At 36.9% G+C, this 144,179-nt stretch overlaps 1 protein-coding gene across 2 annotated transcripts; it reads right to left on the bottom strand.

Annotated features, from left to right (window-relative positions):
* Positions 1 to 63,855: 63,855 nt before the first annotated feature.
* LOC109084322 (TOX high mobility group box family member 3-like) lies at positions 63,856 to 121,105 on the bottom strand. 2 transcript variants are annotated; one of them, XM_042727887.1, is made up of 7 exons: positions 120,220 to 121,105; positions 82,468 to 82,527; positions 74,710 to 74,958; positions 68,074 to 68,337; positions 67,740 to 67,967; positions 67,331 to 67,411; positions 63,856 to 66,400 (listed from the first exon to the last, which is right to left on the bottom strand). In XM_042727887.1, exons 2-7 carry the CDS (start codon positions 82,507 to 82,509, stop codon positions 65,660 to 65,662), a joined length of 1,605 nt encoding a protein of 534 aa, XP_042583821.1. In that variant the 5' UTR covers positions 82,510 to 82,527; positions 120,220 to 121,105; the 3' UTR covers positions 63,856 to 65,659. The 2 variants fall into 2 exon arrangements, with proteins under 2 accessions (XP_042583821.1, XP_042583820.1); XM_042727886.1 differs by lacking the exon at positions 120,220 to 121,105 and adding an exon at positions 108,934 to 109,706.
* Between the last annotated feature and the right edge of the window lie 23,074 nt (positions 121,106 to 144,179).

Genomic DNA, 144,179 nt, shown 5'->3' with positions numbered 1-144,179 from the left:
TTCCTCAGAAGAAAATTGTCTCTTGGGTTTGTTTCTTCCATACATTTCAATGGAATTCAATGTCTTCGGATTTGTACATTTACAACCTAGTGTTAATAATTCTCCTTGTAATGCGTACATAAAGCAATTGATCTGTGTTCAATCATTCTTGTCTTAATGGAATAGATGTACATTTATGAAGATGACATATTTTAAGAATGACATCTTGCTTGATTGATTTTAATCAAATCCTTGTCCCTGTAATCACAATAACATGATTACAATTAATCAATAATTCAGCTGCAGTAACCTAGAATACATCAAAATCACACAGCAGTCTACAGTCTAGATGCTTCTCATTAATTTTTTCTGCCTTTCCCTTTGGGCTCGGGTACAGTCTGATTTTAGTAAGTGACACAGCTAGCAAAAAAAATCATGTACAGACGCTTTTGGCTCAGAGTCTGATTCACTTGCATTTGCCAGGAACAGCAGTAAAGTACTTTTCCCCCCTCTACTGAAGTCAATAATCTAATTCGGATGTTTCACCATCCAAAACAATCAATGCTCTCCATATTTAACTTACGGTCAGAACACAATCGTGGTCCTTCAGAGCATGAGGGAAATAGAGAGGGTAGGCAGGTAATGAAAAGACATGTTTGGCATTTAGTCTGCGCTGTCAGCTGAAATCGCTGCAAAAATAAATGCTTGCAGAAACAGATGTTGTGCAGACGTCTAACAAAAATCAGCAACAAATCAGCACAAAAAAAAAAAAAACATGAATGAGTGAGCTGATGAAAGGATGGATTCTATTTCTCTTGCCTGCCAAAAACTAAGTAGATTAAAAAGATATCCAATTCTTGAACTTAGAGAAAAACAACTTGAGACATTAAGAAAGTAAGAAATAAAATAGTGTTGACATTAGAAAAGTTGAGAACATATCACAGAACACATTGCCTATCATTCAGTATTCCATACTCAATACCAGCATAATTTAACAATTGCTCTTTTCAAGTTGTCATTCCATCCATATGGGGATACACTGGAATTAGAGGTGGCCAATATGACCAAATCCTTTTATCACAATATTAATATAAAATCTTAATACCATTGAAATTTTATAATTATCATCAATGATTTTGATATAATCAAAAGAACTAAAACTAGCCCAACTTACTTTTTTTTTTTTTTTTTTTTTTTGAAGTCTCATAATTAAGAATAAAATAAAAACAACGAAACTAATAATTATAAGCAATAGGACAAATAAAAGCAATAGAACAAAGACACAAATGAAATAGACTTATCTGAAAACTTCAAGCACTATTTATACCAGAAATAAGAAATGCTACATAAAAACCCTTTGTAATCTTCATTGTACAAATGCTCTTCACACCCCGATAGCCATCACTAAGTTAAGTGGTCTAAATGTATATCAGCTGTGGAAGGCATGGGACTATAAAATGTTTGACCAATCAGATTATTCGGTCAGAACATTACAATAGGTTGTCCTATAAAAATTGCCTACCCTACATTTCAAGTTAAACAAGTGAATCAGTCAAGAGCACGGTGTGATTTTCTCTGTCTTTTGATGTTTGATTTACATTAACAACACAGACAACAGCAGGTAGGCCTATATGAGACTGCTGTTATGTTAAGATGGATACAATATATTACACACATCTGATTTTCTGCCAGCTGTCTTCACTTAAGACATAGGCCTAACCGATTGAGTTTACATGAGTGCTCGCAAAGAAGGGCATTTTGACATGTAAGTGTTTGTATTTGATTATTCAAAAGCAAAAAGCCACCAAAAACAACTTAGATCTGTAGTCACACACTGTATGAGTCCTTTTCACTTCTTATTGTGCTTGAATGCTAAAAAAATGTAAATGATAAACTTTTGTAATGGTGCAGCACTACCATAACCACAATAGAAACAATAGTCCAAAATCTAGTCTACCAGTTTATCACATCTACTAGTATATCACCCACATCTAAGTAGAATGAAATTAACTGCACCCCCATGAACACCTTAAAATATGTACATACTGTAATCCCTAAATAATAGTATTAATAGCAGAAAATATACATTACATAGCAGTAAATATAGTTTATATCTATACGTTCAGACATCTCCAATCTCAGTAAGTGTGAATTGGCACCCCGACTTCATTCTGACTTACAATACTATTGCCCAAAGGTCTCATCACACAAAGAAAGGAAAAAAATCTCAGCGGGACAAAAAAAAAATCTGAAAGTGATTCCAACAATATTGCTCCCCTGTGTCATTAATAGGCGCGTTTCCATTACAGATTTGCGCAAAACTTTGGCAATATTTTATAAATGTCGATAAAGTATTGTGAAATGACGGCGTTTACATTAACCAATGTTATGCGACTAAAACGTAACATTTTGCCTCTCACGATAAGTCACGGCAATGGATTTTGGTGGGATTTTGACGGATTTTGGTTATATTTATTCAAAGGAGGCATATGCGTGTATCTTTACAGAAGCAGTACAGACAGCTGCTTCAGAATCGTGCGTGGTGCGGCTGGAATAAACACAAGCATTGACTAGAGTGGCCGCAGTCAGCTTCAGTGGCCATATCAGAGCCACACTGCAGCGCAGATGTGTGCAGTGTAAATTGTCTAAGCACTGGATACTGGAGTAATACTGGAGAGCGGCCATGTATTCTTGGAGGTTATAGTACATTGAAGAATGATCATATGACTTTTTACATACGCCATGTAGCCTGTAATTGCGAAAAAATGTTTCCATTGCAGTTTTGCGAATTATTCCTTTTCTGCATTGCCTGAAAAACCACCTTATGCGGGCGTAAAAACTTTTTTGCAATATATGGGCATTTTTGCGCCTATTGTTACAGCTGTGGACTTCACTATTCTCACAGAATTAAAGTAAATTCCTGTAGCCATGTTCCAACATGTAGCAGAAAGTCTTCCCAGAATGATAAAAGCTGTACTAGCAGCAAATAAAAGACAACCTCCCTATACTTAATGTTCACAGATTTGAAAAGAATATTCAGCAAGCACATATGGGGATGGTGTTTGTGGTGCACAGAGACTTTTGACCCTCGAAAATGTCCTAATGTATGAACACAACCAACAAGAATGCATTTTTTCCAAAGCATTACTTCTAACCATAAACCGAACAGTACCTGTATTTTAAATGTAATTTAAGACCCAAAATTCAACCTCGGAAGAGACTCCGGCATTTTACGATGCACTTAGGCTACTTATAGAGCATTCAGGGCACATTCTATCAGTTTGTGTGTTTTAGAGTGAATGACTGTGAATATTGCTAGTGCCATTCAACACTAGTAGAGCTACAGAAAAGCCTTATAATACAACAACATATTTATACTGGGATAACTCACATTAAAAAAAGTCCTCAATTTGCTCTTTTCCACAAAACCCAAGCAAATTCGAGAATTATGAAGCCATACTATACTTCTGTGTTATAAAGCAAAAATCTTCCCTTTTTAATCTAGATTTGCTTAAACTTTAATTTTGCACCTGCCATTCTCTGCACAGTCAAGCATTATGTACTTGCACCAATGCACTGCATGTTTTGCAAAAAACATATGCATAGTCAAAGTTTTCTCATGAGACCAGACAGCAAATAGAAGTCCATTAAAGGGGTCATATGATGTTGCTAAAAAGAACATTATTTTGTGTATTTGGTGTAATGAAATGGGTTTATGCGGTTTAAGTTTCAAAAAACACATTATTTTCCACATACTGTACAATATTATTTCCCCTCTATGCCTCACCTTTCTGAAACGCGTCGTTTTTTACAAAGCTCATCATTCTGAAAAGCAAGGTGTGCTCTGATTGGCCAGCTATCCAGTGTGTTGTGATTGGCCGAATACCTCCAGCATGTGACGGAAATGTTACACCCCTTACTATACTGTGATGCTGTGTGTCCCGGAGCGCCGAGACAAAAAACATTAAAACCCATTATAAACGAGGCATTTGTGGGGCGTAATTTCGGATTATAATGACAATACCAGCGGTTCTCAATTCCAGTCCTCACGCCCATTTTGCATGTCCCTCTTTGTTAACACACCTGATTCAGATAATCAGCTCGTTAGAAGTGAGCTCCGTGCACGAACTGTGTTCCCATTGACATGGTCCCTACACAGTGTTCATTGCTACCTACTCCCTGAGCAGGGGAAATCTGTTGAAGTTTACTTCACTTCGGAACATTCATTCACAGATTTGCACTGCACAACGTCTTCACACACAGACAAGTGTGACATCATATACCTCTGTAAATAAATACAATTTAGATTCACGTCTCACACACTTCAATGCACTCTGAATGGAACATATGTTCTTTTCGAGCTGGAATAAATGGCAGAATATCCTGTTATGTCCAATTCGCAGGGCACTTATGTTCGAATAGTAAAAATGTCTGAAGCCATAAGAGAAACATACAAAATGTTCAGAGCAGAGGGGCGCGAGGACTGGAACTGAGAACCGCTGACTTATACTGTCTTTTTACGTGTTGCGTTGTATCGCGCCGCATAAACATAAAACCATGTCTGCATCTGCATTTGTGATCGGAGAAACGACAAACACCAATTGCTGCTCTACGCTGCTCAAAACTTGCGTTTGAATTATCAGTGGCAAATCCTTTACATATGTAAACGTCAGAACAGCCAGCATTGTAGTCTACTCTCCCAGGATCATTGTAAATGCAACTTAACCACTGATTTCAAGTTGTGTCCTCTTTTGGAAGACCAAACAAAGTAGTTTCGCTTTCACAACAAAACACACAGCTTCTACGCAACATGGCGGCGGCGGTTGCAACATTGAGAATAAAACTTATGCCTTCTTTCGTTGCGTGAACATTTGGGTGGTATTATGCAAATCTTCCCACATCGTATCGTAGACGTGGGGGCCTTGACTTGACTTGAGTTTTAGGTAGGCGTGGTTGACTCTTAATTTAAATAAAGAATATCTCTTTGGATTTGAGACTTTAGTCTTTGCAACTTTACAGATCTTCTTTACGCACCAAGAGCTTGTAACACTCCAAAGAAAAAGTTGAAATCTCATCATATGACCCCTTTAACTTAATTGTTTACTAATCTGTATTTATTTCTATACAAATTCTGCTCACACGTGCACTTTTTTTTTTGGTAATTTCATTGTTGTTGTCTAATAAAAATAATTTAACTGCTGGCTGCACCATTATTTCAAAATGCATTAATTGTAGTATCATCAATTCAGATTTAAGCTGGTGTCACACTAGCCAACTGACTGCTGTTGCTGAAATCTCACCCTCCTCTTATGAGGTCTGTCACGCTCAACGATTAAGAATGGAACAAAGTTGAAAGATTTAACGACTGCCACTGACATTTCTCTCCAATTCCCTGTCATGTACTGTCTGCAAATCAACTTTACAATCGCCAGAATAAGAACAGGAGCACTGTGCAAACATAAACAAATGTGATAGACTGAATTAGGATGCAATTCAACCCTGTGAGTGTTTGATGCTGTATTTATCTGGCCCTACAGATCATTACATAGAACAAAAATTTCAAAAATGCAGATCAATTGAAAAGGGGTCTACGAGTTCCTAGAAAAATCAAGTATTATTTTAAAATGCCCCAATTATGGTTAATGAAAGATTCATATTTTGGTTTTGGGAGTCCCCAACAACAGGTTAACATGCATGCAAGGTCAAAAAACACTTTCATTGTCTTATAATATGCATTTATCTTTACCTTATTAAACCCCTCCTTTGCGTGACTCTAATCTGTGGTGACTGTCTGTAGGCTAATGCCTGATAGAGCAGCGTTCATGAGCGCAGTGCTGCTTTGTGTACAGCGTTACCGGAGAAACAGCTATTTTATGCTCCAGAGTGGCAAAGAATGAATTTGCATTTTCATTCAACCATGTCTTACCTTCCTGTCAACCTATGTATTTGTTTGCCTCCGTGCAGCCAATAGCGAGAGTTTGGGGTGTGTCTACTGTAGCTGACTAAGCCAGAGGGTGTTTAAGTACATAATTGGGTCAGTGACGTGCCGCACTGATTTGGACTTCCAGGAGCAATAAATATTATATATTTATATAAAATAGGTTTAAAATTATATATTCTTTAATCTCACATCATTTGTCCTCCTCACTGTTCATAATTGTGTGAAAAATTCAAAAGATAGGTAACTTTTAGACTATTAATGTGGTCAAATGTCATACGGTCAAACGGAATTCACTTAAAGTTATTTAAGACAATTGCATTTAAAATGATTAAAAAATATTTAAAAATGATAAAATTTTTAATTTGGCATATTTTTTCAAGTCTTAAGATAAGCATATTAAAGTATCAGTAAGATAGACCTTTAAGAAATGTCATTAGTATCTAAAACAAATTGTTCCACAAAGACACATTTTCCCTATGTCATACGGTAAAACAAAGTTTGGAAGCCATTTTGGAACTGAATATTAATGACTTAAGTCATGTGACATGTGATGACATCACTCAGAGGACCCCTGAAGACCAGCCAAGTTGAAGGTAAGTTTAAGAGATTTTGCTCCCAAATTTCAGGTAATTTCACCTTTTCCAAGTGTGTTACCATGTGTCACAGATTTGGGTGTCATAGGGTCAAACGTCAAAAAAGGATTTAATACATTTAAAATTTGAAAAAATATTGATTTACAGGTGAAATATAAAGTTAAAAGGTCAAGGTAAAGTGTAATGGTGGAAAGAGGTGGCCAAGCAACTGCCTGTTATAAATGACAAAGCATGAAACTGTCATAAGGGCAAACAAAAAATGCCATACGGACAAACGATTTTACCGTATGACATGTTGTTATACCATATGACACAGAGCATTTAACTGAATTATTTAGTTATTTCTTAATTGTTTTATCACATATATAGTTTGTACAACTACTATGAATTAATATTAACATATATAATATATTTCTGCCTATTTCAAGCATTTTTTTCACATTATTACAGATGCCTCTTTCTAGTAAGGAGAGGGGTGCACGTTTCAGTGCAAAGCAAAGGGCAGATCCTGCAGCTAGAGAGGAGAACCTAGCTAAGAGGAGGGAAAGGTATAACTGTGAGAGTATATGATGTCAGTAATGTCAGGATGTGCCAGTTTTGTCAGTATAGGCAGTATCTTATCTATAGAACTGAGTTGAAGTCAGCATCACAATGTTTCTGGAAAGTGGCTTCATATATATAGATATATTATTCGTGGTGTGTGTGTGTGTGTGTGTGTCGTGTGTTATATTATTCGTGTGTGTGTGTGTGTGTGTGTGTGTGTGTGTAAATATACATATATATTTGTGTATTTGTATGCAGTGTTGGGGAAAGTTACTTTTTAAAAGTAATGCATTACGATATTGCGTTACTCCTTAAAAAAGTAACTAATTACGTTACTTAGTTACTTTGTATGGTAAGTAATGTGTTCCTTTACTTTTGAGTTACTTTTTAAATCTGGCCAGGGCTCGCTTGTTTGTTTTTAATATTTGTTTTTATTATTTTACAAATGTAAAAGCCCTTTCACACTAAAAGTGAAATGAATACACCTCAGGCTGAAGGAAATGTAAATTCACATCTGTACAGTAGAGGAAATGTAAAAGCCCTTTCACACTAAAAGTGAAATGAATACACCTCGAAACTTCAACACTATTCAGCAATGACAAAAATTAAACACAAATGTGTCTTTTTTTCTTATTAGTATGGTTGAATTGGATCATCGAAAGTCAGTAGCAAAGACATCGGTTAATAAAATGTGATTAAATACATTAATTATTTGTCTTATTTAACATATTTAAATAATGCAGGTTTGTGTAATATTCTGAGTTTGCATTTGACTGTTTTTATTAATTTTAAGGAATACTTAATCTGTTTTTGTGCAGGTGAGATGAGTAAATGCATGTTCATGTTTAGTCTAGAACTAAAGTAACTTCATATTCACACACAACGCTCTGCACGATTTCTCTCAACATGGCAGCACGAGAGCTGTCAGTCAATACATGGGAAACAAAGTAACTGGCATTACTTATTTGAAAAAGTAACTCAGATGTTTGCTTCTAAATTAAAAAGTAATGCATTACTTTACTAGTTACTTTAGAAAAGTAATCTGATTACGTAACTCACGTTACTTGTAATGCGTTACCCCCAACACTGTTTGTATGTACATTTATGAATAAATATCAATAAATGTACGTGTACACGCAGGCAATGGCAGAGGAAACATTCATTCTGAATTGGCCTACATCAATTTATTATATTAAAAATGCAATGAAACATTGAAATTGTACTATGTCATACAGTAAAACAAAATATGTCATATGGTAAAACACTGAATTTTAAAAGAAATAAAATAAATACTTTGTTTGTTTACATGGTTCATGAAAATAATGGAGGAGAGCTAGTATGATATATATATATATACATAACTTCAAGGCATTTTTGACTAATTTCTAGCAAAATAATAGAACAAATGTCCATAGATGACATGCTGTAGTTGTTAAAAAACAAAATATGTAGTATTTGTGGTGTAGGTGTTTATATTTTGCAACTTGTTATAGAATACTTACAGATCAACTATTACATTCTTGGTAGTATTTAACCGTGTCATGAATATCAATATTAATTTATTTCTAAAAATCACTTCGTTTTACCGTATGACATTTTCAAGGACTGTATACAAAGAAACACATTAAAATGTCATATATTGTTATTTTTTATAAAGGGCACTTATAAAAACAAAAAATATACACAGATTTACACAAAAAATGCTAGATTTAATTTGTTTGTTTTTTTTCATTTTAATTTTTTTACTGTTTTGAAATTATAAAACGTCACTGACCCAATTGACATGAAAATAAACAGCTGGCTAACTTATATTTACTGGAATGACATGGTTAGATTCAAGTGGTTAATATAATTTAGTATGGTGGGTGTGCAATTTACAGAAGAACACAGTATATGTACGTAGTAATGTAAAGCCATATTAAGTTAAGTGATCTCCTTCAAATCTTTTAGAATCTTCACTTTTTAAATGTATTATATTTAAAAAAATTAAAAATAAAATGTATTTTGTTTAATTATAGTATGTAGAAATATTTTAGACATCAAAATAAACAGAAAATACTAAAATAGCACAAACTTTGTTGATGTGATTGTCTTAAACAAGTATGAACTTAAATATTATGCAAAACATTACTTTAGCTAAAGTATTTATATCAATAGTGAGTGCCTTTTTACCTGTTGGCGTGGGATAAAAGGCCAACCATGCCACCTCATACAGTTAAGATTTTTAAACAATACAAAACACCTTTTTTTCGCATACAATCTGTTGCACCATTAATGTTAAATTAAAAAAGAAAGGATGCATAAAAGTCGCATAATACTTTGTTGTTGTGAATTTTTTTAAGCTACTCCATTTAGCACTCAGATATGTTACATGTTCTAAATATTTTGTCAAGAGAATTCATGTAAGATTAAAATGTTCTCTTTTTATCATATCATAGATCTGCAATGAATTGTATAAATAGCCTACTATAACAACACTGTCTAAATTAATATTAATTTGCTGAACTAATGACATAAACAACAGTAAAATCAGCAGTCTTGTAATTTAAATGTGAAAAATGCTGGAAAAACTAAAGTGGGTCCTCTGCTTAGTCAATTAGAATGTTTTCCCCTTCCTCTGATAGCTCAACACTGTTTATCATCAGGAGTTCAATTGCCTCTCTCTCTCTCTCCATTGCTTTTCTGTGTTATCCATATCAGGCTAATGAGTTTCTCATCATTTCTGTTCTAATTAATGCTCCTTATTATCCTTAATTAATTGTAGCCAAAGCTTGTTCCATCTGCTAAGTTGTGAGAAAAGTAAAATTAGGTCAGTGTTAAAAGGACCAGAGTGGTACGCAGGGGCTCCGTATCATTAGTCTCCCTCATTTGTTCACAAAAGGAACACATTGTAAATGTTTGCGCAGTAGTGCGTTTTGCATGCCAATGAAGTTCCGTTGATAGTGTGCTCTAACTTTACAATGACTATGCAGAGGGAATTGTCACCGAAAGTAATGCTTGGAAATTATTAATGTATGCAATAGGATGTTCATAGAATGAGACTTGAGAATCTTTTTTATATTTGCATTGTTCAATGCCAATTACCCTTTCAAAAATAAACCTGCTGTGAAAAATATTCACTGTAGAAAAAAAAGTGTGACAAATACCCACAGTCTCCTTTATTCTTGTTTTGAACATATTTTGTTGCTTTCTATTAGTCCTTTCAGAGGTATTAAATTTCTGATTGTAAAAGAGCAAAAATGATATATGAAACCAGCTCCCCCCACCACCTTTTTCCTCCACGATGCCAAAATTATACTGATTACAGCAGTACTGACTCTCATTCAGTAATCATGCCTAGGGGTGGATTTAATACATATCAGCCCCTCTAATCCTTAAACAACTCTGAGATGGCTGTTTTCAACCTTATCCTAAGTGATTACAGGCACAGAGCTCATTTCAATGTACCTATGGGTTTTTAAGCATGTATAGACCTGTGTGATTCCATAAAAATAAAAATTTTTCATTTATATTTAAATTTTGCTCATGGCAGAAAACCCTCTAATCACAATTCTGCAAGTATTTGACTCTAACTTTCACAATATTATTTTGCTCCGTTTCTTTATACAATGTATTATGGTTCTTTATTGGCATCAATGGTTCCACAAGGAAACCTTTACCATCCATGGAACCTTTCCATTCCACAAAAGGTTCTTAATAGTGGAAAAAGGTTCTTTAGATTATTGAATTGTTCTTCAAACTATAAAAAAAAAATAAGACCTGTTCACAGAAAGGTTCTTTTGGGAACCAAAACTGGCTCTTCTATGGCATCGCTGGGAAACCCCCCTTTTGGAACCTTTATTTTAAGAGTGTACAGTATATGTCTATTTAGAATCCTGCATAACAGACATAGAGGGTTTTGAAAATGAAACCAATATCAGAAACTTGCTCTAAACTAGTGGATACTTCAGGCCTTTTTGATGCAATTTCTTTTGAAAGTGAATCTTTTGAATAGCAGGAATTTGTTGAATAGGAATAGAAAATGAAACTGGAAGCCAAAGATTTGCCCACAGGAATCAAGCCGGACAGCTTGCACATAAAACTTAGCTCTTCTCTTTCACACCCCCTGAAAAAAACCAAGCAATCTAGACATAATCTTACACTTGACTTGTGCTTTTCATGAAAACTCTTGTGCTCATCTTAATAGAAATCCCAGAGCCAAGGATTGGAAATACATTTGTGTCACCATTCCCTCAAACAACAGATTGTCAAAATGATTTCAATCAAGAAGTGGAATAAACCAGACTGTTGCTAAGGAATAATCTGCATGTCTCTTTTGGGAAGGACTGTTGTTTGGGCACAAAGGGATGTATCTAAGGAGTGGGTCTCGTAAAGGTCCACAATTATTATTATAACCATTTGACTTCAGGCCTTGCAATCCACAGGAAAGATTTTAGGCTGCTAAATCAAAACCAGCATTTTGATACAACACCTCATACAATGATCCTGAAACCTGGTCATTGGTCCCTTGGCTTCTTTGCTCATTGTGTCTCTGTGGTAAGAGATGAAATCAGGATGGACCGCATGCTGACATGTTGCAACCTATAATGATGTCTGTGCAGGAGCGACGGTGTAAATGACTGTTCTGCTGTCCAGCTGTTTGTCTTTCATTCTGAACCCGTATCCTCTGAAACACCAGGGTGATGTTTATTCACAGTGGGGAATGTAGAGCCTTTATTAGAAAAAGGCAAATGGGAGCCTCAAAATACTGAAAAATAATGGCAAACTGGCTGGAAAGCATTTTTGTTACTATGAGCTATTTTATCACATAAAGCATTTCCAACTGACCAAAAGCTCACTAAGGCAATATTTCACAAAATGCAGTAGTCATTGATAATACGAATGAGCACAAAGTAAAGGATGCAAATATTGTTGGGCAAATCTTTTGTACACAACTGTGTATGATAGTATGAGAAGGAATAAACAGCTGCTGTGCATTTGTACTGATAAATACTTGATCACAAGTGATTATCTTCATTTTCCAGTCCTGAGAGAAAAAATGTGGTAGTGCAGAGCCAAGATTTAGATCAAATCCATAAACAGAAGCAGAGAAGGCTGACAGCTGCCTGTATTAATAACCATGTTTACCTAGACTCAGCTAATTGTTTGGATGCTCTGGGATTAGCCACCACATTTACCAGCAGCTTCATAGATACGGCAGTCCCCAAAGGTCTCTTAAAGACCTGCGCACAGCACAAACAAATGAGAAAATACATTGCAGCCAATTACAGATGCAAGTCAATACAAAATAGATGTTTTTAAAAAAATGCATAAACAACAAAAGCAATTTTCATATGTATAAATACAATACAGTACTTATTCTGTTCTACACCACTTGCTATATTTAGAATGCTATTATTTGACAAATTATAAACAGTATAACACTATCAGCAAACAACCACCACTATTTTGGTATGTCCACATTAAGTACAAATCTGAATATAAATCATTTTATATTAACTCAAAAATAATAACAGTTTTTAATATTCTTGTATAATTTATTAATGAAGTCATGTTAAGCTGTTCACCTGGAACTGCAGAAATATTTTTACACAATGTTTACTTGAAATACACTAAAAAATACCTGAAAACTGAATAAAAAAAAAATCTTACTTATTTATTATGCAAACATTAAAAGCCTACTTCATTATATAATTCACCAAACATAATGGGAATGTTTCTTTGAATGTTCTCTGAATGTACTAAAACTACTATCAACATTTAAAGAAACGCTAGATGAATGTCCAACTAAAATGTTTCAGAAACAAAACATTCCATGAACCATGTAAAAATTATGTTTTTGTGCTAATATTTTGATATCTCTGAACGAACTCTTCTAAGAACGTTCCATGTTAGCTGGGTGGGCAATGTTATCTGTCGATATGATCATGTTAAAATCAATACTATTTTGCTACTATTTTTTTTTGTATACTGAAAATTTAGGTAAATAATCAGTCAAAACACTAAAATAGCGTACAGGAGCACGGAGCATAAATGTACACACATGAAAACAGTTTCCTAGCTCCTTTGTTGTTGTCTCTCCTCTGTTACCTGACAAGGCCGTTCCAATTAAACCCTGCTGAATGGTAAACACTTTCGGCTCTGGCTACAAAGCACAGAACATTTTACAATGTCAATGTCAATGTTCTCTCGACAGATTGGTGCAGACAGAGTGAGGGTTACAAGAATGAGATCACAGTTTTTTTTCTTTATAAAAATGCTAATCCTTATCAAGAGGAACATGCTACATTATTTAAACTATTATAAATTGTGTGCATACAATTCATTTGCATAGGTTAATTAAAACCTGTGTCCTGCGTTTAAATTCCATTGATTGCTGTGATAAGAATAATAATGAAGACAAAATTAGTTTAAATTCTGTTTATACTTGGGCCTTCCAAGTAAATGTTTTCCCAAACACACATAGAGATATTCTGAAGTGTTTTATATGTATCTTAATTACACTAAATTAGACAAAGGAGAATGTTTTTTAAATTATAACAATAAAACAACAGAGACAGAATTTTCTGTACATGGTCAACATTACAATAGTACACATGCATATGCATTTCTACTGAAAAGAACAAAATTATATAAAAACACGAGCTGAATAACACAGAACAGCATGTCATAAGTCTTTTGAAAATAACTCTGATAGTCCTTGGGGAAAGAAAAATGACACCATTGTTCATCATTTCCCTCAACATTTACATCCTGTTTTCAGAGGAACACAATGGTGTCCTGCCTCTAATAAGTGTCCTTGGAATTAGGTATAAACAATATCAGGTTTACAAGTCAAGACAAAAAATAAACAGTGCACACCAGGCTTGCAATTACATTTCCACTTCTCTCATTTTCGGCTGAAAACACCACTGACAGCAGTCTGCATGCATGGTGCTAATACAGATTTGCAGATACAGATTCTACCAATAATATGAAAGCAATAATCCATGATTTATAGATGTGCTGCTACTCTCAAAAGATTAGCAACCCAATATAAGAAAATTAAAAGTATTAATATAAGTGTTCCTTGCAGGCTGTAATGTACCTCGTCCTTTTCTGAACTTAAAGGCTGAATAATGGGGTTTAAACTCCATCAAATATGTTGTCTGTATGTTCAATAAGAGTTTTTTTTATTATTTTTTTGTATGATCACTATTAACATGCACAAAAATTTGAATGGAGCCTGAATAAATACATGAGTGAATGATCTTCTATTTGAAGTGTTTTTCATATAAGGCTTCAGTAAAACTTTGATGAGAAGATTGCTATTACAAGCATGCTGTCAGTCTGGCAACCACACAGTCAAATGTCTTTTTCTCATTTTTGCATGTTGACAGAGCAACTGGTGAGTGACCTAGTTTCTCTAAATCTTAAGAGAGAGGAGGCAAAAATCCTTTGAACTGTACCAACACCCAGTGCTTATGTGAGAAAGACAGATATACAGAAGTCTCAGAAGTATATTAGTGATTTAAACAATCATTTGTAAGTTTTAATTTAAGGATAACATTGTGTTTCTAAGATATTAGAGTAACAATTATGTAATGGTAGTTCCCTATCTGTCGGTCACTACGAGTTATGTTGTGATGACATTAGGGGTCCTACTTGGGATCACGAATCCTCTCTGATTAAGAGAAAACACCGATGAAATTTGGCTAGTGGATTTTGGATGCTGAGCCACTTCCCGTGCATACGGGTATAAATAGGCGACAGGTGCATCCACTCATCAGATTTTTGCTTCAGAGCCGAGTGGATGAAGAAATCTCGACATTTAACAGGCAAATTTTCTCATGTGCTGAAAGAATAGGCTGGGTGGCTTTACGACACGTTCAGCGGATTCTCTGTTTACTGAGCGATTCCCCTGGGTGTTTCATCTAAAAGAGCAGCTTCTGATCACAGTAGATTCTCGTCTATTTAAAGATGCCACTCCAGCCGTATCCTCTTGGGTGTGGTTATTACCTAGCTTCTACTGATGGCCACGATCGTTGTCTTCAGTGCCTGGGCATCCAGCACACTGAGGAGGCGTTCGTGGATGGTTCATGCTCTCACTGTGAGTGCATGTCCATGACAGCGCTGCGATTGCGCTTCTCTCTCCTCAAGGGGAGTGGAGGGGCACCTTCTGTCACCACCCATCCCGGTTTCTTTGCCACGAGCAGAGGACAACCGGCTGATGCTTTGGGTGATCTGAGAGTCACAGTGAGAGCTTCTCCGGCGGGTCCGTCCCCGTGGACCTCTCACTCCTCCCGCAATGACTGTCCTGTCCGGTTTCCCCAGTGATTCATCGGAGCCATGTGGCGGCAGTCTCAGCGTTTCATTCAGCGGGCCATGGGAAGATCAGATGTCGATCACCCCCACTCGGGTGTTGTTGCCACCGCCGAAACAGACCCAGAACTGATGGCCATGCTTTACAGCAATACAGCAACAGCAATACCCATTTTCTCAAGAAAGAAACTCGTAATCTTGAGCGCAAATGGAGAAAAACTAACATGGGAGTTTTAGAGTTGCATGGAAAAACAGTATGTCCAGCTATAGACAGGCTCTAAAAGCTGCCAGGGCCGAGCATATCCTCAAACTCATAGAAAATAACCAAAACAATCCAAGGTTTTTATTTAGCACAGTGGCTAGATAAGTAATCTAGTAGATAGTAATGACTTTATGAACTTCTTAACTGGTAAAATAGATAACATCAGAAATACAATAACAAATGTAGATTCTACAGCGTCTCATACTTCAGCTTTATTCATCAAGAAAAACTGCAGTACTTTACAACTATAGGACAGGAAAAGCTAAATAAACTTATCACAGCATCTTAACCAACAACATGTTTATTAGATCCTGTACCCAATAAATTACTGAAAGAGTTGTTACCTGTAGCAGAAGAATCGCTTCTCAAAATCCAAAAATCATTCAAGCTGGCGGTTATTAAGCCTCTTATTAAGAAACCACAACTAGATCCTAGTGAATTGGCAAATTACAGACCCATTTCAAATCTTCCGTTTATGTCTAAAATTTTAGAAAAAGTATTGTCTGCTCAATTGTGCTCCTTTCTGCAAAAAAATCCACTATTACTCCATGGTTGCGACAGAGGAAACGCCGCCTGAAAAGGGGGAAGAGAGCCGGCGTCCTTGTCAGACTCAGATGTCATCCCCTCTGACCTCCTCTCCCAATCATTTTGCTGGCTAACGTTCAGTCACTGGACAACAAGCTCTGTGAACTGCGGGCACGCATCTCATACCAACGAGAAACAAGGTAATGCTGCATTATTTGCCTCACAGAAACCTGGATGTCTGCAGTGGTTCCAGACTCAGCCATCAAGCTTACGGGGTTCTCCATGCACCGCTCGGACAGAACGAAAGAGCTCACAGGAAAAAGCAAAGGTGGGGGCATTTGTTTCTTTATCAACAACTTGTGGTGTGATAAGAGGAACCTACACTCTATTAAATCCTTCTGCATCCCTGATAAGTGAGCAGGAAACCACGTACCCAGATGCAGCATTTATTGTTAGAGGGGACTTTAACAAAGCCAACTTCAGAACAATAGCTTCAAAATATTTTCAACACATCAACACGAGTGGGGATCATGCACTGGACCACTGCTACTCTTCTTTCCGGGATGCCTACAAATCCCTACCCCATCCACCTTTCGGCAAATCGGATCACTCTTTCGTTCTGCTCTTGCCTGCTTATAGGCAGTTACTGAAATGGGAAGCACCCACCCTCAGGACAATTCAAGGCTGGTCGGACCAATCAGACACTATACTACAGGTCTGTTTTGATCACGTGGACTGGGACATGTTCCGGGCAGCGTCTGAGGACGACATAGAGGTGTACTCAGATACTGTAACGTGTTTCATCAGAAAGTGTGTAGAAGATATAGTGCCGACAAAAACAATCTGCATCTACCCCAACCAAAAAACGTTGATTAACAGTGATGTTCGAGCAGCCTTGTGAGCGCGGACATCCGCTTTTAAATCCAGAAACCCTGACAATCGCAAACAAGCCAGTTCTGATCTCAGGAAATCCATCAAAGCCGCCAAACAAGCGCTCCCGCGTCTGCTGCAGAAGAGGTCAGTGCATTCTCCGTTTCTGTCGTGGATGTAACCCATTCCTTCCAATGGGTGAATATCCACAAGGCTGCAGTTCCTGATGGCAACCCAGGCCATGTGCTCCGAGCATGCTCATTCCAACTAGCCGGGGTTTTCACAGACATTTTCAACCTCTCCCTCTCTCTTTCTGTGGTTCCCTCATGCTTCAAAAAATCCACCATTGTGCCCATACCAAAGAAAAATAAAATCACATGCTTGAATGACTGGAGGCCTGTTGCTCTGACACCCATCTTCAGCAAGTGTTTTCAGAGACTTCATCTGCTCTGTGGTGCCCTGTTCTACAGACGATACTATTGCTTTCACCGTACACACTGCTTTCTCCCAACTGTAAAATAAGAACACCTACTGTATGTGAGAATGCTGTTTGTGGACTACAGCTCAGCATTTAACACCATAGTGCCTGCCACACTTGTTGCAAAGGTCCAGACTCTGGGACTAAACAGATCTCTGTGCAGCTGGATCCTGGACTTCCTAACAGGCAGATGTCAGGTGGTCAGAATGGGCAACAACACTTCATCTCCACTGACCCTCAACACTGGTGCTCCTCAGGTCTGTGTCCTCAGCCCACTCCTGTACTCCCTGTACACACATGACTGCGCAGCTACACACAGCTCCAACGTTACCATGAAATTTGCTATGGCACAACGGTGATAGGCCTAATCACCAACAACAATGAGATGGCCCACAGAGAGGAGGTGAGCACCCTGACTAAATGGTGTCAGGAGAACCACCTCTCACTTAACATCGACAAGACCAAGGAGCTGGTGGTGGATTTCAGGAGACAGAGCAGAGAACACACACCCATCACCATCGACAAGACACCTGTGGAGTGGGTAAACAGCTTTAAGTTCCTTGGCGTTCACATCAATGAGGATCTCATACGGTCTACACACACTGATACAGTGCTGAAGAAGGCACATCAACGCCTGTTCTTCCTGAGTCAGCTGAGGAAGTTTGGAATGAGCCCCAGTTGGAGGTGAGCTTCCCTCCCGCCAGGTCATCTACACCAGGCAGTGTATAAGAAAAGTCCGGACGATCATCAGTGACTCCAGCCACCCGTCCCACAGACTGCTTTCTCTGCTGCCCTCAGGAAGACGTCTCCACAGCATCCGATCCCGCACAATCCGACTGAGGGATATCTTTGTCCCCCAGGCTATCAGACTAATGAACAGTCAGAACTAATACACACCCCACAGCACCTTACAGCAAACTCCTACAATACAGTTTGCCACACACTGCACTTTAACTCCAACACAGTTCAATACTGGACTATACATACATACTGCACTAAATACAATAATCTATCTGCTATCTATCTGTCCTGTGCGAGGAGATTGCGGTCCTGTTGGTGAAGGATGCAATCGAGCCTGTCCCTCCAGCCATGATGGAGTCAGGGTTTTACAGTCCTTACTTTATCGTGCCCAAGAAAGGTGGTGGCCTTCGACCCATTCTGGATCTGCGAGTTTTGAATCTGGCCCTTCACAAGCTCCCATTCAATATGATAATGCAGAAGCACATCATCAGATGCATCCAGCCCCAGGATTGATATGCAGCGGTCAACCTGAAAGACGCTTACTTTCATGTCTCAATCCTTCCTCGACACAGGCCATTCCATTAGTTTGCGTTTGAAGGTCGGGCATGGTAGTACTGGGTCCTCCCATTCGGGCTGTCCCTGTCCCCCCGTGTCTTCATGAATGTCATGGAAGGCGCCCTGTTGCAGGGACTGGGCATCAGGATCCTCAGCTATATCGACAACTAATAAAACCTGATGAGCGGATACACCTGTCGCCTATTTATATCCGTATGCACAGGGAGTGGCTCAGTATGCAAAATCCACTAGACAAATTTCATTGGCGTTTTCTCTTAATCAGAGAGGATTTGGGCTCCCAAGTAAAACCCCTAATGTCGTCCTGACATAACGTCTCCATTGTCTCAGGGAATAAGGGTTACGTAACCGAGACAAAATTTGTCTAATGGAATAGTCCATAGACATTCTACTGAGTTTTATGAAACCCTAATAGCAGAGACAATAACAGCTAAATCATGCCTTCATGACAGCCACAAGAATTAAAAATAAAAATGATATTTAACAAATCAGTATTTAATGTTGGATGCACTGATGAAATCAAATGTTGTAAATTACAATATGAATGAAACATGTTTGGCTAACCTTATTTTTCTTTTTAATTAAACATAACTAGTTCAACATAATATGCTTGCTTAATTAAAGGAAGGCATTTCATATGCAACATAAAAACATTATCATATTTGTTCATGTTCACAGTTTGACTCATTATCATTATCAGAACACAAGAGTATTTTCTAAAAATTTAAAGGAATAGTTCACCCAAAATAAAAATTAGCTTTAAACTGTTTTGGACTGTAAGCAGTGTTTGATCTGAGCATATTTCCCTCCTGGTTCAGACGAGACAAAGGATATGAACCGTTTGATGTTAAAAACATTGTAATGATGGATTTGTTTCTTACAAACACAGCGTTTTGCTTTACCAGACATTAATTGATAGACTGGAGTAATGTTGATTACATGTGGATTATTGTTACAATGTTATTGATTGAAATATTTTTTCAATTGATCTAAATATTTGGCAATATTATGATGACATTACTGAAGCAGCGAGAAAGCGTTATATAAATAACAATGGCATGTTTTTAATCAGCTGTTTGAACTCTCATTCTGACAGCACCCATTGGTGAGCAAATAATGTAATGCTAAATTTTCTCTTTATCTTGGATGGCCTGAGGGTGAGTACGTTTTCAGCAAATTTTTATTTTTTGGTAAACGACTCCTTTAAGGTTACTATTTCACAAAAAGCCATGATTATATATTACTTGCCCTAGTTTTCCTATTCTAAAAAAAACCTCATTGAACAGATGCTTATATTTTAGGCAGCTGTCAGGACAGCACGAAACACAACTCTAAAATGTGTAATTGAGCTGCAGTTGTGCTCATCAGGAGAAAAATGCACCAGTCATGCCTTCTCAGCTAAAATGTATCGATAAGGGCCTGGCATTTGTCTGTTTGTCTTTCCCCATCTCTTTCTCTCCTTCTATCTTGTATCACAGAAATTATTTGAACTTAGTGGCACAGCCTAAGGCAAAGGAGACTCAGCTGGAGTCTTTTCACTGTTCCATCTAGTGTTCTATCAGTTAAGTAGCAATCCTTCAGCCATCTGAAGCTGTTTGTCTGCCCCAGGGCCTCTGCTGCACAACAGCCTGCAGTAATAGGAGTGATCACACACTACCATTTAAAGTGAGACATGCAACAGGCTCGTGTCAGTACATCTTTGTTATTTGGTCTATCTGACTCAGTATCAGGCAATTTTATAATTAAAAGTCTGCTCATCAAGTTCATAGAGATATTTGCATGTCTGCTTGATCAAGCAAATGCCTCTGCTGGCTTTTGAGTTTTGGAAAAAGAACACTGTCCTAAGATCCCCTTGTGCCTTTCCATCATGTCTGAGTCGATCAGAACTGGGCAGTTGAGGACATTAAATTATTCTGAAAAGACATTTACTGTGGCAATGATGTGGAAGCAATGATTTTTTTTCTTTTTTTTTTTTTTTTTTTTGAAGGACAGTTCTATTTTTCTAATGTATGAAATTACGGTTTTTATGTTGTAAACTAATGAGCAATGACTTGCATGTTGTTATATTGTGAGGAATTAAATTCTCCTTGATCTTTGGAGATAAAAGACTTTAAAAACATGCTGTAATTTTGAGAACTCAAAATGTTCTCCCCAGTGCAAAAATAGCATTTGAAATCTGCTAAATCAGCTCCTTCAGAATTTTGAATTTTTAAATTTTAAAGGCACAGCAGAATAAATGGCCAGTTTATGAAGAATGAGATTGAGGTGTAAAATTGTCATGAACAAAAAAATAATAATAATACACATATATTCATGACTATTATCTTATATACAAACAAGTGAACAAAGAGGACCTCTTCCATCAGCCTTGTTGAAGTTCAAGAACCAGGCTAACATCCTGCATCCCATCAGCTATCCCCTGGGACTACTGCTAATGTGCCAAAGCAGCTCAAGTTCACAAACAACAAAGAGCATGTACACAGGCCACCTGCTGCTGCTTCACAATAGATGTTGTGGCTTTAGCAGGTCATTCAAACAACAAGAAGTAATCCACTGCAATTTGACTCTGAGTTTTCCATAAGGAACTTCATGAATAATGAAGGATCACTCATCAGCACAAACTTTTATTAGAGAAACAAGTACATATCCTTCCCTGCCTCTTTGCAGCCTCATCAGGGATTAAAGTAAATGATAAACATTTTAAGGTATTAGAGTATTTAAGATTTCACTGTGTCAGCCTGATGTCTCAAAATCATTTCAAAAATTGACTGATTTAAAATGTTTATCCTTTATTGACTTATTTTATATGCACAGTCTGAATAAGAGCTTTAATTTAAAGAGAAATTATATCTTTGCTTGTATAGTCATATTAGAATGGTTATATTATTTTACAGAAAATATGTTTTTAAAAAGATTTGACTTGTAGCTAATCAATATTCCATTATAAATAAAGTTAAAGGGATAGTTCACCCAAAAATGAAAATTTGATGTTTATCTGCTTACCACGGGGCATCCAAGATGTAGGTGACTTTGTTTCTTCAGTAAAACACAAACCAAGATTTTTAACTAAAACCGTCGCAGTCTATCACTCTTATAATGTAAGTGGATGGGAATCACGGCTAAAGCATACAATAAAAAAAAACAATTAAAAGAAAACATACACAAAACCAAATAAAACCCTGCGGCTCATGAGGATACATTGATGTGTAAAGACACAAAAGGATCTGTCTTTTTTTGTATGCTTTAGAGTTAAAAATCTTGGTTTGTGTTCTACTGAAGAAACAAAGTCACCTTCATCTTGGATGCCCTGGGGGTAAGCAGATACACATCAAATTTTCATTTTTGGGTGAGCTATCCCTTTAAAGAAGTGTCATTTAAGCTAGTAAACAGTATTTATCCAGCAAAACATTATTGTAATTCATTGAATTTTGCCATTGTCCATTTGTAAAACCTTTCTAAGAAAATGTCTGTGATATTCTCAAGGATATTGATTAGTCTGTCATTTGATATCTTAGAGAATTACAGAGACAAATCTTCGTCATGAGCACAGAAATGTATTCGCAGCAGCCATTAAGTCCAGTCACCTAAAAAAACATTGTTATCTAAAACAGTCTAAAACTCATCTAGTCTTAGCTGAATAAATCATTGTAATTATTACTACAGTCGGAAATTAAAGTGCACAAAATGCTTGTAATATTTTGACACAAACAAATTTTTCTAGAAACATCAGTCTATTCTTTCTTTTAAGAGAGAAAGACTTTTCCACACACTGCTGTCTAGAAAGAAGAAAGCAAGCTGGATCTAAGCAGGTCAGCGAGATCAGCAGATGCACACCAACAAGAGAACATGTAGGCCTGCATCACAGCCTCTCGTTTGAGAAACAGACTCTCACTGACGCTCAGGTGGATGTTTCGTTGAACAATACATGCTAAACACTATCTAAGGTAGTGATGAGAAGACTCTTTTAGAAAGAGTTTCAAAGAAAAAGTTATATCTGACTCTGAAAAATACGAAGTAAAGGGTAGAATGGGCAAAAGAGTTTAAAGATAAAGACAATAAACGGTTAGAAAAGAGTGAAGAATCCAAGTTTGAGGTGTTAACCTGATCTGAGAACTGTCTGAGGATACGGTTCGATCCCTGAATCTATAATCACGCCTATGAGAAGAGTCGGAGAAAAGCATGAGATGAAACTTCATGTCCTATAATAACTGCTAAATGTATAAGATCTGCACAGATGTCACTACAGCAACTGGAGGATGTTTTGACAAAGGTTTACAAACTGTTGTTTATTTCACACTGAAATAGTCATATGTAAAGTTATTAATGTTTTCACTGTCATTTTTAACCTCTTTAATGCATCCTTAATGAATAAAAGCATAAATGTATTGCAGAAAAAACATTTTTTATTTTTCAATACAGCACTCATTCGAAAAATAATAAAAAGAAAACATATTTTCCTTTACACTTAAGTCAATAAAAAAGTGGTTTGTTTTATGAAAGCATATTTTAAATATTTCTTGTTAATATGTAATGTTATACAGTATAACACAGAAGCGAATACATCAGCTGGAAAGAAAAGCTTTGAATGTTTTGTTCTATTCAAATAAGACAACAATGATTTTTTTTATATATAAATAAATTAGGAAAGACTCTTAATAAATGACTAGAGTGGAGTAGATAACTTATACTCTATTGTCCCCTGGCCTTCTCGTGAACTATACCTTCCTCCTGGAATGCATGATGTCCAGTGCTGTTTAGCTTTCTTTCAGCATATCTGATTTCAGCCAGGCATGCTGCACCAGCACAGAGTATGACAAGACCAGGCTTTTCCCCCCTGCCTGCCGCCTGGCCCTATGCAGTCATACAAGGGTTTTACATAAGCAGAGCTGCTATTCTAGGCTGTACTGACAGCAGATGTGATCCTAAATTTGAGCACTGTGCTCAGTGAGCTTTCCCAGGCAGCTGGGACAGAGATTAATAGAGCTAATGTAGCTGCAGCAGATCCAAATGTGCATCATAATGTAGCTCAGGCTAAAAAAAACCTGCTGCCACACTGAAGATGTGAAGTAGACTGTTTAAGAGAGATAAGATACATGGGATATAAGAAACATGAGAAGGGATTCCAGCATGAGATGGTCAGTGCTACACAGAGGACACACTGAAGGTTCTGTTTCTGACAGACACAGTGTTGTTTTACTAGTTATTATCAACGCGCACCACGCAAGGCATGTTGTCCTGAACTGTTATCAAGGGTTATCAGCTAAAATAACACAATTTACTCTCACTCACATACATACATACATACATACACAGTAGCGTACCGTGGGGTTTCATTCAGGGCCTTCAGTAAGCAACTGTAAACTACATACCGTTACACATCTATCTTACACACATCTCTGTAACAGCTAACGCAGCCATATGCATATAATTCGCATATTATGCCGCACACACAGGCTCTCAACGACAATGTCAGCTGAACAATTTCAACAGTAGACTAGATGGGGGTGGGTTAAATTCAGAGTAAATTTCCCTGCATGGATCAGTAAAAGTAATCCACCAATAGACGGGTCACTATGAACATTCACGTCACTCTAAAATGACGACGCGCCCACAGCAGCAAAACTGTACAAATGCTGAACATCCACACACCGCCACAGCATTATCAACCACCACGTACACCTCCATAACAATGCGCATGATCCAATACTCGTCAAATCATAAAGCACTCACCTGTCACTTGTAAATAAAGTCCGTGCGTCTGTCATTGCATGTCCCTTCACTCCTATTAAAAAAATAAACATGGCCAAATAACTTGTTGTGCTTGGTGCTAGCTAGTTGCAATCTTTGAAATGGCGCACAAAACCGTTGCTAGCGAATTAAGTTTGTGTAGGTTATCCTTTCTCAGTTATTCCTCTTTTGTCTGCAAAGAGCGATTGAAAAAGAGAGGCGCCGGCGACTTAGAAATCCCCAACTAAACGCTGGGTGCAGTGTTGCCAAATTGGGCTACTTTAACAATGTTGCCTCGAGCTGTTTATCATGTCTGCTGGTTGAAGCGACCTCATTGACGTGATATTTAGCCCCTGGAATGTGAATTTTACCAGGAGAAACCCGCCAAAAACGTGTATTTTACTCCTGGAACGCGATTTTTAACGGGTGACACCCATAGACTGCATAAAAACACCTCGATTGGGTGGGTTTTGTCGAGAAAACCTGGCAACCCTGGCTGGAGGAAGCACTGGGCACGTCGGTGGACCCAGAGGGCGTGCTGTCATTGAACGTCAAAATTTGATTGGCTGATGAATCTGTCGCTAATGCTCGTTACAAATCAGATGCGACTTTTTTTGAACAAAATGGAAGCACTATCTGTAGTGCTGGCCTTGTTTTTATACAGTCTATGTGCTGGCCGCAGACTTTTTTATATAGGATATTCCAGTTCAACCTCAACGAAACTAATCATAGGCCATACTCCAAATTGATTTTAAAAAAAAAAACACCAGTTTAAGTGATTAAAAACAATGCACAGGTAATCCACACAACTTCAGTCCATCTTGTGAAGCAAAATGCTGAAACAAATTCATCATCAAAATGTTTTCACTTTAATCCATCGCAACTGGCTAAAATATGAGTCCATAATAATGCTTCCTCTCTCTGTTGTTCTCTCACACTAAAATACATTTACATATTTGTTTTGAAGTCTTTTTGCTTGTGAATGGTGCTAGATCTGTGCTGATTTCTCTCCTGGTTCAGACAAGATGACTTTTTTCACTGGACAAAGCAATATTATGGACAGAGGACTCAGTGGTTTGAAGTTTAAAATGTCATGATGGATTTGTTTGTCACAATCACATAGCTTTTCATTTCACATGTTAACTGATAGACTGGTGTCGTGTGTATTACTTGTGGATTATTGTGATGTTTTTATAAGATGTTTGGGCTCTCATTCTGATGGCACCCAATCACTGCAGATAATCCATTGAAGAGCAAGTGATGTAAAGCTAAATTTCTTCAAATCTTTTCTGATGAAGAAACTCTTCTACATCTTGGATGGCCTGAGGGTGAGTCATTTTAATTTTAATGGGTGAACTATTCCTTTAAATTTGTGGTAAATACTGTTTAACACAGATAATGACTGAACATTTGAACACCAACAGACATGACAATATATACACATCATTCATTTATATACCAACATTGTAACTATACAAAGTTAGGGGCAGTCAAGGCCTTATGGTTAGAGAGTCGGACCTGTAACCCGAAGGTTGTGGGTTTGAGTCTCGGGTCCAGGAGGAATTGTTGGTGGGGGGAGTAAATAACCAGTGCTCTTTTAGACCTTCAACACCACGACTGAGGTGAGACCCTTGAGCAAGGCACTGAACCCGCTTCTGCTCTCCGGGCACCGCATCATTGGCTGCCCACTGCTCTGTCTGTGTGTGTGTGTGTGTGTGTGTGTGTGTGTGTGTGTGTGTGTGTGTGTGTGTGTGTGTGTGTGTGTGTGTGTGTGTGTGTGTGTGTGTGTGTGTGTGTGTGTGTGTGTGTGTGTGCGCGCACACGCACTTGGATGGGTTAAATGCAGAGCACAAATTCAGAGTAAAAATAGCACTTTCACTATCTATCTATCTATCTATCTATCTATCTATAGTTGAAGTCAGAAGTTTATATTCCCCTCTTTCAGAATTAATAATTGCATATGAATCCCTCAGTTGTCCTCAACATGAAAAGATGGATCTCAAAACCATACAGTCATTGTTGGGAAGGGTTCAAAAAATACACAAAAATACTGCAAAACAAAAGAATTTGTGGGACCTGAAGGATTTTTCTGTAGAACAGCAGACAGTTTAACTGTTCAGGACAAACAAGGGACTCATGAACAACTATCACTTAACAAAAAAAAAAAAAACACTGCTGATCATTCAGGTAAAAACACAGTAAAAAGATTTAAGGGGATGTAAACTTTTGAACAGGGTCATTTTTATAAATTCAACTATTATTTTCTATTGTGGACTATATGTAAACATATTTTATCTGAAATATCTCAGGTCAGTACTTAATAAACAATAACATGAATATTGTATGATCCCGAAAGGGGATGAAAACGTTTGACCTCAACTGGATCTAGGTATTTAGTTGGATTTTAATAGGGATTCTCATTTCAGTTCTGGTGCCATCCGTTATTGTAGAATTTAGGCAGAGTGCATGCATGGGCATTAGAGGTAGTAACTTTGACTTTCACAAAGGGCTTTTCTCATACTGAACTGACTGAGAACAGGAAAATTGACACCTGTTCGGTCTGCTGTGCTCCGCCCCTTTGGCAGAAAACCTTGTGTGATTTTCCCTGAGCACTCATGGGTGCAACAAGTAGCTTGATTACAAAAACAATCAATTTTTTTTCCTATGGCTATTTTTGCTAGAAGAACATGTTTTTGGAATTTTATATGTGTATATATGATTAAACATAGGCATTTTGTCAACCTTTTTGTCAAAATGGTCTTATTCCTCTCATCTTACTTTAATATAGTGTAATTTCTGTTGTTATCATAGCCAAATGTAAGTGCTGCATTAAAGGGGAAGAGGCTGAAGATTAGTTAATTTAGGTTAATACAGACTCTTGACTGAAACCTAGTGAATCTGTTTGAAAGAAATATAAAAAAAAAAAATCACACACTTTAACGCTCTCATTTACCACCACGGTGAAGAGATGGGCATGTATGTGTAAGTAGGTGGGTGTGTTTGAAGGAGAAGTGGCAGAAGAAAGAGGAGGTCTGTTGTGCTCCAGATCAATACGTCCCTTCTTAACCAGACTGAAATTTGAGATCCAAGGTTAATCTAAGCTAACTGGTTTATTGCTGCCTGATTCTAATGAGTAAGTGCTGTAAAAAGGGAAATACTCTCTAATAACACAAAATAAACAATACAATCAGTTTCATCCACATATTTAGTATTATTTTATTATGTATTATTATTTATTTAATTATTTTATTATCTAAATGGAAACATCAATATGTGAATAAAATAGATTCCATGATCAACAAGTCATGTTACTGAATAAGTGATGAACCGTCTAATATTATGCCACTCACCGATATAAGCGAACTGTTCATAAGAGTGTCTTTCCAGTTTACAGAGACAAAATTTCTATGAAAGTTATTTTTTCCCCTTCTTGAACACATGGGATGGAAACAAGCTGCTTTATTTGTAATTAAAATTGTTCATAAATTGTTTTTTTTTATTATTATTATTATTATTTAAATATTTATCTATACATACACACACACACAATTTTTCTTTTTTTGGCTTGGATGGAAACATGGCAACTATACCCAGCAAAATATCCAGTGGTGTTTAGAGTTGTTTTTATGGTGTTAATTTATCAGAGTTAAAAAAGTGTTGATTCTGGCATTGATTTGAATGGCATTAACACTTGCAGTGTAAATCAGTGGTCAGAGTCAGTGTAATTACAGCGAGTTGACATAATTGAGACTGGTGATGAGTTGATCCAATTTCCGGTCCTTGCACATTATTTCCTTTTTGATTAATGGCGGATTAATGATAGTGTTTACTTAAAAAAATAATAATAATAATTTAACTGAATCCACACAGGTATTTTTAGTCGAATACAGATTACACTTAATTACCTTAATCAGGGTTTGTATGAACACTATATTAGTGTGGAAATAAGTCTCTTGGTGTTAAGATATTGACACACCTAGTGTAGTTTCAACACTAACTTGGTGTAAATGAGGGGGAGGGAAAACACTAATGGTGTTAACAGTGAACACTTACAGTGTTGTTTTTACTCTATGCAAGTGTAAAAAAAGTATTTTACACTATTTAAAGTGTTAGTTTAACTATTTAGTGTGGACCTATATAAACCCCAAAAAAGTGTTAATTTTCTCACTGTGAGTGTTAATTTAACACTTTCAAATTTGCTAGCAGAAGGAACAAAAATTCTGAAATTTGTAACCATTTGCATAATGAATATAACAATTAATGGTCATAAAATAAACCTTGCCTCAGCGGTATGTAAATTGTTTGCTATTCATTTAATACAGATGTCTGTGAATACATTGTGGAACAAATGCAATATCTGTCTGTTCCCCCTCTTGTGCACCTCTCTTTACTTTCCCCTTAGTCTCTTTTAGATGGTTTCTCGTTGTCCTCTCCCAAGGCCGATGGGCTCTCTGTCATTGGCAGAGACATGAGAAAGCAGCTGGGTCTTTGTGTTTGGAGGAGCTTCAGGTAATCAACAATGCAACCACTTACCCACAGTTCTCTGTGAAGAGACTGCCGTCAGCACAGCCAGGTAATTGAATGCATTAGCTCTGAATGAAGGACTGTTGTTTAATCCTCCTACACAAACATCTCTATCTACACCATTATCGTCCTGTTTAGCTGCCATTTATGAAATTCACATTTGCAAAATTATATATATATATATATATATATATATATATATATATATATATATATATACACACACACATGTTCAGAGCAAAGCAGTGTTTAACAGTGAAATGTCTTTCTTTGTGTGTGTTCTCATGCTGTTTACTGCTTCACTATCAACCAACACTATCAACACTTGCACTCACACACCCAGCACCTTTTGGAGTTTGTTGCTGCTTTCTTTTTAACGTTAAACAATCAGCAATCACATGACCAATTTTATGGCAGTAAAAACACTCACGATCCACTTTAGTCTGTTTTTGGGGTATTCTTACCTCGTATAAGTGAGGGCTGAGGTGAGGGCAGCAAAGTGGGTAAAACGGGCTCTGTACGTACTGATGAAAACACACTCTTGTGCGTTAGCACAAATTCATCAGCTAACACCGCGGCATGTGACAGAGACGCAACTTTCTGCTCATTCAAATAAGTGACTATACGTTCAGGCAAACAAGATTTAAAGTCTTCCAACAACATCAGTTCCTTCAAAGAGTCATAATCTACTGCCTTAGTGGCCATGCACCATTTCTCAAACAAAATACCTTTCTCACGAGCAAATTCTACATATGTCTGTTGACTAATTCTTTTGTGATTCCTAAATTTTTGCCTGTAGGCTTCAGGTACTAACTCATAGGCTCTAAGAATTGCGGTCTTAACAGCTTCATACTTCATACCCTCTTCCAAGGATAGAGTGGAACAAATTTCTTGAGCCTTTCCCACAAGCCTACACTGAAGCAACAAAGACCACACATCCTTCGGCCACTGAAGAGATGTTGCTATCCTTTCAAAAAACCCAAAATAGGAATCCACTTCCGTTTCCCTAAAATGTGGCACTAAAGTGATATGTTTACTAATGTCAAAACTGACAACAGGAGGTTCAGGTGGGGAAGAGACATTCTGGAAATTACTAGGAGTTAACCGTGCAGCTGGACTGGCATCCACCTTCCTAGCGTCCAGCTCCAACTGTCGCAGTTTAACCTGAGTCTCTGCTTCAATCTCCAGTCGGCGGATTTCCAACCGCAAATCACACTCAGCCTGGCGTGCCTGGATTTTGTCCTGCGCCTCAAATTGCAAACGGGCCAACCGAACCTTAAGCTGTGCCCCTTCAGGACTCCCAGGAGAGATGGGTAGGCATGGATCAAATGGCGGCAAGCCAGCCTTGGTTCCGGCCTCCGCCTCAACCTCGGCAACAGCGCCAGCCGTAACCCCTATCTGCTTCTCCCCCATATGAGGCAACGTCACACCAGCACCTTGAGAAACCAATGTCTCCCTCACCCTCAACCCCCATTTCTAAAAACACTTTGGTCTCCACCAAATAATTTAGCACATCACTTTTAATTCTTTCTTTAAGTGCCTGTTTCTTAATAGGGATCTGGAAGTGATTCGCTATAGCAATTAAGTCATCCTTCCTGCATTTTTCCAACTGATCACTACTAGGATGACTAAGAAATGTCTGCAAGTCAAAAGAAGCCATGCTCGCTAAATATATCCACAGAACTACACACACTCCAGCGCACTGCATCAAATCTATCTTGGATCAGATAGTCTAAACTAATACCTCACCAGCCTACATCTCAGGCATCAACACAAAACCAAATCTCAACACCTCGGGAAAATTATAAAGATCCCGGATGAGCCCCCATTTAATGTTACGTCCCCTGTAGTTAGTAAGGGGTATGGGAAATAACATTAAGTGTTGGGAATTGATTTCGGTTCAATACCAGGGCAAGCAGTAAAAACAAAGATGCTAAAGGCAAACAAGTATTTATTTACAAGGTTATTGTAGGAAAGCTTATACACACAAAAAAAAACAAAAAGGGAAAATAAAGAAATTCCAAAAAAGAGAGAGAAAACACCACAAAACGGCACCAGCGAGGTGAAGATCTGAAAGAAATTCAAATATTGAGAGACACGGGAACTGCCCAGTCCTTTGTTATCTCTGAAGTATTGCCTTTTTGTGATCAGTCGTACTGTGGAACTAATGTACTAGTGCAAGGCATTGAAATGAGTACTATTCCAGTTCCCTTGCACAGAGTGCATTTAAAATGTGATTTAGTTAGTGGGTATGTAAAGGTAGGTATGCGCTCTAGTCTGCCGGTTCAGGGGGTTGATTTTATTTTGGGGAATGATCTGGCTGGAGCAAACGTGATGCCTGTACTGGAGGTGCTGGATGTGCCAGAGGTGTCCTGTGGCTCTGAAGAACTGGGTGAACGTTTCCCCGACGTATTCTCTGCCTGTGCAGTTACGCGAGCTCAAGCGCGTAGGTGTGGAAATGAAAATTGATTTGTCAGACTCTTTTTATCGTTCCTGTTTTTACAGGTGAGAGATCCCTTAGCCCATTGGAAGTTTCTGACACATTTACGACACCACTGAACCCAATCTCGAATGACGTAAAAGGTGGTATGTTTACTCCTGAAAATTCATCGATAGTAGTGAATAGAAAGCAAATGAGTGCTGCCCAGAAGTCCGATCTAGGGCTCTGTAAATGCTTCAATTCTGCTGTAAGTCAGGAGGTGGCGAGGGAGAAACAAATGGCTTATTTTATTGATGATGGTCTCCTTATTACGGCTGATCTTCACCTCGCCCCCTCGCCTCCAAGCTCCATCAGGTGGAACGAATCAGATGAATCAGATGACGTCATCACCTCCAACGATGATTGGCAGGAAGCAGGACCAATGGCGTAGCACTAAGAAAGGGAAAATAAAGAAACCAAAAGAGAGAGAAAACACCACAAAACGGCACCAGCCGTAACACTCTCCCCCTTAAGAGTAAACATTATAAGAACATACAAAATATGTTTACATTCATAACCTTTCCTAGACTCGCGACAGGGCATCTGCTACTACGTTCTCTTGTCCTCTTTTATGCTGAATTTCCAAATCATAATTCTGTATCACCAGAGCCCACCGCATAAGCCGCTGATTCTGGTTATACATACGGGACAAAAAAATGAGAGGATTATGATCAGTAAAAACAACAATAGGTAGATTAGTAGAGCCAACATAAACCTCAAAGTGCTGCAATGCAAAAAGTAGTGATAGAGCCTCTTTCTCAATAGTGGAATAGTTGAGTTGATGTTTGTTAAATTTCCGAGAAAAATAACAAACCGGATGATCAACTCCAGTTACATCCTCCTGTAACAAAACAGCTCCAGCCCCTACAGCACTAGCATCAACTTCCAATTTGAATGGGCGTAAAAGATCCGGTGCAGCCAAGACAGGCACACTACACAAAAGCACCTTCACGCTATCAAATGCATGTTGACATTCCTTGGTCCATACAAATGAATTGGAAGGACTCAATAAGTTAGTGAGAGGGCAGGCAACCGTAGAAAAATTCCGGCAAAAACTACGATAATATCCTGCCATACCAAGGAACCTGCGCAACTCACGCCTGGTTTTTGGAGCAGGAAACTCAGTAATAGCAGCAATCTTTGCCTCCACGGGACGAACCTGCCCCTGACCCACCTCCTTACCTAAATAGGTGATGGTGGCTTGCCCAAATTCACATTTTGCCAAATTAAGAGTTAACGATGCCTCTGACAAACGCTCGAAAACGAGTTTTAATAAGGCAAGATGTTCTGCCCAGTCCGAAGAATAAACAACTAAATCATCAAGGTAGGCATTACAATTTGGAACACCAACTAATACAATGTTCACCAACCTCTGAAAAGTCGCAGGTGCATTTCGCATGCCGAAAGCCATAATAGAATACTGCAGAAAATGATCTGGGGTAACAAAGGCTGAAATTTCAGAAGCACGAGGAGTAAGTGGAACTTGCCAATATCCCTTAAGCAAGTCTAACTTGCTAACAAATCGAGCTGATCCAAGATTGTCTATACAATCTTCCATCCTGGGTAAAGGATACGAATCAGGAATGGTAACACTATTAACCTTTCGGTAATCTGTACAGAATCTATACGTTCCGTCAGGTTTAGGTACCAACAGACAAGGGATACTCCATGGAATACAACTGGGTAAAGACAACCCATTTTCCACCAAGTAATCAACTTCTGCACGCATAACAGATCGTTTTATCATATTAACACGATACGCATGCTGTTTAATAGGCGCCGAATTTGAAACCTTGATATCATGTTTTAACACAGTCGTCTGAGTGGGCACATCGTGAAACAACTGAGAAAAACCTTTAACCAACTGCATAATGTTATGTTTTTGAGCTGAAGACAAATGAACAAGATGCTGTGACAAATTTTGTAACATCACCGAATTCGACAACCTCGCCCCCTGTTGCACAGCATTACGCAACAGAACTCCATCCTCATCAACATCAGCGTCACAGCAAGAGGGACTCACACGTTCACAAACAGCGGCAGTAACCAGAGGTGCATCTTCCTGCTCCACAGCGCTTGGTAGGTTTTCCCTTGAATGGAAAGGCTTCAACATATTAACATGACATACCCGAGTCTGACGCTTCCGATCAGGTGTAGCAATAATATAATCTGTCTCACTTATTCGTTTCACAACTTTTAAGGGACCAGTAAAACGAGCAGCTAAAACTGATCCGGGTACAGGCAGAAGAACAAGTACCTCATCACCACCCTGAAAACAAAGGGGAACAGCTTTCAAATCATGCTGCTTCTTCATACTGCTCTGTGCCTTTGCAAGATTCTCACGTGCCAGCGAACAAGCATCGTGCAAGCGTTCCCGCATCTGACTCACAAAATCGAGCACATTTTTTGACACTTTTGTTTCGATGATAGCATCCTTTAATATTTTCAAAGGGCCCCTGACTGAATGCCCAAAAAACCAGATCAGCTGGGCTAAAAACCCAGGGATTCTTGCACTGTTTCCCGAGCAGCAAATAAAACGAGCGGAATTCCCTCATCCCAATCTCCTTCCCTGTCCATACAATACTTCCTTAACATCGACTTTAAAGTCTGATGAAACCGCTCCAGTGCTCCCTGACTCTCAGGATGGTAAGCACTGGAGGGTCGATGAACTATGGACAGTGATTTTACTACTTGAGTGAAAAGTTTAGACAAAAAATTTGTGCCTTGATCTGTTTGAATGATTTTAGGAAGCCCAAATGTAGAGAAAAATTTAATAAGGTGTTTAACAATAACCGAAGCGGTTATTTTACGAAGGGGAATAGCCTCTGGGAAACGTGTAGCTACGCACATAATAGTCAGTAAAAACTGGTTACCAGCTTTCGTTTTTGGTAATGGTCCAACACAATCAATAATAACGTGCTCGAATGGTTCCCCAATAACAGGAATAGGCACAAGAGGTGCAGGTGGAATTACCTGATTTGGGTTACCGGTTTTGTTGACACCCCCGACACGTCCGGCAATACTCAGCCACATCTTTCTTTAACCCTGGCCAAAAGAAATGTCGCAATATGCGATCATACGTCTTCGTAATTCCCAAATGTCCAGCTAATTGATGGTCGTGGGCTAGTCGCAACACTTGAGTCCGATACACGACAGGAACCACAATCTGAAACACAGAACTCCAGTGTCACAATCAATAATTATTTGATCGAATTTTGCGCATAAGGAGACCATCATCAATAAAATAAGCCATTTGTTTCTCCCTCGCCACCTCCTGACTTACAGCAGAATTGAAGCATTTACAGAGCCCTAGATCGGACTTCTGGGCAGCACTCATTTGCTTTCTATTCACTACTATCGATGAATTTTCAGGAGTAAACATACCACCTTTTATGTCATTCGAGATTGGGTTCAGTGGTGTCTTAAATGTGTCAGAAACTTCCAATGGGCTAAGGGATCTCTCACTTGTAAAAACAGGAACGATAAAAGAGTCTGACAAATCAATTTCATTTCCACACCTACGCGCTTGAGCTCGCGTAACTGCACAGGCAGAGAATACGTCGGGGAAACGTTCACCCAGTTCTTCAGAGCCACAGGACACCTCTGGCACATCCAGCACCTCCAGTACAGGCATCACGTTTGCTCCCGCCAGATCATTCCCCAAAATAAAATCAACCCCCTGAACAGGCAGACTAGAGCGCATCCCAACCTTTACATACCCACTAACTAAATCACATTTTAAATGCACTCTGTGCAAGGGAACTGGAATAGTACTCATTTCAATGCCTTGCACTAGTACATTAGTTCCACAGTACGACTGATCACAAAAAGGCAATACTTCAGAGATAACAAAGGACTGGGCAGTTCCCGTGTCTCTCAATATTTGAATTTCTTTCTGATCTTCACCTCGCTGGTGCCGTTTTGTGGTGTTTTCTCTCTCTTTTGGTTTCTTTATTTTCCCTTTTTGTTTTTTTTTGTGTGTATAAGCTTTCCTACAATAACCTTGTAAATAAATACTTGTTTGCCTTTAGCATCTTTGTTTTTACTGCTTGCCCTGGTATTGAACCGAAATCAATTCCCAACACTTAAATGTTATTTCCCATACCCCTTACTAACTACAGGGGACGTAACATTAAATGGGGGCTCATCCGGGATCTTTATAATTTTCCCGAGGTGTTGAGATTTGGTTTTGTGTTGATGCCTGAGATGTAGGCTGGTGTGGTATTAGTTTAGACTATCTGATTCAAGATAGATTTGATGCAGTGCGCTGGAGTGTGTGTAGTTTTGTGGATATATTTAGCGAGCATGGCTTCTTTTGACTTGCAGACATTTCTTAGTCATCCTAGTAGTGATCAGTTGGAAAAATGTAGGAAGGATGACTTAATTTCTATAGCGAATCACTTCCAGATCCCTATTAAGAAACAGGCATTTAAAGAAAAAATTAAAAGTGATGTGCTAAATTATTTGGTGGAGACCAAAGTGTTTTTAGAAATGGGGGTTGAGGGTGAGGGAGACATTGGTTCTCAAGGTGCTGGTGTGACGTTGCCTCATATGGGGGAGAAGCAGATAGGGGTTACGGCTGGCGCTGTTGCCGAGGTTGCGGCGGAGGCCGGAACCAAGGCTGGCTTGCCGCCGTTTGATCCATGCTTACCCATCTCTCCTGGGAGTCCTGAAGGGGCACGGCTTAAGGTTCGGTTGGCCCGTTTGCAATTTGAGGCGCAGGACAAAATCCAGGCACGCCAGGCTGAGTGTGATTTGCGGTTGGAAATCCGCCGACTGGAGATTGAAGCAGAGACTCAGGTTAAACTGCGACAGTTGGAGCTGGACGCTAGGAAGGTGGATGCCAGTCCAGCTGCACAGTTAACGCCTAGTAATTTCCAGAATGTCTCTTCCCCACCTGAACCTCCTGTTGTCAGTTTTGACATTAGTAAACATATCGCTTTAGTGCCACATTTTAGGGAAACGGAAGTGGATTCCTATTTTGGGGTTTTTGAAAGGATAGCGACATCTCTTCAGTGGCCGAAGGATGTGTGGTCTTTGTTGCTTCAGTGTAGGCTTGTGGGAAAGGCTCAAGAAATTTGTTCCACTCTATCCTTGGAAGAGGGTATGAAGTATGAAGCTGTTAAGACCGCAATTCTTAGAGCCTATGAGTTAGTACCTGAAGCCTACAGGCAAAAATTTAGGAATCACAAAAGAAGTAGTCAACAGACATATGTAGAATTTGCTCGTGAGAAAGGTATTTTGTTTGAGAAATGGTGCATGGCCACTAAGGCAGTAGATTATGACTCTTTGAAGGAACTGATGTTGTTGGAAGACTTTAAATCTTGTTTTGCCTGAACGTATAGTCACTTATTTGAATGAGCAGAAAGTTGCGTCTCTGTCACATGCCGCGGTGTTAGCTGATGAATTTGTGCTAACGCACAAGAGTGTGTTTTTCATCAGTACGTACAGAGCCCGTTTTACCCATTTTGCTGCCCTCACCCTCAGCCCTCACTTATACGAGGTAAGAATACCCAAAAACAGACTAAAGTGGATCGTGAGTGTTTTTACTGCCATAAAATTGGTCATGTGATTGCTGATTGTTTAACGTTAAAAAGAAAGCAGCAACAAACTCCAAAAGGTGCTGGGTGTGTGAGTGCAAGTGTTGATAGTGTTGGTTCGTTGAGATAACCGTCCTTCTGTTAAAGGGAGTAATTTTAAAAGGGACTTTTATTGGACTACTGAATGTAGCAGAGTGAACCATTTAAAGACTAAAGGGAAAAACAGTACCTTTAACCTTTCTGATAAGAAAGGGTAATTGAAACCCCTACACAAGCACAGCCAGATGGATCTGTTGAAAATAGTATTATAATTACCTATTTTTTTCCCATGGCAATGGGATTAAATTGTCTGCAATTTTCAAATATTTCACACAAACAAAACACACACCAAATTGCTATCATTTACATGTGTCTGTTTTAATTTTATTTGCAATGATTTTTAATACTGTAGCCTACCTGAGCAACTAGTCATTTCACACGGTTTCACTATGGTTGACCTTACACAAACTGAGCTGGGCTTATATAACTACAAGTAATGTTCAGAATTATTTATACATAATTTAGTTTGCAGTAATGGCCTTTGCTTGCCATTTCACTCTGCACTCCATTTCCACACATAAAAATAACTGTAGGCTATGTTCAGGTGGACTATGTCTGTTCTCAGATGTGACAGAAAGCCCTTTTCCCTTTATATCAACTATGTATATTAAACAGTTGATGAATAATTTGTCAGGGAGGGCAAAAGCAGAATTGTTAGTTCAGACTTAGTTAGTTCAGTGCTTTTCCTCATTCACTCTGGTCTGTGGGTGGTAATTTATTTCATAACACTCCAAATCTAACAGCCAATGTTTATCTTGATAGGAGAAAACTGGGCTGGTGTCTTTGTTGTGTGCAAAAGCAAACGCAAGAGAATAAATAAAGTAAAAGTCTGACAATATCATATTAAAATGATTGTGTTATTAACATAACCTGTGTTACACAAGCAAAAGAGCTGATGTTATAAAATAGACCTTAAGACATGATTACTCTAATGTTTGTCTGAATAACTGTTTAAAGATCTCTAAATTGACTTGATACTCAATATTCAGAACAACAGCATGATTGCGAGTGTCATGTTTTATACAACACTAAAAGTTAATATTAAGTAAATTACATTTTAGGTGCTACATTGTATATTGTTGGTAGACAACCTATTCCAAGCTAAATTGAAGCAGAAAATATGTTGCGCCCATCTCCAACCAACATACAGTAATAGCGTTGCTGAATGAATCTTAAACGAATCAGCTGAGTAAGTGAATCTGTGTGTTTAAATGAATTGGATGAATGAATGATTCAATGCACAGTCAAACAGTCAATTATTTAATTGAATAAATCACGGTTTTACTTAACGGTTGACGGCAAATTCTATTCTGAAGGTCTCATCCCTTTAACCCTATTCTTTTTGAGCGAAAGCTTGGAGGAAGGGATGAACTTGGTCTGGAACACACTTCTGTGTTATCTTGCCAAGCCAGTTAAGGAGGCACTGTCATCGCACAATTAAACCTACACAAAAAGTTGGCACCGATAGCCTTGTGGGCATGGCACTAACATACACTGTTGTTGTGCTATGGGCTTCCCGAATTCGAATCCCGGCTCGTGTATCTTTCCCGATCCCACTCACCCACTTCCTGTCATTACACTGTCCTAAATGCAAAAATAAATAAATAAATAAATAAAAATACATCTTTAAAAAAAACCGTGCAAAAAGAATCATGGGAGCAAAGTGTCCATGAGTTATACACTTTGAAATCCTTCATTATGAAGTGCCCTTTGAAACAGCCAGTTTTGAGCACTTTGGTTTGGAACGGCCCTTCTACATGGTGGCCATGATTGTTCTTACTCTGAAGTGCCCTTCACAGTGGATTTATTCTGTTTTGGAACGGATTCCCCAAACTCACTTATAAAGAGAGTCATCTGTCGCCACCTACTGGTGCTCAAAGTAACATGCAGAAAGAGTTACTGTAGTAAAAAAAATAGACGAATATAAGAACAACACATTAACAAGTTCATAAAATTGTTTTATTTACTAACAACAAACAACAGAAATTCCACCAAAATCTATAACTTGGATGCCTGTAGGTGTCTGTTTTCTTTGTCTGTCTGCAAGGATAACTGAAACTGCAGTTGCAACATAGTCCATGCAACAGTCTGCCTTGAGTTGCCCATGTTGTGTTTCTCTGGAGGCTAAAGTGCACCTTTATCAGCATCTCTCTCTCTCTCTCTCTGCCCTGTCAGGAACCCTCAGCATCACCAGCTCATAAACAAACTCAGACTGTTTACTCAGACTACTTACATTAACATAAACAAACCCAGTGAATGGCTCTAGTCCAAAGATCTTAGAATATTGGTACTGTCTCAAACTTTGGATTCTGTTTAAGAAATTAAAATTAAATTGTGTGTAGATCAGCTTGATATAGTTCAGGGTGAGTGTTTTATACAATATTCAGCCTCTAAACTATGTCCGAGGTGCAGAAACTGCAAAAAGACTGTAAAATAACCAAGAAGCCCTTGTGCAGAAGTACCCAATGAAGCAGAGATGGAACACAGTATACTGTATGTACAAAACATTAGAAAACTGAAATGTAAAACATCTAGAAATAGCCGCAATGCATAGTTATACTGATAGCATTTTTCCCCCCAAATATCTATAGCTTGAAATCATATTTTCTTTCTTTACGTATCAGTCATTCCTGAACAATCTTGCATTTATCCCTTTCAGCCAAACCAGTACTATCGCTGATGGCATAAAGACAATGAATTAAATGACTTTGGGTTGTGATGCACCATGTTTATTTGTGGGCAGGTTATGTGATCATATCAAGTCACTGGAGATGCAGACCAGTTCTGAGAGAGGTCTGCAGATCCACCAAGCTATGTCTCTCTTGACCAAACAAATGTTAAAAACCTGAGGCTATATTTCACATAGAGACTATATTCTCATTCAACCTTCTGTAAGAGATGCTGGTCAAATCCACAGCTTCATCGACATAAAGGCTTGGCCATTGGCTTTAGAATATATTATGTCTTTGTGTGTTGCATTTGAAAACAACATGTTATTATTGCAGTTATGTTGTTATTGCAGTTATGTTATTCTCAATATGAATTAGTCTGATATCCAAGATCAGTTTGAGCTGTGCATCAATTATGACAGGGGGATCCATTCTGTGTCTGGGGGAGGGGAGAGAAAGCACCATTAGAATCCCATTTTCCATTTGTGTCGTGAAATGTTGATAGTGGATTGTCTTTTGTATTCTATACTAGTTTATAGGCTGAGTGTAAAACATTCAGATTTAAGTCAATTATAGCTTGGTGAAGTCCCAGCAAACCATCCTCCTTGTTTAAAAACAAGCCATCTTTGTGTAGACCTGACCTTTAGTGCTTCTCTAAAGAACTAGCTATTTACATGACTTGCTTAGCTGCATGTAATGGTGAGGGCTGTTCTGAGCAAATGCAAATAGCTCTGTGAAAGACTACCAATCCATCCCATAAAATGAAAATGAGCTCTTAAAATTCTTAGGTGGAGAATGAGTTTTCACGTTCTGACATTTTAGAGAGTTACACAGTAGAAAGCTTTAGGCCATTTGCTGTGGCATTTTCCAAGTTTAAGAACCTGAGAATGTTTTTTATATGTTTTAGAAATACATTCTGTAATGATTAACAATTAAAATAAATAAATAAATAAGCGAATGGTTTGTTTTAGTTTGTTTAACTTGTTTCAGGTTATGGCATCTTATTATAAGAAGGAAATGTGAAGTTAATTCACCATAATATACATTGTAATCTCTCATGAAAACAAACAAAAAGTAAACATTATGTTCTGAAGTTTTAGAAAACAGCCAACCACCAACAACCCACTCCAGGCAAAGCAGTACAGACAAAGCTACTGTACCAACTTTCTCAGACAGCACTAAGAAATCTGTTCAGCTTGCCCTGGCCATAAAACAACAATAACCTCTTTATGATAAAATCCACCATGCTGCCAGCTGAGTCTCTGCTTTCCCTTTCAGGCTGAATAAAAGTAGGAAGAAGTAAGGGTCCTAAAGCAGAGAAAATGGAGTCTTGGATGTGTGTGTGAATCAGATAAGAGAATGAGCAGGACAATTAAATTCACGCTGAGGAGGAGTGCAGGAGAGGAGTGTGAGCAAGAGATGGGAGAGAGCGAGAGAACAACCGTGGCTTTCTCCTGGTGTAAACTCACACATACTGTCAGACTGTCCACCTCCCAGTGTTATTATGTCACTTTCTTGTTTTCCTCATGAATACTACACAAAATGGAAGGAAAAAAGAAAGAAACACACACAATGGCAGGTTAAAAGCTGTTCATAAGTCTCTCTTTCTGCTATGTCCATGGTGTTTTTATCAAACTGTCTGGAGAGTAGTCATTTTCACAAAGCTATATGCTTGAAAGCTGAACACAGTGAGATGTTATCCGATTTAAGCAATTAAATTTACTTTCAAAACATTGAAAGTACCTTTTATTTTTTTTACAGAATTATTATGGTCTTACAGTAATTACATTTTAAAATCACATGAGCAAGAGTGATGTGTTGTTATTGACCACCAGCATGATTGTCAGTATGAACAATTTGTTATTGGGTAACTTACATTTTGGACACAAATATTGTCAGTTTTGTGAATTTTTAGTGTATCGATAAAAATAGTAAAGAAAGAAAGCCAAAGCATAATCAAAAACTCTTCAACATACAATTTGTGTTTTTAAACAAATGATTGAGTTAATGATTCAATGACTGGCACTTGTTTAATTTCTGAAACAATCAGACTGAAGAAGATTTGTATAATATCCACCATAAATAATATTCAATATCTAATCTTGAATACTGTTTAGGGTGGGTAGTGTGCAAACTGAGAAGCAGGGTTTTTTTTAACAAATCGCTTGAATGAATGAGTCAGTTTAACTCATTAAGACAAAGTCAACACATATTGATGTATTGATATAACCTAAAAACTCACTACACAATCCTCCCACTGTGTGTCTGGAATGCACAAAGAAACCAGAACTCACTATATATCAAATATTCTTGTTTGGTAGGCAAGTAACCATATATGTCAGCGTCATTTGAAGTTTGAAAAGAGTGAACATGCACTCATTTCCATTGATTAATTATTTTTAATAAACAACCTCACAACAAACACACATTAACATCAAAATGTCAATGTCAGCATGAATAAAGAGTTCATTCTCTTGATAATAAATGGTGTCAGGACAAAGACAGAAATCTCACATATGTTTCCGTCTTAATAGAGTTCCCTCAAACTTAAACACCCTTTCACAGGAAGTTAACCGAAGCACCTGGTGCAGCCATCAGAGATAAAGACGGGATGGTTTAACTAATTGGTATGTGGCAGTGGGGGAAATAATTGGATGATCTGAGGCAGTGTCTGATGGCAGGAGAAAGAGAGAGCTGTCTGAAAGGACAGCTTTCTGTGGCTCTGTGGGGAATTATCTATAAAGCGTTTATATTTATTCTCCCTTTCTTTCTCTGAGCACTGATAAACAGAGTTTTCTGTGACTCATGTGTCAAGGCCGTGAAAGAGAGCCATGATTAATGTTCTCTGCTCCTTTTTCAGGCACTATTATACCTCCCCCTCCCCATCTCACACACACACATACACACACACCCACAAGACTATTTCTTTACAGCCCACATAAAGTACATTGATTGTGTTTAATATGCTGTAATTCTCCTTTCTTAATATAGACACAATGTCAGATGATTGTAACTCGCCACGGTAGAGGTTAAATTGAGATAGTAGAATTACCAGCAAGCAATAATGTCAAGCAATATTCATATAACTGTAAGCTTTATTGTTGAAAACATTGTGGTAATTTCATAACTTAACTGACAGACTGCTTTCAAAGCTATTTTGGGCATCTGCTCATGTCTTTTTAATATTATAAATTAAGATGATGAATCCCTTTAGCTGATGTGTGAATATGAATTCATTTTTTTCTAATTTATACATTTATTGACTGGAAACAGAACTAAAGGCCAACAATAATATGGTAGCTCATCCTTTAGTTGTTTTAAAGCAGTTGCATAACACTTCTTTAAATAGGCTCTGCATAAGTCTTAAAGGGCTAAGCAATTCTTATCTGTAAATAAAAGCTTTAGTAATTGAGTTTTATCTTTATCAAACATGCAGCTCAAAAACATTAACCTTACATTCAAACTATGCCTATTTCATGCCACACTGCACCATATCAGTTCAGTTTTAACATAAGAAAGATCTTATCAGCTGAATAACACCTGTTCTGAGCTGCTATCTAGGACGTATCAAGAGCAGGGCTGATTAAAGCGTTATTTGAATACTCTCTTTTTGCAGCAGTTAGTGTAAAATACATGTGCACACAGTTACCAGGAAGTTGAAACAGCCAACATCTCTCTCTTTTTTTTTTTTTCTCGTGCAAAATATATCAGTGATGCCATATCAAATCTATACGGACAGACATCAAGCATTAATATAAGATTAGGAAAAAAATAGCTTTCTGAATGAGAAACAGACTGTGATGTACTTGAGACAGAAAATCTATAATAAAAGTGTTTTATATTGTGTTCGCCTACAGCTGCCAACATTAAAGGTGTGGAGGTAGAGAGGTTTCATTCGCCACTATGCACAGGATTTTATTGTTGTGCGAGATCTAAATCATGTTGTGCCAACATTTCACATTGTTGCATAGCAACAGCAGGATGAAATAACCCTAACGCTGTGGAAACGGGGCAATGTTTCACAGTGCATTTCTCTCCTCTGGATAAAGCGGCCCTGACGTCCCCTGAGAGGAAAAAGAAGGTAAAATCATGAGTAATGATCTAACAGCAAACAAAGACGGCTTTATAGCTTGAGCCAGATGGAAAATTCAATTTGGTGCAGATAAATAAATAACAGAATGCAATAATGTAAAACTGCACATAAAGCATGTGCACCTGGCACTGAGGGGAGCAGTCATTTAGGTAAAACCTATTGCAGTTGATATGAAAATTTTCATTTTGTGCTTTGCACTACATCATGTTCAGCATGCTCTATGTTGGTGTGTGTTAGGGTTCAAGTCTGAGGATAGAAAATCATAATCCCCCACTTAACCGTGCTGTCCATTTCAGACAATAATTGAGATAGGAATGCGGCTATGCTTCCTGGGTATACTACTACATATATATTAGATATAATATTATATATACATTATGGCACCCTCCTACAAAAATGATGTCTCTGAAGACAATAACTAATTTGGAAATCAAACTTTTTTATCCAGTATGTTGGATGAAGCTAAGAAAGAATGTGTTTAAATATATGTATTGAAAATGATAGTAAGATATTTCAATATATATTCACGTGTTTTTTTCCCCCAAAAACTATGCCAGGAAATCATTCCAGCAATTCCAGAGAGATTTTTTTTCACCCTCTACTCATGTGTGATACAGTACATGTTTCTCATTAGTGTGCTGAGTTACAATATGTTGCTAATACTAGGGGTGGGAATCATTCGGTACCTCGTGATTTGATTCATATCAATTCTTGGGGTCATGATTCGATTAAAAATCGATTCACGGTTTTTCAATTTTTAATCACGATTTACGATTTTTAATCAGTTGCTTTGTGCACACTGGAAGTCAAACGCACCAGTATTTTGATACAAAAATACACCAGTCTTTAATATGGCTAGTCCTGACTCAAGAAATCAGTATTTCCTATTAACTTCCTAATAAATCAAAAATATTTTATACTTCCCTTTACTGATGTGCCCGAATCCGAAAACCATGTTCGGAAAGGAATTGATGAGTATTATAGTACCTCTAAAAGCAGGGACACACCAAGCCGATTTCAAAGAACAATAGTGAATTGATGCGAATCGATAGAAGACTGAATTGAGATTCATATGTGAATTGATTTTTCCCTCAGGCCTTAAAATTACTACTAATTTCAGAACTATAGAAGACCATTAGGAGTCTTTTGTGCCAGGTACAGGTATGTGTGAAATTGATGCCTAAGAAGTGTTTCAAATACAGTTTTATTTTGGGGACTTAGGGTATTAAGAGGATTTGATAACTATGTAAAATATAGATAGTAAAGTCTAATTGCTGAAAAAAGCAATATCACAAATATTTTGTCAATAATATATGAAATCTGAGGTACCATTCATGTCTGTAGCCTAAATGCTGTGGGACATTTAATAGTTTTTGCTGTTGCTCCCTCTCTGGTCATCACACTACAGTACATCTGTCACACTCTTGTGTAGCAGCATCTCTTTTGGAATTTTTCAGGATTGTAGTTCCCAGAAGCAGATGGTGGGAGATTATGTAGACCAATGCACTGTGAGGTGCAGGGTCAGCGCTGAGAATTGGTACTAGGACATCACAGGTCTGTAACTGGGCTTTAGGTCAGTGTTACCTGACTGTATTACAGCCTGATGTGATTTTTGCACATGAATTTGTCACATCTGTCTAACCAGAGCTTAATGAGGTTGCTGGGAAATGGTGAGGTGAGTTATTATTTCAGCTACAGAAAACTGTCACGTAATGTTGATAAAACCACATTCAATCAAAAAAAAAAAAAAAAAAAAAAAAAAAAAAAAGCAGCCATAAAAATGGGTAGTAAAAAAGCCATTTACAGTACTGCATAAAAACAAATAAATAAATACATACATACATACAATTTATTTTATTTTAGAGTTCCATGTTCAAATATAAAACACAAGTCTTCTTATATTGCACGATTTTGCTTTTTAAAACAAATGTATCTTCTTTAATGATACCTAAGTATTTTTACTGGAAAGCCATGCAAACATTTTATTAGAATTTTTTTTTAGCAGGGAGCACTTAAAAACCAACATATGAAATGTGCTTTCATGCGCACTCTTCCAACTGTCTGAAAAAGTCTTCAAATCCTTTCATGCCTGATTTGTTTAGATGGTTTTCTCAAATTCTTGCACACCTCTTGACAATTTTTTTTTTTCCCGTGCTTTAGTGAGAATGAAAGTTTGAAATTTAGGTGGAGGCTAAATATTTGAATTCTGGCTTACAAAGAATGAACAGCCTGGGAGAAAATATATATGCATGTAGTTTGTTTTATCTGTGTCAGATCCAAACCCTAGAAGTAAATTGTATAAATCACTTGAAAATAATGGATGCCCCGTCAACATCAACCTCAGAAGGTGAGAGTAAACAGCATATTTCATCATGATTTGACATAAATCATCACCACCTCCAGGCTGTTTATAAACTCTACCCTAGATAATCTGTAGATCAGTCCAGGGTGTTGCACTTCACTGGACATTCATATTTTCTTTAGTATATGTTTTAATTAGAGAATATCACACAAGCACGACTTCTGCACTACCAGTTACCAGATACCTTATCTTGCCAGTTACCTTATCTATTTTTCCTCTGCCTATAAAAAATGAGGCCACTACAAAATCAATCAAACCAGTGAAAGACAAAAAATAACCTAATGTCCAATCAAAAATACCTCAAAAGCCCAATGACCCTTTCCTAAATATTAAAACTCAAAATATGCCACTATCATATAAAATACTTATTTTACAATATCTGTTATACACAGTGAGTTATACATGATTTCAACTTGAAAATCAGGAATTTTTTTATTTTTTAATGACTTTAAGGCTCCCTTCCAGTTCCAACTTCTGGCATAAAACTCATGATCTAGTACATTTTATCACTGATATAATATAAAACAGTGAAACTATTTCAATATAAAGATTTTATTCATATACAATTTATGCAATATGTCAAACCTTAAATCAGCATGCAGCAACAGTTTAACAATAACTCTGCAGGCAAACCATGGACTTGGCAACCCTGCTACTTATGAATCAGCACTGTTGAGCAAATCAGTTGAGTGAATGACTCATTTGTTTCAGTCTCTTTTCACCTTTCTGCAGATTACTTTATGTCAGTTAGTGGTGACAAGTGACCGTCTTGGAGTTGTTTGAAACGAAAGTGACCAACCGAATCCCTTGACGAAGGTGTTTCTGTGGCTGTTAGGCGTACAGAGGAGTAGCCTACATGCAATTGGCACTTTAACCTAATTTTGCCATGTGCCATAACCGCTGTTTTATTGTATATTTTAGTATATATAACTTTTATGTATTTTCTATTCCTTTAACTGACCACAGGGGCATGATGCAGCTCTGCCTGTTTATTCACTACTGCTAATTAAAAACCCTCAAGGGCAAGCAAACTTTTTACAAGTATATATCAAACAAAAATGATCACAGCAGGTGCTTCTCTGAGGAACGCTACAGAGAAAACCGAACAAAACAATGCCAATAAACAAGTTGCTGTTTTTGTGTTTTGCATCAGCTGAGTGACAGATGTAAAGTAGTAGCAGGGGAGAGGTGCTGTGGGTTTCTCAGTGTAACGGCGCCAACTCTCTCTCATCAGATAAATGCTTTGAACTCAGCGGGCAATGAAACTGACACTAATGAATGTGATTCCCCAACACTGGCTGCCAACAGCAGGAATAAAACTAATAAAGCATGTTCAGTTCAAAGGTAGACAGCTCAATATGGACGAAAATGATAGAGAGACTTGGCTCACTCAAGTCTGGACCGAAGTACGCAAATGAGTAAAGTTTAAACTTATGCAGATATTGGCCTGGCAAGAACTCTCGGTCGACTACATTTACCCACAATGCACCATGCACAGCTCTCCTAGCTTCCCCCTTGTCCAATTAATTTTTCCTGTTAGGGACCTTTTGAAAATCTTGCAACTCTGTGGTGTATGGGATTCCTGAACAATTTCTCAAATAATATAGTTTGAGAGAACTCAACCATACTGTATACACCAGGACAGAAAGGGGCAAAGAGGGCCTCTCTTATTGACCGCTACTTGCATCAGCCATTGCGCATCTGTAAGCAATTGAGACATTGGTGTATGACTCAAGACCTGTGCCACCGCAGCAAATACACACCTGGAGTGCATTATTCATTGAGATGTGAGGTCAGACAGTTTGTAAATGGAATAAATGTTGTGTCAGAGAGGTAATTGGGCCACCTCTTTTACCTCCAAACTACAAGAAAGATAAATTATAGATACGACCGTGTTAGTTTGCAACCTTCAACGTAAGGCAACAAAATCAAAAAGACTAATTTATGCCCTCAGTGGAGTCAGTGCACCATGAATAAACTATATGAACATTGCACATCGCAATTCCCAGGCACAAACATATCAGGAGTTTATTTTTTATTTATTTATTCTTTTATACTTCCTAGAAATGTATGTAAACATACAAAACACATACTAGCAATCATAAAAAGAGCTCCCACACTCAAATGAATGCTTGATTATTACGTGTAAAATGTTGCTGATCAGTCAGCTGAAAAACTAATTTCATTTTCTCATTAGGAGCCTGAGCCTGAGGCACATTCTCATGTCAATGTGTATTACTCTGAAAACAGAAAATTAAAATCATCAGCTTGTTTAGCTCTGGAGCAGTGAATCACTACATTTATAAGAGCATGAGGGAGAGAGAGAGAGAGAGAATAAAGCTACTGCAGAATGGAGATGATAATATGAAACCACCTCGTTCTAACCGAAGCAATGAATTTATGGCCACTATGACCTTATCCTTCCCTGGAGATTTGTTGCCATGCCAACTTAGATCACATTTTTTGACATGGTATGAAGTACAGACAGTGTATTTTGTCAAGGCAATTTCATTTTTTATAGTATGGAGAAGAATGGGCTGAATGTCTGGGAACACAGTCGACCCTTGCAGGTTTCGTTTTTAAATCTGATGACTAGTCGGCATTTGAAACACAAAATTCCTCTTAATATTTACTCTTCGCTTCCATATGAGGTCTTGAAGTCCAAGGCTAGATATATTATTTATTACACTGAACAACTCTTCAAAGCTGCTTGAAATGCCAGGGCACTTTATTAAATGTGACAGCTACACAAATGTTTACCTTACTTTGGAGCTGATTTATACTGTCAGGATAACATTATTTCTGCAACAGTCTCCCAGCATCTCTCTTGCTCTAAGGCAAAGCATTTTATACATCCCACAAAGGAAAATGTATACATAAAAAAAAAAAACATTCCTTAAAACGCTGTATTGTAAACTACAGTATGTCATGTATGACTCCAATGTGGCACAGGGTGACACAAACAGAATGAATAGATGTGACTGGTATTTCTTTAACTTTCTCCATCAGATGTTGCAGCCTTGACTCTTAATATTCATTGAAGATCACATTTTAAGGATTTATTTATTTTTATTTTTTATGCAGGCTGCAAAAGATGTGATTCAAAATCAGAATCATTTAATCTGGTGAAAATAAACCAAGACGTTCTGGCACACAGAAGATGTGCAGAGAAACCTTATTTAGAAGAAAAGAAAGGTTATTCTACTACTTTATGTAGTAATTATAGTAGTATACTTGTAAGTGTACTATTTCAATACTCCTTGGGACTAAATTGGCCCACTTTCTAGCATATAAAAGTATACTTTTGAGTATTAATTACTTATATGTATACTGATAGATTACTGTATTAATTAAATACTTACAGAAGTTTTAGTACACTTTGAAGTATAGTATTAGTAAATTACAAGTTTTGTAGTTTTATACTGCAGGTATACTCGTAAGTTTTCTTTAAGTGAACTTTACATTATGCTTTAAGTATAGCCAAAATAGACCAAAATAAACAGACTTGAATTGAATGTGGGTAAGTTTCATGAAAAAAAATAATAAAACAACATTTTTAACAAAAAGCTGAAAAAAAGACTATGAATTGGATTCAGAATGATAACCAAACGTAAATGGAGTCGATCAACACCCCACAGCTTGACTGTAAATTAATATCTCTTTATGGGTCGACATTTTATTCCATAACATTACACAGTTTTGATGCTGTTTTCTGTCTGATGATCGTGTTAGATTACACGTGGAAGCATATGTTGTTTCAGTTTCTTCTTCGATTGCGTTTTGGAAATTCTGTACAGAATATGTGTAATAGCGCCCCCTACCGTAAAACAATGAAAACATGGATTTCCAGAGCACAATTATAGCTTAAATATATGTATTCTAAGTATAAGTCAAGTATACTTAAATGTCATTTTAAGTATATTTCCGAGAAGTATATAAAGCACATTTCTGAGAAGTACACAAAAAGTAGACTGAAAGTATACTTGTCTATTTTTAGTTTAAAAGAAGTGTACTAATAGCACACTTGAATAAACTTCTTTTTCGTAAGGGTAATCAGTACACCACCATCATCATCATGCACTCTCAACATTACATAATCAACATGCATGTAAGGTTGATTCAATGCAGTCCCTGTTGTGTTTGTGCACTCTGCTGTGTCTAATGAATTACAAGATATGACAACAGCACTGCCCAAACAAAAGCCATCCGTACATCACTTCCAGTGAAGCCTAATGATTTGAGTTTGCCAATCCAGTGAGGGGGAAAAAGATGGCAGAGCCAGAGAACAATAGGTAAAAGATCATCAGGACTTGGTCACTTCATTTTGGCAGGCTGAGAACAGGGCAGCTGTTGAAGAGCCTCTATTGTATTAGGACTTTGGTCCTCTACAAAAGACCCTCATCCCCCCAAAACCAGGCCACTGACCCAGAAACATACAACACAACACCAACAGGAAATGTGCCTCTCAGAGAGCCCAGTCAGTCACAGAAAGATGAGAGCCGGGTCAGATTGTATAACTGTGAATCGTGCTGTGGTCCAGGTGAGCCAAGAGCTCTTTATAGAATTCTCTCTCTCTCTCTCTCTCTCTCTCTCTCTCTCTCTCTCTCTCTCTTTCGCTCACTCTCTCATTCTAATATGCTGATTTATTATCAGTGTTGAAACTGTTGTGCTGCTTAATATATATATATATATATATATATATATATATATATATATATATATATATATATATATATATATATATATATATATATATATATATATATATATATACTGCTGTCAAACGATTAATCGATTAATATATATATATATATATAATAGAATTATATAAATTTATATATGTATGTGTGTGTATTTACATATACATAATAAATAAACATAGTACACATACATGTGTAAACAAAAACTTTTATTTTGGATGTGATTAATCGCGATTAATCATTTGACAGCACTAAAAAGTATTAATTTTTTTTTTGGATGTGATTAATAGTTTTTTGTCATTTGACTTTTGAATCGTGTGACACTTAAGACTGGAGTAATGATGCTGAAAAATCAGCTTTGCTTCACAATAATAAATTATATTTTAAAGTATATTTAATTGCAAAAAGTATGTATTTTAGTATATTAAATAGTAAATAATATTAAATAATATTAAAAAGTATATTAAATATAAAAAATATTTAACAAAATTACATTTTTTTTCTGTATTTTTGATAAAATAGATACAGCATTGATGAGCATAAGAAACTCCTTTAAAAACATTTTTTTGTCTGATCCCAGTGTTTCTTGAGCAGCAAATCAGCATCTTAGAATGATTTCTGAAAGATCATGTGACACTGAAGACTGGAGTAATGACTGCAGAAAAGTTAGTGTCATGGCAGGGAAAAATATTTTAAAAATATATTCAAAGACAAAAGAGTCCTTTTAATTTATCATTTATTATTTAATTTCACAATATACACGTTTTAGAGTCATCTTTTTATATCTCACTAAAGTTTTTTATTAGTTTACAACTTGTAGGTAAAATAAAACAGATCTAGGCTAGTGTGTAATTCAGTTTCAGTACATGGTTCTGTTCCTTTTACAATTTTTATTTGAAGCAAAAGTCTAATCAAAATCTCCTCATGCTTCCTGGTCCACCTCATCATTAAGTACAAGCCATCTGTGGTAGAGCGTTCTCAAAAGACATCTCCACTACATGTGTTCTGACCTTTCCCCACAGCCAACTTCTCTGTTTTCATTTTCTACTGCTGGAGAGAACATCACAGAGAGCGCTGCCATTTCATTTCTGCCGCCTGGATCATTTTTCTCACCACTCATATCCTGAAGAACACACTTGCTCACAAGCAACAGAATTGAATGACTAAGTAATGTTTAATACCATCATTATCAGCATCCTTTATTAATTACAAACTCTGTTCTAATTGTGTTTTGATTGCTCAGACCTCATTATTGCTCATAGCGGCAATGAACACAGCTGGGATGTAATAGGAGAGGTGATGGAACCATTCACATAGACGGGATCAGAATTATCTAAAACAATATCCATACTCATGAAACAACATAATTTACTAAGCCCTACTTGGGTGTTTATTGCACATTAATGCAGTCAAACAAATAAATGAAGTCACTACATGCATGAGGTCACTAGATGTTTTTTTTTTATATATGTAAGAAATGTATGTTTAGTAGTGTGTGTTTGTTTGTTTTTTTTTGTTGTGTTGTTTTTTTGCTTTTTTTTATAAAAAAAAGAAAAGCCACAAGCCAAGGATTTATATTGCTTAGCTTTATTTGGCTTGTCTGTTTAGTTTTCAGTGCTTTTCTGTATATATATGCATCAATAATTTAAAGAAACCATTCATTTAATAACTAATGGTATTTAGTCTGTATAGTCTGGTACATTTAGTCATTTAGTCACATGTTTTTATGCCATTTATCAAACGTCCTATCCAGCTTGTTTGGATTCATAAGATGGAGTGATTGTGTGAAATTTAGGACACTGATGAAAAAATGAGGCCCATATGTTTACAGACGGCTTTTGGGGGAGGCGGGGTTAGGACAAGGGGGTGGGGCTGGGGTTCTGTCAACCTGATGTTGATGGATGAACCTTCTGAAGATCATGAACACAGAATTAGTGCATTAGGAGCTGTGTGATAAATAGCCCCAGCACCTCCGCAGCCTCATCAACACAGTCAAACACATGACAAATTGAATGGAACCATGAACATAATAAACCAGGCTCAAAGCCGGGGCGACATACATAAACACACATTCACACACTCACACGATCACATCACTGGGGTGGTCGAAGCATAGAAAAACAAAAGAGAACTGATTTTGATTAAAACTCATTTAATATGCTTGGTGGCTCAGTCTATTGCAGAATGAATGCAGAGATTGTCTGTTTGAAGTAGAGAGATGGTAAATACAGTATTGTTTAGTGTTCGCTGATTTTAACATGTCATCTCATTTGAAACTTGTGACAAATCAACATTAGATAAATGCAATAGATGTAATAATGGGGCCATTTGGAGGTTGTGTTTTATCATTATGTACATATATATTCTTGAACATCATAAAATATCACATACTTTTTGTAGACAATATTTCACATCAGGTTCAATAGAATCTAATTTACATAAATACATATTCTTTCCATGAAATTCCGTTATGAAACAGGATTAGGATTAGGTTGATGTGTCTTCATGCTGTCTTGCTGTCTACACCTTCATGTGGAATTCAGTTTACACTCTGACCAAACCAAACAACTTCACTAGTGAATTCATCATTGGCTGGATTTGTTAAACGGTTAATTCAAGTCAAGTCAAGTCAAGTCAAGTCACTTTATTGTAACCCAAAAATGAAAATTAACCCATACATTACTCACCCTCAAGTCATCCTATATGACTTTCTTCTTTTAGATGAATCCAGTCGGAGTTACATTAAAAATTGCCTTTGATCTTTCAAGCTGTTTAATGGCACTCAGCGGGTGTTGCAGTGCATCAGTCCAAAAGAAGTGAAATAAAAAAGCCCATCTTTAATAAAAAGTATCTCACAGGGTTTCGGGGGACGAACAAAGTCCTCCTTTAGTGAATAGATGCATTTTTGTAACAAAAATATCCATATTCAAAACGTAATAATCATTTTAATGTAGCTTGTGCCAACAGCTGTACACAGACGCGGAAGACAAATGGAGGTTGGCTTTGTGCATGCAAAGAAGTGACAAAAGCGAAAGCACAGGGGAGAGATCAAAACAAAACAACGGTCACTAATTAGAAGTACAAAACGAGGATTTGTAAAGAAGAATGTAAGAGGATTTCGATATAAACAAAGAGGAGACTTGTTTTCCTTTGCTAAAGTAAGGAAACTTTGCTTCCTTTGCCCCTGTTAACAAACGTTGGTTTTCACGAGACTCACCAGCGTATGCGCAATGCCGACCTCAGACGTCATCTGCCTGGAATTGCTTCTGTGTACAACTGTTGGCGCAAGCTACGTTAAAGTGATTATTACATTTTGAATATAGATATTTTTCTTACAAAAATGTATGGTATTTCCGTTGGTATATGGATATTTTTCTTACAAAAATGTATGGTATTTCCGTTGCCAAAAGTTAATGCTTATCAAAACAGACCTGAAGTTATACTCTAATTGTCATGTAAATTAATGCCTATCACGTGACAAGCAACGTAATTTCAAAAGCATTTTCAAAAACACTTTATTAACACTTTGTAATAAACAAGAAACAGACTGCAAGTGGTCCAAAGCTCTCCTTAATTTAATGACTGTATATATATAACCACCTAGATAGTGGTGCTTTTGTGAAACGTAAAGATTAAATATTACTTACATCACTTTGTCTCCAGCGTGTATTAAAGGTATGGTAGGCAGTTTCTGTGCTAGTGTCTACTATGGGCATTACAAAAATGAAAGATGTTTACAAACAATCTTTGCAAACACCCTTTAGGAATACTTCCAATTAGGAATACTTTTAACTTGAAGTTTAGATACCAGTCAAGAAGAAACTCTAGTTTGTCTAATTGACTGAATCGCAAAAATTTCATCAAATTCCTCCATCTTGTAAAAACGCTGTCAGTGTTTACTCTTGTTTTACCCCATTGTTAATTGTGTATTTTGGCAATTCTTGCACTTCCAAAATGGAATCTAAATCGTCCCCTTGGAATTATAAGGTTCTATCTGCATTCCGAGTAGTTTTGAGATATTGAGCTTCAAAGTTTTTGTGTTCCATTTGACTGTGTAGATAGAACCTTATTGTTTTTTAAATAAAAAGTCCCATAATGTACACAACATTAAAAAAATCTATCACATAATGTAAATACATTGACACAGAATAAGAATATGTGAATAACTAAATTTTGACAAAAATGTCAGATAGAACCTTATAATTCCAAGGGGACGAAATGTCTTTTTTTTCACTCTGGCTAAACACCCTCAGGCTCAGCTGCTACAGTAGCCATGCCCCAAACTCTCGCTATTGGCTGCGCGGAGGGCCGAATGCAATGAGTGGATGAATATTTTGAGCCTTAAGACCACTGGTGCATTCAAGTCTTTCTGGAAAGTTCATATTTGCATTCAGCTCGTAAATACGATCTATCCGACATGACCTGAACACACCCCACTTTGAAATCAGGATGAGAAGAGGCTTTCAACCAGTATAACAGAAAATTCTGCTGGGAAAATAATTGACTGCCTGTATAAATTCATGCAAAATCACTACCTCGTAAAAATAAGTTATGTTTTCACGTGAAATTAGGTTGTCTGTGCCTACTGATGTTTGGACTGTAAAACTCTTCATCTATATGCATGGACAGAGACAACATTGACTTTGTGTAAACTAGGCCTGCATCCTCCTCTGAATTATGTTTCTTATTTATTTAAATTTTATTCATATTTATGTTTCATGAAAAATGTGAGAGCTCAATGATGTTTATATTCTAAATATCAAACGCAGTAAAGGTTTAGTTCAGTATTTTGTTCAGTATATAATTTTGACCTGTTTTTTTTCCTCATACAGTATGTCCTCTTCCTCAAAATTATATTATTATTATTATAATTATTATTAAAATCCATCAAATCCATCCATCAATTCTCCATACCACTTATCTTCTGTAGGGTTGTGGGTGAAATCATCATATTCTTTACAATTTCATATCCACCTATGATGCAGACAGTATTCTTCACATCAGCCACAGCACATTACTGAATATTTATGATGGCCAAATGTACAAACAAACAATAAAAATAAAAATAAAAATAAAAATAAAAATAAAAATAAAAATAAATTAAAATTAAATAAATATAAATTGGTTATTTTTAAAAGGGTGATTTTACAAGCATTTATATGTGTTTAGCCATCCTAACTGGTTAATATTTTAAAATGCTGTGTAATTTGAACTCTTATTTTCTTCATCAGGGCCTTCAAAAGACTAAGCATGAATACTGTTTCCTCGTTCTCCATTTGACAGCCGTAATGGAGTACACCAAGTTCATAGAGACAAGAGGCAAGATTTACCATCTCATATTTAACTGTTTCTATTGCACCTATTGAAAAGAGCATTCCTCCCCATAATCTGTAAAAGATTTGTTTCTGACTCCCCTTTCATCGGAGTAATATGTTTCCACCCTTCCCTCCCTCCCTCTTTCTCTCTCTTTCAAACTTGTGTGTAACCTTTCTCTGCCCCCATTGTTTGGCTTTTGTTTGGCAACAGCTGTTGGGGTGGTTTTTTTTGGTCAGCTGTGAGAGCTCCAGGCACAACAGGAGCAGATGGCGTTTTGCCCTGCATGAATGGAGAAACGGAGGAGAGGAGCTGAATAGAGTCTCTCTGAATGGTGTCTGTAGAGCACCTGCCCCTTGTAGCTTCACACAGACATCATAGAAACATGGCCTGATCTGCTACGGCTTCCTTACTGTCGTACAGAATTAGACACAGAGAGAGACTTATGTAGAGAAGAAACAGAGAGAGAGAGAGAGAGACGGAGCATGGCTTGTTGGGTTGTCCACATTTATTGATTTCTCTCAGACCACTGGAATAATGCACTGTATAGTAAATTTGAGTTATTGGATATGACATAGCATGCACATGTAATCTATCAATTTGCTCTCCCAGTACACTTTATCAGCTTTGTTGCTATAGTAACATGTGAGCTCAGTAATAGCTTACATTAACAGCCTAAGTAAGTCACAATAAAAAGCAATTTCAGAGAGTCAGGTTTCTCAGAACAACACAAAGTCCATAGAATACTGAAGAGGAATTAGAAAGAGGCAACTCGGGGGAACAGATATGGTTTTATATTCTGCAACCCAAAGAGATGGAATAAATTCTCTCTCTCTCCCAGAGACATCTGTCAGCTACAAAGTTTAGTTCTCTGTCACAACAAAGCAAATGTCCCTCAATCAATGCCGGCTCACAATGCGATTTTACAATGAATCTCTACCTGAACGTTAAATAAAAGTTTATTCGTATAGCGCTTTTCATGATACCAATCGTTGCAAAGCAACTTACAGAAAATTAAGTTTCTACAATATATTTAGTAGTAACTTATCAGTGGTGACTGTCAGTGAATGTACATATGGCAGAAATGTACGGAAAAATCAATTAAAGACATAATCAAACAGATAATGAACACTATTAACAGCAATTATTATATGATGCAATCAAACTTATAGCAAAGATTGGTAGTTCTTTACTGTATGTTGTTTCAGGGTTGGCATCATCTGAGGTACTCTGAGGGGGTTGGCATCATCTCTTCTCAGGTGTTCTGGATCCAGACTGAAGCTTGTGTAAATCCTAGTTACCACGGGATGTAAATCCCATGTAAAAACAGAGACATTTAGCAATTACACAATTAGCGTTGCTGCTGTTCCAACCAAGCAAAATTGATTGTTTAACCCAAGCTAAAGAATATTAATGTGCATTTGATCAGATATAACTACAGTACAAGATTATGAGATGCATTATTTGAATGCTTGGCCAAAGAGATTTGTCTTTAATCTAGATTTAAACAAAGAGAGTGTGTCTGAACCCCAAACATCATCAGGAATGCTATTCCAGAGTTTGGGATGCATGAAATGCATGAAAGCTCTACCTCCTTTAGTGGACTTTTCTATTCTAGGTACTACCAAAATTCCAGAGCTTTGCAACTTTAGGGAGCGTGATAGATTGTAGCGTGGTAGAAGACTAGTTAGGTACGCAGGAGCTAACCCATTAAGGGGCCTTATAGGTAAGTAATAATATTTTGTAACTGATACGGAACCTAATAGGTAGCCAGTGCAGAGACTGTAAAACTGGGGTATTATGATCATAATTTCTTGACCTGGTAAGGATTCTAGCCGCTGCATTTTGGACTACCTGTAGCTTGTTTATTGAAGATGCAGGAACCAACTAGCAGTGCATTACAATAGTCCAGTCTATAGAGGTCATGAATGCATGAACTAGCTTTTCTGCATCAGAAACAGGTAACATGTTTCGTAGCTTGGCAATGTTTCTAAGATGGAAGAATGCTGTTTTTGTAACATGGGAAATATGATTTTCAAAAGACAAGTTGCTATCTGATATAACACCCAGATTTTTGACTGTAGAGGAATTAACAGTACATCTGTCTAATTGCAAAATGTAATCCAATATATTCTGTGTACTGTTTTTGGGTCCAATAAGTAATATCTCTGTCTTATCCAAATTTAATAGGGGAAAATTATTGATCATCCAATCTTTTACATTTTTAACACACTCTGTTAGCTTAGATAATTTAGAAGTTTCATCTGGTCGTGTTGAGATATATAGTTGACTATCATCAGCATAACAGTGAATTATAATCCCGTATTTTCTAATAATATTACCAAGGGGCAACATGTATATTGAAAATAGCAGAGGACCAAGGACAGATACTTGTGGCACTCCATACTTTACTGGTGATAATTGAGATGACTCCCCATTTAAATAAACAAAGTGGTAGCGACTGGATAGGTAGGATCTAAACCATCTTAAAGCCTGCCCTTGAATACCCGTATAGTTTTGTAATCGATCTATGAGTATGTCATGATCTATGGTGTCGAACGCAGCACTAAGATCAAGTAAAACTAGCAATGTGATGCAGCCTTGGTCTGACGCAAGAAGCAAGTCAATTGGTAATTTTAACAAATGCAGGAAATTCCTCATAGAGATTTTTTTGCAGAAAGGAGCAAAATTGAGCAGACACAACTTTTTCAAAAATTTTAGACATAAATGGAAGATTTGAAATGGGTCTGTAATTTGCCAGTTCACAAGGATCTAGTTGTGGTTTCTTAATAAGAGGCTTAATAACTGCCTGCTTGAATGGTTTTGGGATGTGACCTAAAGATAACGACGAGTTAAAAATATTGAGAAGCGGTTCTTCTGCTACAGGTAACAACTCTTTATCTTTTATCTTTGGGTGCGATGGATAAAACTGGATAAAACTGAAGTATTAGACGCTGTAGAATCTACATTTGTTATTGTATTTCTTATGTTATCTATTTTATCAGTGAATAAATTGATAAAGTCATTACTATTAAACTGTGAGGGAATATTTAGATCGGGTGGCATCTGGTTATTTGTTAATCTAGCCCTGTGCCAAATAAAAACCTTGGATTGTTTTGGTTATTTCTATGAGTTTGTGGATATGCTTGGCCCTGGCAGCTTTTAGAGCCTGTCTATAGCTGGACATACTGTTTTTCCATGCAATTCTAAAAACTTTCAAGTTAGTTTTTCTCCATTTGCGCTCAAGACTACGAGTTTCCTTCTTGAGAGAGTGGGTATTACTGTTGTGTGTTTTTTTGAATGCAGCTCGAACTTGTCCTCACCTGCACTCAAAGGTATACACACATCCGCCATTAAAGCAAGTAACAGTGAGTAAAACAATGGTAATGTGTGTGACTAGAGTATTAGCAATGTAAGCGAGATTAGCGGCAACCACGCTGGCGATGTTAACGGGCTATAAGCTAATAGCGGACTGCTACGAAGAAACAGAGAGAAAAGATGATAACGGGCTATAAGCTAATAGTGGACTCAGGTGTTTTTGTTGTAGAATAAGATAGGGGATACATTCACATGTTATGTATCATAGTGATCGTAGTGATCAACTGTTAAATGTTACAGTAACATTAGTGCTGAGAAATTCCAGCTTAGTGCAAACTGGTTCTGAATACCAATTCACATTGTTTGCATTGGCCTCAGAAATACTGACTGTACAGTAAACTATGTTTGGAGATTTCCTGAGAACGGCTGGCTTTTGTATTGTTATTGGAAATACTGACTGTACAGTAAACTATGTTTGGAGATTTCCTGAGAACGGAGGATTGTTTGTTTGATGACCTTTAACTCTCAGAGTTGGACTTTGAGAGTGGTCAAGAGCTGAAAACTGAGGGAATATCCTGAGAACGGCTGGCTTTTCATTCATTTTTTATTTTTGCTGTGCTATGTTTGTTGTAGCAATTAAAAATAAATAGAAAATGCAGTCTTTTTATTCATATAACCAATAAGAAGTGACTCAGTCCATGGAATATTTATGAGCTGAGAAGAAGAAAATCTTTTGGAGTGCTGTACTGCAAACCTAACCTTGGTATTTTCAAAGACAGCAAATTCACATTATTTTAGCTGTGGAGAACAATGACGAGAATTTGCAATTATACTCACTTAAATTCAGAAAGTTCATAATATGTAAGACATTTTAAAAAATGAACTTGCTGAAGTTAAAATATTGAGGGCTTCATTGTATTCATCGTTCCAGCGGAGGCGTGAAATTTAGCTTCACAGAATAATCTTGCTTGACATTAATAAGTGCGTATAAGAAGCCTGCTTTAGCGAAAACTATTTTCTGGGAATTTAAACTTCAATTTAGTGCAGTTCTGCTGTTTCTGGCAGAGCTGAGAGGGCTGCTGGGAACAGCTAGAAACTCATTTGATCTGTTCTTGGGAGGAATCGGGCTGAAGCATTGCTTTGATAAAGTGGTGTTAGAAAGCAAAGGCTGGTAACTGTATTGAGTAAACATACTGTATGATGTTCATCTCACTATCAAGGCAATCAACTACACAAACTAGCACTAAATGTGAAAACAACACTTGTGAAAAGAATATTTTTCTTTAGAAAGACTGTAAAGCATGATAAATAATCAGAGAGTAAAAATATGAAAAAACAAATAAGAATTTATAAGTATAGGCTTGGTGCTCTGTGTGGCATAGCATAAAATTATTACAATTAAAACAAATATTAATGCATTAAAGCTAAACAAAAAATACTAATTTAAATTACATAAATTATCTAAAATTCAAAAGAGTAATAAATATTATACTAGTTAGTGTACACATTATGAACACTAATCTAAAAACTAGTGAAATGAGTGTTTTATAGTGTAATATATTATAGGGTTTTAAAGTTTAATTTCAATAGCAGACCATTCATAAACAAACAGTGCATACAATACATCACAGTGTTCTAGAATATTGCTTTAAAGGTATTTTTAATCAAACGAAAGTAAATAAAAAAAAGAAAAGACAAACGTTTGAAAGTCAAGTTCTTTACTTGGCCCCAGACCCAGCTGTTAGCCTATCATTCAGTCTGGGGAATCTTTCATACAAATGTTCACAGCAGCACCAGCAGGTCAACAGCACCTAAAGAAAGTTCTCTCTCTGACTGAGAGGTCAATATTGTGCAAACAAAAGCCGCCAGGGATCAACAGGATCTTGCCAAAGGCTAGTCAGCGAAACTCTCCACTCACTGCAAGGCCAGGTGTCTGAAGTCAGGTCAAAGGTTGCATGTGTTGTTTGGGAGCTGGGTGGGAAGGGCTTCGTTTTGTTAATGGCATGGCCTACCGGACAGTGTTACTGATGTTCCGTGGCTAGAGATGACCTTTGCCCTATTCAAGTTCTACCCTATTTGGTTATTGTTGCTAAGCTACACCAACAATGTCCACAAACAGAAACACTCCATCTGTCATGAAGCTGCTTTATCAGTGATTGCTATATCAGAAACCAAGAAATTTTGTCAATGATTACCTTAAATTACCGATCACAAACATTTATTCAAATTTCATAAGACTGACAAGATTCAGTGAGGTAGAAAATGCTTGATTGCTAACTACAAAATTAAATTGTCTTTTCACAACAGCAGGCTTAGCTTTGAATTTGGTAGAAAGCACAGTGTAATCAAATGTGATATAATAATCATGCTCTGGTGCTCTGATGGAAACTAGTCAAAGAGACCACAAGCTACTGAGGTCATTGTCTCAGCCTCAGGACACAGACCTTTTGTCACATCGCTCCCAATGAATCTGTGCAGACAGCAGGGTAATGAAAGACACCAATCAATCATTGATTGAGATTACAAAAATGGGACATTCATATGACCTTTTCCTCTGTGTCTGTAACATAGACTAAATTAACACACACACACACACACACACACACACACACACACACACACACACACACACACACACACAGAGAGAGTGATGAATAGCAGTGGAATATTAGGTTATATCCAATAAAACTACTGTTGGATCATGTGACTGTGGTTTGATCTAGACTCTATAGATAGACATCATATGATTACTGGAGGGTAATTCTATTCAAGGTGATTTTTATGTTTGCTTTGAAGAATTTATGGCAACAATTTAATTTAAAATATATATTTATATTTATAAATTCTGTCATTAATTACTCAGCATCATGTCATTCCAAACCTGCATGGCTTTCTTTGTTTTGTGGAACATAGAAAGACTACATTGTGTATATTATTATTTATATGGACAAAAACAGCTGAAATTTTCTTCATCCATCTATCTATCCATCTATCCATCTATCTTTCTATCTGTCTATATATCTGTCTGTCTGTCTGTCTGTCTGTTTCTCTCTCTCTCTCTCTCTCTCTCTTTTTTTTTTTTTTTTATAGATTTATACATCATCTGGAAACTGAATAAATTGAATAAAAAATGTCTTCAAGCATGTCTTTAAATAGCACTGTATGGAAAATATAATTATATATTATATAAATATAAAATTAAATTTAAATGAGGTCTAGATGATGGTCAGTTTTTTCTTCTGTTTCTAAAACGGCACACAATTTAATTCCCAATAGCTTGTGTGCCAACATCATCAGCTGTTGTTAGGACATATAATCAGTTTTGAAAATATCTGCAAACCGCTATTTATTTATTCATCACAAGGGTGTGTCAGAGTTCCAGCCCTTGTTGTGAGATATTTATCCTCACTGAGACCATGCGGATAACAAGGTTTACCAAATAACAAGGTACTGCATGCATTATTGATGCTGCCCTCCATGAGACTGTTCGGAATAATAAGCACTATTTCCCGGCCCCTCATTACCGGCTGTTTTTAAAGGATGTGTTTGGTCGCCATGGACACCACTCTTACATTCTTCTATTAGCAATCTTCGCTCTCTCCCTTCTTCTCTCTCCCCACTTCTTGCCATTGAAATTCAGGGCATGTGGGGACCTCGCTGTTTTTAATTTTCATTTCATCATAGGCGCTTTAAGACTGTTGCCAGCACTTACTTGCAGTTTTCCTGCAGACCTCTCCACTACACCCTCTGACAGAACAGATGCTGCAATTAATCAAAGAGTGAGAGTGTGGGCTTCTCTGTGACACAAAACCCGACTCGAGAGCCAATCACTGCAGCCTCTCTCATGCAAATTGCACACGCATTCTCAAAATTAACTAATTGGGTACAAAATACAGATTGAGAATTCTATTAATGTGAAACAAGATATGCACAGGCACAGATTCCTTCCCTTCTGTTGCGTTCAGTCGTCTCTGTCTGGCGTAGCGTGTAAGACACCAGCGCTGCTCAGCAGATAAAGGCGTTCCACTGTCCTCACGTGCTTATTGTGCATTTATGATAATTAGCCTTTTGCAAATCCTTCCTTCCCCCACACATATTTGTGTCTGGGGGCTCAGGGGTCATTTTTAAAATGTGCAACACCATGGAAAAGGAGATCAGTGTGAACAGGCATGAAGGAAAACATAAACAGAACATATCTGAAGAAATAAATAAATACAAATACAACTGTAGATCCCAAATCAACAGAATATTTTAAGTACTGATGTCTTTATTTTAAATCTTTCATAACTAACAAGGACACATTGAGGAAATATTTTATACAAAAGTATGGCTAATATAATCTTTGAAATGAATCAGTTCCTTGAAATAAATATTTGTGATTATTTTAATTGCAAACAAAGAGACACAGAGAAATATAAAACAAAATTATGGCTAGTATCATATTGATGATGATGATGATGATGGAATGCCTCTTTTTAATGTTTTTTTTTTTTTTTGGATGGCAAAAATAAAACTTAATCAATGACGTTTAAAAACAGGTGGAGTTTCCAACTGACATGAACTGTATTTATTTTACTGTCAGGTTTTTAAAAGCAATTAATTTTGAAATGTAAGCAAAAATACAAACAAATGATTTGCTGCTACTGTAACTCATAAAAAAGTAGAAAAGAGCACTATGAGATAAAGCAGGTGACAGGTCAGCTTGCCAACGTCTGCATTTAAAGCCTCACATATTAAAACTTTACAACAAGAGGTATGAAAAATGTACAACTTCATTTTCTTTTATCTTACCAATGATTCTTTTACAGCTGGCACAAAATACTTCCATGTCCTTTCTATGATAGTATAAAAAAAAAAAAAAAACATTTGATAAGACTCCCATTTAACGGCCTTTGTTGTGAAATGTAGGGTATTATGAAATAAAAATACCCCAATCAGTAAACCAACAGCCTAAATTCAGTAATTTAGCTTTTCCCCCCATAAAATAAGTTTTCATTACACAAAAGAAACATAACTTATTCAATAAAACTTCTGAGGTAAAGATAATTACAGAGAAGAAGTTTTTTGGAGTGCTGTTACTACATATGTTGGAGTGAATGCGCTTTTGAGGGTTTTGGCCAGAGGAGAAGAACTCCAAAAATGTTCTCTCCTGTTTCCTAAGAACACATACAGCAGGTCACAGAAGGTGTTTGGAGACGTGATGACTGAAATGATCTATGGAAGCGTGTCAAATAGTCCAGCAAAACGCTGAGTGTTTTACATCTTTTGAAAATTACACGGCATGAGATGTGTCAAACACCACTTGGTTCTAAAAGCAGGATGATTTGATTGAGAGCTTCCCAACAGTGACTGTTAAACAGTTTCATCAATAGGAACGCCAAGAAGGATGATGGAAAAGAGAAGAAGAGAGGGCAGACTTGACGATACACTGGCCAGACAGTGCAAGAGCCATACAGCATGTCTCTGATGACCAGTTTCATAGCAGATCATTTCAGCTCTTTTGCGAAACAGTGCCTGAAACAGAAATTCCTCGTCCACAGAAATCCGGTCTTTTATTTTGTCTGGTGGTGAAAGCCAATCCAACCTCATAAATAAAGCTGTTAAATAAAACCGTCAGGTGTTTCTGTGATCGTCTCTGAATGTTCTTCCCACGCCATCATGCTCTGACAGAGTTTAAACTCCACAACAGAGAGAGAGAGAGAGAGAGAGAGAGAGAGAGAGAGAGAGAGAGAGAAACCAAATTAACTAAATATACATACAAATGACTACTGGGCACTCAAGTCTATCAACAGACCTCCCAGTAGCTCAGCCTATCTTATAGACAAAAAATCCAGCGAAGACACTTCGTCCTTTTAACACATATCTTATATCCATCTAGAACAAAGGACAGTTCTTTGTAAAACATTCGTATTTCTTACACACTTCTTAAGTGCAACTTAAAAAAAGCAACCTTGTAATGATGCTTTTCAATAACAACTTCCTTCCGGCTTTCTCGTGGAGTTGCAACTGCGGGTCCGAGGGCTTTTGGTTCAGTAGATGCTCACTTGCGACAGGACCTGCGCGTGAGCCTGCACCTGTGAGGGGTGAGGCTGGGATGCAGGAGGGGGCGGTGGGCTGCCGAGAGAGGCCGAGTGCGGCGTGCCGGGCGAGTGCTGCACGGGCGAACACTGCGACTGTGGGAGATGCTGCTGCATTTGATGTTGCTGCATCTGCTGCATGTGCTGCATGTGCTGCATTTGCATTTGCTGCTGCTGCATCTGTTGGTGCTGCTGCTGCTGCATGTGGTGCTGCTGAAGCTGCTGCTGCAGGTGATGCTGGAAATGCTGCTGCTGCATTTGCTGCTGAATCTGCTGGTGGTGCATTTGCTGCTGCTGCATTTGATGGTGCTGCAAGTGCTGCTGCATCTGCTGCATGTGCTGCTGCATGGAAGCGTGCCGGGGCTGCATTGGCGGACTTAATTGTGACGACACGCCTGACTGAGGACCGCCCGCTCCCATCTGCCCCAGCAGCTGTGACTGAACGCCGCCGGCCGTCATGTTCTGATGAGCTACCGCGACCGAGGTGACAATCTGGCTGCTGCCAACACGCATTTGCAGAGGTTTTGGGGCGATGGCTCGAGGCAGGCCCTGCTGGAGCGTCTGTGCCGCGGCGGACATTGAGGGGTGCTGGGATAGAGGTGAAGGCAGCACGAGCGCTGGGGACAGGCTGGTGGAGGCGAGAGTCTGCTGCACCGAGCGGATCGTCTGGGCCTCCGCTGACTCTGCGGCAGCCTGAGACAGAAATAGCGAGTGGTCAAATGAATTCTAGTACTCAACAGATTCTTTCTTATGTAGTGCCCTCTCCTTTATTAGTGCTGATCTGGTGACTGACTTGACACAAAAGCTGTTCAGAGAAAATTACTGCTGTCTTACATTTTGTGATCTAAAGAACTTGCCAGGAGGGGAATTTATATTATTTAGTAACCTAGTAGAAAAGATCTGAAATAAGTCTTGCACACTGAAAATTAACTTTGTGATTCAGAATTTCAGAAAAAAAAAAAAAAGCTTAATAGATTTACTTAATGCAATGTGATGCTCGTGTCATAAATGTAGGATAAATCTCTAGAATCTGAGTTGCTTGGACTTTAACACAGCACTGCTAAACTGTCTGTAAAACGATCTAAATTTTTTACAAAAAGCAACAGATATGCAAATGCTCCCGATTGCCTGGCTGATACAGCGAGATAATGAGGCACGATGAATCATAAGAATATCTCATTCTAATTCATTAGCTGTATTTAATGCTATTTTTAGACCTCTAGTGTGATGGAACAAACACATTCACAGTCACATTTAAGTGTGCAAGAGAATTTTGTGTATGGAAAATCCTACTTTCAAATCCTTTCCAGCTGGTTTTTAGAAGTTCAGTTTGAGAAGATCAATGAATGTTAATGCACAAAGAAATAAACACTTCTTCTAGTTACAGAAGAACTGCTGTTTTCAATTGCCTTTCAGCTGTCAGTTGTACATTTGGTGCTTACATTGAAATGTTTTACTGTGTAGAAGGTCTTATCTTTTAAAAGTGGTTAAAGACTCAAGGCGAAAGCTGAAATTTAGCTGAACTATTATTAGGATACAGATACATAGAAATATAATAGAAAACATGATGAATGGCAAAAAAATGAAGACAGCACAGTAAGAGGTATTCAGAATTGAAATCACCTTTGACACAAGGCTAGCGCGGTACGCTGCGAGAGCTTTCAGGTACTCTTTCTTTGCTGCTTCTGTTTTGCTTTTGTAAACCTGTGGAGAACAGAATACGTGAGGTGTGATAAACAGATAATTAGCGGAACATTGACTGGCAAGCATGTGCTTCACAACAGGGAGAGCCTGCAGGCTTCATCTCAGCCGGTAATAAAAACTAAAGAAGGGTGAAAATATCAAGCAGTCTGTTAAAATACCTGACAAAAATCATTCTGTGCAAAAATGAGAGTAGAAATTAAGAACTTGTTATTCTAGCTAGAGCGAGAAGACTCCAGAACAGACAGCTCTATTTAAAGAACTTTACAGATGGTGTTCTTTGTGAGGTTAAAAATATATTTTGTTATTACACAGGATTGCCGTTTGATACCTGTTTCTGCTCCTCTCCCAATCCATCCCACATTGAAGCTACTATCTTTGACACCTCTCCGAACGTGGCGTTAGGGTTCTGGCCTTTAATGGCCGCCTGGGTGTCTCTGAAGAACAGGGCGTATGCAGACACTGGCTTCTGAGGCTCATTGGGATCCTTCTTCTTCTTTTTCTTGGGCGTCTTAGGCTTCTTACCTGCATCAGGGGCGGGACGCTTTTCACCAATCACCTGATGGAAAGAAGGCAGATTGTTATAAAATCTCAGTAATTGGATGTTGAGTTAATTCTTGATTAAATGTTATGATGAAAACACTGCTGGATTTAATGGCACTCACCCTGTTTCCTTCCTCTTGATCATCTTCATTAATAGAGCTGGAGGGAGAGGGTGTGGCTGATTTGCTGGCGGGTGGGGATGGGGAGGTGTGAGCAATGTTTGATCCGGTCATATTCAGCCCCAGCTGTGTGTTGATCTGAGACTGGTTGATGGTGGTAAGCTGGTTTTGTGACATCATGCCATTGGGGTTATGCATGCTAATGATGGAACGCATCACCATGGTGGGGTTTGGAGGGTACTGACGGAGATGGGTCTGACCGACAGCCTGCAGAGCAAACAGACAACAAAAACATGTTTAGATGTACAAGGATGCATTAAATTGATTGTTACAAAACAATATTACAAAAGATATGTTTTTTTCAAATTATTGCTGTTCTTTTGAGCTTTCTATTCATCAAAAAATCCCGAAAAAAATTATTATATTATAGCATATTAGAATGATTTCTGAAGGATCATGTGACACTGAAGACAAAAGTAATGGCTGCTAAAACATCAGCTTCCCATCACAGGAATAAATTGCATTTTAAAATATATTCATCTTATTTCATTTTTCTCCCCCTGCATTTTCAATCAAATAAATATAGCCTTCTTTCAAAAACAAATTGTAGTCTATATTTCAGTGCTAGACAGATTGTGTGTTTTATATGTTTATATACAGAGTATAGAGACTATACATGAGACTCTAGATGGTGCAGTCCGATAGGTCTAACTCAGTCTGACCTAACAAAAAATAATGATCAACGTATTTGTATTAGTCAGAGTTTAAGTATATTTGCAGTTAGAGGAAAATATAATTAGCTCAATATAAAAGTAGAACTGAAGTAAAAGGAAAGTCCCAATCAAAACTAAAATAAATTTGATAATAATAAAAAGTATAAAGATATTTATCAAATAAAGTTTGGAGGTGGGGTACACAGGAACCTGATGTGTTTTGCTTTGACTGAACAGTCTCCAAAAGCAACCAGATTACAGAGCAAGAATGAACAGCTAGAGAAAACCAAGAGTTCATTTGATCTCCTTTGTTCATTTTTCATTCTACATCAACTCTCTCTCTCTCTTTCTCTCTCTCCATCTGGTATTCAGAGACTCAAACTCAATATCTGTATGTGTCAACACATCATAAAGCTGTGCACCTGGCCTTATTGGCCAGAACTGCTGAACCCTCTCCCTTAGTACAATATTCTAACACCTTCCCTCACACACAGATTACATTTTCTTTGTATTAATTCCCTGGGTACACACAGCTTCATACCGAATCTGTGCCTTATCAAAAAACACAATCTACAAAACAATAGCTGTTTTCAACATCTGTTAGGCTGATGCTGGAAATTTTACACTCTTTTTTTAAATGAAACATACTGTATAAAATGAAGCAAGTAAACTAGTTGGATTAATGGATAAATAAAATAATCAATGACAGAATTGCACTGCCACAGAAATAAACACATTTGCATTAGTTTCATCGCTAGAATGCAGTGACAGAGCCAGCAGCAGTGTTTGTGTCAGACCTGTCTTCTGTGTTCATTAGTCACGACCATCTGTGTCTAACACTTCAACACTAAAAGTCAGTGATGCCCTGTATGAAATCACTAGCATTCTCTATGCGTCTGTAATGTAAAGAGCGGAGGGAATCACAGAGATGTAAGGCAGCCTTTGAGGGCTCATATTTATCATCAAAGTCTCTGGCTGGGCTTTGTGTTTTCTATGCTCTCTCCCCCATGTGAACACTTCAACATGATCAATGATTTGAACATGCAACATTTGTCAGACGACCATATGCCCACTTACTCTTTTGATTTATTTCATGTACTGACTACGTTGGTAAATGAGGTCTCAGAAATGGTCAGAACTGGTCTTTAGTTTCAGGAGCACTTTGATCCGGTCGCACAAAGCAGAACAGATGTGGAAATAATTCCTGAGGCGGATTATGAAAAAGAGGCTGCGATTTATCTTGAAGCATCTAATGATTTGACAATATTATCCTCTAAATTCCCAATGATCATACAGCAGAAAAAGAAAACATGAGATGATTTTGTATAAAACAGATATTTATGTGTAGAATCTGTAGATGGAAAAGAAAGAAGGCTGAATGGAGCATTCAAACTAAAGCCGTACAAACAGCAGTCAGCTTTTGCTAATAGCAGCCTTTGTCGGGAATGAAAGAAATGTGATTTCTGCTGTCAGAGAGGTTTAGCTGGTAGAATGAGCGAGTCAGTATCCGATCTGTTTATTTATGTCCCTGCTGCACACCCTCCATTTGCATTTTGATTGGAACATTGTCTGCTGACACACAGCTCACATCTACACAGATGCTTTCGATAGTCTTCATAAATCTGTAAATAACTTCTTATCTGAAGAGCAAAGAGGCCAGATGTGTCCTCTCCTCTGTGTGTTTGCATGTGCTTGTGCAAATGTTGCTATTATTTTAGCAATCAGTCCATCTCAGCTGACTGTATTCCTGCAAAAAATAACCTTTTTCTCCTCGTATCTATATTCCCCGACATACTTTACTACAGGCACAAAAGCTTCTGACATTAAAAGGCACCAAAAAGAGATGCTGACCAAACAGCCACGCCACACAAGGATCCTCTTGTCTGACACACTGAGGTGTTTGATGGATGACTGTTTGGTTCTGCCTCAAATAGTATCCTCACCCCTTTCATCAAAAGCAGCAACCGCAACTAAACAGTCAAGAAAGTATACTGGGGGGGGGGGGGGGGGGGTCAGCATGTGTTCATAACCATAACACAACCAATACTGCTTTCAGACGATCAGGATAAGAATCTGAAGATGCGGTGTCAAAGGCTGAGAGTCTTGGGTCTGCTCTTTAAGATACCGGCCTTGGGATTCTGTGGGGGGTGGGAATGGAATTGGAGAGTTTATTAAAAGCAGCTTGGTATGAGCTGTTCCATGCTGAAAAGAATGTTAACAAGTTCAATTTCCATTCAATCTTTCCGCAGAGCTCTTGGAAATGTTCCATAACAGAAAAAGGAGTAAAATCATCTATATGGTAATTATGAGGATGAATCTAACAAGTTTGGCCAGTGTGAAAAGGTCAGCTCTATTATGAATAGTTTATCAGCCCCCTGCACATATTCACAGCTGCACTGGAACCTTAACCAACATGCTGCTTTATTTTTCAACCATTTATGGGCACCTGCATAACTGGCTCCTCCAGTAAAAAAATAATAAAATGGAATTTTGAATGCTTGCAGAGACCATGGTAGCGTGAAGATAAATTGTTTTCTACTCCTATTTCTCCTCCACCTACTCACTCTCCTCTCTCACTCCGTCTACAAAACACACACACATTCTCTCATTTCATGCAGCTCATATACTGTTCATGCTCAATGCACCCTGTACGAATTGTCCCCTTTGAAAAAAGGTCCAAAAACATTGTTCCAATGCCTTAAAAAGACTAGTTTACAACCTACCTCTCTCCTCACTCTCATCGCTTTTCCTTACCTCCTCCACCTCTCCCGTTGCACTATGGGTATTTAAAACTTGTTCAACATGATTTCATTTCATTTCAAGTACTGGCTGAGAAAACTAAATTACAGAATCAATCACACAGAAGGTCAGGCTGAGACTTCATTACAAGTATTGCATGCCTGCATGAATATCTTTCATTTCTTACTGGCCCAATATGTTACAATGTCTGTCTGAAAAAATAAGAAAAAAAAAAAATGAAGAAAAAGAAAAACATGAAGGTGAAGGGGGAGGGGAAAAAAATCCACTTTCAGAGATTGATGTACAACTGATGTCACAACTACTCAGCTTGGAGATAAGATAACAGAAACGTGTAAAGAGAAAGAGTGGGGGAGAGAGGAAAGTGTGAGAGAGAAAGTGTGTGTGTGTGTGTGTGTGGTATTGTAAGAGAAGAAAAATAAAGTTTCTGCAACACTGGTCATATTTTCCATTTTATTCACAGACACAGCAGTCAGACCCTAGTCAGTTTGTGAGGGATCATGTTTTAAAAAACTGTTCCACTGTAGATTGCTTTGAATCCCACAAACACCTGCTCTGTATAAATACACTGCCCATTCATTATACTTTTCATTTAGGTAAAATAATTATGTTTATTTACATTTATATATATTGTATTCATGCACACTGCTTAAAAAATGAGATAAAAAAAAATTATGAATGCTAAACCTGCTCTTAAATTTTACAACAATTGGATCCCGAATTGTGCATAATGGCCTGTCTTTTTGCATTACATGTACAATTATAATTCTAAAATGCATCAAAATGACTGAAGGACAACGTTGGAGGTTATAGTGCTAACTTCCGCTAACCCTTAGCGAGTCCTTTATAAATGTGAGGCATTGACTCAAAGGCACGGTACTGTCTGTACCAGTCCCAGAGAGCAGGACAAACTGAGATCAATTCCATTAAGAGGAGAGAGACTGAGAGTCTTTCAGGAGGACAATGAGTGATGAGCGATAGAGAAGAATCAGAGGGACGTCACAATGCCACCAGGCACAGAGCAGAGTGCCCTCATTCTCCCCCAAACCCGCTAATATAGTCTCCACACAATCAGAACCACTGTCCACAGAAAGAGCTGCTAAAGAGGAATAATGTTGGAGAATCAAATCTAATCCCTTCACAGCGCAGTGAGAACAGACCGTGTTGTAATTGTGTCAAGGTTCCGTTTTTCTTCCAGATGCATACGAGCTTAACTGACCATGAAATGAAAATTCTTTAAGCAAAAAGCCTTCCGGCGGTCACTTATGCAGCACAGATATTTTAAAAGCTGCAATTATTTTACTCGCCAGCAGCATGGACGGCCTGGAAAAGATCAATAAAATATGATGGTGCCTATGCATATCGGAATGTAAATAAAGATATGTTATTCCACATATACATTGTAGGTTAAGGGAAAGCGAGGCACTATTCAGAATGAAAATTAAATAAAAACAGTTCATAAAAAAAAAAAAAAAAAAAAAAAAAAAAAAAATCAAAAGCCTGCCAAAGCATCATCTGCTGGCTTATGTCACTTTGTGTCCTTTTATGTATTCAAATTTCTCTGATAGCGATTTCATTTCTATAATAACGGTTTTAAAATATCTAGTCTAGCCATGACATTTTCTGTGGCATTTAGGAGCCATTTCTCTATCTGAATTAACAGCCATAAAAACTTGATCATAAAACATGATTATTATGAAGCAAATGCTTGCCTGTACCTTTATTTTATCTTACATATAAGTCATCACAGCAACACAAGGTTAAAAATAAATATATTCAGCTAAGCTGACCAATTTTATTGCATGCCTTCATTGTTTATCTGTTGTTTTTTTTTTTTTTCAAAATATTGTCATTTACTAATCCTCATGTTGTTAGAAGCACTTATGACTTTATTTCTTCCATGGAGCACAAAAATAGAAACTGTGATCAGTATACTGGTCGCTATTTTCCATGAAGTCACAATGAATGAGGATTGGAGCTTATAGTCTTCAAGAAGGTTGGAAAACCACCATTAAAATACCATTACCACAGAAATATCATATGTCTTGTGCACTGTAATCCAAGTCTTATGAAGCCATCCAATAGCTTTGTGTGTTGTTAATTAATGATACTTTTTAAAATCTAGTAAATTCTTAACCAATACTACCAGATCACAGACTTGAACCTAAGAACCAAATTAGTAAATTATTTTTAAATGAATCATTCAGCCCAGTTTTGCAAACTGGATGAACTGATCTAATGAACAGATACGACCCAACAGAACATTTTTAGAGGGGGTGTCGAGATTTTCAGTGAATAATGACTTACATTTAGTCTGTTCCTTGTGCAAAGCCATTGGGCTAAGGGGCGCAAAAATGCATGAGTCATAGTAAACTTATATGGTGTTTTTTTTGTTTTGTTTTTTGAGTTTTTTTGGAGTTCTCCACCAGTTCTCATTCCCTTTCACAAAAATGGAAGGTGATAAGAAATGATAGCAGAATTTATATTTATGGATGGACTACCCCTTTAAGGCTTTATCTACAAATACAAATATAGTTTTATAACAACGGCACGAATCATCAGCCACCTTGATTGTTTTGCACATAACACCTTTGTCAAACATATTTGCATTTAGAGGAAACTTACCTGGATTTAAATCCTCACTTAAATCCAGGTGGATCTAAAGGCTAAATGTAACTGCCAGTGAATGATGTTGTGGAAATATTTGTGTAATTTTTGACTTTGCATAACGACTGCCTTCAACATCTGCAAACATTAAGATCTTTAACCTGTTAACCAGCACCCCCTATTATGGGACTTGCAGCTGAAAATGACCTACCTAACTTAAAACTGTAATAGTTCCTGACTTCAGTGTGCTACACACACAATTTTGGTGTCTTTGGAAAGAAGACCCATTGGGCTTTACTTTCCATCATCCGGAGTTGATAATGCTCAAAACGATAAAAAGTTATAGACACTGAAGTGCCTTGAAAAAATACATGAAATCAGTCCTGGAGGAATCCAGAAAAGGAATGGGTTGAAAGTCACATGTCTCATGAGTTTCTATTTCAAATCTGAAGAAGATACCATGAAAAATTAGATTCCTGCAACAATTTTTCTGAGACTTTGTCTATGTTATGTCCCCTTTAAAATGTTCAAGCAAATAACCAGAGAATAACCAGACACTTACCCCTGGATGTGCATTGTTGATTTGTCCTTCCTGCTCCATCATATTTCTGGAGATGGTGATTGAGGGCAGCTCCAGGCTCTGGGGTGGGAACTGAGGGGTGAACAACCCCCGCTGAGAGTTGGGGTGGTCGGGTAGCCCGGGGAAAGGTGAGTCCACCTCCTGGAGGCCCATACCAGGCTCGGTTTCAGGAGGAGGGGTGATGGGGGGTATTTCAAACTCCTCGTCACCAAGACTTGGAGTATGAAACGTCTAAGAAAAAAACAGAGGAGAAAATCAGGGATGAATTTTGCCCAAAATTTAGTGAGGGCCTGCAAAGTTGAAAACCTGAAATCACTATGATGTTGTTACACTAGAAATTAAACACAGCCTTCTCATAAGTTGGAAACACATTTCATTTCAGAGCTGTGAAATATCTGTTGACCAGAGCAGAAGAGATAAGAAAACCTATTTAATACTTGTACAAGAAACGGATGTTTATTCTGACCCAAACCATTACATTCTCCATGAAACAGGATGTGAAAAAAGATGTCTGAATCTGAAATGCAATATTGTGTGGCTTTCCTACTTGCAGGAGGACAAAATAAAAGCTGCTTAATCCGAGCTGGATGATGTTGGCTGGAGGAGAAAAGAAAGTGCAGGGAGTGATGGGTTTAGAGAACGTTCACACAGATTATTTCGGCTGTCCAGAAGTCTCGCACTTTGTTCTTCTCAGTTGCACCTCCAAATCTGCTCATCAAACGCCCAAATCCCTCTGCCTGTGAATTTCAGCCTATCGTCACACTTAATTTGCTTATGTTGACTACCTGCTCTGGGCTGCTCATCGAGGAATTCACTGACCTCTGCTCCTCTCTCTCTTTTTCTGTGTTTCTTCCTGTCTCCCTCAATTTCTTGCTTTATGTATTCAGAACCTCTCGTTTCGTGTTCAATCTTGTTCTAAATCTTCACTTCTATACTTTCAACGTGTTTCCTTCACTGCATCGAAAACCATATCAACATCATGTCAACACATCATCCATCCTCTGAAGCTGTTTGTCTTTCTTCCTGCTATCACTCTAAATCTTGTCTTTCATATTCCCACTTCCTCATTCTCAACCTTTTTTCTTTCCAGTTTTATTCTTACTCTTTTGTAAAAGCATAATGTGCACAGGGAATCTGCCAACACATCTTTTATTAGAGCATATTAATGTTCTTCTTATTTTAGAGCAGGCACACATTCAAACACACATACAGACATATCATGGTCTCCTACATCTAAATCAAACTCTCACAAAAAACATTTATGCATTTTTTTATTTTAATTTAGACATTTTTAGTACTTTTACTAAGACATTTTCTTCATAGCCATTGAGTGGTCACAATATGGGTGATGTTGGGGTTCCTTACCGCCCTAATGGTGACATTTTGGTTCTCACAATGTAGGCAAAACTTGACCACCATTCCCCCATCCACACCCACACACACACACACACACACACACACACACACACACACACACACACACACACACACACACACACACACACACACACACACACACACACACACACACACATATATTGAGACTCAAAGCTCATTCAATGCCTGTATGATGAGATCCAGCCGAGGGGTAAGGCTAATAATCATTTTTTTTTTCGTCACCTCTCCCTCTTATTTCATTTTTTATGTAGCTCCATTCCAGTATTTAACTTGCAGCGTTTTTTCCACAGCTGTGAGCAGCGGATCTTGTAAAGGCAGTGGTGTGTTTTGTCATAGTGAGGACCAGGGGCTTGCAGTGCCTAACACATGTTCACATTACCTCCAACTTAAGCCATTAGTGGCCAGCCCAGCTCTGTTTCCCACTTCTCCATTAACACACAAGCTACAAACTCATTTTCCCTCCCTGTGGCATTGCAGCAGTTAACAGTGTGTTAATCAAAACAGCAGCGTTGAGGCATTAATAATAAAAACTGTGTCATGGGAGAAGAACACCTCGGATATCATGCACATGGCAGTGATCACAAGACATCAATGACATTGAATTTAAACTCCAACAGGGAGGTAAAAAAAAAAACAGAGCGAGAGAGAAGAACAAAATAAAAATAAATACAAAATTGATAAAATAGAATGAAACAAGTCGAATGAATGATAGCAAAGCAGAGAAAACAAGAAGAGAGAGGGAGAGAGTGGTGCTCTTTTCATTTACTTTGCTCCATGACCTTTCTCTATGAATAAGACCTGCAGTGCCAGCATGTTTTCACAGTACAATACCACAGAGAGAAAGAAAGAGTGAGAAGGAGAGAGAGGGAGAGAAAAAGAGAGTGACCCGACCTAAATGTCCCAACAACACACAACTGTGCTGTAAGATCTGATACGACATTCAAAGATCAAATGTGAGGTACATATAGTCCCTTTCTTCATCTTTTTCACATCAGAGCATAACTAAAATGACACTGACCTTTACAAATAACAAAACAAAACACTGAACACCTGACTGAACACAATGAGATGAGAGAGAGAAGGCAGAGATTAAATTAGCATTGCTCTCGGAGACAGTGAGGTGGTGTGTGTGTAAATGAGAATTGAGATTGGTGGTAGCATGACTGAAGTATACAGAAGCTGTCAGCTGTCAGTGTAGCGCTGGTGTTGTGGGGTGAGGTAGTAGGTCACTGGAGACTGTATTTGTGTGTGTGGTGAAAGCTCAGGTCAGTGTGTGTTAAGTGGCCTCAATCTTCAGTTCGGGAGGAGGAAAGCACTGTTTTTAAGTGTGTTCGCACTTTTTTGTTTTTGATCGGTTTCAATTGTATGAGAAATTTTCAAACAGATTTATTCCACTCTAAAGTTACTTTTAATTTCAAATGTAAATGCAAGTTCAACTAGGTTAATTTTCATTCAGTTTGCTTTTTGGTCTACCAAGGTGAATCGAAATACAGGTGTCTTTGTTCAATAAAACAAAGATCTTATAGTTCTTTAGGCATTAATAAAACATCATTATAATATTTCGTTTTTTATTGCTTAAAAGAGAATATGAATCTAATCAGACAGAACGCACAGTACAGTTGATATGAATATATGTTTAGAGGCAGATTTTGGCAAAACCAATTGTGATAAATTAATAATGTTTATTAAAAAACATCATGAGATTAATCAAGATCGATTTTAATTTACAAACAGCCTCAGGTTATACATATATCATCTGTACGCAGAATACAATAGTGTAATATTTCTGTCATAATTTCCTCACTTTACCTGGCACTGCAAGACGGTCCAACCCTCAAGCATTCATTAGTGCAGAATACTGAAACAAGACCTTTGAGAGTCTGGGTGGAGTTTACAGTAGTGCTTATTATTCTTTAATCTTGGCAATTACTTTTATTTTGTATGCTAATTTGTAAAGGCCAAAATATTTTTAAATAAATGAAAATTATTTCATCATTTACTAAACCTCACATCGCTTCAAACAAGTATGACTTACTTTCATCTGTGGAACATAAATGAATATTTAAGCAATGTTTCTTTGTTTTTGTCTTGTCCGTACAATGAAGGTCATTGGTAACCAAAACTGTTTGGTTACCAACATACTTTAAAATAACTTCTTTTGTGTTGCATGCAGGTTTGCATACAGGTTTTAAACATAATGTGGGTAAGTAGGCTAAATGACAGACAGAATTTTCATTCTTGGATGAACTGTACCTTTAATTCAACATAAACTAACAGATCTGTTCTAAAGACCCAACATGCATTCATTCATCGGCCCCACTGAGATGACCAAGGTAAACCAATAGCACCGATTATGAAGCAATAAGCCCTTTCACTTTGTAGATTTAGTAAACTGATTCAGCAGAGACATAAGCAGCAGTTGTTAAAAGGCAGTGCATCACAATTACTGAGCATGATGGTTAGGAGGATCGATAGAGCAAAGCTCCCAACATCAGCTGAGCAGAGAGAAAAGCGCTCCTCAGATGACAGTGGCAAAGATTCTCAGAGTCCAGCAGCAGCCATTCCAAATCCATTTCTACATATACAGTAGTGATTACGTGTGTAATGAGATTGTGTTTGATAAGTGATATTACTAAGTGGAACTGAATATGGCCATATCAGTTTCCGTTCAACAGCAGGAAGGAAGAGGTCACCTTATCAAGCACTGTGATATACTGTTTCCATATCATGTTGCATTACAACGTTCAAGATAATGTGGTTTACATATCATATTTGAAATATGTGTGTGAATTATTGACAATTTGCAACTAAAAATGCTACAGAAAATACCTGCTAATTGGTTAATGTAGGCTACTTTACCATACACTGTAAAAAGTGTAAAAAGTTTAACATGGCATTGTGTGTAATTTTACTTTAAAATACTGTCATATTAATAGCTTTTGCAACTAAAAACTATGAATTACTTAAGAATTTGCTGTGGACAAAAAAAAAAAAAAAAAACGTAAAAGACATTCCAAGTATTATTGCATTATTTTATTGTGTGTGTTACCCTCATGGTGTTTTATCTTTGTGTGTACAGTATGACTCTGTGCACCATCTTCACCAACATGAGTATTAGTCTTAATTAACCCGTTTAATCCCAAATTTTTCCCAGACATGAAAATATCCAAATGATGTGTCATTAGTAACCCTTTGAAATAATCAATAATTATTTTTTTTTAAATTTTTTTGGGAAAATGTGTGAAAAATTGTGTTTTATGTTCGGTCACAATTGTGACCGGTGGTATAAGGTGAGTACTGAATGAACATATTTCTGCAGTCATAAAAATGGTTATATATCTTAGCCCAGCTATTTTAAACTGTTTGATCACATTCTAGGGTTACTATTATGCATACAAAAAACCTTATGCAACATTGATAGGAACATTGAGATAAAAAAATAAAAATAAATAAACTATCACCGCATTTCATAATTGTTACTTTTTTGTGAAATATAACATCAAATTTTTATATTAATGCATTGAGTATAAAAACATCATTATTGTATTTTTTTTGTAACATTTGAATTTTTAGTTTAGTGCAATATTTTGTCAATGCAACATTTTATTGTCATTTTCACTAGCAACTGCAATTGGATTTATATTGTATACCTAAGTTCACTGTTATTCCACCGGTCACTATTGTGACCATCAAATTGTTTACTCATTCTATGATCAAACTCAACAAAACTAAATATATGTGAATACATATATTAATACTAGACACCCTAAAGATCATGTGTACCAAAAATCTTTGTCATATCTTTATGATGACATACTTTACTAGCCTTTTGTTTTGGAGCTTTGATGCAGCCATCATCTTCTGAAGTTGCAAACAGAAAATAAGTTTCTCTGTGACAATTTGCACTAATCATGTGAAACTGCACATATTTAATTGAGACCCTTTATTTTTTCCATATTTGCAGGAAGTGCACTAAAACATCAGTCAGTAAGGTTTTTAGAGCTATATAAATGAAAACCTGTTTTTACGGTCACTATTGTGACCGGTGGGATTAAACAGGTTAATGAACAGGCCACTTATGATGAACTCTAATTGTGGTTTTCTGTTGTATCAACTGTTTGATCATGGTGGTTATCAGTATGCTATTTTAAGGTAAAAAGCAGACTGTGGTAGTTCAAGTAGATAAGGTAAATTAAAATTATATCACTTAATAAAAAACTGGTTATAAGCTGAAAAAAAAAATATTCAGCTGTTAATTTTAAGTACACAATTAGATAATACCAATTTAGGTCAACCAATTACCAAGCAATGCTTAATTTTGTTATGTATTTTGTTTAGTATGTTGTGTAAAGAATTTAAAGAAAAAAAAAAAACACTTAAGCAAAACATGGCCAGGTCAAAGTGTCTGAATAATTTTTGGTCCCAGATTTTTATCTATTTTTACTGCTAGTCCACTGCACTGTCACAGTTCACTTTATTTTGCTATCCTCACTTACATAAATTAACTGCACCCACTAGTAAAAAAAAAAAAAATTGGCAAAAATGTATATCTGGTGTCTGAATAATTTTTTGTTTGAATGCATATACAGGCAAAAATATGGCATTCTGCAGAACCTTAAATCATTGTCAATTTTACAGTGAATGTCTGGCAACCACAGCTGCTGTTTTTTTTTTTTTTTTTTAACCGTAAATTAAACAGGGTATTTTTTATTTTTATTTTTTACCATGCACGTTCTTTCATCACAGTTCTTTTTCAAAAAATAAAATAATAATGTGTATATAAAACCTGGTTTACATTAAATCTAATGTCATATACTGTACAGTATATTCAGGTCCATACACAAAGTGCAGCGTGTCAGACTCTGAGATACTTAGCCTCTCTCTCCCGGTCTCCCTCTCTCTCCCGCCTAAAGATGACACATTAAGCAGATTAATGAAAGAGCTAAAGCTCATGGAAAACCCATCACACTGTGAAATTACAGCACTCACTAGGGTAAAGTCCCTTTAATTTCTCTTCAGCTTGAGTTACAAGAAACAATATCCCCCTCCCACCACCCTACACTTATTTCAGGTATGTGAAAAAGAGGAATTTAAATGTTAATGCTTTTAATTTCATTGTGTCATGTGTCATAATACCAGCTGCAGTGCAAAGGAGGAAACGTTATTTCTTAGGAAAATATTCGACTGGGGGAAATTTTCCGTTAACACTCGACAGCTCTGCTTCCACTACAGGTGCCAACATGGAGCTTGGCCTCGGCAAAGGAACACTTTTATCAGAAGAATTTATGGAGATTGCAACCGACTCGATCAAATGTGGGTACAACTGTCTGTGACAAAGCTGTGGCTTCACCGCCTAAACTTAAAATGAAAATGAAGCCAGATGGCCACACTAACACATCGTTACCAACAAATGTGCAACAAACGCACTTCACATGCACAGACATTATCTTTGCTTAGCCAGCATGAGTCTATCGATGCCGTTGAGATTGCGAGAAGGAGATTTGCATTGGAAATGTGATGGAAATCAGGCAGTGGCAACAGTGAGTGTAACAGTGAGTGACAACACATACTGTAAAGCGCCTGTATACTATCACACACAGATAGTGAGGCCAGCATAAGATACACAACCTGTGATTTGCAGTATATATTGCCACTGACATGGGATAAAAAAATGATGGAGAGAAAGATTGACTTTTGTGAGAGGTGCCACTTTTCTTTCTTTTTTTAGCTTGATGTTATCTTTAAATGATCATGGGGACAGGTGTTTACATACACACTCCTTGAGCCGTAACCAGAGCCTGACGGCAGCTTTCACCTAGAGCATATCAGCAGGATGTGAGCACCTGTGGTATATCACCCTGCAAAAGCAACCCTAATCCCATCTCAACGCTCAGCGCCCCCTGTGCTCCTCAACCTCTGGTCAGCACTGAGCCGGTCGCTCTGTTAACACCAAGCACTGATACATAAAAATACCGGATGCACTGGAGGAATTATTCAGTCAGATTATAATATTGTGAGTGTATGTGTATGAACATGTAGCCACTGGCGTAACAAGCTCTAAGCTTTAAGGGTTTGGGTTGTGGAAAATCCCAAAGCAGTTCAAGAAGGCATGTAGGGAGCTAATCATGTTTTATGTAAATGCAGCAGCTGCACATCTGCTGCTGAAATTAATCATTTTATTTGAACATTCAGAGGAATGCATGCTAAATTAATTGACTTTGTTTAAAAACAATAAATGGTTAGACATGGAAATGACTGTTTAGTGATTCCAGAATAATATGGCTCATGGCATGAGCTAACAATCCATGGAAATGTAAAGGTTATTCTCAAGCGTATACTCACATCTCCTGTTAATAGAGCTCCATTGGCATCAGCCATGTTCATGTAGTTGTTATTCCCAAACTGCAAAAGAAAAAAAGAATACATTAGTTATTTCAGTTGCCAACTCCTCTGTGTTTATAATTTACTCATTGTGCAGTCACCACATAAGAATGATATTTTTGCTATGCACAAAACAGTAGGGCAGGGAGCTGAGTTCTGAAAGAATCGATTCTTAGATTCTGAGGAGTCTGGATTGGAGATTCAATTTCAAAGCTTGTGTGAACTTCATTCGGGGTAGTTTTGTGAGTCCTGCGAGTCATTCATTCAACAGAATCATTCAAAAACTCAGAGTCAATCATTTTAATGAGCCAGGTCCTGACTATTTTTTAAATGATTTGTTTATCTTCACTTACAAACGTTTGTGCTGCATTGGTAAATAGTGCTGTTAAATATATATGCCTATTAAATGAATATAATCAAATGAAATTATTTATTTTAACTATAGGTGTTGACTTTATTTTACTTCTTGCATGAGATATTTTAAATCTATTTGGATGTTTGGTCGAAATAATAATAAAAAAAGTTACAATGAGAATAGAGAACACAGTTACATTAAAATACAGATTTAAAAGTTAAAAACTTAAATGTTTTTTTTAATTAGAATTTTAGAATTGATTCCAAAAGTTCTGGAATCAAACAGTCACAGACATTACTAATGTACCTGCACATAAATCTGGAAAGCGGTAACCAAACGGTTCATTGATTAGGCTAGTTCACCCCTAATGTAAATGGGTAATGACACAGGAAGTATCCCAGTTGCTAATTCGGCTCACATCATCTTGTACTGTAATACTGTAAACCTAGGTGTGGCTTGCTGTCTGTCATGCAGAGACTAACTTTGCATTAAAAGAGTGGGGGAGAGTCACGCATTCATCTTACTAAACTGAAATGCCCACACAGGCTAGTGAAAGATCATGGTTTATTACAGTAGGTGAACACAGAGCAGCTTTCAAAACAACACCCACACACAAAGACAACAGAAAAGGTCTGATAATGTGAAAATAATAAAAAATACATTAAAACTGAGAGTACATACAGTATATTCAGGTCATTTTTTAACATGTGAAAATATGATTGTATGGTGGTGGTGTTTATTGTACAGTATCCATGTAGTTTTCTACAGATTTCTTTCTAAAGTGAGCTCTTTTCTTCATTTGGATCCTTTATTCTATCTGTACCCCTCTAAATCAAATGTGATGGCAAACTGTTGAAAAGGCAGGCATCCTATCTTTTCTTCTGAGACACAAACACACTGACAGGTAGGAACAATGGAAAAGCAAAATGAGAAATTATGGGTTAGCAGCTGGAGGGCCAGCACAGAGGGCCCTCTATAACCAGACAAATCATGCATACACACAGACACACACACACATGTGAGGACCATGCACACACACACAAACACAAACATCAACCACAACAGCCTCAAGGCCCTGATTCAACGGTGCATCCAACAGCAAGCTTTTGTCTGTTTAAAACAAAGTGATTCCTTCAGATGTTACACAACTAGAAGAGTTGGAATAAGAGGGAAAAAGGGCTTTCTTATCTTATTGTGGAGGGCAAACAATTGCAGGAACAAATTAAGATCAGAGCAAAATGAGAAGAGCATTAATTTATTTTTCCCTTGCTTTGTTCTCTCTCTCCCCCTCCCCTCATCTTTTTGTCTGAGTGGTTAGTATGCGAATGTAATTACCGAAGGAACTGTAGCTAATCAACTGCGAATGGTATCCATTAATTAGTCTATGCCCTGGAGAGAGAGTGAGCGAGAGAAAGAGCGGGGGGACAGAAAAAGAATGAGCTGATATGTTAAAAGTCTTACCAGCAAATATACACGTGTACCCGTGCACAACGCAAACACACACATGCGGGCCTCGCAGCAGCTGCAAGACTTGAAGAGCAGGTGTTTTGGGCTGAGGAGGCCTTTTGGAGCTCTCACCTGGCGCATCTACACTAAAGAGGAACGCCACGCCTCGCACAATACAGCACCATCATGTCAGCGGCATAATGTCTCTCTTAAAATTGATTTTTCCATACAGTGTTTGTCCTGCTGTTTTTTTGTTGTTATTAAACATTCTTCTGATCATATCAGTGGGAGTCTGCTGTCAGTGGTCCTTAGGTCACATGCAGTCCTAGCCATTTAAATACAGGATGGTGAATTGGTGTTCAATGCTTTCTGCTTTTTTAGTATGTGTCTCTGTAGAGGAAAATTAGTTTTTGGAGCAACCAATGGGGAGAGAGAAAGACGGATAAGTCTTTGACTAAACATCTCATTAAAAGAAAAGAATAAGCCTACCCCTCACCCCACACTCCAACAATAAAGAATAGTAATACAATACAAAAATGTGCAACTAATACAATAAATTAACGCAACTGCCACACTTTTAAGAGTCAAAATGGACTTGCCTGCTATTATTCTGAAAATACCATCAACGGAAGTCATTCTGAAGAAACAAATGTTTCTCCATAATCTTTAAATCAAAAAATTTCCCTTTCTGCTGTCATCCCTGAGGCTGCTCAGGCTACTGGTAATGTTAATTATCACTATTAACAAGGGGGATTTCACAGCGATGCCATGGCAGAATCATTTGAGGTTCCCCAAAGAACCTTCCAGTTCTTAAATGTACCATTTGGTTCTTAGTGTGAAAAACATTTTATTAATCTAAAAATCATTTTCCAAAAGAAAGAACTTTTTGTGCAATGGAAAGGTTCCATGGATGTTAAAGGTTCTTTGTGGAACCATAGATACCAATACAGAACCTTTTTTTAAGATAAATGGTCAAATATTAATGCATGCATTGTTTTAACTCACATATTTTTATAATCCAATTTATTCCACCACACACTTTTTCATTATTAAATATCCAGTTTCACTCTGAAAAAAGTTACATTCCAGAAAATAGGTTGTGAACGGCATTCATATTGACTTTACCAATGAGATAGGATATTGAGGAAGATGATGATGAGGAAGATCAATGGCACAAAACATGTCTAAGAACTTTCTCACTTCTTTGAGAAAGTTAAAAAAGCAGAAAGACAGAGAAATAAATAGAGTATGTGTATGAGAGAGTAGGGCCCTATGATTTCCGCGATGCAGAAAACACGGATGGAATCGCGGAATCCAGTTATAAAAATGGAATTCACAGTTTAACAGGGAATGTCACAGAATTTGTCAAATTTTGAATGAATTAATCAAAAGTAGGTCACTTAAATCAAATCGTGATATGGACTAGTATCTGTAAATATTAAGCCGCAAAAGTTAATTTAAATATGAATCCTGCATGTTCTGCGTGTCTCTATTAATGAATGGTGCAAAACGAAAAGAAAAAAAAAACTGAATTCAGAAGATAAATAAAACAGAATTTAGGAAAAAATAAATTGGATTTCATAAGGCCCTAAGAGAGAAATATATCAAATCAGAGACAGAGAGAACAAGGTGGATTCTGAGAAGATGGAAAAAAGTTCATGCCTCATTTCATCACTAATGTGTGTCTACATGATACAAACAGCAATAGGAAAGAAATAAGTGTGTGTGTGTGTGTGTGTGTGTGTGTGTGTACACTAGCACTGCTCCAGGCTTTTAGTTATTCATTCACACCATCAGCATTCACCCTGTTTTAAATCCCATTACCTGCCTCTCTGCCTCGGAACACTGACACATGCAGATCCACAACTCATGAATATTAATTGAATAAACATTACTCTCAAACGGATATCACAGAAGGACTGCTTTAAATCACCTCTCACTTGTCAGCTGTACATTTAACAACTGATGCCGATAAACAGAAATACAATGAACCAGAGCTTTTAGGAAACAGAAGTTAGTGTGAATGGAAATGGACACGGGGGTGTTGTTGTCGCTCTTGGCTCTCTTCAGTGAGAGAGCAGACCCTCTCATGTTCATGGCAGGGTGGGATTGAGCCAGATGCCAAATGAGATTAGCCGTGATGGGAGGATGAGGCAAACTGAAAGAATGAAAGAGAGAATGCTGTAAATGGGTCAGATCAGACAATGGAGCCTCTGTAATTAACAAGATGAGAGGAGTAATGCAAACGCTACCTCTGCCTCGTTAGTGAACAGTAACGAGCTCAAGACACGCCCCTATTAGGGATAAATTACAATAGATGACTAGTCAAAAACCAACTAGTTGATTAATGACATCAAGTTTGACTTTTTTTTTTTAATTTTTGCCTTTTTTTTTTGCATTAAACATTGCATTCTTTAAATTATATATATATATATATATATATATATATATATATATATATATATATATATATATATATATATATATATATAGGTTTTAAACATTTGTAACCTCTATAGTGACTAAAAAGGTTTAATCCATCAATCATCTATAGAAGTTATTGTGCTTATATGTCCAAATTATATGTACAAAACCACTTCACCAGCGAGTTGATTAGTGATGTAAAGTTTTAGATTTTTTAGTTTTTCTCATTTATTTTTATTTTTTAGCATTACATTTTATTCACTTATTTTGGTAAATAAGTAGTTTTACATTTCAAAAATAAACTGACAAAAAATGGTCCTATCAGACAATCTTTTATGAATCTTGCCATTGTTACATGAACAAAAATGCGAGGCTTCACTTTTATGAAGCTCCTGACTGATTACATACTGAGCCAGGTTTCATAACCTGAGTGTTTGTATATTCTTATGCAAGTGTTTCCAGAGGGAAATAAGATATTATTACAACAGAGTGAATTCAATCACCCCGGGGGAAAACGATATTACAGAACTAAGACCCGACACAACCCAAACACAGTCCACTTGAGAAAAATGTGACCATGACCAACAGCCTGTTTGAAGAATTACTGAGGTCACATGGTCATTATCTACGAATGGGAGAGTTGAACAAAAATACTGGAGTGTTCAAGTTTACTTTATTATAAAAATATAACACTTTGAGAAAGGATTTATCCTTGGTATTTTAAGGGAGACAGTAAATCTCAGCCTCTAAGACGGGGTGAATAACACACAATATAAGCGGCACACACAAACATAAAACGACAAATGTACACACAGTTCAGGGAGGTAAATGTTTAAACTGACATCTTTGTCCAGCAGGCCCACACAAAGAGCCTAAAGCAGGGCTGTTCTGATCCGTAAGAGAAATCGATCACTAAAAGTCAGTTTAAAGCTAAAATCGTTACATGAAAGCACAGCACACAGAGAGAATACAATCACACTGACAGAGACTCTCTTTAGACATTCCCCTCTTCCTCTCATCTCTCTCTTTCATGCTCTCGTTCTCTCTCCCCCTCACTTTCCTTCTCTCTTCTGTGCTTTTTTGTTCTGTTATTGCATTCTGCTATACCCCTGTTTCTTTAAAAACAAGCACATCTGGGTGTATAAAGGGCCATTTATAAATGAAAAGTGCATTACTTGATATTTATTGCTGTAGAAGCTGGCCTTTTACAAACATATCAGCAAGAGAGATATAGAGAAGATCTGGACTAGTGTACCGTTGCCAAAAGATCTACAAGTGGCAACAATGAAATCTGAGAGCTACTTGAGATTTTTCCCACCAGATGAGAGATATGAAATGGATCCATATATAAGTCCTTGAGTTTCTATCCACTGGCATTATACCACTGTAATACATAAAGAGGGATGGTTAAATGCAAATTAAAATGAGTAAATTTTACATTGAAAAAATGGGTTGACTATAATAACCTTAGCATGTGTTACAAAACACTCAAAATAGTAGTAGTAGTAATTGGTGGTCGACCGATATGTGTTTTTTGACAGCCGATGCCGATGTCGATATCTTGGAAAGCAGGGTGGCCGATGGCCGATATAATTTTATTTATTTTAATTAATATTTAAGAAATTTGAAAATGGATTAAAAAATAAATGTGTAAAATAAACAAAATTATACTTTAGATGACAAAGTATTTTTCACAAATAAATAAATATTAAATAAAAATATATTTAAAAGGGAAGTAAACACTATAACCAACAGGGCACTCAGTATTCTGTGAAGTTTGTGTGCATTGGGAATCATATTTTTTTTTCAAATAAAACCAAGGTAACACTCATTTTACATATAGCACACAGAGAAAATTGCATGAATATGACAATGGCAAATGCATAAAGCACAGCATAGTTTGAAATCACGAGTTTATGATCACGCGTCTCCAGTGAAGCTTAACTCTCTTCCTGTCAGCATACAATTCACACGGACCGACCGTCACACAGAGAACACACGATCATGCAGGATACAAATGCTCACTTCACATGATCTCATAGATAGATTTGACTTTTTGTCAAAGTTTGCAAGGTTTGTGAAATTAAATGTTCATTATTTATTCAAAGATTTGTTTAAATGATATAAATGCGTATTTGCTGAATGCTGACGGCAAATGAGAAAGTATTATAATGTGTGCCTTTCTATTACTAATAATATAATACTTTGTATATACAGTACATTTTAATTACTTTGTTTAACTGTTCTATCTGATTATTATACAGACTTCTATCCGTATTAGACAGAACTGTTAAAAATGACAGCGAACAAGAGGGAGAATGTGAGCACTGTATGCTCAGGCGTTGCTGCTCTAAGTGCCATCAAAATAAAAGTCTGTCACGCTGTCAAAATAAATGCATTGGCCAAACAGAAAAACTTATCGGCCGATGCCGATATTTGAAAAATGCTAAATATCGGCCTTGGTGATAAATCGGTCGATCACTATTAGTAATTATTATTATTAGAATAAAATCAATGATAATGCAACATGTCCTATTTGGACACACACCTTTATGGAAAAACATGCATTTCAACATAACAACATAAGATGTCACACAAGAGAACACTAGGGATTGTCACCTCCCGCCACCCCAGCATCTGTTTCTACTGTGTAACAGAGCCAGAACTACCATGGGGGCTGTCATTAATCTGAGGTATTCAGACAAGGCAAAATGATCCTGTTTTGTCTTGTCTAAATACCTCCGATTAATGACAACCTCTGTAACTTTCTGTGCTGGAGTTATAGGTCAGTTATTCTATTTCAGTCCTTACAGAAAAGCTTTAAAGAAAGCCCTGACTAGCTGGAGCTTCATCTTTGATCTCGATTGGTACAGCACTGGCTCTGTGCCACAGTACAGCTTACACCCTGGATATAGCTTCAGAGATTCCCACAATAGAACAGAACATCCAGTTACACACACACGCAACGCCCCCACATATGGAAGTGAACAGAGTTTATGTGTATGCTGACTTGCACCTAATTTCATTTAGGGTTTTGGAATGTACCAACAAGCCCTGTATAATAAAAAAAAAAAAAATAACGCAATAAAAAGTGTACCCTATAAAAGTAAATGCATTTTCATATTAGCTAGAAACTCTTTGTGAAACTTCCAAAACAGCATTTTCTATTGTATTCATCATTTCCATGACTAATTTCTCCAAATGTGTATATTTAGCTGATAAATACTGTACATTTCCTTTATTGCTGTTTGGATACATCTGCAGTGGGCACTCTTCCTGCCAGTTGTTCAGTCTTTGTATGTCTGTGAAACACAAACTGTTAAGAGCCGGCTCATACATCAGCTTATTATTCTAGCGAATACTCCACCATATTAAACAAATGGATCAGCCTACAGCTGCAGAGAGAAGCCTACATGAGGGGCCAGAGGTTATTGTCTAATTTAAATCTTGGCTGTATTCCCGGGCCAGTGCCACATTCCAATTTGTGGCTGTGTAGCCTGGCGCCACTGACAGGAGTCCTTCTGAAAACACAGTTATGGCCGCTCTCCAGAAATGTGTCGAGAAACAAAGCAATCAACAGGTTGTGGAAGATTAACAGTGTGGTTGATATAAATTAGCCTGAATAATGAAAACGGTTTATAGGTTTTGTGCCACACAGACCGTTTACACTTATTGCGTGTTCACACACAGCTGTATGGAAAGAGAGGTCTTGCTCATATATGAAAGACAAACAGTATTCCAGGTTAAATAATAGAAGAAATATGAAAAACAAACGACTAGAGGCAATTGAATGAACCGCTCTCCTCTTCTGAATGAAGAGAAAATGAATAGATTGGCATCCCATTTATATATATATATATATATATATATATATATATATATATGTGTGTGTGTGTGTGTGTGTGTGTGTGTGTGTGAGTTTACTCCTGAACTGCCATCTTTCATTTTGAGAGCCCAGGAACAAAAGAGCTCTAAGGATTTGCACATATATGCCCTAAAATTTTTCCACTCTTGAAGACAGGGCGACAGCACAGAGATCAAAGAGAAACTGAAATAAAACCATGAATTACTGAAACTGTGCCACATTGTTAAAAGAGTTTCATGTGGTGTGGATGGAGAGAACTTATCTTCATTTCTTTTTAAATGCACCCTATGATAAAATCATATAATAAACATAAAATAATGCAACCATACTGCTTAAAGACAACATGTCTGTGTCCATTATGCAATGGGGTCCAGAAAAATGTACAGTGCTTCACCGCAAGGACATCGTGCAGTTTTACGGTAAAAAGCATGAAAAGGGGGTAGATAACAGATCCTATATTTGAGTCTTGACCTCTGTTAAAGGCCAAACGGGAGAAGTGCTATACTAAAATAACAGATTGTCCAAAGCACACAAAACATTCCACAGACCAGCCATCATCCACAGCACATGTAGACACTGTGTTTGACCCGTTTCTCTGCATCTGAAGAGGTCTTCTGGGACCTACTGTGTACTGCATACTCTGTTAGCGTAGATATTTTGAAAGCAGTAACCTCAAAAAAGCACAGCTAGCCAATTTAGGGCAACAGCAGGTCCGGTGAAGACAATGGCAAGCGGCTAAAAGAGAAAGAGGAAAGGTCTGACATGGAATGCATCTGAGGATGGTGGGAAACGAGATAGACTGCTTCCATACTTTCTCTTGGGTTATGAAGACTAATAAAAAACATGATGGAAACAAATTTATTAATTTACACAGAAGAGATCAGCTATAGTTTTCTGGCTAGTCCCAAACCCAGATTCATTATGACTATTAGTTCTGAACTAACAGAAGCAAACAAAAAACTGTCCTAAAAGAAACCATTTCAAAGAGACTTGCCAAAAATGCATTTTTTTTTTTTTTCATTTAAAAGGATAATGCAGGATACTCTTTGTACAAATTTCAATTCCAAGCAGTTTGAGCACAGCCACACTTAAAACCTCCAAATTGACCACAGCAGAGATGAAGACAGTTTTATTTTCATTCACATCTCCCACTCATCCTCAACCATTCCAATTAAAATCAGAGTGACTGATTGAGTATAATCGTAGCCAGAGGCATGACGTTTAAACACTGGCAGACTTGCTGTCAGTGTGGACTTGTCAGGTACAACAAAGCATGTTTAAAGCATAATTGAGGCCAGATGGCTGAATCTGGTGCCAAGACAGACAGGCAGTCCATATGCATGTCCACAGAGTATCAGTATGACTGTAATCAAGAATCGCACAAGTGTCTGTCAAACAAGTCATTTCACTCAGCGTGCTATTTTTTTAAAATCCGCAGACAACATTCAGTGCACCTCCAAGGCCTGCTGCGGTAGTGCAACAGATGCCTTCAATTGGCAATGCGTGGAAATACATAGTCCTTCACTTCAGCAACATGCTCTCTGTACGTGTACATGAGAGCACGCTGCTCCTTAAAGTGGCTAAATGATGAAAGCAGTCTTTTTGCAAGGGTTCTACAATGCTGGTGACCGGTCAGTCCAGGGTTTTTCAAAGTGGGATTCCCACCCCGGGAATTGTTAAAAGTTTTATACAAACACATTTTAAATTAATTAAAAATGATTTAATTGATTAATGAATCTAACATTAAGAGTGATTGAATCTAACAATAAAACAATTGCTTTGGCCTCAGGGCTTCAGTACAGTAACAATGTGAAAGTAAATTATTTAATTTAGCCAACAATAGGTTGCCTATATATCATCATGCTGTTTTTCACTTATAAATAGGTTTTTGTGCATTAAAAGTTTATTACAAATGAACCCCATAATGAAGTTCTAAAAATAGGATATTAAAAAAACAACTGAAAACTGAAAAAAAATAACTGATGAAACAGAAGACTTATCACGTTACACAGTAATTTCCCATTAAGAGTCAAAAATGAACACTTTATTGGCTGACCACAAATATGTTGGATACCAGATATTTTGGTCGGCCAAATCGCTGAATTATGACTGACAGCGAAGCACAACATTAAGCATCCCTTCGTATTACTCCGTGACAAGAAAAATATTCTAAACGGCCTCGTAAAATCTGAATAGTCCACGTAATCCCATCTGGGTAATTCTGCAGTGAACACTCTGGCATCATTTCAGTAAACTTTTCTGCCAGCAACAGCAATCCCTGCATTAATCTCTCTCATCAAATCGACAGGACCGGCAGAACGTCTGACGCGGCGCCTCTGCCATCACACTTTATGAATTATACAGAAATAGGATATAACATTGCACACGCGGTCCAAAACATACAGGCAATGCTCTGGGGCCTAATTTATCATTGTTATACAAGTGCTTGCTCACCTCACACTTAAAACAAAATCCTTCTAGATTCTAATTAATCTCTAAGGTACCTCTCAAGGGCTCTGCTTTGGCAAAGAAAAGCACTTTGATTTATGTAGCACTTTGTCGTTAGCGCTTCAGGCCTGCCTGTTGCGAACACACTAGTGATAAATATGAGCATAGAGCAATTACTCATATTTGTTAATTAACTCCCGCTAACAATGTTTTCCTCCACAATGTAATGAAAACACAGCAGATTGAACACAAATATGGCCCATTATTTCATGTCTCCACCTACATGCAATTAAGATGAAAATAATTTGCTGCCATAGAGCCCTCACTGTGAGGGGAAACTTCCACAGCATACCAAATAAAAGCCGTTTACCCAGCACAAGCAGCAATCACATGGAACTGATAGGCTTTAAATGCTGTAATTAGCTCTCAACCTTGTGGCTGTCCGACTGCATCCCACTAATGTGTGAACACATGCACTTGTGAATGATTTCAAATATCACAGCTCTCCTCTGCAGCCCTTTAGCCTCAGTTAGACGGGGGCCAGGAGCTCTCTAGCTTAGCGATCTGTTCTTTTTTTAAGTAGATCGTATCCTACGGCACCCCTGAATTGAGAACAAAGATCTCGCATGCCAAGGCAGTGAAAACCTATACGACTAAATCAGATCCCTATATGAACACAAAACTGCCTGTCATTTACACAGAATGTTTCAATACTGAAGAAGACATTGTTTATATGCTCAAACCACAATGATTACACCGATAACTATTCACTCTCTTACTACTGGCACAGAACAGAATGGCTATTCAAACCAGGGGATGTCAAACAGCTCAGACTCCACCTCGACGCTTAATTAGAAGCGATCGTGGCCTTCTTTTACATCGCGGTGCTCGGTGAGACTAGCTGAGCTCAGGAGTGCATTGAGCCCATGTGTAAACAGAGCTTTGGAGATTCCAGTCTCCGGGGCTCTGACATGTTGCTCAGAGAAGCATGGGGAGATGAATGCTCTCATACAAGCTTCATCAGGGTGAGTGAGAAGGGTAATGATCCTAAAACAATCTACCATTGGGGATTTTACAGAGTGTAAGGCTCTGGAGCCGCTGTCCAGCGGCCCAAGCGAACAGATGCTAACGTTGCAGCAACAGCTGGTGACCCCTACTGACTGTATGCTCATATAAAACACACAAAGTCACGCACTGAAGCGGAAATTAAAGAGTTAGTTCACCCAAAAATGAAAATTGGGCTGTTTTACCCACCCTTGAGCCATCCTAGGTGTATATGACTTTCTTCTTTGAGACGAATCTAACAAATCCAAAACACGTTAAATAAAGTGCATGCATCCATAATAAAATGTGCCTTACACGGCTCTGGGGCGTGAATAGAGGCCTCCTGTAGGGATTTCATGCGTTTTTGTAAGAAAAATATCCACATTTCAAACGTAATAAACACTTTTTTCTCACTTCTGCTGGCTGTCGTATGCAGAAGCTATTCCGGCAGATGTCGTAGGACGTATGCGTTGTGCAGGAGCAAAAAAAGCTAAGTTTTCTTACTTTAGCAAAGGAAAGCCTGTCTCCTCATGGGATTATATCGAAATCCTCCGACATTTTTCTTTACAAATTCTTGGTTTGTACTTATAATTTATGACTGGCGTTTTGTTTTGTTCTCTCTCTGCGTTCGTCACTAACCACGCGATGCTGACGTCCTACGTCATCCGCCAGAACTGCTTCTGCGTATGACAGATGACAGAAGTGATAGAAAAGTGTTTATTACGTTTGAAATATGGATATTTTTTCTCACAGAAACGCATGGATTCGCTACAGGAGGCCTTTATTCTCCCCCCGGAACCATGTGAGGCACGTTTTATTATGGATACGTGCACTTTATTTAATGTGTTTTGGACTGTTGAACAGAAACACCTGCCAACTGCAATGATAGAGTTTAGAAGTGCAGGACAATTTTTTTATATAACTCTGATTGGATTCATCTGAAAGAAGAAAGTCATATACACCTAGGATGGCTCGAGGGTGAGTAAATAACAGGCTAATTTTCATTTTTGGGTGAACTAACCCTTTAAGTTTATTAAAGGTGAAGTGTTTAATTTCTGCACAACTAGCACAATGACAGTTTTCAGGCAGGTTTCTCCAAACACTTCACCCATCTGCCTTTGGTTGGATAAACTCTTTGTCCCACCTCAAACTCATGCCATTGGCTTCTAAGTTAAATCGCTCAAACAAATATTAAAAGTGCTACAGAGCCAAAGTGTTACACATTATTTGCAAAGATTATTCATCTCCATTTACTAAGGAATGCATGCTCTGCTAGGGACATTTGTGAGTGTCAACTACAATCAGCTCCAATAAGTTTCAAAGGTCAGTTTTTAGAAAGCGCACAGAACAGAATGAAACAGTCATTATGTCAAATCAAATAAAAGCGTTAACCCTGACAATGTCATTTGTACAGTACAGTGGAAGTTTAGAAGGTTTAAGCGAAATTCAGTTAAGTGAATCACTTTAAATTGTAAATCAGGTTGATTATATTGAAAATGATCAAAAAATATTACACAAGAAAGCTTGCATAGGAATCCTTACTGATACAAGACACTTAGGAGGCCACAGAGTTCCTTCCTAATTACTGAACAAAACACTCTTGTTGGACTATTTTTAAGCACTTTTATTAGCTGTTAACTTCTGCTGTAACCTTTTGGATCAACTCATTATAATGCATTTTATATAATACGAGAGAGAGAGAAAGGAAAAGAGAGGAGGTTGATAACAGAGGTTGAGGTTCTATTTACCTCAGCTATAGACCAAAGCATTCATGCTAACAATGAGAAGTGTAGATTATTGCAGTTTGCGGGTGTTTTTTTTAACAGTCCAAAACACGTTAAATAAAGCACATGCATCCATAAAAAAACGTGGCTCACATGGCTCCAGGGTGTGAATAAAGGCCTCCTGTTGCGATTCCATGCAATTTTGTAAGAAAAATATCCATATTTCAAACATAATAAAAACTTTTCTCTCACTTCTGCTGACTGTTGTACGGAGAAGCTCTTCTGGCGGATGACGTAGGACGTATGAAAGGAGAGAGAGAAAGGAAAAGACATGAGCAATAACAGAGGTTGAGGTTCTATTTACCTCCGGTATAGACCAAAGCATTCATGCTAACAATGAGAAGAGTAAAATAAATGTATTAAAAAATCAAAATGCACATAAATGATAAGTTACACAGTGAATCATCCTGTTAAACCCCCTTTTGGTAGTGATGCATTTATAGGCTTCATTTCCAAGAATTTGCATCTGAGAAAAACAACGCTACTAAAAGAACAACTGCATATGCTGACAACAGACGTAAACAACATGTTCGAAATTAGAACACATTCATACCTAAAACTACTTCAGTATTCAAACATACATCATATGCATACCAAACCTAGGCTCATTGGGAAAGCATGCCCAACTCCAAAAACATACCTATAAATACAATTCACTGCAGTTTCCAGCTGAAATGAACACTAGTGCCAGTAAAACACTAAGACCTTTTCACATAAATGATGATTACATAGGGCAGATTATATCATCTCAGTTTAACAAAGACTTATTTTCATGCAAAATACTGTTATGACTTCACAACACTTTAACCTTGGCGCATGATTTGTAAACGAATACATTTTGACATTTACATCACATAACCAGAGCCATATGTAAAGCTCATCTGACACAGTAACCATGCTCAATAGCTCACCTGGTGCACCATTACACTTGCGATGCAAAGCACTCGGGTCTCGTTGCGAGTCAGAATAATAGAGGAACTCAAAGACTTGAAAACGCAAGAGAAAATGGCATGATTGCTTCAGCTAATGCATTTTTATTTCATGCTTGCTTCTGTTAACACTATTTGTTAGGTTTAGTGTAAGTGATACATTATTCAAAAAGGATAGAGCATTAACATTTTAACACAATTCGCCAGACATTTAAATTCTGAACTGTCGCACAAAAAAAACATTGCCAGTGACTTTGGGTTGTTAGCACCCATTGCAAACCTCTACTGTTTATTCTTTGATTTCATTGGTTTCAACAAAACATCATGCCTAAGACATCACTGAACCCTCTGGAGGTCCTCCTCTTGTCATCCAGCTTCTGTGGTACAAATCCACCTTGCTATCTTTTCATATAATAACCACAATGTTCTTCAAATTTCAATTAACAAAAAGGAGGTGCTCCATTTTACGCCTACCTAAATATATTTAATAAAAGCCCCTCGCCCCAGAAAACACACTCACACACAGTAAAAGCCTCTCCACAAACTCCAGATGGGAGCCAGCTGCCGAAGTCTCCAATAGAACTTTATTAGAGGCTAAATGCAACATTCAATCACACTTTAGCAGAGAGTGCAGACTGGTGTTTCTCTCAAGGATTCCTCTGAGGCTTATAAAAGACCCATCAGCAATGAAGCAATCACTGTACAATTTTTGGAAACCATCTACAAAGCATCTACTCTCCAGTTTTAATATGCATATGAAATAAATATCAGCAGTTGGCTCAGCAGTGAGGCAAACCATATGGTTGGTGGCTATGAAAAACTAACACAGTGTCAAACTTTTTTTTTTCCTTTTCTTTCTTTCTTTTTCGTCATTCTTCCCTCTGGCAGAACCTTGTTTTCATTTAGCATCAAACAGAGAACATATGTCTTAATGTGTTACGATACGAGTGACAGCAAGTGAATGTCCGCTGCACTGTCTTAATGAAAAGAATAGCTCCTCTGTATGGAACAGATTTTTATTACAAGGGAAAATACGCTGTCATGGGCATGATAACAATTTCATGGTTGGCGAATCGGATAGGAAGAGCAAACGTGTGAGAGGTCCTTTTCTCTCTCCTCTGTCTGTGATACAGCATCATTCCACATGCTAGTCAAATGATTAATTGCCCTGGGTTGTTCTGTCAAGCACAATTTAAATGAGTCGGCATGTCAGCACAAGCTGCCAGCCTTTGGAAATCAGTGCCCTTGGAGCAATGTGCCGCTACAGAACAAAACCACGCTCCTGTTCCGCCTCAGGCATGGGAGACAACGGTGGGTCCTCCTCGGCTTTGACAAAGTAAGTATGTACAAGCAAACGAGTCCAAAGGAACAGCATCAAATCAACATGCTGAGAATCCAATTTTTGTGAAATGGTAATGTAAACATAACAAACCAAATCCGTTTGGAAAAACAGATGACAGAGTAAGGAAAAGAGGAAAGAGAGAGAGTACAGTAAACAGCCAAAGTGTACATGGCCTAACGATTTATTTAACATAAATTACAGAGAATTACATTCCCATGAAAAACAAAGGGTCTTTTTTCTTATCAGTCTAATGCACCTCTATAATTAAAATGTAGAGGGAGCAGGGGGAGATGGTGGCTTTTCAATTTGAGAAGAACTGGATTTGAAGATATTTAATAGGTACCCAGATACCTTGTGGAAAAGTAGGAGAGGAGTTACCCATAGTTTCTGTAACCGATGACCTTTTTTAAGCTAATAGCAAATATACATTGGTCCCTAATTTCCATAACACAGTCTCCAGCTGCATACAATCACCTTACTGGTTTTAAAATCCAACTGAATTTCATGTTATGAGAAAGAAAGAAAAAAGACGGCATAAAAAAAAGGAAAGATAGAAAGATAGAAAGAAAGAAAGAAAGAAAGAAAGAAAGAAAGAAAGAAAGACTAATGTAACAGCTCTACAGGCTGTCTTCTATGTCTATGGATGTTGTTACTCGTACAAGTCATTTCAATGTGTTCTGTTTGCTCATTCAAATGAGTCTTTTGTTTACCCTCACTATCTGAACTCTTTGCTCAGTGAGCCTTACTAGTATTTGCACACCTGCTGTCTTTGTCAGTTCATACAGGACAACCTGGAGCCGCAGGGCATTGTGGGTATGCGTGGCGCAACCTGACAAAGGACTAACAGAAGCTCTGCAGTATGATTTAATATTATCGTCTGACACGTGGTTTCTGAGGCACCATTCTTCAGTTACAATAATGAGATTCTTCCTCCTTTCTTCCTCTTTTTCTGTCACTATTCACTTCTGCGACTGGATATCAAAAAAATGGAGTTTGATGAAAACCAAACAGTCTTCATCAAATGAACAACTGACACTGTACCTCTTTGTCACAAATGATTGAATACGTAGAGACTCATGTTACCCTCAGTACAAAGTAATAATCAAAAGTGTTTTAGGCTATAATAGAAGAGCTTGAGTTGATTAAATGTTGAGACTACTAGATAAGATAGGGGTCATATATAGAGCAACTTTTGAAAGTAGCTGTTTTAACCATAAATAAAGGAAACAGTTTATTGCATTGCACACTTACGGAGTGCCAAGTGGATCTTTAGAAACCACTTGATTCAGAGCAAAAGCTGTTTTTAGGTCACTGAAAATATCCCTGCAATAAGCCTGAGAGGTCGATAACTTCAGAAAAGCAGGACAAAGCTTGTGAGAGCTTTGAGAGACCAAAATATACTTTGTAGGGCCATGAACATACATTTTCCAGACTGTTCTTTAAATAGTCTGTTTCCTCTACTTCCTTTTAGCTTTAATGATGTATAAAAGGTCAAAGGAAATGAGAGCAATCATTAGTGCAATTATAATCTCAGAAACACTATACTTGAAGAGCTATATAAAGCTCAATATAAATTCAGACAGATGTTCTCTCGTACACTATGTCCTAACTCAATGCGATGAAACGACAAGAGATAAAAGCCACCTCTTAAGAAAGTATCTGAGTTTGTGTCTAAACCACAACCGTGATGAGCAACAGGACATTTTGTTGATTACTTCAATCTATATTTTGCAGGTCAGCTCCACTCACTGCAAATTCTCATTGGTCCAGAATCCACAACTGTACATTAAACATCTCATCGGCTGAGACTGTGTAAAAAAAAAATAAAAAAAAAAATAAAATTATATATATATATATATATATATATTATATATATATATATATATATATATATAGTTTGTTGCTGGAAACCTGTCACACACTTTACAAGTCAACATGAAATGAGAATCCATTAATTTATATTTTCTAAATACATGTTATTGATTTTATTGAATTCATCCATGTATATTTTTTGACCTCATAATTTAAATAAAATACCATAACTCTTTGGTTATACCAGACTCTATGGTGACATACATAGGGCCCTATGAATTCTGCGATGTGGAAAACACAGACGAATCTTGGATTCCAGTCATAAAAACTGAATTTTCTCTATAACGTGGAACGTCACAGAATTTGTCAAATTTAGGATGGATACATCAAAAGTAGAACAGTCCACTTAAATCAAAATGCGATATAGGCTAAAGTAATGTCCGTGAATATTAAGCCACAAAAATATCATTTAAATATGAATCCTGCATGTTCTGTGTGTCTCAGTGTGAATGAATGGTACGCATGGTTTCATTTGCTACACACGTACTGAAGCGCACATTACGGTCGCTGTGTTTTCAGCCTCTGTCACCTCAGTATATGAGTACATTACATTAGGGATGTACGATATTATTGGACCAATATCAGAATTGGCCGATAATGACTTTAAATGTAAATATCGGCATCAGGGCCGATGTGAAAAATTATGCCGATATGTCTTGCCGATTAGAGGAATACATTAATACACATGCTCAGGGTGTGGAAGCGATTAGATCATGTCAACAGTGCAATCAGAACACGTCATCAGTGTAGCTCATTCTTGAAGCAAAGTTTTGCCTGAATGATGATTAGATTCATGGTTTTAGATAGCTGCATTTAAACTGAGAATGTACATACAGAATGACATGTTTGGTGTGTGATATAGTCAACAGTATTAGCACGCACAGTGGCAGCAGCGGCAGCCTCCCCTGGGTCCTAATGCCCGTTCGGTAAGGAGTTTTAATTCCGTAGTGGGCGCTGTTGGCCTACTTCTAATAAAATTAAAGCAAAATACACAAATAATATTTAGACTGTTTGATTCAATAAAGCAGTAATTGATGCCATAAAATAATGGGTATATTTTGATTTAAAGGTCAGAATCTATAGCTTACATGAACAACAACAACAACAACAACAAAAAAAAAATCACAAACATGACACTTAAATTAAATAATTTTATATATACTGATTTATTCATTAATGTGTAATATGTTATATTTTTAAACAAATTATGAGCTAAAATCTCTAAAAGATTTTCTAAATTTTTACAACTCTTTTGCTTTAGACCATTAAAAAATTTTAAATCTTAAAATAAAATGTTAAGGTTACCACTGCATCTTTCTGGAGAAAAAAAAAATCAGCGATTGAATAGTTTATTTATAGTTAATTTCAAATCTTAAATGTACTGTCATTATAAAATAACTTCATTATGGTTTATTTAATTCTAACAAGTAAGTTCTTTTTAAAAACTAACCAAAATTAAAAATAAGTTGCTTTTAATTTCTGCAGAGGAGAGACTTGGTGTTGTTTCCAAACAAAAGGAAATATATCGGTATCAGCATCGGTTATCGGCCAAAATTAGTTGAAAAATATTGGCATATCGGATATCAGCAAAAATCCAATATTGTGCATCCCTACATTACATGAATGTAATAACAGTACTACTACTAATAATAAAATTTTTATTAAAACATTATTTTTAATGGAATGTTTACCAGAAAAATTATTTACCAGAATTTAGCAGTATTTCTGAAAAAAAAAAAATATATAGAAATAAATAAAATAATAATAAATTATTATTATTATTGAGAAAAAAAAAACCTTTCAAAGGAACTTAAAAATTAAATTTTTGTTAAACTTAAATTTCTGTTTAATATTGTAAGTTTCATGATTTCGGTTAAAGTTGTATTCAGCTCAATTCACCTGATGATTAGAACCAATTCACCACCCAACAATTTTTCTTTTTCAATAGTCTGTTTCACTCTGATGTACTTCATATTAAAAGGAAGAAAAGAACTGCTGCTACTTCTATTTCTTTGTGACTTAACTCAGCAGTTTAAAAAAGCACATGCATAAGCATGCAATATACAAAGATGTCAATCAACAGCTCTGTATAGCCTAAATAATACAACAATACGTGACCATTAAATATTCTTTCCACACATAAAACCCCAAAAGAAGTGGAAAACTGTAGCAATACTTTCTAAGACTTGCCTTGCTCATCATACTGTAATAGAGATGTTTGGTGACCCCATCAAGCTAAAACAATGTATGGAAAAGTCTCCTTTCTCTCTTATCGGAAGCCATTGTCATAACTGGAATATCTTCTGAGTGATCAGCATTCCAGATTGACACCCTTTGTTTCATAACAATAAGATTTTAGAAGTGTTTTGGAACAGGAAGAGAATCAGAATTTCAGCTGGGCTCTTAACAAAAGAAAAAGGACATGCTAAACCCTCTCCACATAGCTGACTGGCATCAGCACAATGTGTTGTCAGATGTGCTGTGCCCTTAGCATGGGGCACATTCCTGTCTTGAAGAGGAGCCATCAAACCTTTGTTCAACACAATCTCAAGGGAAGATTTGGTGACAGTTTTCAGCAGCTCGGGATCAATGATTCCTTTCTTTTTCTCTGTCTCACCTTCCCTCTCTCTCACAATCTAAATACACACACAGCAGTTACACACACATATGTGAGTACATTACCTCAGGTTTCATTTATTATTTTACTCAGTTTCATCAAACACATTCACAAATGCCTCTGACTTAGAAGCAAAAACAGACATTCATACCATAAGTTAACTCAACGTATATCAACCAGATGAGGCACACAGGTAATATCGGAGGAAATGAGATGAAGAGCATTTACAGGAAGCAGCATGTAGAGGATTAAAGACATGATTTATAGAGTGTGATCTGGCCTGGCTAATGGTGTGTGTCAGCTACAAATTTACATATTTGCCCAGGCACACAACATCATATCAGCCAGCTACTAAATCAATCATAACCACCATTAAGGAGTCTGCTGATAGGGGTTAGTGGAAATGAGCTCTTGAGCCTGGGGCTTGTACTGGAATGGTTACCTTTCTTCCATCAATCACAGATGCATCTGAGATGGCCATTGGTTACGGTTAGCTATGAAGAACTCGAGTGAATTACATTGCTATTTACACCGAATGATGACACTTCCCACGCACAGAACGAGATATGTTATGTAGGTTACACGTGGCCATATGCGACTAGTACCATCAAGTGACTTTTCATCCTGGAGGCGAAATCACATTAAGTCTGAGTTCACTTAAAGCAATGGTTCAACACAAAGAGAACTGGAAAACAGAAACACAGAAGAAAAGGCCACAGAAGAGAGAGGTCAGTACTTCTGCAAAGACGCACATGAAGGGAACACAATGTGATTGGCACATCGTTTTGTTGAGTGTCAATACAAGATCTGAACACTCAGTAGCAGATTACATGTACCCTGCCACAAACACCACAAGTCCAAATGACAACCTTCGCATCTGTCTGCCATTTTAGGACATAATACTGATCAAATCATATCCTGATGAAAGCTTTCCACTTTCAATAATTACTAGGGCTGGGCCAGAATATTTGATTATTCGAATATTCATTCAGTGGGTTGGCATTCGATTTTAAATTTTGAGATTCAAATATTCTTTTTTTTTTTGAACACCTGGCATCCCCCACGAAACGGTTCTCATTCGCGCTTGAATATGAATCACTCATGAGTGAACGTCATGAACGTCATGATTCAGTTCATCTGGAAGAGAAGACAAAAACGCAGAAGAGCTCAGCTGTGTGGAAGCACTTTAAATTGAGTGAGGACAAGACAAATGCAGTGTGCCAAATATGCGATTTAAAACTGGCCTACCACAACAGGACATAAAATTTAAAAAACCACCTGAATTCTGTAAGTAGTATGCCTATATTATATTGTTGGTGTAAAAAATCAAGCTGCTTTCATCCACCATGTTAATCAGTAATTTTACACATGATAAAAACGTGCACTTAATTTGCTTGGAAAATACTTGGCAGTCTAAATTGAAGTTTATTAATTCTGAATGTGTCGCGTGTTCATATTGCACCAAAATGCAATACAGCACTCCCTTGGGTCCGCAGCAACACACCCACCACACGTGTCGATTGGATGAATGGTTCTCGAATAATAAAATGCAAACAGACAGACAGACACTTTATTACACTTTGTCTACACCGGACGCAACAGTTGTCGGGTCCACCGTGCCACAACAGCTAATGTCTGTCTACACTGGATGCAACAAAGCGACCGTTGAAAATCATTTGAAATTTGTGTCAGTACATCATAAATAGAATGCAGGAGCAGTTTACTGTCGGGAATTTGTGGCGCCATGACACGCCGCATCCAGAGTAGATAACATAATAGGTTCTATTGTATTTTGTCGCTGCCAGCGTCCGGTGTAGACATGGTGTTGAGAGAAGAATATGTTCAGTCACCCCCCTCCGAAGCTTCGAATATTCTGTGTTGATTACTACCGAAGCTTCGAAGCTCAAAAAAAGGGAATTCAGACCAGCCCTAATAAATACATCAGTATTCCTGGCAAAAGCAATGAGAAACATTTCAGACATACTGCACACTTACATCTGCTTCTTCTCTCAAAATGCTATGTTGTTTGAATGGAGAGCGAAACTATATCATTTGCAGTGTTCACATATCAGCTAACAGCTGCTATTTTCTTCAGCTGTCGATCAGGTAGTTAATGAGACAGTTCTACCAAAAATAAAAATTCTGTCATCATTTATTCACCCTCATGTTGCACCAAACCTGTACAATTACTTTCTTTCTTGAAAGACATTTTTTAAAAAATATCAGGTGTTTTTTTCTTCTTTTTGGACTTCATTGACTTTCAATGCATGGATAAAAACAACTGAAAGTTTCTTCAAAATATCTTTACTATCCTTCATCAACAATAAGACTTTCTTCTCTTATTTCTGACATTAAGCAACACTCAAAAAATCCTCGATTCAGAAAGAATCTGCCACAAGAATCTCTACAAACACGTGTATCCATTTGCCCTACAAAGAGGGATTTTGTTACATCGATTAAAACTCCTGAATCAGATCTTTGCTGCTTCCTGTCCATGTGTGTTATGGCACCTGATGTGTACATTCATTGTATCACTGTACACTGATTTGAATGTAAGAATGTGTAATTTAACCCTTGCTGTATGGATCAGCACTAGGCCTAAATTGAAAAGCTATATACCTGGGGGACGAGAGTCTACGTGTGGGTGTCAACAAGTGAATACGTGCACTTGAATGTAGTCAACATTGTCATTTGCTATTTCCTGCTGCTGTCACCTCATTTCCTCTAGCCTTTGTCTTCAGCAAAGGACCATGAAACAGCATCTATGTCCTTTAAAGTTCATAAAGTCTGCTATATGAGGTTGTATTTTCACATAGCCTTTCCTGGAAAATCAGATCAGTTCCAGCACCTGCAAACAGTTTGTGTAAAAGTGATTTCCTTCACTCATGTGGGAAACATTTCTGTCTTTATTAAGAGCATTACTCAGTATGTAACTTAAAATATATAGCTTAAGAAAAACTAATTAAAGCAACATTTCACTATATATACAATTTATTATTTCAAGTCGCCAACCATCAGTATTTCTTTATAATAACAACTTCAGCCTGTGCAAATATGTATTTAACTAAATTACTTTTTTTTCCCTGTACTTTCCCAAATGCCTTCTATTTTAATATGTGATATCTTTACTGATTTCACTGATGGAAAAAAAGAAATGTATGCATTTCTGAGAGTTCTTGAAGAAATGATACACTGACATCTGACTGTTACGGCAGATAATTATGAGTATACACTGATAAGTTGGCTATCAAAGGAAGTAAATGTCATTCGAAACTGCAATAACTTAGTATGTCAAAACAAACTCTGATTTGTTCTATAAACAGTCTGACTAAACCCACACAACTTGTCATTCCCTGCAGGGAGTTTGTACAATAAAAAACCTCAGTGTTGACTATATGTGCCTTTTATGGCTTTGTTTTGTTTTGTTGTATAATTTGCACAACATACATATGTCATTTACATTTAAACAAAGAGTGAATTAGTGTGCAAAATTTTGTTTTAAAATTTAGTTCTAAAGTGATCTGTTTATATCCATTCAAAATGCAAACATTTCCAGGACAAAGAGAATCATCCATCTCTTGCATAACTGAATGATGCTTTTCATGAGAGAGGGGGATAGAGACAGAAAGAGAGAGAGAGTGAATAGGTTTAGGAATGCTGACAACCACCAAATGAAAGACGGACATTCCCTGCCAAAATGTGCTGTCTCATTATCCATGTAATCATTATACTATCTCCTGTGCAACAGCCTTGAATGATTTCAGTGAAAATTATCAGTCAAACGTAATGCCTTTGCATAGTAAAAAGGCTCCTTCTATTACACTATTAGACATCTGTAAATGGTCAAAGTAAATACAATTCACTTAGAATGCAAATTTTTCGTACCTGACATTATGTAAATATAACCACAAACTCACTAAATTACAAAGCAAGCATAAAGTTTAGTTCAGTGTAACAGATCTGTCTTTGATATTTAACAACAGTTGATCGATACAAACCAAACCTGGACCAAACACATAACAGAAACAGCATTTAAATGTAAAATTCAAAATTCCACAAAACTCTAAACTGCAAATAAATAATAAATAAAATAAATAAAATTAAAATCACATTGCATTCTGCAAATGTAGACACTGGTTTATTTAAGCCATCAGGAACACTTTTCTAGTAAATTTCACTGACTGCTACCACATGTGTTCGCTTCATAAACCCAATGCTCCTGCACAAACCACACTCATTACCCAGAATCCACTGCATATGTGGCTGCAGACACAAATCAAGACCCCTTATAGCTGCCTCAAGGGTACAGGCCTTTAACTGGATACCCTAAAGTTCAGTTTAAGAACTCACAGCCCCAGACACGGATCTGTTACTGCACTAAAACGATCATTTTATTAAAACTGTTGACTGGACACACCTACTTTTAGTGTGGGAAGACTGTCCTGTGAAACACAAAATCAAAAATACATTGCCTCCAAAAAAAAAAAAAGTTCTCAAAACAGAATCTTAACACCTCTCACAGTGCCTAAAAACAGCTAGACTCTACCACTTTGTAATAAATAAAGTAGTTATGCTTCTAGTGTTTTAGAGTACATTCTGAGCTAGGGTCTTTGTAGTGACATGATTATCTTTGTACTTCATAGGCTAATTAAGAAGGCAGGAAGTTATGTAAAGCCCAGAAGGCATGGGTCAAATTTCTCCTGAAGATGCTTGCAGGCATTATATAATTATGTTTGCACTGGCAGGTGGTTAATGCTGAAGAGCAGGCAACTCTGCTTCGACTCAAACCTTAACAAAAATCCAAAGAGCACTACTTAAAACAAAACATTTTCAGTTTTCTATGCAAACTATAGTATATACCAACAACATATAATTTAGTTTAATTTGGAATAGAGAATAATAGGGAAAAACATATTTTTACAATAAGACATTTTAGCAATCTATTACTTTCTATTACTACAAACTATTACACTTTACTTATAATTCCGAGACTATTTATCAATAGGCCAAAATAATGTAGTGTCTGATAACAGAGCCTCCTAAACAAAGTCAAACCCCTCTAACACAGAGAACACCTGCCAGTCTAAAGCACTGTGACATGAGATTTAATAGTTCTGTGAATTACTAAACAACAACATTTGCTAGGAGGGCTAAAATCCTGGAATCTCAGAACTGTTCCCCCAGGAGCACATAAAAACATTCCTGTCATATTAAGCAGGGTCTGTAAGGCAGCACAATTCACGCATTGTCCTGTAACACTGACAGCCTTTTGTTTCAAAGTCTTCTTTAACTGCTGAAGGCATGCATCCCCCTTCTGGATAGTCATTACTAAATTCATAGACCTGTGGGGTTCTGGAAGTAACTTGCAGTCAAATGGACATGACACAAGGAAGAGTGGGGCTGACTCTTGGTGAAATCGCTCTAAAAAATGTTTAACGCTGACTCAACACTGTTTAAGAAAAATAAAGGGACTAAGAAACAGCACAGAAAGAGTGTAGAGTATGGCAAGCCATTTAAACATTTATTCATTACATCCCTAACTAGTAAGTTATCTAACAATGACTAATATCACAATCAATTTCAATCTTCCTTTGCTATTAATCACAGCAGTTTTCCTAGCAGATACTGAATAGACACTAAAAGGCATTTTGATTGTTACTAGTAAGATTTTAAATTTAACTATGATGCAGACCTTCTGACAAGTCATTACATATGACATGCATGGGGAAAAAACATGATTGTAGCTTGTCATAATAATTTTTACATGTTCCATAAATCCAACACATTAATACTGGTAAAATTGTAACAAGTACCAGCAGTAATTAGAACACACTAGTGAGACATAAATTTGCAGTTTGTTACTAAAAGCAATAGAATAGGTACTTTTCATTATCAGATAGCAAAGGAGTAAGTATCAGTATCTAATGAGTAGAATAGTTAATGAAAATAAGATACTGTTACTTATTAGTTATTTAAAACAAGTACTAGTAACATAAAAAGCATATTTATTCTTTAGGAATAAATGTTAAAATGGCCTGCCACATGAGAGGGTGTTTTGGCAGTAGCTCTTCCACCTGCTCTGAATGATGGTGCTTTACAAAGTTAAATCACTGAAACATCACGAACCTTTCATTAAAACTCTCCAAAGTTACCATATGTAACTTAAACTGGTTAAAATCAAGTTCGTAGTCGCAAAAAAGACTACACCACTCGCCATTACAAATGTACTGAACCATAGAGAATCAACTTTGCGCTCCTAGTTTGGAAACACCAGCTCAGGGGATCAAACTGAGTCTTTTACCTTGTTGTAGTTGTAGTATCCCAGGCAATGGGAAAAATCCAGGTTTTGTGGGTCTCCAGGAATAGAATTCCCTCCGGCAGACGGATAAAATACATCCATGTTTCCTCTTGGCGAAGTGCTGCTCTATGAAAAGGGCGCAATTGTTCTCTTACTTGTCCTTCAACAATCCAGGCGCGGTGAATGAGAGGGAAGCGGTGAACAACGCGGGTTTAATGCAACTCAAGGGGACAGAGAAAGGTTAAAAGGATGTTGTAAGGAGTTTTAGTAATCCTCTTCTATAAGCAGTGAACGCTGGCCATAGTTTTTGGATGTTGAGGAAGGCTTGGCGATCTTCAAACTGCTCCTGCGCTGCGAGGTTCAAGCATGCTTGGTGAAAAGCAACACAAAGAAAGCCGGCAAACTGCAACTCCGCTATAATGTTCTTCACTCAGATACACGCTCACAGACAAGCTCAGTTGCTGGACGATTTAAACACAAGGTTGTTCCCGCTCTCAGTGTTTCAAAGACGCCTCCATCAATCCACACTTTACGTTTCAAATTAACCGCTGCCGGTTATTTGGAGATCTGGACACACTTTAGCCTCTCAAAGCTTGGCTAATTAAATGAAATGGAGCCCTCCAGACACATGAATAATACTGTCCGATGGCACCACTAGTCCAAGAAACTTGGGAAGCGGTGTTTACATATACATTACAGCGCTTGAGGGACTCTGGACAGCCAATGGTCTTCTGTTTACTTCAGCCAACACATCAAGCTGTGATGGAGGAGTATGGGAGAGAGTGGGGCTCAATGCGACCACTCCCCGAGCACCCATCGCCACTCCCCTATCAGCCCCAGAAAGAAACCCCCCGCGTACATTAACTACATGGATGGATAATATAGCCAATATATTAAATTCATAATCAGGAAGCTGATTTTTTGCGTTAACTTTATTATTATTATTATTATTATTTATTATTATTATTATTATTATTATTGGTTTAGCCTGGAAAAATAATATATATATATATATATATATATATATATATATATATATATATATATATATATATATATATATATATATATATATATATAAACTTTCTATCAGACATTGTACATGCCTCTGTGTTTTTTGAATAAGCTTATATTGATTATTAAGGATATACTTATTTATAATTAAATTTTAAATACTAATTGTGTGTGTGTGTGACCGAAGCTAGCTACCAAAACTGGTGCACATTAGCATGCTTATAATACATTTATTATATTATTACTACATATATGTAGTATAAGTTGGTGGAAACACACATACACTCTTAAAAAAAAGGGTCCAAAGGGTGTTTTTGTAGTGATGGAATAAAAAAAAAAAAAAAACATTTTTGCTTTCCCAAAGAAACTTTCAGTAAGCAGTTCCTACAAGAACCAATTTGAAGAACATTTTAAAAATCTAAAGAAACTTTTTCAACTATAAATAACCTTTTCTGCATTTGAAAGGTTTCATGGATGTTCAAGGTTCTTCACAGAACCATTGATGCCATTACAGAACCATTATTTTTAAGAGTGTAAGATGCATCGGTTCACCATATTGAACGTTTAGTTTGTGATGAGTAAAATAAAGTAGGCTGTGGTGACCATTACCTGAAGAGACTTTCATGTTTTGTTCTACAACATAAATTACATGATGATTGATGAGTAGGACAACCATTTTTTTTTTGTAGCTTTTTTTTTTTTTTTATAAATATAATGTGATTTTAGTGTGTGTGTGTTTTTTGTTTTGTAAGAAAAAATATAAGTGTCTTGTGAGTCTTACTAACCACAGGCCTTATTTTTTACTTGTAAAAGAAAAGCTCTATTCTAAAACCCCATAGGAGGTTCCCAAGGGTGAAATAGCCTTCTGAGTTGGCCTACAAATTGACGTCATGATTGTACAGCTATATTGGTATTCAGTATTTTCTCTAGGTTTAAAGCAGAGGTCATGGCGGCCTTCATTCCCATTAGCTCATCCTCAACCTAAGCACAGACTCCAAAACTCAACATCACAGAATCTCTTGTAAATCCCAACATAACAGGGCATTAAACACTAACAAGTCTCCTCCTTTTTTCATCTTGCTCAAAAACACATTAAATATACATGCTGGGAACTCGAAATTCTCTGCCCATTTCCAGGCTCGAACAGGAACACGAAATTGCACTTTGATCTGAAGGAAGTAGTTTAATTAAACTAAGCTTGATTATGAATTAAAACAAAGACATACAACATAATTTTATTGGGTCACATCAAATATAAACAATTCTTAAAAAGTAAAGACACCCTATGCACCTTTTTTAGTGCAATTCAGCAGAGTTCATAATGTGCAGAAGATGTTTGAACAGAATATCCAGGTTAGATCATTTGCATTTGAATAGGCAGCTTTCCTCTCAGCTCTTTGCTCAGCCTTTTTAAGGGTAAGCAATGCTTTGGGTGGGGGTTGGCAAATATGGGGCAATTGGAAAGAGAGAGGATGTGACATATATACATGTTCCTGCAGCCAAATCAAACATTTTGTTGAAGCAACTGGATAACATTCCCAATTATGACCACCAGGGGCTACAGGCTACAAACACACTGGGGGCATTTTACAATGATTTATCATTTAGAACAGTAATTTGAATGTTTTATTATTATTATTATTATTTTCACATTGAAGCTATGTCATTAGAATTACAGTATGGATTTACAACATTCAGATAATCATACAATGCAATAGCAAAAACAAGTAATGTTTGATTACTGGGAAATAATTGTGAATTTTAACTAAATTATAATGGCGAATGTTTTCATATTTAGTGCCGCAAAAAATAAATAAATAAAACCTTTTTATTTTTATACTGTTCATACAAGCTGAAAGGTTGCTGAGAACTCATTTCTTTTCTTGAAAAAATTGTCACGCATGTATGGTGCATTATGGGATGGGATGAGTTCTGTAATCCCATGGGTCTAAATCAGAGAGCTATAGATGAAAGTAACTCCACCAGCAAAACAGAGGCTCAGCTGGAAGGTAAGTGGCAATCATGATTGCATTTGCATTCACAGTGTTTCCTTTGAAAATGTTCACTCTCGTGCAATGCATAATCCTATATTACACAAAACAGCCAAAAAAATAATTAAGTTGTGTTTTCGCATTTAAAATTATCTACAAAGTCTAAGGATTTAACAAAGGGAAAGAAATGCATGAAGTATATTTACATTATATGCATAACATTTCTTTCTTCCCCTCAGACAGACACTGATACAATAAACATGCATGAACAGACAGACAAACACACATCCGCGCATGTTATCTACACTCACACACACACAGACACACACACAGACGATCAGATAAGGAGGGTGTTCCACATTCCACGTTGTTGTTATTACATTTGATAAGTGTGGTGATGAATGCGCCCGATCTGATGTGCGCAGGAGCATCTTTGATTCTCTGTTATTATTTATTTGTGTGTGTAATGTTGTTTGCCCATGTGGCAGGAGAGAAACTGAATTAATTTCCTCTCTGTGGGTTTGATGTCAGCGTCTGAGCGCAGATGAATTATGCCGCACTCACACTTCATGTCATTTCCTCTACACCCGGCAACATTGTCACCATTTGGTAACCTGAAAACAAATTGTCCTACTCTGGCACAAGTTCAAATTCAATTATAGCAGCCCATAGTAATTATGTGGAGGTATAAAAGAATCATAAATGCAAAATAATTAATTAACCTAATAATCTTTATTTATGCGCCCCTCATATTAAGCCTGTGATCTCTCCATTGTGGCAGTGCGCTCTAAATTAGACCGAACAGCTGTGGATCTAGAAGAAGAGGCATCAGTGGCATCAATAATATTCATATCTCAATTCTCATGTGCTTATTATAAAACAAGGCCAAATACTTCACATAATGCAAAGCTGCATTTTAATATAGGCCACACTAATATATAATGTGATAATGACACCTTATACGTGCCCTTTTGTGATACATACAAATTCAATTGTGTATTGTATTTTGTCTTGTGATTTATCATTTAGCAGCCTACACATCATTTTGCATTTGTTATGTCTGACTCTTGTCTTCTGGGTCTCAAACATGTGACCCACAACATTACTTTTCCACCCAGAGCTCCAAATTATTCTCTGCTATGAATCTAAAGAAGAGCGTCTTCTCCTTTGACCTTGGCAAACTGACAAATCAGCTTTGCTCCGTTGTGTATAGAAAAGATACACTCAAGATTCAGCTGCAGTTCTCTTAGATATCAAGCTTTTTCCCCTCCAATTATACATAGATTCATATAGAGGGGTGATATTCTTGGGCAGTGCGATTTCCTTGGCCTTGAGTCTTCATTATCAGACACTGAGGGCTTTGATCTCTCCCCCCTTTGTAATGCAATAAAGTCGAATTGTTATTGAATAAAATGTTCAGCTGGTCTCACGTGTCCGAAAGCCCATCAGAAGAAGAGTCTGATACATTTGCTTTCATCAGTGCAGCCATTGGTCAGTGATGTAACCCTGAAATTATGCATTTGTACACATTTAAATGAGTAAAATAATTCCAATATCAGTAACAACAACAACAAACCTACTGAACATTTAAAATGCAAGTACTTAAAACTGCAAGTACTTGAAATCAGCTGAAATCTCCATAGAAATATAAATACACTTCCAGAGGCAGGGGCTTAAATATTTAAAATGTTTATTTTAAAAGGGCAAACCACAGAATTGAACAAGAATCTAAAAAGGTAACTGAATACTAAATGATGTATCTCATATGTCACTGAGCTCCCTGATGGGCTTGGGTGGAGCTGATTTTTCAGTTTTTGTATTTCTAAACTCATGCATTTGAATCTTAATTGTGTGTAAGAATAACAACATCAGGCTACATTGGATCAGAGGAGAATAAATTTACTCTGCCCTTTACAAATGATGTTTTCACGAGATTTGATTCTCTACCACCCTCACCCCCTCCCTCCTACATCATGGCGGATACTACAGTATGCAGTGTGGATATGCTGTCTTTGCATTTTACATTGGACCCTCAGGGGCCATCACCTCTAATACAGCATTCAGTAATGATGAGAGAGATAAAAGATAAAAGTGCTTTCTTTTTCTCACTACACCATTTCCTAATCTATCTTTTTTCTCTCACCCTCCTTCTCGCATTACCGTTGTATTTAAATGTAGGTAATAATGTGCTGCAATGTTGTCTGTGATATGTGTTATCTGTGATATGGTGAAGAATATAGCCTCAGTGAGAATATAGACTCAAATATAGCCATAAAAAATGTTCTGTCATAATTTACTAAGTTTAAAAATACACTACATAGTCAACTTAAATAACATACCACTAGACCTAGCAAATAAAATTGGTTAAGTTGTTTAAAGTTAACAAATTAATGTTTTTAGAATCAGTGTAGGAGATTAACAATATACTGTATAGGTTGATAACCTTGCCTTTTTAAGAAGCATAAAATGAGTTTAGCTATTTTCAATGTATTGTAACTTTTTCACAAACAAATGCTACATCATTTTAAATAACCAAACATACTCACCTAAATGCTCATCTCTCTCTTCTTCTCATATTTATTATAATGAATTCATTCATCTGGTCTCATATTACGAAGTCAGATTTAAACTAATTAATCGATTCATTCTAAATGGTCCTTTGCTATGTTTACAGTAACAGTGGAAAGTCTGATTCATTCAAGTGAATGTTTGTAAATCATGTAAGTTCTTGGACTGTACTATGTTGGAGTGGTTTTGTTGTATATAATATAAATTTGCTTGTTCAAGATTGATATTGTAAACTCTAATTTATATTCTAAACTATTATACTATAAACTATAATAACAATATAATAAATTATATCATATGTGAGCCTGGACCACAAAACCAGTCTTTAGTGTCAATTTTTCGAAATTGAGATTTATACATCATCCATTGATGTATGGTTTGTTAGGATTGGACAATATTTGGCTGAGATACAACTATTTGAAAATCTGGAATCTGAGGGTGCAAAAAAAAAATCTAAATACTGAGAAAACCACTTTTAAAGTTGTCCAAATGAATTCTTAGCAATGCATATTACTAATCAAAAATTAAGTTTCGATATATTTACAGTAGGGAATTTTTTGGCATAAAAGAAAAATCGATAATTTTGACCCATATAATGTTTTTTTGGCTATTGCTACAAATATACCCCAGAGACTTAAAACTGGTTTTGTGGTCCAGGGTCACATATATCACAGGCTGTTCATTATTTTATTCATTCAAACATTTTATAAGATTCAGTTCTATGGTTTTTAGATAGAGATGTAGTATTTTGTTGACAACTATAAATAGTAAAGCACTCCCCATTTCTAAGACAAATGCCCTGTGACTTCGGCTAACCATCTGAGTCATAACCACACCACTGCTAATTACTTAATTAGTAATCTACTTATCTCCTAATTTCTGTTAAGCACTGTCTTATAAAATGTGTATGTCACCCTACTCTAAAATGTCACTGTAATTACCTTACATCAATTAGAGCAAAGAAACTTTCTTAGTACAAAAATGTACAAGAAATAAAACATGGTCTGTGGTAACATTAGTCTGATGAGCAATTAGTGTGTGGCTTTGATGAATTTGAGGGATAGAGTGTTATATTTTTCTCAATTAAAACCTGTCCTCCACAGCATTACTCATTTTAACGCTCCTCGTTCATACTAATTAGCAGGAGCCTTCATTGCCTCTCAGCTGAGAGGACATTTCAATATCCCATTAAAGCATAAGCAGATAGTGGCGTGATTGACACACTGTGAAAGTTGGGAAGTAATTACATTATATGCCTCAGTGTGCCTTTCTATCAGCATATAATGACATGTTTCATTCTGCCATGACTTACTTTCTCTCTATTGCCTTTAACTTGGATTTCATCCTTTTCTTTGTTTTAAGTAATGTGATATTGCCATAAAAAGTGAATTAGAGATAGACATATAGATAGACAGACATGGATGGATGGATGGATGGATGGATGATAGATAGATAGATAGATAGATAGATAGATAGATAGATAGATAGATAGATAGATAGATAGATAGATAGATAGATAGATAGATAGATAGATAGATAGACAGACAGAGATTGAGATCTATAGATAGATAGAATCACAGACAGACAGATAGGACTTAAAATAGATAGACAGACAGACAGATAGAGATCTATAAAAATCATTTTAGAATGTCAGACTTTTTTTTTTTTTTATTTTTTATTTTTTTTTGCTTTCAAAGATTTGTGTGCGTGTGCTTGTGTTTTAACACTCATCTTGGCTCTTAGTGTTTTTCTGGAAATCCCATCAGATAAGAAGGGAAATGGGAATGTGAGATGTAGCAGCATTTAGGTTAGCCTAGTGAATAAACAGTAGAAGAAGAGGAAGTAGGAATGTGAATTCTGTTGCCCCATAAACATGTCATAAATCCTTTCAAACGACCTTGTGTTTATTTTACACTGCAGCCTCACTGTGCAGGACTGTGAGAACTGGGCCAGTGCACGGAAAGCACTGCAGTCAGTGATGCTCACTATCTACTCTAGGGGAACATTTGGCTCTTACAGATCACATTCACTATCAATCAAAAGGCTAAAGTGATCTCTCATTAGTCTTGTTCTAAAATTCATCTGGAATACAGACTCTGGCTTTCAAACCACGGATGTTTAATTTATTTAAAAATAAGGCCATTTTAGGAACATTATCAGCAATATAATCTTGGCTTTATGAATGTAAGATGCATTAATATACATTAATCAGGGAAAGATAATAGTGCCTTCTGACAACTGACTCTGACCTGAATGTGAAATGGGCAGTAAAAAAAGAGCAAAACTCAAATGGAAGAGAATATATCTGACACACAGCAGCACACTCACCGATGTGAAATATAAATGAATTAAAAACTCTATTTTAAGTGACATTATTCACCACTTTATAAATGAATTAAAAACTTTAGCTTAATTTACATGTTTACATTAAAGTAGCTTAAATATTTGAACAAACCATGTAACATGTCATAAAATAAGAAAAGACACTAAAAATATTCACCACTTTCTGCAGTTTGTACATTTCATAGCTTAATTTGACGTCATTATTGTTTTATGACACTATTTGGTCATTTTAAAACAAATATTGTACAGAATGGTAACAAAGCCACCACGATTATCTGAATTTTTCAAAGTTTCAGTACATATTGCAAGAAAAATACTATTTCAGATTTTCTACTTAAAAATTTCATGTTTAAATTCCTGCTGTTTCTTTTTAATTATTTGTGAAATTTACTAGCCATTTCTGAGTGAAAATCATTTAATTTTCAGTGCATTTAGCAAATAATTTTTATACTATTTGTACAATCTCAACCATTTAATTTTCTTGAGCTTTCGTATGTCTGGAAGAGAGAGAGGGTCAGAAACACAGATTACCTTCAGCTGGATGTTAGCCAAGATTCAGAAAGAGACCCCCATTCTCTCTCTCTCTCTCTCTCTCTCTCTCTCTCTCTCTCACACACACACACACACACCCACCCACACACACACTCATGTTTGTTTTTGCGAATTGTGTGGACATTCCATAGGCATAATGGTTTTTATACTTTACAAACTGTATGTGCTATTGCCCTACACCAACCCTAGACCTAACCCTACCCCTTACAGGATACTTTGTGCATATTTACTTTCTCAAAAAAACTCATTCTGTGTGGTTTATAAGGGTTTTGAAAAATGGGGACATGGGTTATGTCCTCATAAGTCACCCTCTCCTTGTAATACCTGTGTCATACCCATGTCATTATACAAAGTTGTGTCCTGATATGTCACAAAAAAACACACACACACACACACACACACACACACACACACACACACACACACACACACACACACACACACACACACACACACACACACACACACACACACACACACACACACACACACACACACACACACACCACACTCTTTTCTTTTCAAACATTTTCCTTCAGTCACACACAGTTCCTTAAACCAGTGTTTCCCAACCGGGGTGCCATCTGTCGAGAGCAGGGGTGCCATGTAAAAAAAAATATTTTTTTTAAAGATTTTTAAATTGCTAAAATGTTCAAAAAAATGTTTCTTTTATAATATTCATTTTTTATGTTGTAAATAATTAGAGATGCACCAAAAAAGACAGATTTTTACTTAAGTATGTTTACATAGTTACTTTATTGTGTTCCCATGACAATTGACCACGCCCATTTGATTGTATGTATTTGTTTTTATTGTTTTATGTTTTAATTGGAGTTGGTCTTAAGCAACTTATAAGTAATACAAGATATCGTTCCGTAAAAATTAGAATTGATTAATATTGAGATATCAATATTTTTTACCCAGCCCTGCTAAATAAACTGACTAGCGTGTAGTATCTTTGAAATAAAGAGCTTTTAGAATGTAAAAATCTATGGGGAAAAAAAAAAAATTAAAAAAAAAAATTAACCCCTACCCACCCCCACAAAAGCAGGATGGTAGTAATCTCACACAGCTCTGACAGTGTGTGCACACAGAGTGGACAGTAAAATTGCTGTAAATACAGAGTGATAAGAAGAAGAAAAAAAATCAAACCTGTTTTAAAACACAGCAACACAACTGTAGCTGTAGAACTTTACAATAGCAACACTGCTTGAATGAAACAGCAGTACTTATTTGACATCAAAAAAAAAAAAAAAAAAAATGCTGTCTAATCGCTTTCGCAGTACTTTGATCTCATACACAGAATAGTCTGTGCAGTGCTGCTCCAAGTCAAACACCTATTGTGTTTTATTAGGAGACGCACAAAAAATGCTGGGAAATCATTTAATGTAGCCCTACAAGAGTGATTACTGATTACTGTCTGAAAAAAAGTGTCACGTTTTATGGAAGAAAAAAATCACCCTCCGACTTTCAAAGCTGCAACATAGTAACGACTTTCTTCAAGGACCTTGATAGAAATATAGTGGAGTGAAAAGTACAATATATGTATTACAAATGTACTTTCAAATGTTAAATTCACAAGTTTCCAGAAAAAAAAAATAATACTCAAGTAAAGTACAGATATTCAAAAAGTTTTCTTAGGTACAATACTCAAGTAAATGTACTTAGTTACTGTCCGCTTCTGGAAATCTGTCATGTAAATTGGTCTCTTCATTAGAAATTAGCCTACTGATTGATCCCATTGATGGACAAAAATTTTTATAATATTAAAAATATCTGTATTACAGTATATTCTGCAGTTCTCCTTGTTGTACCGAATATCTATACTTTTCAAGGTATCATATCGAAGTTAGAAATTCAAGTATTGTGATGAAATTAATATTGTAGGGTGCCACAAATTTGTTAAAATTTCCAAAGGGTGCCGTGACTAAAAAAAAGGTTGGGAAATACTGCCTTAAACCACACACCAAACTTTCCAAACTTTACTGTTTTTCTTCTACTGTGTTGTTGCATGGTAGCAATTCTTTAGTCCTAAGAAGTGGTTCTTGTGTTCAAAACCTCGGTAACAATTCTGTCACACTCCCACCAAATAACTAGTAGCAAAAATGAACAAATCCTAAAGCCTGCATGCTACTGGCCAAGTGCCAGAAAGTGCTGTCAGCCTGTGGATCTGCAGTAAAACCAGTACTGAAAAACAGACCTCCACATATGGTGCCTTACTGGTAAACTACTGCCAGACTACTTTTTCTTTCTTTCTTTCTTTCTTTCTTTCTTTCTTTCTTTCTTTCTTTCTTTCTTTCTTTCTTTCTTTCTTTCTTTCTTTCTTTCTTTCTTTCTTTCTTTCTTTCTTTCTTTCGGTTTGTTCTTTATTTTTTTTTTTCTGTCCTTTGGTCCACTTGGTGTTTCTCTCTTGTGAAATGTTCCTACAATCTGCTCTAGATCTCATTTAGTCCACTGTTCCACTTTGTGGTTGGACCATAACTATGTATTTGCAGGTTGCTATGTTAAAATTTATAGCACTGGATGCTGTTGTCTGGAACTGAGAGACTGTAAGTAACATTTGTGTGCACACACATATAATCACACATATAGGGGTGTATCAATGCAGTCCTGTCTCTTACCCCACTTTAAAAGCTTCTCATAAATAGAAAGACTGCGGGTTATTTATTCTGATAGTTCAAGGCTGCGGACCGAATTGCTGTAGGGGGAAAGGAAAAACAAAACACAATACAGAGGAAAAGAAAATGAAGGGAGAGGTAGGAAAACAAACCCACAAGATAGGGTTCTGTCTTTTTCGCTGCCTGCCACTGCCACAGAATACCTGTGTTCAGAGTTATTTAGAGTGATCAGGTGCAGCGAGGTGGGTCGGCGCTGGTGCACACAGACACATGTTTCTGCGCAGTTTGACATAATTGCCATTCTCTCTCCCATTTGGCATCTCAGTAACATCAGTCAGAGAGAAGCAGGCCTGTCACAACTGTCTGACTGCAGGGAGGAGAAAGAGATTGGGAGAGAGAGAGAGAGAAGTGAGATGAGGAAGAGAAAGAGAGATGGCAGATATAATAGTGTGTAGTGCAAGTCACTTACCCCAAATCAGCACCAAACAGATATCCAGGACAAACATAAATAATTAATACCATTAATATCAGTTAAAACTTATCTCTATGCAGGTTTCACAGGTTATTTTATTAAAACAGGCCATATTTTATTATTAACACAGCTTCCAACCTTCTTAGAAGACATTCATACAATTGTTGAAAAGTCTCCAGTTGAATGTTGTCTAGAGTGAGAATTCTCACGTTTCTATCCAAAACTGCCCACAGTGGTCTGATAATATTCAAGCCAGGTGACTTGTTTGGCCAAATGTCTAGGTTTTATAATCATAACACCATCTTTTTTGCATTTTATCATTGGTGATTAAAGTTGTTAGAAATTGTAGCTCTTTTATGGATGTTAGCTTTGTGAACTGTGATCAGTTTTTGCAGAAGTAGGGTATTCAGTGTGAATCTTGAGGTTTGCTGTCACTTTTGCTGCAGTAGTTTGGTGTTGTTTGGACACAATCCTTCTTAGTTTTTGATGGTCCCTATGATTCATGTTTGGTTTGTGCCCACTATTCTTCTTTGCTGATGAATTCTTGCCATGCTTTGTGTGTGCAGCCGATCATAATCATAAAGACTGTGGTTCTCAAAACACTAAAACCTTTGGGCTGTTAAGGTTACAGGTGCTCCAAGTACCCATTTCATAGTCTCAGCCTCAGACATCACACCTAGGCATGGGCCGGTATGAGATTTTGACGGTATGATAACCTTAAGCAAAAATATGACAGTTTCACGGTATCACGGTAGTGTTATTTTTAAATGACTGGGTAAAAAAAAAATATATATATATATTTTTCCCACTGGACACAATATATTTTGTTTTTGAGCAACATACAGAATATTAGAAACAGTAGAATTAATTATTTTTTTTCTTTGATTTGTTTCCTAAAAAGAAAAAAAAATAAAGACTGACATCTTTATTTAACCTAAATCTGTAATTACAGTTATTTAACCGGTAATCGGCCCATGCCTAATAACGCCCACAGACCATTGGCTAATGGTCTGATGCATATGGGACACAAATGTGGAAACACTTCAGGAGTGTCAAAGTCGTCATCAGACTGGTTGAATTCTACAGGATTTCCGCGAGAGGTGTGTGTCACCTTCTTTAATGTTCTGCCTGGAAACAAAGATACCGTGGTGCCAAACCCCCTCACGAAAGAAGAAACCCACCGTGTTTACAACTGTGATGACGAGCGCTTATTAGGATCAGCTAAACGCTGGATTTTCAAAAGTATGTGAAATATTTAAAGTTCACGGCATATAATCTTTAAAATATGTCAGAGAGTTTTACACACTGGTCTGTTATTGTGGCGACATTTCCACGCCTCGAAACGTGATGCTGAACGAAACGAACTGTGATTGGCTGTTGACACATCGGTCAAACGGCCTCATGGGTGGGTCTTAGCCAATGAAAGCTGCTGTGAATTCCAGACCTTCAGTCTGAAGGTCTGGCTATGCGAGACTACCCATTTCACATGGCCCATATGATAATATTTAGACCATATAAGAGATAAAAGTTTTTAATTGATTTTTTTTTTTATTTTTATGGTAAGTGGTTGCTATCAATTTATTTTAGTTATATTTAAATAAACTAATTTAGTTGATTAACTTTCAGCTTTTTTTATTTAAATGTAGCTAAAATAAATTTATTGCAACCACTTACCATACATTTTTTTTTGTAAGTTCAATGAATCATTTTTTTCAGTGTATAATAATCTAATTACCTCCTAATATTGTTAACCAAAAATTAGATTGAAAACACTTTTTGTTAAGAAAATGGTCACAAATTCAGATTTTATAAGCATTAAAAAGTTATTTAAAAAGTGAACATGTTTATCAGTGAACATGTTAACTCTAGCAGCACAAAATGATAATAATAATAATAATAATAATAATAATATAATAATAATAATAATAAATTCATAAACTCAGTTGAATTCTGAAAAAAAAAAAACTGTACATTAACAGTCATAGAATATAAATAAAATAACTCTATAAATAAAACTAAAGTGAGGTAAGGAACATTTATACATGCTTACCTTACCTTTGGGTTGTGATTGGCAGGATGAGATGAACATGCTCCTCTAAACCTTCCATTCCTTCATGTATTAAACATTAACCTATTAAAGATATGGTTTACATATATTTGAAATGTTCTTTGATTAATTAAAACTTAATTTACTGAATATTAATGTTCACTGTGATTAACAATCCAAACAAGCAGATTTCACAATTTTTGGAAAGTGTGTGAACATAATTTAGATGGAATAACTGTTAGGAAGCAATATTTTAGCATCTGAAAGGATAGGAAAAAGTGAGGAGTGCGGGGGCTGTTAGAATTGAGAAAATTCAATGTGACATGCTGAGAATGAATTGCTCAGTCAAGCTGAAATATCCCTCATTCTAATGGCTTGGGACAGTCATTGGTTTACTCTCTCTCTCTGCCCATATCTCCTTTTCTCTCTCTCTCTTTCTGCCTCTCTGTGTCCTTCATATTATTTTTTCCAATAATAATTCCTGATATATGATGGACTGTTCTCTCGATTAATTTAACTCCTCGTATATTTTTTTATACTGTTTAAAAAACAAAGGTGAGCCAAGCCACATGCTATTGAAACTTCTCTTAAAATAGGCCAAGTCATAATCTAGATCAGCACTATTCACACAGAAGATTATATCATAAAATAAATATCTAAGAATTCTATTACACTGCTGCTGTGTCCATTAAGAGACTAACTGGCCTGGGGATGAGAAAGAAAGAGCCATTACCCTGTGTACGGAACTGCTCGATCAGATTTCTTCTGCCACTGACTGCTGATCTAAAGGTTAACAAGCTGATAAATTCAGAGAGAAGAGCAGAACACGTTTGAAATTCTTGAGTATTGCAAATGAAGGAGATATTATTGCAGCTGCACCCTGCTGAATCATTAATACATAATTCAGCATTATGAAGGCTGCAATGACAAGTAAAACAAGCAAGTAAAACATCTCATGTCTGACTATATTTGCTGATTTCATAAACAGAATTTCTTCTTGTTCTGCACTGCAGCATAAACTATTTCTTTTATGAGGTGCAGAACTTTAGAGAAGCATTTTTGGATATGAGCTATGACTTTGAAATCTAAGAATGTGGCAGTAAAAATGAGGCCATAAAATATGGCTAAGAGAAGTTGAAATAATGCCCTCAGAAAATGTAATGATGGATGTAATGCTCATTGTTTCGCCAGCACACACACATACTTACACAATTCCTGGAATTCATGCAGGAAACCAAAATAGTAAATTGAATACTGGGTTTTGTGTGCTTAATCTTTTGGGGAGAGAGTGAGAGATGGTGTTTGTGTTTTTGTTTTGTTATTGTGAGAGAGAGAGTGTGTGTGTTTGTGTGTAGTTTTTTTTTTTTGTTTATATGCAGGTATTAGTATGTAACAGTTAAAAGTTAAACATTTTCTAATCTTTTATATCATAAAGCTATTTACATAGATGCACTTCTATCGTTTCTTTGATAAACCCTACCTCCAAACCTAAACATAACCATTTCATAGAGAATATAAAATATAACACGTAATAGATGTACAAGAAACTGCCCATTTTTGTAACAATATAGAACCAAAATTAGTCCAAATGAGCTAGTTTTGTGAGGGGTGATGATTCAAGTCAAGATGATGCTGCAGATGTTCATTTGCTGTTTTTGTTTGTTTGTACTTTATTTAGTATTTTTATTACTGTTTTGTATCATAATTAAATTTTATTGTCTATTTTTAATTATTATTCTCTTATATTTCATTATGGCCTTCATTTATACAGGTGCACTATGTTTGTACTTTGTTCTCCACTGGAAGCTTCTATCAGACAAACTCTTTCTGTGTGTAAAAACATACTTGGCAGTAAAGCTCTTTCTGATTCTGAGATACAGAGCAGAATTTAAGTCAAGTTGTCACAGCAAAACAAAATAATTACATACATATATTGCATAAGTCATTATTACAGAAATGTAAATTCATATTAAGGTTTTAATGAGTAGCCTTTTTAACATTATGTAATTATTTAAAACAAGTTGGCAGCAAAAGTCAAACAGAACAGAACAAAATTTTATTTCATATTAAGCAAACTGCATTTAATAAATGCGATTTAAAACATAATGCTATTCTTATGACAAATGAATGCAATATAATCAAAATGTTAATGCCATGATTTCAGTATTCTTAAGGATTCATTTGTATGCATGCAAAGTTGTTTATATGTAAATAATTTCCATACAGTGTCAGCATTGTACGTTTCAGTATGCAAACACATATATATGGTTGAACCACACTTTATGTAAAAATATGAAAACTCATGAGATCATGTTGGAACAGCTTACTTTAAATCCAGTGTATCTCAATACAAATGTGGCAAAACTTCAAATTTTATATGATAATTGAGGGTTTATATTGCACCAGTCTAGTTTTAGAATTCAGCCTTTACATTGTTGTGCTTTCATACCGTGGCATCACTGCTAATCATGCTAACATGCTTTGATGCATAAGAACAACCCACAATATAATGCCAGCTAAGCCAAGAGAAAGACACACACCCACATTTATACACACTCACACACACATTTACATACATCCACAAAGAGAGACAGACAGATAGAGAGACCAGTAGCACTTACACCCCATTAGCAAAATCTCCCTCTTTTTGGCTGAGGCAGAAAAAAAAGGTGCATGCATAAATTTTACACATTTATTTCCATGGTAACCATTCACCGTGTCATTCACATGTCAAAGTGAATCAGAGGAGATTAGGGGCATTCTCTCTCTCCCTCTCGCTCTCTTTCCTTCCTTCTCTTTCACACATGTATACACACTCTCTTATGGGGTTAATAGAGAGAATCACATGACAAACAGCAACTATAGTAAAAAAAAAAAAAAACTTGACTTGAGAGACTGCAAAGCAACCTAGAAAAATGGCATTTCAGATTTATTAAAAAAAGACTTGCTTACACATATAGAGATTGGTCTAATAAAGCAAATATCTTTCCACTAATTCAAGCATATAATTAAAACATAGTAATTTTGTTGGAATAGCTCACAGATGCAACAACCAAACTCGTATGCTATATTTCCCATGATTAGGGCTGTAATTAGTGTTTAAGCCTTTCTCACATTAAGAGTGAGAATGCAGACATTGTCAGGTATGGCAATAGTGATGTGACTCGTGGGGTCCGATGGGCGGGTGGTCATTTTTGACTTTCAAACAGAACTCATTCATCTTACTCAGTGTTCCCTAAAGACTTGTCCTCTCTCTCATACACCTCTTCCAGACAGTTTCAGGCTCTACACTGTGAGGCTGAAAGAATTGCAAAATGAAAAACAGACTTTCCATCAGACATCTCAGGGATTGCTGCAGAAGCAAAGAGACACGTAATTTATCATGATCCTACCATTAAAACAGATCACAAAGTCCTTCATGCTGTTATAGCAAATACCAAAAAATGATTTCTTTGGTGGGAATATGAATAGTCTTTCTTATGTTATTTGTGCATGTACTTGATGTGCTGTCAACCCTGGGCTTTCGGCATTAAAAACAACCACAAAGGCACATATGCATACACATTAGGGATGCACATATATTAATATTCTGGCCAACACTCATAACTTATGTTATGGCTGATAACCAATAAATTACCATTCTATAGTACTTTGTCTAAATATATAGATAATATAGTAAGAACATTATTTGCATTATGGAAATGGAAAATTTGCTAAAGATCACATTTAACAGTGTTATTAAATTACTAGTGCTTTAAAGATAAGGTTTATGCAAGCATTAGATTCTAAAATGTACAAATAGGGAAAATGAGCATGCAGAGTTAAATATACATTGGCCATAAGGCCAATATTGAATTTCTTATATTGGATTTCTGGATAACAGTAAAATAAAAAAAATTCTCAGATGACATCCAATATAGTATCAATATATATTGTGCATCCCTAGTACAAATAATTGCCAGGTTATCTTCACCTATTTTGAACTCTGTCTTAACATTAGTATCCCACAAGTGTACAAACAGTAACCTATACCACATTTCTCATCAGAACAGCTATAGATTGCACTCAGGAGAGGCAAGCTGGTGTGTAGATACTCACACCTAAATCTAAACACACACACACACACACACACACACACACACACACACACACACACACACACACACACACACACACACACACACACACACACACACACACACACCAATTCCTCACTGCATGTATTCCCTCTGATACATACAGACTGCACTCTTCCTGAGCCTGCATGGAGTTCAATCGATACACATCAGCAGCAATATATGATACTGTGGCCGGTATAAATCTAGACTGTTGTCAATTCACACTATTTCCATTTGATTTAGCCTTCACAGCTGCCTAACTGAATGGACAAATGCATAATCCAAGCATGTAGTGCTAGTCAATACTGGGAAGAACCGTCAGGACCTGTACAATTTAATACTTTAAATTAAAATCCACTAAAGTTGATTGCTTTGTTGCAGATTCTGCTATGGTTGGTAACACAGAGTCAAATTAAACCTGGTAAACCTTAACATCTATCAATCTAAGTTAATGTTAATTCATAAATATACTATTGTTCTATTATACTAATATTAATTCATACATCTTGAAAAATGTTAAGTATGCATTAGAAATTAACATTAACCTAGATAAATAAATGCTAGAGGTTAGTTAGTTCATGACACATAATGCATTAACGGGATAGTTCACCCAAAAATGAAAATTACCCAAATGTTTACTCACCCTCAATCCACCCTGTGTGTATATTACTTTCTTTCAGACAACACAAAAATGTCCTGGCTTTTCCAAGATTTATAATGGCAGAGAATAGGGGTTGAGATTTTCAAGTCCAATAAAGTGCAATAAAGGCCTACTGAAGTGAATTGATGCATTTGTGTAAGAAAAATATCCATATTTAAAACTTAATAAACCGCAGTCTCCAGCATCAGTTAACTGTCGTCAACTCTCAACTGCATACAAAGTTCTTTTTAATCCCATCAGCAAACTTAATATGCTGGTGTTTGTTGGCGTTTATGTGATCAGTGTGAACAATTATTTGATTAGAGCTTTTATGTAGCATTTACTCATATGCTTGTTTAGCTACAGGCATGCAATATGGTTTTGTGTTTGATAAAGCCAATGGTTAGTCTTTGTAATGGGCTCGTAGTTCTGGCGACAGATATTTGACTACACATGACAAAACTAATGGTGCTCTATAGTCAATAGATCTGTAGTCTGTAATCATTCAAGGACTGTAGTATTTGTTAGAATGATTACATGAAAAACATGGACATTTTATGCATATATGAAGCACTGGGTCTGATTCAGGTTCAAATTGATAAGGCAATATCGTTTACAATACACTGTAGCACATGCAACTCCCCATTATGGTAAGGAGCGTAGCGTTGCCAGACAACATGCACTAGGTGGTTAGCGAATCAAAAAACCAGGAACTCAACAAAGCGCTTTAGGAGACAAAGAAAAAGTGTAGAATTAAGTTAGAATATGTGAAAAATTTGATTTGATGCTACAGTGCACCACATAAACACAATTAAGCCTTTGAAAATAGCCAGTTGACCACCCCTTTAATGTAACTCAGACTGTATTTATCTGACAGAAGAAAGTCATACACACCTAGGATGGAATCATGGAGAAATTTTCATTTTGGGGGGAAACTATTCTTTTAACTAAGGTAAACAAACTGAACCTGTTTGTAAAGTGTTAAATTTTTTATATTTATGTATTACTGTTTTAAATTTATTGGTTCAGATATATCCGTAAGAAAGATGTGGTTTCTGTTGTGTCTGTTCCCAAAGACCAAAAACAAATTTAAGTGTTATTTTATATTAACATCATAGTAATATCATAATATATTACAGTCCAATAGAATTCTACTATTTTTTGCTTATCGCAGCTTTCACCTGCAACCTCTAATGAATTAATTTCACTAGAGTAGCAACAGATAGAGAAAGAGAAAGAAAGAAAAAAACACTTCTTCCTAACCACCTCAGCAGTTACAGTTACATGATGCATCTTTACTGATGATAAACTCAGCAGAATGTCTGCTGAGCCGAGAATATCTGAAGTTTATTTCAGCATATTAAACATGAAACCAAGCAGTACAGTTAGGGCAGTTGGCACTCTGCTGTGTATCCAAAAAAAAAAACTGACTGTAACTGATGGGCCTCTGCATTGCCAGTGGTTTCTATAAAACTCTACCAAATAGACAGAGGGAATGTAATCCAATCAGAAATGTACTTTTATATGCAACATATGTTATACAGCTTGAAGCAATGGCATGCATTTGTTGTATAAAGACACAGTGCAAATGATGTCTTGCTCTGTTGTAGTTCTGAAAAATGAACATCATTATACAGTCTTGCCTCTATTCATGAATGTCTAAAAATGCCGTGTGGTTGCTGTTGCAGATATGATGTACTTTATGTCATGAATTACACAGTGTCTATACTGCAAGTGAGCAATGCGACAAAACCAGATTGCTATAATTATAATCAGCAAAGCTGTCTACACTGCAAGTGAGTTTATCACAATCACAGGCGACAAAAAGGATGGGGTTACTACATTTTTGCATAAACAATTCTTAAATTATCTTTTGCTGTTTTGATAATTAGTTGTAAACTGCTTTTAAAAAGCAAAGATGGAAATGCTGAACCTGTATATATTAAGTATACAATATATTAAAAGCATCTTGTCAGTCAAATACATCATAGTGTTGATCATTAAAAGAACAATGATATGAAGCTAAATATAATGGCTAAATGTAAAGAGGCCAACGGCTGACTTATTTCCATGTCTCATTTAACACGTAACATTTAAATGCCATTTAACAACTTCAATTTGAGATGGTAATCATTTCCCAGTAAACCAGTGAGCTGATGACTTTATTCGACCTCTTAAAAAATGACCTGGGTGTGAGAAAATTGTGTACAAAAGGCCAGCGTTTTAAGTGACCACACAATTTCTCAGCGGTTAGAGGCTTGTGTAGGAGTTGTGGGTAAAAGGATTTAAGAACAGTGTCCCATCCGCTTACCCAGCTGGTCTTAACTCTAATGAGGCTTTAACCAGGATGTGGGATGGCTTTCTTCATACAACCTACAGGTCAGCACCACACAATGAGGCCCATAACAAAGACTCTGAAGAGCTATTGGTCCAAACTGCCGTTTTAACAAAATTGTGTGGTCAGCAATTCACTTGAATGGAGTCCAAACATATAACATTCATCAGATGTGAAAGGACACATTATTGACTTTGACAACTTGATTTACTTCTGGACTTATTGAGCTGTTTCCATTTTAAACCAGAGCTCCTTCTTGAAAATGTTTTGTATAATGAGTATATAAAGAAAGCTTATGTCAGACCTTAAATGGGTTATTTCCATAGACTGTATAAAAACATGGACATAGTGTCCGTGACGTCACCCGTAGGCTTCCGAAGAGCGTTTTTGAAGCTCAAGGTGGGCGGAGGTGGCAGTCGCTATCTTGGAAGCGCGTCTCCTTTATTAACCTTTAAGTCACTTCCTTGTTGGCTTCATGAGAGAGAGCGGGAGGTTGCCGCTTGGTTATTTCACAGCAAAATGTTTTGAAGGATAGTTTACCTAAAAATCACACATTTCCAATGTTTTAAAATTGCTTGTTTTATTTTTGTTATCATTTTTCTTCATGATTATTTTACTTTCTTTTATGTAAAGCACTTTGAATTACCATTGTGTACGAAATGTGCTATATAAATAAACTTGCCTTGCCTTGCCATAATTATAATTTCTGGATGAACTATCCCTTTGGTCATGACCAAACTCTTTCCAACATTCAGTTTATCTTCACTCTAGCTAAGTATGTTTTGATTATATATAGGCTATACATAGAATTTAAACATTAATTTAATAAATCAGCCACTTTTTGAATTACTGGTATATGAATGGAAAAATAATACCGCATCATAACAACACTGAACCAGAAAATAAAAGTTAGCACTGTCTGTTATAATATTAATATTTAATACATTGCTTTTTGCAATTGGCTGTGTACTTGTACTCTACACCATGACAATAACTTTGAATCTAATCTAATGAAAAACCCCAGAGCAGGGGTCTTGCTTGATAATATCAAGAAAATTCTCTTTTGAGACATTCACATTGCATACACCCACACAGGAAAATTCTTCACAAATAATATCACGTCCTGTCATTATGAGGAGATTTAATGTAAGATTGGACTAAGCTCAAGCAAGTGTGTCAGAACTACATTACCAGATGTTTGCCCTGTCAGAAGGTGAAGTCAGATGTAACATGAAACATGAATTATTTAAATTGCTAATCATCTAAATCATGTTCTTTGTTTAAGAATAAAAATAAACTGAATCATTAATATTTAATGGTGCTAATGGTTATTACAATGGATATCTCTAAATAGCTTTTATCTTATTACAGTAGAACATCCTACAACCCACTTATATTATAATATGCAGGCTATCAAATCATATACAGTATCATCCAAATGGAACTTGCTAAAGCTCCAAAAAAAGTAACACACCTTCACTTTTCCTTGTGGAACACAGATAAGCAACACACCTCAATCAAACAATCTGATGGATATTGTAAAAACCGAACTGCCTACTGAACTAAATGAAGAATGAACATTTATTGTATTTTACGCTGATGTAGGTTCGAAGAAAATGTTCTGATAAAACAGTCATAATGTACAGTAGTTAACTGAAACAGATGAGATTATAAGAACAGGAAGCAGTTTTATTTTTCTTCAAAGCATTTTAAAACGCCTCTAGCCACATTCTGCAGAACACAGAGAAGTGATGCCAGTCTGTGATGAACTCTAATGAGAGCCACTGGATTCATGGATCACCAGTGCCAATGATGGTTGCAGGTGCTCTCTCTCTCTCGCTCTCCTTTTTGTTTTTCATCTTTTTCTCATTCTGTTTGTGGGTGGTGTTTTGATATTCTAATCAAAGCATCTGCCTATCAAATCTGTCAAGTTATATTCTTCACACGCCCTTTATATTCTACATGTCTGAGCTCTTTTTGAGGTTTGACATTCATTTTACTTCAGCAATTGCTATTGATCTTGTACTGGAACCAAAGCAAAATCTGACCTATAAGGAGAAGAAAAAAAATCAGTAAAGAGTGTTAATGAGGTTAGATTTTATAGGTGCATGTGAAATATATTTTTTAAAAGGCAGGCATTCAAATATTAAGTTTAAATATAATTAATTTAGTAAAAATTTAAAGCATGCAAAAGTAATTTTGCGGAATAACAAATAAATGCTTCTATTGATTGATAATGTCATCTTAGTTTTGATATACTGGAGCATAAGGGAAGATCCTCTAAACTCATTGTTAGTCTTAAAGTAAGCTTTGCTAGAATTTAATGGGTTAACTGCAGCTTGGCTTTATTGATTATGACTGGCTCACACACTAAATCTCATCTGGCCACAGAAAGGCATCAAGATCCAATTGGCAATTCCTTTAGAGTTTACTGAAAAGATAATTGATTGGGAAGCCATTTAATTTACTTCTTCGTCAATGCTCATGTATGAGAACAATCAATAATCAAACAACTCAGCCAGCCATGTCATAGACATTATCTAATAGGATTAATAGGACTGTCTTTACTCTCTCTCTCACTCCAGCATGTTTTAAAGGAAATTAGTATTAGAATTAATGCATTTTTTTTTTAATTTAGATCTTTTTTGAGCTTTTTACTTTTTGCATTCCAACTAAACATCAAAGCGCCCATATAAATGTTAACAACCATATATGCATAGAGGAATGATTATACAGGATTTTACATTAAGAGCACCCTGTTTGATTGAATCATAACTTACTGATTCAATCTTGTCAAGGTCTCACAATCTTGCCAAAGATCATTTTAACATGATTATTTTATCTGTAAACTATTCATTATGGATATAGTAAGGGCATGCACAGTAAAAGAAATTCCAAACAGTGTGTCAACCAATGGATTTTTCTTTTAACTTTTGTCTTCAAAGTATCGTCCCTTGCCCTGATTTTTAAGATCCCTTGGCTCTGAACTGTGATCAAAGAAACTGCTCTCTGTGGACACAGAGTATCGAACTAAGCATTTGACAAGGGCCTGTCAAAAGCTGTATCCATAGCAACCTATAACATGAGGGAGGCAGGAGCAGACACACACACACACCCACCCACACACCCCCCAAAATTTTGGGTTTGTTCAATACACACACACACACACACACACACACACACACACACACACACACACACACACACACACACACACACACACACACACTCCTTCACAAAACACATTTGTTCACAGACAAATCAGAAATGTGGAAATATTCACAAGTGAGTTGCAGCAATTGTGTTGGACTAGATAGTCTTGTTATTAATTAACACATTATTATACAAGCTGTGATCTACTTACAGTGTGTAGGAGTCTGTGTTTGTGTATATATCCAGAGACCTGGATTTCTTTATACTTTTCATAATTACCAATTACCACTTCCACTTCAATGAAACGTACGTGCAAACATACAACATTATTTCATCAATCATCACTAGCATGTTTAACTTCAAAACGTGTTTAACCCCCAAGGTACAAAGTTTCATCTCACTTTATTATATAATAGCTGTTCAGATGATCCTGAATTAATTTTTGAGAGAACAAAAGAGCAGTTGAGTAATGCAGTGTAGGTGTGCTACCATCTGTTTAAATACATTAGCAATGGCAGCCAAATTCATATCCATGAGCCTTTATTTATAGCCGCAAGGTGCAAGAAAAGACTAGGACACCCATCACCTGACAATGGACAATAGTGCATTTACATATTCATATTAATAGCCATGCTTAAGGTATTGCATATATATTCATAAAATACTTAATACTATATATATGTATATATATATATATATATATATATATATATATATATATATATATATATATATATATATATATATATATATATATATATAAATATATATATATATATATATATATATATATATATATATGTATATATATATATGTATATATATATATATATATATATATATATATATATATATATATATATATATATATATATATATATATCTATATATATATATATGTATATATATATATATATATATATATATATATATATTTCTACATATATATATATATATATATATATATATATGTATATATGTATTTATAGATATATATACACACACATATATATATATATATACACACATACATACATAATATGTACAAATATGTAAACTTTCATGCTTATAATCATTCATATTAATTATTGTACTAAAATATAGCCTATACATATTGACACACAGTTTACTGTATATGCATATACTGTATTGCTTTTAATGCTTAATATTAATATAAATATGTTTAAATACATTTTTATATGTAATATATAATACTTTCATATTAAGAGTCATCATTAAAAGATGGGTATATACACAATACCTCAAGCATTTTTTAATGATCACCATTAATATATGTAATAAATATATTATGTAAAAATATGTAATATATATTTTTTTTATAAATAATAGTAAGCAGTGAAATAGGCTTGAGGCATATGCAAATAATGAGAAATATCAGAAAGGTTCACATACATTGAGATGATGAGTAGTTTTTGAGTGTTTGTTCTTTTATAGTGTCCATTAGTAGGTCACACTGAAAGCATTCATCACACACACATATACACACACACACACACACACACACAGACACGCTCCTTTGAACAGAGAAATATTGCTAGCACTAGTGCTAAGAGCTAAGAGCCTTTTACAGCTATAGCTTGACATTATAACAAAGACCCTGACAGATCCAATGTGTCCTCAGTACAATGTACACACAAACACACACGCACACACACACACACACACATACACAATTTTTCTTCCTCGTATGCTCCTTCTTTCTCTCCCTCCACCCCGCCAACCCCCCTCCCTCATCTCTCCCAGTCAACCTTGACTGGAAGAAAAGCAATTTATTTCTACATGGCTTAGATAATGAATAATAGATGTTATCCAGTGATTTGGGTTTGTCATGGCTTTGCTCGGTACTTTCAGAGGCTCTGAAGTTCAAGGCTTGTTATTGAAATCCATTAGGAAGATGGAAAATGAGACTGATGGTAAATATAAGTGAATTTCATGGACATAACAGAAAAAAAGGTAACTGCGGTTAATGTTAATCTTGCTCTGACAGTGACACAGTGTGTGTGTATCTATTTGTGTTTTTATGCAAGCAACTGTGTGTTTATTTTGGAGCATCCTGTGCTGTGTGTGTGTGTGTGTGTGTGTGTGTACTGAACTGCAGTAATATCCATTATATATATTGTGTTCTGCTTGCTTGTCTCCCTTGAGTTACCCAAGAGGGATGATATTACATTTCATCACACTTTCATTTTCTACTGCAGATGAGGGACAGTAGAAGAGGAGAACAGCAGCAGTCCTGTGGCATGCATGAGTTAAATCTGTCTCACATATACTCACTGTCTCTCTTTACACACACACACACACACACACACACACACACACACACACAAACATACACACACAAATGCAGCTCAGGGGACTAAAGTAAAATGAGTTACCATCTGTTATCATGTGAAACCTGTCTTATTGGAACACAAAAGTGAGAGGAATGACAATAAGAGAGCAATTCTTTTTGTTATTGACTAACCACAAACATTTCCACTGATTTCCTTTGTGATTACAATGACAATTTAAATGTTTTCTTCCTTTGTTTTGAATCATTAGTGTTTGGCATCATACGTTTTTGTTCTATACCCACATGCATATCAAGAGAATCTGAAATTGTACCAACCCCATTCTGAGTGACACTAATAATAATGGCTTTAAACCAAATCTATATACTTACAGGCACAGCTTTATTTAGCCGGCTCCTAATATAGAAAAATACATGATGAAATGACGGAAACATTTATAGGACTGTCATTAATGAGCGCACGCAGCAAAGATGCTGCCGTTGCTGAGTGCTACATTATACAGCAGGTGTGGGATTACAAACATGGCTAGTAAGTAATAACATCACATCTCTGAAATACATGTGGCAATGCAATTTATTTGTAAAAGCATTTAAAATAAAAGTGTTGAGAAAGGGGTTATATTCAGCCATGTGAAAAAGTTAGGACATCCCAATTGAATTCCATGATTCTCTGTATCAGGACATAATAAAACATTATCTTATTAACATTATCTAGAGTCAAATGCAAGGCCGTCCATCCAAAAGCTAAAGTTGGGCCAAAACTGGGTCATGCAACAGGACAATGATCCCAAGCACACCAGCAAACCTACAACAGAATGGCTAAAAAGAAAAGAATCAAGGTGTTGCAAAAGCCCAGTCAAAGTCCAGACCTCATCCTGACTGAAATGCTATTGATAGCTGTGCATGAACAAATGCCCACAAACCTCAATAAACTGGAGCAATGCTGTAAAGAAGAGTGGGCCAAAATTCCTCCAGAACGATATGAGAGACTGATAAAGTCATACAGAATATGATTGCTTTTAATCTAAGTTATTGCTGTTAAAACTGAATCTACAGGCCAATGAATCATAGGGTGTCATAATTGTGTTGCATGTGGCTTCTCCATCTTGGCTTTATTTTTGTTAAATAAATAATGGCTTGGTGTAAAATGTCATGCCATGCTGTTCATCTGAGGTTTTATTTTCAAAATGTCCTGCCAAGGCCCAGATAAGTTTTTATTATGTCCTCCTGATACAGAAAAGCATGGAATTCAATAGGGTGTCCTAACTTTTTCACATTACTGTACATGTAAGGAATTATTTTTAGAAACAGTGCAGTGGCCTTGGTTTTCTTAAGCATTTTTCCCATAGAGATTGTAAAAAAAACTCTAAAAAATTAGCAACAAGGTGAATCACAATATTAAATAATCAAATTTGAAAAGTATTTTAAAATTGGACAAACTGACAAAGGTAAACGATTATAACCACTGTAATAGGGAAACTTCCCATTAAAACTTGTGAATGATATAATGAATTACAAAGGATGGACAAGTATAAAACTTAATTTATAATTGGATAGTCCCAGTCCTTGATTCTGATTGGTTGAGCCGTGTTTGAAGCTCTTGTAATCACAGACTGTAAAAAAGATGGACGACGCACCTTCATTCACCTACACTGAAGAAAAGTTAAGCTGCCATTGTCCCAATAGGGCGCGGCCATATTGTGTTGATTTGGGACCAGAGTCTGCGCAGTAGCGAACTTGGGACCAGAGTCTGTGCAGTAGAGAGTGAAGTGGAGCTGCGTCCCACCCACACTCCTGCAGAGTTAAACGCCTCTGACACTTTTTTAAATTTGCCTGACTGGTCCAAATTTTGTCTGCTGATTTTTTGTACAAGAGGCTTGTGTTAAAATAAGGTGAATACAACTCCAGTCTCTTCCTGAAGATCCCGAAAAAGTCAGTTGGTGCCTCAGTTCGCTCAGAGAAGCTGTCTGTCTCAGCTGTCAATCATGACATTACACTCATGTTTTTATAGCATCACATAACTAACTAAAACCAAGCTTATTTTAGAAACGAACACTCTAACTTACATCAGCGTGATAAAATCTACATTAAATGAAATAAACCATATTTGAAAACAAAATGTTTAAAGTGAAATTTAATGATTTAGTTTGCCCCACGTCCCATTAGATTACATGGAGTGGGCGGGGTTTATGACCTATACTGGGACCAGCCACCTGGGGGCGATCAAAACGCGATGGCTTCAATTTTGAGGAATAGTGCGGTAAACTTGAGCCCCTTTCACACTGAGATTCCGGATAATACACGGGTAATTTGTTCCGGCAATTGTTCCCAGATCGTTAGATTTTGGTTCATTCACACTGCCAGTGATTTCCCGGAATATGTGCGTGATATCAGGATGTGACGTGTAATGTACGAATCGAAAATGATAGGCACGTTAACTTTCACTTAAGCTGGCAAACAATCTCCTCTTTAGAGCGGATAGTAAGGAACTAACTGATCTCTGCTTCATTACAGTTTGCACATATATTTTTATCACGAACATTGATCTGCCTTCAAAACACCCGGTAAAAGAGTCGCACGATAACGTGTGTCATCAATACGACACACCCTTTACACCATTGGTTCTGGCTTTTGTTCACACAGAGCTCGTTCCAGGACTGAACCCGGCAATGTTACTAAGTCCCTAGTCCCGTGTAGCCAGACCTTCAAACTGAAGGTCTGGAATTCATGGCAGCTTTCATTGGCCAAGGCCCGCCCATGAGGCCGTTTGACCGAAATGGCTTTCTTGTTTTGTGAGGGGGTTTGGCGCCATGGTATCTTTGTTTCCGGGCGGAACGTTAAAGAACGAGACACACATGTCTTGTGGAAATCCTGTAGAATTCAACCAATCCAATGAAAACTTCGACAGTCCTGAACTGTTTCCACTTTTGTGTCCCATATGCATCAGACGTTTAGCCAGCGGTCTGTGGGCGTGACGTCTGAGGCTGAGACTACTAGGTCCCCAACCCAGGATCGATCCCGGAATCAATCCCGGGACATGTTTCCGTTCACACAGAAGGCAGTCTGGCAAGGTTACGGCCATTTTCCGGGACCAAAGTGCAGTGTGAAAGGGGCTTTGGTTGTAAATTACACTACAAACATACACCATTGTTTACGTCTGTGTGTTGCTCAGCAACCACTTTGTTGGAACCACAACTGTTTCTGAGGAACTACATTGTTTTGTGGAAGATATTTGCTCTGTTTTATTCTGTGAAACCTTACTACGTATATGGAATAACCATTTTATAAAAGTAATAAGCCCTGTGAAGCTGTGGTTTACAGTGAATTTATAACAGCTAAGGGGTGTTGTTAGGCACAACACAAATATGGAATAACTGTTTTATAAAAGCAATAAACCCAGTGCCGAGGTTTACATAAGCAATAATGTCCGAGAGAACTTAATATTTTCTCACACACATTCATCTGCTTATCTCTCAGCATGAAAAGGCTGTTTTCCTTCTTTTAGTCTTAAAACAGACCGATTCACGGCACAGCGTGAGTTTTCAAGCGTAATTACAGTGTAAACGGATGGACTTATGAACAGAATCAGAAACAGAAAACTAATAAATGCTGTAATATTCCCTCCTCACTTTGGAAACTGTGAACATGCACACACATCAACATATCTCTGAAGCGTTTATTAGACGGGGAAGGCCTTGGTCTCAAAATTAAATATGAAAGATGCAACATAACGCCAGCAGGGGTCACTCATACTTCATTAAATAAAAAACAAACATTTAATTTTGCCATAATACATAATACACAGAACAGTTTTAATGCTATATTATTGATTGTTTATGTTGCTAAGGGTGGTCGCTAAGGGTCTTGCTCAGTGATACACAGAACCGTTGGGTGAAGCGGTCATAGCAGTGCTGTATCGTGAATAAAACACAACTGCTGACCAATCAGAATCGAGGAACAGAACTAACCGTTTTATAAAGTGAATTTATAACAGATGTACAGTAACTGTATAACTGTTATAAATTCACTGTAAACCACTGCCCCTTTAGGAGGCACACCCAGCCCTGGCTTTGCTCTGTCCCATCCGAGCATTGAGATGCTACGTAGACCGGACACAAAGCTTCAGGACCTCAGACCAGCTCTTTTTCTGTTACAGAGGCTGGCAGAAGGGGAATGCCATCTCTAAGCAGAGGATGGCCCACTGGATTGTGGGTGATGTAATCTTTGATTATAGGGTGGAGGGTTTGATTTTTGATTTCAGGTTCCTGGCTTACTCAACTAGAAGTGTTGCATCCTCCTGGGTGCTGGCTCATGGTGCCTTGCTGACAGATATTTGTAGAGCTGTGGGCTGGGCGACCCCTAACACGTTCGCTGGATTCTATAGCCTTCATGTAGAGCCGGTATCCTCCTGTGTTCTCACCTCAAACGGGGTAGTGGCACCGAGAGGCCCCGGTTAGTGTCAGCTTGCTAAAACTGCTCCAGAGTGTCCGTACTGTAGACCCTGTTGAGATCCTCCACGTCACGTCGGTCACTCTCGACGTCACGTCGGTGACCGACTAATTGGGATATCACTTCGATAGACCAATCTACTTCGAGTGTAAACTACGCATCTACGCTAATATTAGTCTGTTTCTCTCTTATTCCGAGGTCACCGTAGCCACCAGATCCAGTCTGTATCCAAGTCAGAGGGTCACTGCAGTCACCCGGATCCAGTACGTATCCAGCCCAGATGGTGGATCAGCACCTAGAAAGGACCTCTACAACCCTGAAAGACAGTGGAGACCAGGACAACTAGAGCCTCAGAGACAGATCCCCTGTAAAGACATTGTCTCAGATGACCACCGGGACAAGACCACAGGAAACAGATGATTCTTCTGCACAATCTGACTTTGCTGCAGCCTGGAATTGATCTGCTGGTTTCGACTGGTCAGAGGAGAACTGGTCCCCCGACTGAGCCTGGTTTCTCCCAAGGTTTTTTCTCCATTGTGTCATCGATGGAGTTTTGGTTCCTTGCTGCTGTCGCCTCTGGCTTGCTTAGTTGGGGACATTTCATTTACAGCGATATCGTTGACTTGCACAGATACTATTTAAACTGAACTGAGCTGCCTGATGACATCACTGAATTCAATGATGAATTGCCTTTAACTGTCATTTTGCATTATTGACACACTGTTTTCCTAATTAATGTTGTTCAGTTGCTTTGACGCAATCTTTTTTGTTTAAAGCGTTATAAAAAGGTGACTTGACTTGACTTGACTTGATTTGACGAGATGTGCATTAATCATCGGCCCATATATACCGTGCACCCCTAACCATGTCTGCATTTGTGATCAGAGAAATGACAAACAACAAGCGCTACTCTACACTACTCAAAACTCACGTTTGAATCGAAAAATTCTTTAAATAAGTAAAAGTAATTACAGGTTGCAAGTTAGAAGTGCCAGATTGTCTTTGCAAACTTGGAATTGCCCCACTTTATAGAAACAGACACTGGCATTGTAGGCTATTTTCACAAGAAACAGTCCTCTGCCCACATCTGAATATTTGGGTTGAACTGTTCTGGAACGGTGGAACAACATAGATGTGGGGGCGTGTTAAAATGAGTCATTTTAGGAGGGCGTGGTTGAGCTTTTAACTTTTATAAAGAATAATGAATTTGAGACTTGAGTCTTTGCAACTTTACAGATCTTCATTATGCACCAAGAGCTTGTAACACTCCAAAGAGAAAGGAATAATTTAAATTGCATCATATGACCCCTTTAAGCAATTGATAGCAAAATTTTGAAAGAAATAGTACAGCACCTTAAATCAACCTGCTATCTTGACACACTTCCCACATCTTTTTTCAAAAGTGTGCTTAACTGTTTAGAAGCAGATCTCTTATAAGTGGTGAATGCCTCACTTCTTTCTGGGACTTTTCCAAACTCCCTGAAAACTGCAGTTGTTCAGCGCCTTCTGAAAAGAGCAATCTTGATAACACCATATTGAGCAACTATAGACCAATATCAAATCTTCATTTTATAGGCAAGATTATTGAAAAGGTAGTTTTTAATCAGCTGAACAATTACTTAAACTCAAATTTCTCCATATACACCTAAACGGATACTATATGTGTATTTGCTTCTGAAAACTCCTTCGGGAAGGATGGGGCTTCCACAGCATCCCTGTTCCAAGCAGAATGGGTACATTTTCCCAGTGTTATCCAATCTCACCCAGTGAGGTAGTACTTTGACTATGGTGAGTGGAACGACTTGTTCCAAGCCCCGGCCTACACCTAATAGGGGCGCAGGCGGCTCACATAGGGCACTGGAAGGGGCAGTACCCATGGTGCTTTGGTAGGAATCCCAATTGATTGGTCACTGACGTGACGTCGAGAGTGAGCGACTGAAAGGGAACGTCTGTCTTGGTTACGTATGGTAACCCTCGTTCCCTGAAGGAGGGAACGGAGACGTCACGTCAGTGACCGACTAATTGGGATATCGCTTCGATAGACCAATCTACTTTGAGTGTAAACTAAACGAGCCAATCGGCTCCTCAGTGAAAACCTGGTATGCATTGCACCTGCTGCCTTATTATACTCACGCTGTGATCAGCGGCAGCTGGATGCAATAATTGCATGCCAATGTGCATTGGCTCGTTTAGTTTACACTCGAAGTAGATTGGTATATATATATATATATATATATATATATATATATATATAATATATATATATATATATATATATATATATGTATAAAACTGCATACTGTTTTATAATGTACTATAATACTGAGGTGCAGATAACTGCTACTATTTGCAATTAGTAGTAAAAATAGTTTTTTTTTCTTCTGTGTAAAAATAACTTTCCTGGGTATACATTTTTTGTAATAAAACAATTCTGTTTCATAAACTTGGTACTAATAACAGCTTAACATTATTTACCTTTGCCCACCTTTGGGGTCTTTGCTAGTATGTTCCAATATCATTATGCCTTAATTAGTTAGTAATAAATTAAGAATTGTTGTTTTTTTATGTACATATGGCTTGCTGCCGTGTATAATAATTTATGTTGTTAAAATATCATTCTTTTCTGCAAATGCATTGTCTGCTGGTTTATTTAGCTACTTTTCAGTACACTGCATTATATACCACTTAGTACTGTAAGACTGAATGTTAAAGTGCAAATTAAAACCCGACCACTCTTGTGGGTTTGCTACTGTTAAAATTAAAAATCACAGAAGGATAAAAACATTGGTATGATGTAAGCAACACAGTTACAACAAATAAAACTGATAATGGGTGAGTTAGATTTATAGTGCATGAATAATCAAGCATTGACAACAATCAGTCATATTGGCGACACTGAGGGGCCCCCAAATAAAATTCTGCTTAGGGCTCCATAAAGGCTTGGGCTGGTCCTGGTTGCAGTGTCCATCTTGTTGCTTGTTAGTCCATGTAATGGTTAATTACTCTTTTCTTTAACACAATATGCAGGTAGGATTACAAAATGTTATGTCCATGTATTAGTTTATTTGGTAAGTAGCCAAGTGATAATTTTTACAAGATCAAGAATCCCAGCTGGCTGTTGTCCCAGGTATCCGTTTTCCTACATGCCAGTACTAGTTTCAAATGTCTTATATAAAATTATTTAAACTCAAATCAATATTTAATGCTCTTTTGTTTATAATAAGTTGTCACATAATCAGCAGGATAAAGATACAGTCTAAGAAACATGACGTTCAGGGGAAGTGATTGGAAACCACAGGATGATCAGGGCTGAAGAATGAATGGCAGAAGAAAGTACAGGTGTTAAAGAGTAAGTGTAAAAACTGATGTTGTAAAAAAATTGTTGTGTTATATGTGAAGAGTGTGAGATATATATAGAGAGTGTGGAGAACAGTGTATATATAGTGTGTCAGTTTAAGAGAGCCATCGGCAGGCAGTCATAAAGTAAGTTGTGTTGTTGTTTTAATTATCGACAGTAAAGCAATCTGTTCATAATTACAATCATTTGCCTGCAGTCATTACTGCCAGTGGCACTGAGCAGTTTAATTTGCCTTCTCTAATCTGCAGTGTAATTAGAGCACACACAAGCAGAGCTGAGTGATCATTCAACATACACACCAAATACTCTCTCTCTCTCTCTCTCTCTCTCTCTCTCACACACACACACACACACACACACACACACACACACACACACACACACACACACACACACACACACACACACACACAGGCATACACTTTAACACAGTCTGTCATGCTGCCTCTGGAACACTTTTCATCCTTTCTCTCTCTTTCTTTTCTTCACTACATCCATTCAATTATGAGACTAAAAGAGTCCTTACTGTTTGGTCTTGTTTGTAATAGAGCAATAATTTAATCAGACAACGGTTAATTTTGGATTTTTCTAAGATCTTGTGGTGACCCAGGTGCCCTGTAGGGGAGGCAAGACATAACCCCCGACCTCTGAACTTTCCCCTAAAAGCATGCAGGATAATTGTCTATGATAAGCATTCCCATGTCAGCTAAAACCCTCTGAACTAAAATATTTCTAGAAGTTCTGCTGAGATTTTAATTTAATATTTCACTAATTTATCAACACGTAAAATCTTCATGGTTAACTCATCGATTAAAGGTCACATAACATGCAGGTAGACCAAATATCAAATATTGCTGCTTTTTTAGTTTTTTATTCTATAGTAATTTATCTTGATTTGATATTTTTATAATGTAATTAAAGGGATAGTACACCCAAAAATTTAAATTCTGTAATTAATTACTCACACTCTTGTCGTTCCAAACTTGTAAAACCTTTATTCATCTTTGTAACACAAATTAATATATTTTGGATTAAATCCGAGAACTTTCTAACTCTGTATAGACACCAACACTACTACCACGTTCCAGACCCAGAAAGGTAGTAAGGACATTGTTAAAATAGTCTGTGTGCCATCAGAGGTTCAACTGTTCAACTTGTACACAAAGAAAACAACAATAATTACTTTATTCAACAGTTTCTTCTCTTTTGTATCAGTCTTCAACATGTGTTCACAACAGTACCACGATGTATGCGTGTGCATTCCTCTGCTTGTAAACAAG

This window comes from Cyprinus carpio, chromosome B7, assembly GCF_018340385.1.
Source record: "Cyprinus carpio isolate SPL01 chromosome B7, ASM1834038v1, whole genome shotgun sequence".
In the NCBI taxonomy this organism is placed as follows: Eukaryota; Metazoa; Chordata; class Actinopteri; order Cypriniformes; family Cyprinidae; genus Cyprinus; species Cyprinus carpio.
Note: the sequence above shows the minus strand (reverse complement) of the source record. Positions and strands in the feature narration are given on the sequence as shown.

Bases quoted from the DNA above. Each gene is read 5' to 3' on its own strand.
- LOC109084322 (XM_042727886.1), bottom strand. From the start codon at position 109,032: ATGGATGTATTTTATCCGTCTGCCGGAGGGAATTCTATTCCTGGAGAC. The intron at 67,968-68,073 runs GTGAGTGCCATT...TCTTTCCATCAG, and splicing joins ATCAAGAGGAAGGAAACAGG to GTGATTGGTGAAAAGCGTCC. The intron at 67,412-67,739 runs GTATCAAACGGC...TGTTCTCCACAG, and splicing joins TGGGAGAGGAGCAGAAACAG to GTTTACAAAAGCAAAACAGA.